Source organism: Calliopsis andreniformis, unplaced genomic scaffold, assembly GCF_051401765.1.
Source record: "Calliopsis andreniformis isolate RMS-2024a unplaced genomic scaffold, iyCalAndr_principal scaffold0022, whole genome shotgun sequence".
In the NCBI taxonomy this organism is placed as follows: Eukaryota; Metazoa; Arthropoda; class Insecta; order Hymenoptera; family Andrenidae; genus Calliopsis; species Calliopsis andreniformis.
Window position 1 is genome coordinate 10406303 of NW_027480432.1, and position 130816 is coordinate 10537118.

The 130816-nt window shown below is 32.8% G+C and overlaps 2 protein-coding genes across 3 annotated transcripts; one reads left to right on the forward strand and one right to left on the reverse strand.

Moving 5' to 3' along the window:
- Positions 1–26814: 26814 nt before the first annotated feature.
- Positions 26815–37870, forward strand: LOC143186684 (uncharacterized). Its single transcript, XM_076390392.1, has 8 exons — positions 26815–26868; positions 28826–28910; positions 29848–30047; positions 30516–30819; positions 31286–31514; positions 32953–33548; positions 34800–35202; positions 37258–37870. Exons 1-8 carry the CDS (start codon positions 26815–26817, stop codon positions 37868–37870), a joined length of 2484 nt encoding a protein of 827 aa, XP_076246507.1.
- A 4755-nt stretch (positions 37871–42625) lies between these two features.
- On the reverse strand, positions 42626–86892 carry Wdp (Leucine rich repeat protein windpipe). 2 transcript variants are annotated; one of them, XM_076391258.1, is made up of 3 exons: positions 86619–86892; positions 49993–50042; positions 42626–45268 (listed from the first exon to the last, which is right to left on the reverse strand). In XM_076391258.1, exon 3 carries the CDS (start codon positions 45250–45252, stop codon positions 43156–43158), a length of 2097 nt encoding a protein of 698 aa, XP_076247373.1. In that variant the 5' UTR covers positions 45253–45268; positions 49993–50042; positions 86619–86892; the 3' UTR covers positions 42626–43155. The 2 variants fall into 2 exon arrangements, with proteins under 2 accessions (XP_076247373.1, XP_076247375.1); XM_076391260.1 differs by lacking the exon at positions 49993–50042.
- Between the last annotated feature and the right edge of the window lie 43924 nt (positions 86893–130816).

Below are 130816 nucleotides of genomic sequence, written 5' to 3' on the forward strand. Positions count from 1 at the left end.
CACAGGGCATTTCGGAATTAGTGGTACGAATGGAAATATGACAAAATGGAAGTCAATTTTTTGGTTTTTGGCTTTGTTTCTGTAAAAAGTAGTTAATAGTTAGTAGCCGAATTGTGATGGCTAACGATAAGAACATTCCTCTTTGTCTTGTATTATCCTTAATTGTACGTCGTTTGCCTATTTTAAGTCGAAATAGAATACAGAATAAAAATATTTGATTTTAAAGTTTGTATTTGTTCTTTCACTTCGAAATGGCATATTTTGTCTTGTCCTATTTGTTCTGATCAGATTACATAATAACAATAAGCTTTTATAAAATATTATCAATTTTTTTCTCGAGAACTGTTACAGATAACCCAAATATTTTTGCAGAGGCAATTTTTTAGTATGTGATCTTGTATCTGATGAATTGAATATTTCAGTTGTAAAAATGTTTTATACTGAAGTGTCTATTTTTCTGTAAACTAAACAAATAAACAGAAGAAAATGTTTCTGTGCGTCTCACAGAGGTCCACCATTTGCATATTTCTAAAAGCTTGAAAAGAAACATATTTCAATAACAGTTCATAAAAAAGTACTGAGTACGCTTTTATTCACTATTCTTTGTAATTAATATAATATTATTAATATAAATGTATCCATCCCTGTTGGATTGACTACTTCTCTTAAAAAATGTAAAAAATTGTCTCTTTCAAACTATTTATCTATAGTACTTTCTCAGTCCAGACTTAATCTAGATACTGTACATCTTGACGCTTTGCATAATCTAAACCGCATCCTCTTAACCCCTATTCCATTATGCTCATCCCGTTATTCTAATCTCTGAATCATTATACAGGGTGCATAAAAATTATGTTACAGCGACCATGGTAAGATTCTTCATCTTTATATCAGAAGATGAGCTATGGTGCCATTTTGCCAATTTTTGAACGACTATAATGAACCAACAGCAATGTTTTATATTCTTGTCTTTGGTCTTAGTTTGATACCCAGGATTATCCTTAAAATTTTGCACTATCCTATAGTTAAACAGGAATTGTTCTTACGTTTCATATATATTTCACATTATTTTGGTCTCTTTAAGGAGTATTCTGATCCCGATGCACATTTTTTAAAGCCTTTTTGAAACAAAGGCCACGCGTGTTCATTAGTATGTATGCGACTATACTGTGAACCAGAATTTAAAAAAAAATCCTAATTGCTACTAATTTGTTTAACATGCCAAAGACGAGAAAGAGTCTAAAAAATTTGAAACTCAAGATTTGAAGTGCCACTATTCGTTTAATTTTCATGATTTTCGCTTCATTTTAGTTCAAACTATAGCTGCAGCTATGTTAATGAAGATGCTTATTTACTCGTTGGTTTCAGATTAGCACAATAGCTGAGACCATGTTCACCAGTAACATTGACTGGGAAGTTGAATAAGGACACATAGCTAGTACAGTTTTTATTATTTTCGTTTGAAAACTAATTTATATACACTAAATATGAATAAATATATGACCAAAAGCTTAATATAAAACTATCGTCTGATTTCTTAAGGAAAATTTCCAGAAAGGGCTTAAAAATATATGCATCTAGACCAGAACACCTCCTTAGCCTAAACTCACATCTATCGACAATTTTGTCGGTCTAAAAACCAATTACAGACTGAACAATCCGTTTTCCATCCAATGGATAGGAAGACAGTCAACACATTCGAGTAAAATTTGTACTCAGCCTTTAGGTCGACAAAATTGTTAGTCACCATTATCGGTAGGTATGTACTCAGGCTAAGATGGTACCCTTAATCTACGTAATAGTCAATAAAATAAGAGAATTAAGACCATACAATTGTTCTCCTAGGTGGACATAAACAAGATACACAATTTGCCAATTTGTAGATTTTTTCTCCAGCCAATGTCATTCGAGAATTGATACATTGTTAACCGATGGGTACCTGCCTCCAGACTTCACCGCAGACAAACGGATAAGATAATCGATGGTCAACAGCGGCGTAATCCCATGGGGACATCATACGGGAGAAAGGGACGGGGCAGAGGATTGGAGGAAGAAGGATGGAAAAAATAATTGAAAATTTTCGGACGATCTGGTTGGTGGGAGGGGCAGGACGCCGACGATGTCTTAGCTGGGCGACTCGCGATAAAGCAAAGAGCCTGTGCTAAATACTTACATAAATCTGTATTGCCTGGCGCAGCACGGGAGAAGCTTATACTACACCTACGTGACCGCGATCACGCATACAAACTCACATAAGTGAACGTAGAAACGTACAGGCGTGTCCGCAAGAAACGATGTAATCGGCATCGAGCAACCGACTGAACTTCAACCCTTTGGAAACTGAATAGATGCACTGGATCAAAGCGAGACCTTGTTACTGTTTTGACGAAGGGCAAAACAGATCTGTGTATATTAATAGCAAATAATGTTATACGTGTATGTTATTAATTTCTCCAGAGTCTACTGCGATAAATGGATCCTTTACACTTCATCGAAAAAACAGTTCTAAGAATTCTAATGCTTGGCTGACCTTTTGACACGCATACGTATGTAGCTACGTTCTAGTCCTTCAGGTGTGACGTAGACGTTGCTAAAGGGAAATATACAGCTAGAGAGAACAACCTCCATCTGATCTTTTGTTCTTAAAGTATAAATGTTGTCTTATATATTTTTTTACTAGTTTTATTACACATTTAGCTGTGATAAATAATTTTTTCACGTGTAAGGTAAATGTCCTAGTAATTGAACATGACCCAATATCTAAGCACTCACGTTAATTTTATTCAATTTTAGGCTTAAATCCTGATTTATCACGTAATCTAATTAAAAATACAAACTAGTGCCATAAAATGGTATCCTCAGTTCCTGGAACCTCATAAATGAAGTAGCAGAACATACAATTGTAGGTTGTCTACTTACTGGGAAATTGACACTTTAAATGTTTAAGTATTGGGACATTTACTTTAAATATTTATTCTACAGTTCAGTTATGAGAACAAGTTCCATATGCTGCAAATATTTTCAGTTGCCACGATTACTCACAAATTACTGAACGGATTTAGTTTAAATTTGGAACAAAAAGTTAATACATTTTTTCTCAAAGAAGACAATTTTCATTTGCCAGAGCTGCTATTTTCTCAGAAATTGACTGTTTAAAACAGCATTTTATTCTCAAAAAAGACATTTTATTCTTAAAACATGATAGGTTCGCAAATTTTTCAGCCACAAATTAATAACCAGTTAAGAATCTCTCCAGTAATTTAAATTTCTCAGAAACATTGCTGACATTTAAATGAGCATCTACACATAAAAAATAAAGTACAATTACTCTGATTAACCCTAAAAAGCGCATCCCTCAAGAGGTTAAAGCAACATTAGTATTAAAACCTATCTAAAAGCAAAGCGTGTATACAGATCGACTGTAAATCGAAGGTGGTACACATTTAATGCGGAATATATAACGACAGTGGTAGCTTCAGAGCTCGCGTGTAATATACAGAGAGTCATAAATATCGAAAGGCAGACCCGTCGACGGTCTCTGCCAAGGAGCCGAGGGTGGACTGGAATGGTTGGTAGGGGTAGTTCCATGGGAGAGACTCAATTGATAAACGGATAAAACCGAAGCCACGGTTTCGTTTTGCGTTGAGATAACGGAACCTGCAGGAGATGGTCGCTCGCAATTAACCCGATCATTGATTATGTAAGAAATCCCATAAAAACTATTGTCTTAGCTTATCAACATGTTGAGACTTTAATAAATTAATTCGAGGACTCTACCTTGCATAATCTTTAATCTATATAAACTCGAGACTTATTTTCATGAACGAGTTTACAGAGAATCAGAAACATGTATCTATGTCTGACTCAAGTGTAGGACACTACCAAAGGCAAGCCTGAAGAAAGCTACTTAGCTGAGAATAATTCCCAAAAATGGTAGACCTAGTAACAAGCCCATAACGAGGAAATATTGCTGAACTAAAATAAATGTGGTCAGAGGTACAATACACCTAATTTCCTATCTCATAAAACTGTGAAGCCCAGCACCAGTAAACTTCATTAATCCCTCATACAGCAAAATTCCTCTGAAAATAACAGTCCCGCGACAGAAGCAAGTTCACCAAGATCACACGGTTTCAATAACCGTGCAGAGGATCGTGTATCACGATGCACATAGGAGCGTCAGAGAGGAAGATCGCGGAATACGAGAGGAGGAAGTTGGTTTCAAGAAAGGAGAAACGAAACGACAGCGGAAGAAGGAGGGCGAGGGAGAGGGTGGTTGGTTCCAAGGCTTCGCTGAATCCGCGGGTGTCGGGGCAATAAATCTGGCGGGTATATCTGAGCTCATGAATGTTATTAAGATACAACCCCCCGCGAGCTGAGCGGAGCATAGAGCACGGGGTGTATACGTACCGTCGTAGGGAGATATAGGCAAAGTCGAAGAAGGAAAGGCGCTCCTGGTAGATCGCAGTCGGGGAAGAGAGGAGCAGCCGAACCTGGTGGGAACGACAAAGAAGAGAAAAGAGAAGCAACCCGAAGAAACGGTTATGAAGAAATACCGCCACCGGTAATCCCACCATAGATCACCGCCTCTGGTGGCCGCCTCTGTATCTTCAGCTCTTTTCTTCCTGTTCTTCCTCCTCTCTGTGCTCCTCCTGCCAGTTACCTTCTCCTTCTTCCTCGCCTTCGGCCTTCACGTCTTAATACCGCAGACTTAACTCACACTTTAATTCACAGTTTGTGGATACGTCGAAGGATGTGTGTCAGCAGACAATGCTTCCGTTTGGATCGATTTTAATATCTCTTCTAATCAGCTTTTAATTGGATCGAGGATTTTTGTGTCTAGGCTTTTGTGACACAGTATTTCTTCCTTATGATTTCGCTGCTATATTTAGTAGCATTTGTGCTGTGGAACTTGGAATTCTTTCTTCTTTTTATCCGTTGGTTTTAATTTCGTATTGATTCTTAGGTCATTGGTGATTCCTTTAGTGGGCTCTAGTTCTTGATAGAATTTGATGTCCTACAGGAATTTTATGGTGTTACTTATGTAGCTAGGTGATGTTAATGCTGGGGATAGATTTAGTTTACATTCTGCTTTGTAGTTCTGGTATCTTCTGGAATCGTATAAGAGTTGGTTGGTTGGATTGCTTGGATTAATTATGTTGAATATTTTATGTTTTCTATTTTAATTACACGTATACATACGTATAACTGTACCTACGAAGAATATTTTATTGAACTAAAATGTCTAAGAAAAATTGAAGCAGTCGATAATCGCGTTTAGAAGAGTACAAGACTTAGCGAAGTCTTGAAACTCTTGGACACGTAAGTTCACCCCATTTTACTGTCAGTTAATTAATTGGCCTTTCCGGTATGAAATGGACCGCATTCTCGACATCAAAGCATAGCTTTTGGTCTCCCACTCACCCCGAACTGTCTATCAAAGTGTCCTGCTTGCCAATTAATACCAGCTCCAGATATTTGTCCGTCAGTCTGCATCGCGTCTTATCTAGTAATAATAAGTAAACATAGAAATCTCAACGGACACGAGGGACACTCAGCATTAACCCCTGATCAATCTTCCTGCCATCGCTCTATTACCTATTAAATAATAATGGTGTATTTCTGACTCATAAAATAACGATAATGGCAATCTTCTATTTAACTGTTCTAGGTATATCTGAGAAGTACATTTCAAGAAGTTACTAAGAACTTAGAACATTGAGAAAAGATAAGGACACCATTCATTCATAATATATTGTGTCATCAATTGTTGAAAGTATAGTAAATAAACATTTACTGAAAGTATCATTATAACAAACTAGATGGAACATATAACATTCTAATTTGTTGATTAGTAAATCTCTGAAGATCTCTATAAGTGATGCCACTATTCCTTTATTCTTCAGAATTTTGGAAATCCCCTTGGATACCAGATCTTTATTCATAACTCTAATATACTGTTCCATTTTTTCACTATAGACATGATATACATATGAGTCTTTTCAGAGTCACCGTTCAGAAAGTATGCATCAAAAGAACCTGTATAGCTCTGGAAAACATATTTTCTTAACCCAACTGTTTTCGAAGTACCTCAAGTTCTTTTAAATAGTTAAAACGAACTAAAAAGGGAAAAATATATCAAACTGTGGATCTCTAATGAAATCAAAAAAGAACATCCCCGCTTAAGTATCTAACAGGAAGTATAGTAGTGTCCTGTATCCATAAAGACCATAAATTATACCTCGATGTACAATGAATAAAGCAATAGAATAAGACAGTGAAACATAATAACTTAGGTTATGTTTCTTTACATTATATAAGTACCATTGAATCTTCCCTTAAGAAGGCAATTCCGAGAAGTGGGACGAATAGCGACGACCAGCTTGTAAGTCAAATTCCTGGCCAGGATACAAGACATTACTTTATCTCATCTAAATATCTCTAACACAGGTCTAAATGACTCTATCTATTATAACCACAAGTGGGTTATCAGTTGAAACTTTTCCAGTTTTTTGGATAATACAGAAGCTTCGAGGGAAGATTCAGAAGCCACTTGCTGGTGGGACGCCTCGACTCACGGTCCAACATCCGGATCCCCTTTTTCCGGGTATCGGTAGGACAGTATCCTTGTTCCCGTGGAGATAGAACGCGGGAAGCGGTGTATGGAACGTCTACGTGTAAGCTTGAAGGGTGGTTTATGTATCGCGGGGGGCAAGATATCCGATGATTTAACTGCGGTCTCGGGGCCGTTCCGTCGAGTGTGCTCGCGCCGAGTGTCTTCTTATCTTGCGGCTGCCCATAGTAACCGCGCTGTAATCTTTTATTAATTCGGCGACTTATGAAATTTATCGTAGCTTTTGTTTACGGTAGCGCCACGCTGTCTTAAATCTTCCCATTCGCTGCCCGTTCCTCCCTTCTTTTGCATTATCTGCCCGAGCAAGGCTGCTCCTCCGAGGAGCGCGCCACGGGAACCGTCCTTTCTCAATGGGAACCTATTCCTTCGCCTCGAAGAAATTTGATAATGCTCCAGTGCCAACTGGATGCACGTTCAGGTTGAAGGGGAATCTGGAGTCTCAACTCTTCGCTAGGAAGATATCTGTGGATTTGATCAGTCGTCCTAATTGGTGCTGTGTTATTAGTTTTTTGGTCTTTCTATATATATGAATATAGCAGCTAAAAACATATGTGTAGATTTGTCGATATTCTATTCCTATAACAAGTTTCTTCAACATCTGAAAATGACAATAAAGCAATATTTCCTGTTAGTTGCGAATTCACTAAGACCTATCTATCAATCACCATGTAGAGTAAAAGTGCCAATTATTGTGCTGCATCTTTTATTTTCACATACAACAACATGTAGCACTATTAACCTGAATATATTCGATTTCATTAAAAAACCATCAATATTTTCAGTTTGAAACAGCAACAACTGGTTACATATACACGAGAGTAAAAGGTAAAAAAAAAAATGAAGCAGTCACCCTAGTGTATTTCGAAATAAAACAGAGAAATGTTTCACCACAAACAGTCGCGAACACGAACACAGCGTTCCGATTGCAGTCTTATCTTCGCAAGAACATACGTCCGCGGTACTTTTTAATTCATCCACAATTCCCGCTTATATATGTAACAGAATTCCATATACCGCTGGCGGAATGGCGCTATATTATTATTAGAGTCCCTTAAGTCTAAGAGCCTTAAATCTGCGATAAGTTATGGGCACCCCTTTCCCCGCACCACCGTGCCCGGTATCCTGCAACCAACTCCCCAAGCCACCACCTTCCACACCTTATACCATTTCTCTGTAATATCTTAGTCTACGATGGCGCCTCTCCGGCCTTTATCTCGCATACATTATACGCCCCTGAGCAGGCCGGTCTACGCTCGAAGAGGGAGGGGGTGAAGCTGAAGGGGTCGAAGGGTAATTGAAAATAACTGCCGCGTCCGAAACGCGCCTAATCCTTTATATTCCGACCAAGATAAACCTTCTGGGATTATCTCGGAATTTTTGACTGACTGTTCATCCCTCAATTCTCGGTTCCACGGGTGTTGCAATAAAGTGTATGCTTACAGAACACTGGAACATAGTTAAGCTGGGTCTGCACCAGCGAATAGTTCGCGAACGCTGTTCGCAAACAATGTTTGCGAATGTTTGAACGTTTTTTGTCACGGTTACAGCTATAGTAGGGTCAACGAAATGAGTTAGCAGATGTAAACGAATGCAAAGGCTCGACGTGGCAGAGCTGGACCGAATTTACTGTTTCTAGGTCCCTGTATGAATACCAGCAAGTTAATATTGTGAATACCAGCGTCTTTTAAAAAGTGACGTTCTGATACTTTCTCATTCATGATCGGAACTTGGGGAAGTTACACCGAAAGCACACAGCGGAAGCAAAAAGGCAAACGTAGACCTTGATGGTTCGTGAAAATCTGACTGTTTGTTTCAGTATTTTTCCAGGTTTCTCCCTGAATGTATCAGTTGAATATTATTTGACAGACACGCGAAAATTGTTTTTTTTGTGTTTTTCTTTGCTGATTCGTATCGTTGACCCGAGTATGGCTCAGACAATACGGTTTCTTGACTGATTCGATCATTCTGCCAAAACGGTAATAACCAAAGGCAGCGTTTACATATTTTTGTATTTTCGACCACCTATTCAGCTTCCAAATACATGAAATAACCAATTCAGTTTAGTACGAATGAGCTTTCATGCCCGCTGCACAGTAGTGTTTTTTTGCCGTCGCAGCGATTTGTTGCAGGGTGTTACAGGAACAAGGACAATTCCCAAATTTCAATTATGGAAAACAAGGAAAGACATATGAACACAGGAACTTGGTGGCATGTTTGCGTATTTTCAAAAGAATGCAGATTCTGTATCGCTGCTTTGCGTGAATTTGCCATCACAACGTGTCGCCAAGTTGCCACCAAGTTATTGCGTTCGTATCTTCCCTTATTTTCCACAATTAAAATTGGAAATTACCCTTGTTGGTACAACGCGCTGAGGCAAATCGCCGCGGCAGCAAGGAAACGCTCGTCTGCTGCAGACCTTACTGTTACATTCACTGGTTCACACCACGACGAAACAATCATTTGCCAACTCAACTGTTTTACTATTTTGCACATATAATGATACATAGACTTTATATGGTGTGTATACGATAAAATCACCGATTCGGTCACTTTTTAACATTCAGTTTTGTCAATGATCAGAATAACACTTGTATTCGTAATGTCTTGATGCAGTTCGCTAATAAAACTAAATCGATATTGATAGTGGGATCAATCAGTCAATTAATTTTTTTATTCATTCATCGTATCTATTGGAGAGTGCAATCAATCTCTGCGAAATGGAGAAAATAAATAGAGACTTATTAATAACTTTGGTGGAACAAAAGCTTGCTATATAGGACAAAGAAACAGGCACATAAAAAGGTATGAATTTAGAAGAATCAGCATAAAGGAAAATATATTAAAATATTTGTGTGGATGCTGTCTTATTATTGATTTGGCAAAATTACCGAATCGGTCACAAAACTGTATCATCTGAACCAGTTGTTACTCGATTTTTCCGCGAACAGCAAGAATAATATGCGAACAAATACATGAACAGACGGTTTCTAGGAAATTCAATTTACATACTGTTCACGAACTCTGGTCTATTCGCATTTTTAGAAATCAGTGCTGAAATGTCACTGTAACACTATAGCTAATAAATATTTGAGTATTTTATGGAACTCGATTTTAATGGTCACATTGATGAATATTATTGATTTATAAAGAAACTGATACGAGTGATTTGTCAAAAATCATACTAGCAAATGGACGAACATTATTAAATATTTTGACGCAACATGTTTTTTGGATTAATTGTGCCTTGCTCCCGGAAAAATGAAACCAGTTTTAAAAATCAAAAGAAGAAACTCTTCAATAGATTATTTTCCTACATAAATTATACCCATTCATACTATTTTTCCACAAAAATAATTCTATTTTAACAATACTTCGTTTTTGAGAAAATTCATTTCATTCAGTATACATACACTTTTTTGAACATTGATATTTATCTTCAAACCTGACTTTCACTGAAAACAAGATTTAAATAAAAGGAGAATATTATAATAATAATAAAGAATATTATCTATTATAATATAATTATTATATTATAGATAAGTTCGACTTATCCTTGCACAAAAATTTATATTACTAAAAATTGCAGCTTTCAATACCATAGTTGTATAAAAATAAAATTTTAAACGAGTAATGTTCCCTATTTTACAGTTACATTTCAATGCAAAAATTTCAGGCTTTTTAAGATTTTTCAAATTAGAGTCTCTCATGCCTGAGGACCTTAAATCTATGACAATTTATGGGCACTCCTTACATTTCCACCACCAAATCACTGATCCACTATACATACCTTATACATTATAAATAATATTAATAATATATTTTACATTGCAGAATACAATACTACAGAATTTTATTTTCATTGAAAAACCCTCAAAACAGCCCAAAATTAGCAATATGCTACCCTTTAAGGGCAATGACTCTAGAGCAAAAAATTATTTCATTACAATCAAAGTATTGATACATGTCACTATAAAATAAGTTAGTTTGCCTGGGAACCGATAAGAACTAATCTATTTTAATACGATTTTCGTTGAATGACAGGTAAGGCTATGTACCTTACCGAAAGAAAAAGTTGGAGGCTTCTGGAAGGAGGTTATATAGGCAGAGGTGAATCAAAGTTTCCAAGTCTCGAAGAACTGACGAAGCTCACTGTAAGTTAAGTTTCGCGGTAGTGCGCTACCTAATCCCTAAACGCCCTGATTGGTTCGTTATGGAAAAGCCTTGAGCATGCCGTAGGCGTGATCCAACGAATTTGCATTAATATCAAGAGAAGTAACTTCGAAGACATCGTGATACAAAAATTGTTATTTTTATTATTATTAGAAATTATAAGAAATTCGCTGACGAATTTATAAAAAATCATTTAGCTTAGAATGTTGAGACTATCGTACATCAATTTTTAAGAGGGAATATAGCCATAAAATGAAAGAAAGAGAACCTAGTAGCAAAGCACAATAAATATTTTCATTTTTACCTTTGAGGTACATTTAAATATACTTTTCAGGGTGGAAACTTGTTTACTTTAGAGCTCCCTATTTTTATTTTTATTCTATATTGTATAGTATATTTCCTAATTAATGTCAGTAGTGCAAGAAAAAGGGTAGCAATTCTACATTTATGGTATCAGAAATTATGTAATACATATAAAAACGTTGCGCACCTTAAATGAAGAAATAGTCGAAAATGTAATACAAAATGTATTCATCTCTTTTTTCTAGAAAATTAATTTTTAAATTTACCTGCTTGATGGGTATATCTACTTTACAATAAGCAAAATCAGTAGTCAAACAAGTAGTATTTTATAAATTTAATATCACTTCTTTTGAAAAGGAAGAGTAGTATTACCAAATCTTTTTGTTTTTCAATTATCTTTCGTGCTAGTACTTACAATTAGTAGTGTCACTATTTATATCACCGATCCTAAAACATCGTGTATATTATAATAAATAAGTCTTAAATCTTCAATAATACTTTTTTAAAAGACGTCATACTCAGGAAAAATTCATTTGAATTTCGATCAAATAAATGTGTGGATAAGTAGTGAATTTGTAGGTACTTAAAGGATTGCAAAGAAACAAAGCGAGTGCACTAATAATAAGTATTTTCATCCTCGCTTTTATTGCGAACATTTTTGAGCATTTTATTCAAGTGTACTTAGATTGTATTATAGTGTACCTAGATAGCGTACCTAGATAATAAATACCTAAAATTGCCTAGGATTATACAGTGCGCTCATACCTATCCAAGATTCAAAATAAATTTTTTGAAGCCCGCTGCTGCAAAGTTTCTTCTATATTTTTGTTTTACTTCTTTGTGTAGAACCACTACATCTGCATTTATGGTAGCATGTACATACAAGGTATTCCGCATACTTTAGCTTAACTTAACTTTAACACCCCCTCTTAGCATAGAAAACGAAGAGACTCAAGAAGAGTTAGCCTGTATGTATGATAAAGTCAACTTATAGCTGAGTGCGCACACAAAACATACGGAAACTCTGCAGCTTGGCTAAACAACAGTCAGTGGAAGAAAGTAGGATGTAGGATTCGAGAGTAGTATGGAGGAAGAAGGAAAGTTACTGATGTTTACAAAAGCTACGATTTCCTCTTTTTAAGGTGTTGAAACATGTTTAAGAAAGTTTAATAGAAGGAGGTACCTAAGACTAAAATCTAACTCTGGTAGAAATTTGATCGAAACATTAGATGGATGCAGTGTTCTGGCTTTCTATTTGTTTTTATTTATTTATGTATATAATTAACTATATAATATAATACTATTATATTTATTTCATAAATTAACGGGTGATGCACCCTATATGCACAATTGAAGATAAGTATGACAGAAAAATGTAACAGCGAATATTTACGCATTATTAATTGTTACATATAGCTAAATATACTAAGCGTTTAAAAGAATGAAAAGTATTGTTAAAGAAGTTTACAGAATTGAAAAAGCTGTTTGCATTTGTATTGACCATAAAGAGTACGATGTCTAGGAAGAGAGAAAAGGTTAAGGCTTTTTAAAAAATATGTAGGTACATGGAATGTATGGGATGTATTGATATATGTATCAACATATGTAATACATCTAAGGATGTGACATGCTAATTTAATAAAATTTTAATTTTAATAAAGTGTTTATGAACTTGACATGTATTTTAACAACGTTTTGTAGATATAATAATGTCCATAAAATCCATGATTTCTTTCTAACTATACAGGTTTTTCATGATACTTAATTCTCTGCGGATATAGTGCCTATATTATAACGAGATCTACAATATTATTATAAAAAGTAATATAATATTACAGAAGATTATTTTCAATTAATAAATTTCTATAGATTTGTTCATGTATCATGTATGAAGTTTACTATTTTATAGGTAATCATATGAAATAAATAATGAAGCTGATAAATGTACTAATCATAATGACTTCACAATACTAATTAAAGGTTAATTAAGTACTGATAGAAATTGGCTTTGTAGTCCATATTTATATATTTATTAGTAAATCCATTCTTCACTTGTTGATATTATTAATGTACACATGAAACTTATAGAGGGTAAAGTATCTGAAATTTTAAGATATGATTCTACAAGACAGAATAGGACAAAAATTAAAAACGACAAAAATGTGTTTCAAGCTTCGTTTCAGAGTTATTAATTTTTGACAAAACGCCTAAAATTCGCGAGAAATAGTTCTGACTTGTAACTTATTCTACTGTTAACGCACGCTTGTTAGGTCAGACACTACTAAGTCAGAGTAGAATAAATCCCGAGTCAGACACATTTCACATACATTTAAAGTGTTTCCTTTACAATTAATAATTTAGAAACTTCGAACATATTCTACTGATTTAGCTATGTTTAACTTGGGACATATTCTACTGATTTGGTTGTGTCTGACTTGCAACTTATTCTACTGATTTCGTCGTATTTGACTTGTCCAATACGCGCCAGCAGTAGAATAAGTCTCCAGTCAGACATTTTTTCGTGTACTTTAAATGCTTTTTAAATGATTACTGAAGTTTCAAACACGATTTCGCCTACCTTCATTTTCATTTTATTTTAGAATTGAGAATCATCTTATAAAATTTCTGGTACCAATAGTCGAACACGCTGTAGAAATTCAATACTATGTTCACAGAAATCTATAAAATTTTATCAAAATTTTATCAAACTAAAATAAATTTTCTTTATAAGAATATACGTATGTATTTTCTGTTGCTTTAAAATAAGTTTTAATTAACGGATAAATTTGACCACATCCTTGAATGAACAGGTTTATTTCTTGTCAATTTTGTGATATACTTCTTTAAATTGTATTAGTATGTAAGAAACGTTTCTACTAACTACGAAAAAGTTCACATTGTGTTCCAAATATATAATCAAAAAATATTTATAATATTAAACATAACATATCTGTTTATTTTTAATTTTCTCAAAAAGAAACTATATTAGCAATTCAGGGTATTAGTATTAAAATCTATAAATCATCTAGTATCTACTAGTATCTAATATTTCGAATAAAGATTATTGCACATTTTGTTTATGAATTGCAATAAAATTCCTGTCGAGGACACTACCGTGTAAAATGAATGAAATCCTTTGTGTCTGATCAGCCCACTCCAAGTTTCTCCAAAGTCTATCTATAAACTGATATTAAATACAATATGGAAAGTGCATTAAAGTAGATGAAATTTAGTATGTTACATGTACCTCGTAAAATACATTTTATAATACACTTCGTACGACAAATTTTAATCAAAGCATCTCTTAATAAACTTAATTAAACTTTTCAACAGCCACAGCTTAATATCAATTTGATCACGATAAAACGATACACGGAATATGGAACACGGTTACAATTTATTCTGATTACCATTTAAATATCAACAATACGCGACATAAAAATTAAAAGTACCAAATGTTTACAGGTCAATTGCAACATTCTTTAATAAATGTTATTACGACCTGAAAAAGAAGCTCGACTGCCCTGGAAAAACTGACGGCAACGAGGTTTTAATGGACAGTGCAGAGTGATAGTGCTAGAAGACAGTTTACAATGATAAATAAACTACAAGAATCTGTGGTTGTAAGGTGAAACGACCTATGTTATATTTTCAAAAAATTCGATTTAAAACCGTAATGAAGATCTAGAATATAGAATTCAAATTTGTAGGATGAAGAAAGGGTATTGAAAGAATTTTTCTACTTAAAAATAAGGGTTCAACGAAGCACAAGTTCACAGAACAGTAGAATAAAGCTAGGTGATTTGAATCGGTAGAACATGTGGGTCGAGCTAAATAGTTTGTTTTGTTATTTGCTAAATTTGGTCATGAGCAATGTTTAAGTTACCTACATTTGCAAATACATTATTTGGCTTGCCATTGGTACCAATCCTGCAAATCATGAAACCAGTTGTGTTGATCAATTTTGATATACCGGGTGTATCAGGAAATGTGGGATATTTCTGGAAGACAAATTCTAGACACAAAGACAATGAAAAAGGTTCATGTACACATATATCCAAAAACACTTGGTTTTTTAGTTAGAAGCTATTTTAAGGTGGGTTTACACTACATGCTATGACAAAGTTATATAACTTTTTAAGAAACAGAAAAGAGACATATGTATAACATCTCTGTGTTCTGTTTTCGGAGAAGTTATATTATAATATACCTTATAATATAGGTTATATTATAATATACCTTATAATATAGGTTATATTATAATATACCTTATAATATAGGTTATATTATAATATACCTTATAATATAGGTTATATATAAATGGCATGTATATAGGTTATATATAACCTTGTTACATAACATGTAGTGTAGACCCACTTTTATCTTGCATACAATGTGATACTGTTTTTAAAATCCATGTCTGGGGTGTCACTCATTCAAATCGGAATATCCCTGAGCCTAGAAGGACCATAAAGCATTTTACGCAATATAAAAAAGCGTGTAACTAAAAAACGAGGCATTTTCAAACACATGTATACATGAACTTTTTTCCTTATCCATGCATGTATATCCTACCCTGCAAACATGTCCCACATTTTCTGATACACTCTATGTTATTAGAACTAGAAGTTCTACAGCCAATCCATTTCTTGGCGATACAAGTATTCCATATTGTAGAAAGATAAGAAATTTGTTCAACCTTTAGTCACAAAAATATTCAGAATCGTTACGAAGCAGTAGACTATCTTAAATACCCTTTCATTTCTCTGGGCTGCGCTGTCTGCACTCTTCAGGAAGCCTATCTCATCTTCTTCCCGCGTCGCCATAAAGAAGATACACTTTGTCAAATCTGGAAGAGATTCAAACATAGTTGCTGGCGCGTGTTACGTTGTGTGGAGGAGCGAAAACGTCCATTAAGGAGCGGAGCAGAAGTAAAGATTACATTCGTAATGTTTCGTCGGGTGTTTCCTCGTTGAAGGTGTTGGGGAGGGGGCAGACAGGACAACCGCTTATCGCGGCAATAAAAAGTATCGAGCAAGATTGGCATGTTGCCTGCCGCCGACGACGCAATCTTTTCGACTCTTTAGGCATATTCGGATGCGCAGAGGTCCCCAGATAGCACCATGAAATATGCTCATCCCAGAGGACCGTTTTGGCACCTCTCCTCTTCGCCTCGAAGAACGACCTAGTCGCTTGATTCTTGACAACGCGTGGATCCTCGCGAAAAATCTTCATATGAGCTTACTATAGTTCTGCCTTTTTTTTATTTATGTACTCTATGAACTACTTATGAGATTATTAACAGTATGCACATTGCTGTACATATTAACTCCTTGTACGCTGAGATTCTCGTTTTCCATTCATTTTGCCCGTTTAGAGGGGGTGGCCCAGTGCAAAGAATTAACATTGTAAGTACTTGAGGATGTTGACATAGTATGCTTGTTTCATGAAGTACAATAATGGCTACAATCTATACATGGATAAAAGCTGGAATAAAAATAATAGTAAATGTTTATGGCTAAGTACGATTAAAAATATAGGTTATACACTACTGTGCGTAAGTATTTAAACACTTCCACATTATTGCAATATATAAAATACAATAAGTAAAATTCTATTATATAGTTTTGGCTACTAACCTCATCTTAGACGATTATATAAGTTTTACAAATACTGATGAGAATAACAGTTGATAGCAGGTAGTACAAATAATAAAGTGTAGGTATTTCGTGAACTTCTAATAACGTGAAAGTGTCCAAATACATACTTATGCATAGTAGTGTACACCTTAAAAAATTGATGTATTCTTATTAGAGGTGTAATTTATGATTTCGCCAAGACATCTATGAAATAGGGGGGAAACTCCTCTTTGCAAAGCTTCCCAATCAGTGCAATTCTATTGTCGTCCAATAGCAAGCATTGCTACAATACATGATTCAGGTCTTGCTCCAAACAACCATTTCATTGATATTTGAGATCACCTACAAGGTTAACTCTAAAAAGTAAGACAGCCAAATGGTAATGGTTCGCTCGAAGTCCATTAATCCAACATGTAAATTCTCTAGGGAAATCCCCCTGCGCAAACCATGGTTTGGAACCTGTGATATAGAAATAATCGTAGTTTTATTGAATACTATCTATCTCGGTTTTGCTGAAACTGAATAGATTAGCTTTTTGAAGAGATTGTTTGATAATTGTCTTCGTCAGTGATAAATCAGAATGATTGATTTAGCTTATCTCAATCTTAAGAGTACAGTCTTTACAGGCTGAAACTTTGGGATTCGTTATCAGCATTGAAGTTGGAGAATGTGAACAACATGTTGCTGAAACTTAATTATATCTTGATGTTATCATTTCATTATTGAGAAAATTGAAAGAAAATATATTTTCTTGTAAATGTTATGGCATGGATAGTGTAGCTGGTAGATTTATTGTAAAAAGGTAGTTAAAGTTTAATATTGGGGCAGTAACTGAATTCACGCGAAGACAAAAAGGATTGCTTATCTACATAAGAATACACCTTATAGTATTTTAATCCTCACAGATTTAATTAAGCATTTTTAAACCATAGATCATTAAGCAATAACATATACATTTCTCAAAGAAATTATAGCAGAGAAAACTTTTGGGAAAAAATTGACCATCTTTGATTGATGATAACTCCACAAAAAATCATCTGTAGGGTCATGATTTTTCTTTTAAACGAAAGTCTGAAATTTCTAATGTAAGATATGATGTATTGATTTTAAGTTTAATGCACCCCTATCAGTATAACCCTTAAACATGAAGACATATTTGTTATATTTTTGAGGGCGATATCGATTGCAGCAACACAAAGCGCAACCTATTACCTTCGCGGAGTTATCATCAGTCAAAGTCGATTAATATCTACCTAAAATTTTTCTATTTTATAATTTTCTTGAACAGTGAAGTGAGATAATCTTTAGAATTTTACGATTTCGATTCTTTCTAATTGAGCTGAAGTTCTCAAAACCATAATTTACAGTTTCATGAACGACATTTGGCTGAAGACAATTGCATTTGTAATTTCTAATTCTCTTTCTACATATTAATTGTTTAACCAATGCGCAAATCTGACTTTTAATTGCATATTCCCTTCATTCCTTACTATTTAAAATTTGTAATAATTATGCAAAACTCATGTTGTTCTCTTCTTTGTCTCTTTTATCATTCTCTTATCGTCTCTTGCCTATTGAGCGGCAACCAAATCTGCTCGAGTGTCGACGGATCTGTCTACTTGCAGGGAGTTACATCTAAAGGCATTTAGACTCCTACACAATTGTACACTTCTGACCTATACAGTAGTGAACAAAAAATTTTTGAAGCAAACAAAATAAATAAGCGAATTTTGTGAAATAAAATTATTGAATATTTCTGAGATACTCTAAATGAATAAATCTTATCAATATAAACTAAAATACCTATTAGCTATAGAAGTTGATACTCATGTATACAAAGATCAATTTTAAGCTTTCTTTTGCCCACCACTGTGGCTTTTAAAATGTTTATTTTATTCCATCTTCTTTGGCAGTAGTTTCTTCCCCTTACCGTAATATTGTTGGTAATTTCATGTAAAATAACATCACAGGTGCTTCAAACGTGACATCTCGACAAATGTGATCTCCAAGTGACAACCACAAAACAATTCGATGTAAAATAGGAGTATAAGCGTGTTTTGATTTTCGAATTTGTTCACTTTAAAAACCAGTATGGGATGTAATTTTACAAAATTTCAATACTATCCATATTTTTATATTGAAGCAAAAATGGAAACTCTGTGAAGATTTGCTTCACGTTCTAAATATTATAAGATTTCCTGTAACCATAGATATGTCATGTACAGGGTGTTCTTCAAGAGATGAAAATAAATGATTTCATACCTTTTACCAAATAGGTGCACATTTGTCGTTATCAAGCAAGTGTCGCAATACCCACTTTTGAGCAAGGCTGTACATGATCCGTCATGTTCCACTAAATTCTTCGCCAAGTCGGTTCAGACCTACCTCGAACTGTCGACAACATCAAAGTTCGCTCCCCCTTGAATCTTAATTCACACTGCGCCCAACGCGCCTCTTCCTCCGCACCTATCATCCCTAATCGTCACCCATGTGGAGAAGAGCGTGTCGCGGGGTTACGGAATTCGCGTCAAATTTGAATACGGATTTACTTGGTCCGCCGGAGGAAAGAGAGAAAGGGACGGCTGGCGGGCTGGAAGAAAGAGGATCGTAAGGAGGCGAAAGCGAGGTGAAACGACAGCGAACGAAGGATAGACTCGGTGGCGATTAGACACTATTACGGAAACACTGAGGATGCCGTGGTTCAGCGAGCCTTCCTTACTCGGCCCTCCTCTTCTCTCGTAGTTTGGGAGCACCAACAGATGTGCACGGTGTCATGGGCCGAGTACACAGCCCTGCGGAGGTGTACGTAGAGCCGATACCAACACGCGGATGGCTCTCAGTGTGTGCTGCATCTCATCCTCACGGGGGTTCCGCGCCTCAATGTCTCTGATCTTGTTAAGGACGCACTGAACCACAAATAGCGGGCATCCATTCAAATATCAACGAGAAATCTACCTACTTAAGCTAGATAGTTCTACAGTGACGGTGATGGTGAATGCCAGTGCAGGAAAGAAGGAGTGAGGACTGGGCTGAAGTCATGTATGCTGATGGATATGTGTCCCCTCTTCAGAAATATTAGAGCACCTATCATGCTTAACGAATTTCTGCTATGCAATATAAATTGGCAATATTGTAGCTTTTTTCATAATTTTCATTGCGAATTTAATGTATCGTACGCTAGATGAACAGATGTGAACCATTTAAGTATTTAAGTTCTCGAAATTGTTAAGTACTTGGAACCTGTGTCTTCGCTATATTTTGTTCTGAAATCTTCTGTCAGGTTTTAAAAATTCAAAAAAATTCTAGAAGGACAATGGAAAAATATAACATTAATATAAAAATTAGTAGCTAAAGTGCCCTGAATTGTAAAATCACTCACAGAATCACATGATGCATATACCTACAAACAAATGAGAAATGATATAAATATTATTTAATATTCTCGGTAAAATATTTAATGAATTACTTATTAAATACATAGAGTACTCGAACGTGGTAAAAAATAAAATATATATGATGTAGTCGAGCAAGTGTCTTAATTGCTTTTGGCACAGTATAATATAAGTTCATTCTTGTCTACACTATTCTCTGGAAATATTCTTTTACTTTCTGTGTTTTAATACCTAGAAGCCTAAAAACAGACAACCCTAAAACCACAGAAAAATCAATAAATCTATTACAATTCAATTAAAAGAGAAAATAAACAATCATTCCATGAATCGATAAAGCTCTAAGTAAAGGCCTATACAAATCTGTACACAGTGCAGATAGGCAGTCGTCGAAGCGTAAAAACCGAGACAAACCGCAGGAATTAATTCAAATACATGCCAGAGCAATTACGGACCCACATTTTGAGAGACGTCTTCTTTCGCGCGACCCCTTACAGGGCATAAAAGGTGGTGAGTAGGGTGGTTCGGAGGAGTGGAGTTTGGCTTTGTACCGAGTCGCAGCGGCGTTGAAGCCGACAAAAGATAAGCCGTTATATATAACCGAGCTTAAGGACTACTGCGACGCGGAGTGGCTTTAGGGAAAATAAAATCGCTTCGGAATCTCGCATGTGTAACTCTTTATATAAACATATCCTTCGGCTTTCAATGTGTACCGATAGTCGAACGTCATTAATGAAAACAATAGACTTAGGTACTAATTGTTATGAAGACCGTCAATGAATTACTCGATATAGACTCAGCAGTGTCTGTTAGATTTATATTCTTTTGTTGGAATTACTCATTTCTGTTAGAATTAGACTCATTTCTGGTAAGATAAATATGAATCAATAGTGTATTGCAGGGTTCTCTTGTTATAAACGCGTTATTTTATCCACTATGAAATCATTTTCGTAACGGTCGATCATCAAGTACTCATGTGTTTAGAAACACCAAAATGGATCACGATGACTATGAGCCTATGTTAAAAGAACAATGTAATTAACCTGAGAAATATAACGTCTTTTTCATATAAACGGAATCTCAAATTTAACCTAGACTTAACCTAGATCTAACCCAGACATACCCAAATCTGAAAAACATATACCTTATTTTGTATAAACTCAACTTCGTTCACGAATCATAAGATTGTAGCGAGTAAGGATTATATTTCAGACGATGGCGCGAATGTAAGTTTTCTTGAGTACTGATGGTAATTGATATAGTGCAGATTAATGGCCCAGTACTCTAACCCTGTATTCAGTACAATATGTATACCAAAAACTAGACATACTACAGAAAAATCTTAAACCAATGGTGGGTTAGTATCCATAAAATTGCTATTTTTAAGTGGCATAGAATTTCTCATCCTATTACCTACGGTTATCAATTTTTCCTGCAAAGACACAGACAACATGGTCACTTATCAAGAAATATGCTTAGAAGTTTACAATAGTTACTCTGATTAAATGAGAAGCTTAAGAACGGTTCACAGCTAAACGAATCCCTCCGTTTCTATGAAGGATGAAGAAAAGATAATATCATAATAAACTTCAATGCAGCTGAGAGTCCCCAAGCACATCAAGTCAGCCAAGACTCGACTATGGATATTCCATCCGTGCCAATATTCAAAAGGAGCCCTTAGTTCTATTCCACTCTAACAATATCATAGCAATAGCTACAAATTCATCAATTAAATTGGTAAGTTAAAGAACAGACTAAGTACAAAATGAAACATTTTCAAATACTCTTGAAACTACATCTAGACCCCGCAGCCAGAGTCCACGAAGTCCACTATTCTTCCACGTGATTTTACACTCCTACTCTCGAGTCAAGATATGTACATAAAATGTACGAAACCATACGTTAGAACAGAACATCTCAAAATCTGAACCCCACATCCAAAGTGTATTAAATCACACAGAAAAACAGCAGACTTAATACCCTCTGGCTCTGGGGTCCAGAAACAAGGTTTCAGGCTTCCACAGTTCTTCAACTCACCGATATTAATTAAAGTCTAATCTCTCTCTCAATCCTTCATATCAAAGCATTCCCAACTCCTCGGATCAATTACCGCGGCGAGTCTCCGCGCGTCTCAGGTAAGAGGAACAGCCGCGTAAGCGACGGCAATGCAAACTAGTCCAGGTTTTATTTCCGAAGAGCCTACTGGAGCGTAAGCCAACGATCCGAGCAGAGACGATGGAGATATCTAAAGATTCGTCTTCGATGGCTCGTGGTTGGGCCGCGGGGGGTGGTTGGAGGAGGCGGATGGGGGCGTCACGAGAGACGCCGGTGCAGGGTGGCGAGGATAAAAGGGAGGGGGTCGGTGCAGGGGTCGAAGCCTCCAGTCTGCAGAGGGTGTGCCCCCTCCCGCCGAGGTTGGGTGGTACCCGGTCCTCGAACTGATCAATACCTGAAACACCGCGAGGTATCGTCCCGCTATTTCCGGTGTCCCGCGCGGCCGGAAATGAAGGCGTTAAAAATATATAGAGGATTGTACATATGTATGTAGACGCACGGGACAGAGTCTACCCAGCCAGATAGTGGCAATATTATATCTTCAGGACGAGTCTATAGCACGGCTACCCCCATCGCTGGCTCCGCCAGGATGAACGTTTGTTACTTCGATGGACGATGCCTCCGCGGCACTGATTACTTGGTGGCGGAGAGGGACAGATTCTGTTCGGTCTGAGGGAGAATCTATTTGTATGTCCAAGGTGTTAATGGTGGCTAGACTAGAATGTTAAACAAAAATTCTATTTTCATAAGTGTGATTAGAGAAATAGTACCTAATTAAAGATTCGTTTCACTGTCTATGTGTTATAAAGTGTACCTTCTGATATTTTGTACATTTCTGTACTTTATATTATGGATTCTTCAGGTTTTTTGCATACTGAAATTTCTCATAATTGCATAAAGATCTTCGATCTAATAATGACAATGAGCATGGTTGGAGTTTTGAAAAAGTATGTAATTTATAGAAATAACGTTTATTTGTACATTTTTGTTGCTGCAGTCTCTATTAACTGAGACAATATTACGCTCATACAGAATAAAATGTCTATAAGGAATAAGCGTATCTGTTATTCTCATAATTCTGGTATTCTCAGATACGTCTTTCGTTAGTCGAATATTATTAACTGAGATTGTATTGAAACGTGTCCTAGGAGGGCTATGTTTAAAATAACAGTAAAAGTTATTTAAGAGTTTTAAATTGATACATATTCTAAAAGAAATAACATCCACAAAATTAAAGAAGAATACCTATAGAAAGTGTAGAGTCTGTTCTTCCAATGGAAAGCACAGTGAAATATATTTGTAATAGTGCTGTGACTCCCTGCATAGAGATGTCTACTATATCTGTGATTGTCAAAATGATCTAAGTTACATATTTTGGTTTTTGAGATATTGGCACATAAAGTTTTCAACTTCGGTACTACTTTATAAACTCGTGTCCTTTTAAGCCCTAATTTTTAAAGAAAAAAACTTTCTTATTGCTTCTTTCTTTCTACATATTGGTATAAATTCTATATTCTATATCTTAATTAAAATCTTTACTTGAATTCCTTGAAAATATAATAGAAGTTGTTTTGCCTTCAGCCAGAAATATAGCCACTTTAAAGAAATGTAAAAATATTTTAGTAAAACATGTACAAAATTTCAAGTAAATCTGTCAAAAAAATGATTAATATTAATTTGCATGTAGGTGTTTCAATACTGATTTTATATATGAAAAATAACCAGCCACAGGAGTTAATTTCTGAGTAAATCCCTTGATTCATAGTGTGTTAAGAAATAGAATCTCCCTGAATGAATAGTACGTAAAATTTTTAAACAAATAGCTTATTATGAATAGCTATGAATAACTATTATTTAAGAAAGTAGATCGGAATAAAATACATTCTGTGCAATTTATAATCTTGTCCTTTAACTAAAATAAGCAAACATGTAAATCTGTATTTACTCTCAAGTCTTTTTCGTTTGTTCTATTTTTAAATTTGCTCAAATGTGATATTCTGATACCAATTCAATATTGCACTATAATGCCACTTTGACTGCTTAATGCACAGCTCTATCGACTTCTAATTACAAATGTTTGCTACAGTACCCTCCCACTTCGCTTTAAAATCAACAATGGAAAATCAATACAAGGTGATAATCAAGCCTATACCAGACTGCCTTAAATAACCGCGATACTAGATGCATCCTGTTCGATATCATAGTATTTAAACTTTATTTATGTGATTGTGCATAGCTTCGGTAAAACGACCGTAAAACCTTTAAAGAAAAGCATTTATTATTTGAACAATTTTAATTTGGTATAGGTAATAATAAAATTATATATTATAACGTTTGCAAATCTACATTTCATAGAAAAATCTGTAACTGAAAATTTGAGATAGAAGCTACTTGCAAATTTCAATTTGATATGCATATGAATACATAAAGTGTTTCATTATTTTTAAGGGTCACTGTCTATCTTAAAATGGACAGTCTTTTACTTACCAACCAATTTTCCTTTTCCTTACCAATTAATATTGCGATGTTTGGACTAATGTAATTTAACATTTCGCATAAATTTTAATATTTTCAGCATTTCTCTTTTCCTGAAAATAACAATAATTTTGAAAGCCGCCATTGCATAACGACAATTTGGGATTTACAAATGATGTTCGTGAATCATTCCCTGGTGAATGCACTGGATGAAAGCTGAGGATGAGATGTATCCCTGCAAACCACACTACTTTGATGAATTCGAAGCAACAATCTCTAAGTTGGGAAAATATTCAACAAAAAATCTCAAATAGCATATTTAATACAAATTTAAGGCTGCAGTGGAAAACGCAGAAAGGCGATAATATTAAAAATAAATATCTACAGTAATAGGAATTCTGGAGAACGAAAGAGCAGATAAAGTAGCAACATATCTAAGGAATAGAAATATGATACTTTTAGCGACACCATCAAACTAAAGATCATAGAAAACAGAAACGCAGAGCGATATCAACAACTCATGTACACGTACATTTACATAACATATATTGATAATGTATTGAAAAAGGCACCGTTATTTACACTTATTACATTACCTTTTATGTTATTTCATCTGTTTTAGAGTTAACGGTACGAATGTTAACTTTGCTATTCTGCTCGAGTCTATTAGGCCTATAACCATTTTTATACCTGTATTTACAAATATTTAATTAGTAAGAACATTTTCGTAAATTTCAACTTCATTTTTTGTTAATCTGTAAGTTTTGTTTCCAAGAATCTTTAAAAATATTTAATGTTTCACACACAAGTGAATGAGAAATATTTTAAGTCAAACTTCAATATACCAGCAGGATTAACCTTAGCTTAGGTTATCCTTAATATCATATTCTTATGTCATAAGAAATAATCTGTATTACCAGTGTGTCGTCATATATACAGACAGTGAAATTTTAATGTACCTAATATCAAGAAATTAGAGACAGAGATTGGTAGTAGCTCCTTCCTATTTTCCTGAAGACAAGAATAGGCGTTAGCAGGATTAAAAATTACAAATAGGTAGAAAACGATCCAAGAAACATTCAGACTAGCATCAAACGCTAAAGAACTGAAAAATTGAAAAATTGAACAAAGGATTGGACACTAATATCCAATCAGACACCTCAAACACTACTTCCTTCGAGTGGAAACAAAAATTCATTCCTTTATTCTTTGCTACTCGTATCTTTTGCGAGATGCTACCAGAAAAGGGCACAAAAATTTGCAGAGCTCTCAGCCTCTGAGGGCGTGATCAAACACCTAACGTGGAACTCCGGATTTGTAAAATCTCGACGAAGGGGTTGGTTTAATATCAACAGGTAGATGCAGCGTGTCCTTGTCCCTACTGGATAAGCCGTGGGCTAAGCGCCGGCGCTGGCTAAACCACTCGCACCCTCTAGAGGGTGTGACCTATCATTCCCATTGGACCAACCGGACGTGTGAAAAAGAGAGAGACACAGTCCTGCGCGGATAAGGCCTTTTTAAATCCGTCTGGATGAGGGGAGGAGCCTTTATCACCTTTCGCTGCGCGGCGATCAGATGCAGGTGAACTTTTATCTCCTCGATTGAATCAAGCAAGATAAATCGTGACGAAGGGAATACTATCTATGAAAGCAAATTGTAAATTTAACCTCGTGGCATGCGATGTTTTAAATGAAGATACTAGTGAGACTTTTCATGCATTTGTGATAGAAGCTTGATTGTTGTAAGAAAGATGGATTGAAAAGGGACATCCTGGATACTTATGTATCTATGGCCAAATGAACACTTTGTATAATAGTTCGTTGAGTAGACACTTCATTAAGTGGACATTTTGTGGAAAAGATAGTACGTCGAGTTCATATTTGGTTGTTTGGATTTAAGTCTAGATTTAGGTTTAAGTTTAGGTTCGGATTTAGATTTAGGTTTAAGTTTAAATTTAGGTTTAGGCTTATGTTTATTTTTGCATATTATTTAGGTTCTGGTTTCGGTTTAGGTTTAAGTCTAACCTAGGTCTAAGTCTAGGTCTGGATTAGTCCTGAATTAGGTTTAGCTTAAGTCTTCAAAAAAATATCTATTCGACGAAATGTCTTTCAACGAAATGATTTTCAATTGAGTTTCTAGGGTCTTAAAGATGGATGCAAATATCAAGGATTTCACTCCACCAAAGATGATCACTGCGACATCAGTATAACTCTTCTAGTACTCTAGTATGTGAACGCTCTATATTCAAAAAGCATTTCTTCTCAACTCCTTGTCTTTTTTGTTACAAGTAATATATAAGTAAAATAAAATAAATGAAAGGAAAGTGATGGTAAAAGCGTGGCTTCTTACTCGAAGCATTTGAGACACTTGAAAGAGGACATCGATGGCTTGTAGCACAAAAAGAAAGACTCTAAAAAAACATTTGTATTGAGGAAGTTATAATTTAACAACCAAAGGGATGCAAAATCCGCACATATTTAAAAAATTGTCAGTTTTGCAGATTCCTATTTGAATAAATGAAATTTAATATTTGAAAGATTCTGTTATTCGAAAATTCCCTCATCCAAATACTTTTGTCTCCCTATTAGTTCATATTCAGGAGCTTATACTCTCTTTAATTACATTTCTCTTGGTTAAATGAAAGAAATCTAGTTAGTCAACGCACATTGGTATCTATGTAATTCTGAGCTGCGGTTGTCCCATCCCTGGGAAGATCTTAGACGCGGCTGTCGGATTGAGGAAACGGATAAAAAGAGGTTGTAATACGGTGACAGTGGTCGGGGAAAGGGAAAAATATCCGCATGGGTCAGCCAAGAGAGACTTAGACCGAGGAGATGGCCGACTCAATATCGGCTTTTCGAATACTTGAGGTATTTATCTAATGTCTTGTATTTTCCACGAGACTGCCCATTCAAATTTCAATTCACGTTTTGCTGAGAGATAAACATGTACGTTCCTTCCCAAACATGTTTTATTATTACCTTCCTTTTAAATTATTAAAACCATTCAGAATTGATCACTGTTCCCTTTTGTTACCATTTTTGTTCGAGCCAATCGTTGGCACTGTTTCTGAAGCAATTACAGAACATCTACTTTCTGAATAGTATATTCTTTAAGTATGAAACAAATTTCAGTGAAGGAAATTGAAGAATAGACGGTCTGAAATCTTTTTGTCCTGAAAAGGTTAGAGCGCTAACCCCAGAAGACGATATGTCACTTATTTGCTGCATCACTGATATAACTGAATATTCATCATTTTCAGAAAAATAAAGTCATATCGACATTCAGCGCAACATATGTATGTCACCTAGAGAAAAGGTGACTAATACAGATAACTAATTTCCTGTTGGTATTAGAGTTAAATTCTGTTCTGAAAACTCAATCGTGGTTTACTTCCTTGAGATCAAGTCCAGAATACAGTTATTTGCACCCAAGAAGTCAAGTGAAGTCTTTTGGACCCACCTCAATGATTTCTTTTACAGTTCAGAGATAATTCATCCTCGTTTTATCACTTGGTAGTGGTAGCTGCTCGGTGGTAGATCTATGATCACCTAAGAAATACGTCGGTAATCTTTGAAATATTCTTGAGTTCTTCAGGCCTGAACAGTATCTCTCTCAGGACAGGTAATCACACTTTTTTACCATAAAAAACGATCTGGAAAAATTGATGGGAGCTGGCAATGACCTCTAATCCACCAATTGATTAGTAATTGCAAGCAAGACTAACTAATCAGTTGCCAGTTAGGAAACAACAAAGCTTCATAGATTTAGTAAACTGAGGAAGCAAGTTTAGGCAGAATGCAGTAGTCAAAATGGTTTTAGGTAGATATTCTCAAATTAGTGAGAATTATGAATATTCTCGACTCAATCGTGAAGGATAGAGAATAATCACGCTGTAATTAATATGTCACAAAGCATTCTACATTAAATATAAGTTACTTCGTTAGAAACACTGTCTTTGAGTTTAGTAACTTATATATATGGCCCTTCCAGGAGAATTAGGTGGCACTTAATGTTAGTGCAATAGGTAACCGCAGCTACAGAGTAAAAGTAGTAGCCACGACAGTTTTGTCATTAGACACTTGTCCAGTTAACAAGACACTTAAACTTACCTGTTTAAGTAACTGTATTTATGAAATTATAATGCTTTTTTGATATAGACTCTCAGTTCACCAACGACTTGTTATCCCGACGTTCGTGAAGTCAACTCATGTACTGATAGCACAGTTTGTTCTTATCAAAGATGTGGGTAACATTGTAAAATAATAAAAACTCGCTTACTATAAATAATTTCAAAATACAGTGAATATGGCAACAAGCTTATAAGAAGGAAATAAAAAATGTTTATTCTAAAAATATATAAAACTGAGTACTTAGAGAGGAATTGGATCAGTGTTTATGACCTTACCAATTGCAGATAACATGAAATTTTTTATCTTCATTTTCATCAAGGGATCTACTTCTACCACAAAGGCAGAGCTGATTGAAGTAGTTATTGAAAAATATATATACTTTATCACAATACACTTGTATCTCTTCAATTATTTTAAAAAATTTGGAACATTACTTCAAATTATATTAACTTCAGGTCTGTGTAAAACTTAAATATGTAAATATTTAGTTTTTAAGGAGGAACTAATTTTGGTCTTGTAACAAACAGAAACTAAATCCAACGTGAACATGACACATGTTCTCTTTATATTTCTCGCAAATTTCACTTCTATACAGTTAGTCACTACACAAATACAGGTCATTAACTAATCAAATGCAGGGCATGTCGAAAATTAGTTCACAGTGACATCTGTACATTTTAAGCAGCCTGCAGGTGCCTCCTCAGCGTCTATCTACCCAATTTTTCTATCCAATTTTTTCATCTGTAGAAAGGGAATAATGCTCTCAGCACTTGTCGCGTTCGAGTTATCTTACAGAGATATCATGCGGCATATCCCACGTTACTTATCAAAGATAAGTACTCAGTAGTTTTCAGGACAGTTCCAAGCACTGTCGAGCCACTCATCGATCTACCGTAGCTTTTATTTCGAGGAACTGATGGAAATGAGTAACCAAATACTAACGAAGGAAAAACCACCGTGCTTTTGTTGAACTTCACCTGTGCAGAAGCCTTCTCGAAGTCAACCTGCAAAAATGTGATTTCCATGGAACGCAACGTGATCGTGTTTGATAACAGAGAACATGAAGGAACGGATGATGACGCCCTACGGTTTGCTTCTCATGATAGCCGTGTGTTTAGGAATATTCTCGATCGTGCAGTGTGAAGGTATTTGCCCTTCGAGATGCCTATGCCACCTCAGCCAGCAGCCAAGGTCTGTGATGTGCGTGAAGCAGGGCTTAGAGGTGTTCCCTCAGAATATATCCACTGTGGTGAGTGAATTTCTCTGATGAGTGAATAGTGAGAGTTGTGGTGAACAGCGTGGCAATCTTGAGAGTTTAAAAAAGCTTGAAATTAATTGATAACTCCTCTTTCTATGCTTTATCGCGACGATTATTGGAAACGTGTCTGAGTCACTTATATGAATGTACTAATAAGGAAAGACAAGGTACCTGCAATAGATAAATCAGGAATGCTGAATATTGCAACATACTCTTTTGTAGCTTCAAGTTGCGAAAATAAAGGGTAAAGAAAGGAACATTATTTTGCATTAGTTTGTGATTTAAGATTCACATCAACTTAGGCACCTAAAAATTGATTTTTCATTCAGTATTAGCTAATTGTAAATTAAATAAAGAATATATATCTCTATGTCTAATTCCAAGGCGTCACGCTGCGATCATACAGTGAGGTCATTGAAGAAAAATGTTTCCTCACATTCTTTTTCAATCACATTTTAGGTGGAGCAATTAAATTTATCGAATAATCTGTTAACAAATATCTCTAGTGATATTAATCGACTGATAGAGCTGCAGTACCTGAACTTAGCGAGAAATATATTGAGTTCATTGCCCGACGACATTAGTTCCTTGAAGAACTTGCAGAAGTTGGACTTAAGTGGCAACAAGATACACGAAGTGGCTGATATTAATTCTATAAGGCAACTACCATCCCTGACAGTTTTGTATGTATCCAGAAATCCATTACCCACTTTAGAAGGTTTAATAAGTTCCAGCCTTGAAGCTTTGGATGCTAATCATTGCGGTATGCTGATATTTTGTTGAAATCCATTTCGATAAAACGAATGCTTTTCAAACAACATTCTTTACTACTTTTAGCGAATATTACAGCTAAAGAAATTCAAATTCTTTCATGTACTGTGAGAAATAGTTGTTACATACGCGTTAAAAAAGATAATAATGAAATTGAGCAGTAAGAAGTATTAAATGGAACCTCGATCCTGACACGACTGTTTTACGATTAAAACAAAGAAAATAGAAAATAATATTAAGTTGTCTTGGTCAATTGAATTTAGTTAATCATATTGGTTAATTGAACCTTGAAATTTGCTTTTAGACACCATTCTCCTGCAACGATCGAGGTTCTTCTGCACGTTTTGAAATAGCAAATTGTTTTTAAGATAAGATTATATCTATTGGCCTTAATAAATTTCTATAAGGGGAACCTAGTTGTCTTAAAAATTATTTATAAAACATAATTTTGTTTACAGAAATACGAGAAGTTAGTAATACATCTCTGGATGGTTTGCCAAAGTTAACTACGCTAAGGTTGGTAGGAAACCCTTTGAAATACATTCAGAAAGCATGGGGACCCAAACTACGATGGCTCGATATGTCCGACTGCCTTCTGAATTATTTAAGTCCCGATACTTTCAGCGGATTTCCTGAACTTGAGGAACTTCATCTGGCCAATAATCCCACGTTAGTTTATAGCACAAGGTAAGTAAATGTTCAAACAAAACTCTAAATATAAATTGTTTCTCTAAAATGTCATGTAGGTATAAAAGTACTTTACTTACGATTTTGAACAACATTTATCAAATCTTTCCTTTTAAAGATTTTTACTAGACATTTTAATGTCCAGTAAGTCATATCATTGTAGTCATTCTCATACTGATCACTTTATTTATGATATGTTAATAAATATTATTATAAAAACTTAAAGGAATACAAATAATAAAACTTACGTATGCTTTAGTGTAAAAGGGAACTTCTGGGACAAGAATTCAAATATTAGTTTTATTTTTGCATTACTGGGAAACTAGAAAGGCTGCTAATAAATTTGTAAATTTCTTTAACAAATGTGCTTGGTTTAGGCAACTGTTTTAAGTATGTAGATCTGAAATTGATAGGTGTATCAATTTAATAATATGCAAACTAATATACATATTTTATTTCAACAAATTTTTGACAAATATCTATATCTTTCTGTTGCAAATTGAAACGTGATTGAGTTCTATTATTAGAGAGAAATAGTATATACTTAATTCTTTAATATATCGTTATATTATGTCACATGTGTTAATTAGAAAAGCATCATTGTTTTATTAAAAAGGAAATCAATGTTAAAGATTTAGAACAAGTGCAATACGATAATAAGAATACATCCAGTGCATCAGTTAAAGCTCCTCTAATATTATCAATATTTAAAGATCATATTATGTTTAACATTAAAACTACCGAGGTTGACGTCCATGTATTTTTAACATGTGTATATACTTGTATGTATGATGTACCAAAAATATAAGATTTTGAAAAAGAATATAATTCACTGAAATAACGTTTGTTCATATAGTTTTTGACAAAGAAAAAATTATGTCTGTAAAGAATAAAATATGTATAAGAAGTAATTCCAGTCATTTTAACTATTCTGGTAGTTTTATTGTGAAAAAAAGCTTAATCAGTCATAGATCAATACTATATCGTATTATATTTGTGCACTGTTTATAAAGCACACATCAAGCATGTAAAAACGTATAGTGGACTATAGTCCATAAATAAATTAAAATTAAATGAAACTACAACGATTATTCTATGGGAAATTTTTTTAAGATTTAATGGTAATTGTCATCGATTTAAATAAAGATTAATTTATATAAATAAAAAATAACAAAAATATATTTGTGAGATAAAGTTAACTAAGACATCTTATGCTTTCATGAAAATTTATTATTAAATAAGTACCTATTTCAAGTTCACTCAGCTAACGACATAACTACAATGTTTTCTGTTTATTACAAAGCGAAAATTATCTAATTGGCTTCAGAACACTAGTTTCTATTCCCCAATAAACTCGTTTGCATCGAGTCATGAATTCGTAGCAAACTAATAATAAGGATGACTCAAATAAAAACTAAAACAGAATTCAACTTTTCAGACACTCCACGCTGACACACTCAAAACTGAAGAAACTCGACGTGTCAAAATGTAACCTAGACAGACCTGGTCTCCACGGATTCCCATCCCTGACTCACGCTCGACTGAGTCGTAACACAATTCGCCTGCTGCCCGATCGAATTTTCGCTAAAAACAGGGAACTGGGATTTTTATACCTAAACGCGAACAATGTAGAGAACGTGAACTCCAGCACCTTCGAAGGCTTGATAAACCTTCAGGTGCTAGATCTATCTGCGAACAGTCTCGAGGAGGTTCATCCACTGGCTTTTCATGAGAACGTACAGATAAAGTTCATCAACCTATCTTACAACATGTTGCATGAATTCCCAAATCTGGCAACAACCGTGGCTACTTTAGACCTTTCCGCTAATATCATTAGCGACATGAGTCAGAAGAGTCTAGGAGGTATGCAGAAAATAAAAAGCATCACTTTGAGCGATAACCAATTGGAGAAGCTACCATTCGGACTGAAATCCATGACGCTGAGGAACTTTGACCTAAGAAGGAATAGACTAGTGGAGTTGAAAAACGACACGCTTCTTTATTTTCCACAGCTTATAAGAATCGATTTGTCAGGTACGAATTTTATATTCAGATTTCTGGTTTGGACTTAGTTTATGGCTTAGGAACTTTTTGTGGGCACTTTTCTTTTGGGAAATGTGATATTCAGGGTGTCACAACACTGGTACAGACAACACGCAAGAGGATAGTGATTCTGTATGAAAAAATATATCGAAAATATAGACTTGAATTTTTTATATTATAGACAAATTTAATGACTGATCCTATACGTCAAAATAAGATGAAAAACAGCAATAAAAGTTGGCAAAATTCGCCTGAGAGTCGGCAAATTGCCTACCACCAATTTCAACATGAAGCTCGTGATAGAGATTAAGCTGTACAGACTGTTCCACAAGGGATGTCAGAAAAGGTATGATTCTACATCTTAAAATAAGACGAAAATCAAGAATAACAAAATTGCATTTCAAGTTTCGTTTTTGAGTTATTAATTACTGAGAAATGCCTAAAATTTGAGAGAAATTTGTCTGACAAGGGACTTCTTCTACTGACTTGGCTGTCTGACCCAGCTAATGCACATCCGTAGTAGGATAAATTCCAAGTCAAACACATTTCATGCGAATTTAAGATACTTTTGCAATAATTAATAACTCTGAAATGAAGCCTCAAACGCATTTTTGTCATTCTTACTTACTTTAGCGTGTAGAATTATCCCTTGAAACTTCTGATACATGTTGTGGAACACCCTGTATGATTTAAGCTAGAACAATATTAGATAAAATAAATACGTATAACTAAATAAATAGCCAAAACTATAACATTAAAAATCAGTCCTAATCCATAAGTTAGTTGTAGGTAGATATTTCTTTGCTATGAACAAGTTAGACTTATTAATTGTCGAAATCATTTAAAACAAATGACTATTACGCTACCATACACCTTCACCTATATTTCTGACTAGAGAAACATCAGTGAAAAATATAAGAATTAAATTTTGAAATGCGTTGCTCGTTATAAGTTCATTGACAGAAACACCTGAGTCTACACTAAGAAAACTCTATAACAAATCAACCTACATTTTGCAGATAAGAATTTCCAAAACTATCACACAGAAATACATTATCTATATACGTATAATTATTCAGGAATTATTGAATACATACTTTAGTATTTAAACAATACCAAAAAGCCTCTATATTGCGGTATCTGTTTAATAAGAGAATATGTTACATATTTATTCGTTCACATTCCCTAAATGTTACCAGCAAGCAATTCGTCATTAAAGAATCTTTAATGTACCGATTTTAGGCAACCGTCTCACAGAATTGACAGATCCAAGCGTTTTTCGGAACAATCCAGAGCTAAACATCGTAAAACTAGAGGACAATCCGTGGCACTGTGACTGTAAGAATTTGTTTGTCATGTTCAACTTTTTAACCAGTTCACCTGGCAAAACGTTGGAGACGAGCTTGATCTGCCAGAGCCCTATAAACGTGTCTGGTTACTCATGGGAAAGCGCTTGCTTCGACGAGTGGAATGGACCTTTATATCAGAACAGAGATCGGACCTGGAGCTTCGTGATGATTTGTATTCTTACAGTCATTGTTCTATTCGGAAGCTTCATCTCCATTCGACACATGATGAAAGTCAAAAGAAGAGTCATCGAACAAAGACAACAACTGGAGTCATTGAGACTGTTGAGACAGAGAAGGTAGGAATGATGATTTTTTATAGAATGTGGAAAGAAAATATGGGTCATAACTTCTAGGGTAGTCAGCAGTCGCCAAATGGAGCAGAAAAGTCCAAATAAGCATGAGTCGGAAAATTAATATTTTGGAAGTTATAAACAATTTCTTGTTTCCATTTACGTGAATGTCTCGTCGTATATTAGAAATACAAGAAAATATACAAGGACTCTCTTTCATAGGCTAAATTTTTTAGCTTGTGTTCTAGAAAATCGAAAGACAAATACAGTTTAATAAAAGTCAGAAAATAATTTCAAAATAATTGTTGGAAAATTTTAACAGTTTAGCTAAAGGAAAATAGGTGTCATTGTGTTAGATTCCTTATCACTTCAACTTCTGTTATTCTGTTATATACTTATATTAAATTAGAAAATATTTCAGTATAATTCCAATATTTATCAATACTGTGAATATTTTAATTGAATCTTTCAAGACATTCAAGTCTTGACATTGGAGCATCATTGATATGGTACCAAATCTACGATAAAACCTTGATGATGATGAAATTGTAAATACCAAAACACAATTACATATTACAGCAAATTTGATTTTCTTTCTGCTATATTATCACTTCTTACGTCTTTTATTACTACAACCAATAAATACGTAAATCAGTTCTTAACAGAGGATGACAAATTAAGATTGTATTATATCAAGGTTTCATTGTATATGTGCCCATAATTATGAAAGTAGTCTAAGTTAATTCAAACTTTAAAAACATTTTCGTATGAAATTCAAACAAAATTTCACATTCATAATAAATTTTCATTAATCAAGATTAATAAAATTCCAAATTCTAATGTTACATAATATAGAAATATTTTCTAATTTATTCAAATGTAATCCTTTCAATATCCCAACACAAGAAATATACGACTTAGACCACTTTCATAATTATGGGCACATATATGCAATCAATTAATCAATTAACAATCAAACTTTGCACACTGAACATTATATTCTACTACTTCGTTTATTAGATAATTGTATTATATTATTTTCAACTACTTCCCACGAAGATTTATGAAAGTTTTATGGTTTTAAATCCTGTTTTAATATTAAAATGAAAGTAACAGTGTTCCAAAACATAAATTAGCTGTAAAAAGAATTTTACTCCCTTATTGATAACTTTGCAGGAACTCACAAAAGAAATTTCTGATATTGTACATTTTCTTGTATATTCTAACTTCTTATAATTAGCAAGTAAGTACCTCATACAGGGTCTATGACTAAGTCTAGGAATCTATTGAACAGAAACCTAAGGGTGGGTTCTTTAAACACTACTTCTGCAAAAATTGTTTCGACAGAGACCTTTAAATATCGATCTTAAAAGTGTATATTGCAATGAATGATTTTTTCAGAATGTTTTACGCAGAAGAAATGTAAATTTTAGAATTTAGAAAATCTTTGAGTTGAGAATTCGAGGACCTCTCACCTCTTTACAAATATTTCTAAGTTTAAATCCGCATATAGGGGCAAGAAATACAAAACACTTCCAGCTTTTAACACTAGTTCTAATTATTTCTAAATATTTCTTAATTTTATTAATATCGACAATCAAATCAAACGATCCCTAGATTTTCCGTAGTCAATACAATAATCCATTTCATAAGGATTACCATCAGATGGTAGGTCTGTTTTATATCTCGTTTCCGTAGGATAAAGAGTAAAATAAAGAGCAGTGAAATAGGTCAACATTAGTATCATTTGTATATTAGTGAACTGCAAATTTGTAACAACAATTTTATAATGCTATTGACATTTACAGTTTACAATATTACTTATGTTAGGTAACCCAGAAATTTACTTTATCTAAGACATAAATTCAGAATCCAAATTAATTTTAAGAATTCAGAAATTCGATAAGTCGATCAATTTTCTATAAAATGATCTCTTCAATACCTTTTTACTTCCAAAGACATCTTCTCTTACAATGCTTCTACTTTCTATTTCTACTACTAGAACACTTCTACTGTACTATATTTCTAAACAAATACTTATCATCCCCATTAATTCAGCAGGCAGCAAGTCGTGCAAGAAGAGCCCGCGGAACGAGCGCCAGAGCCAAGGATCCATCCTCTCGAGCTAATCGGACCTCCAAGTTACGAGGAAGCTGTGCAAATGCCGAGGCTAACTCACTCCCTGGACAATTTGGACGAAATATCAGTAGATGCATCTTCTGTCCGCGTCATGGGCTCCGCCGATAACTTGAGGACCAAGCAGAGAAGAACACGGAGACTGCGGAAGAAGATTCACAGCGAGGACGACTTGGCCAGGCGGGAAGAGCGTCGACAAGGGCGAAATCGAAGGGAAAGGAACAACTCAACCGGTAACATCGCGGGTGATCTGTCGCTGAATGCGAGCCAGAAGAATTCAAGGTCATACACAGCGCGTAGAATCGCGAGGCAACGTGTTGTGAGCGAGTGTCTGGATGTCGGAAGCGACAGAGTTCGACCGAGGCCACAGACGCCGAGTGCCAGAAAGAAGAGGCGAAGGCGTACGGTTTATGATGGACACTCGACCGATGACGAAGACTCGGACTTTCAATCAATGAATCGGTCAATGATCATCAGGGAATTGCGGAGGGAGCCTAAAAGTGGTTACAGAGTGTCCACGACGGAACAAGAATCATAACTAGCCATGGCTTAACTCTCATCGTGAAGCTCGTCAGAGTGTTGTCATATTTTGGTACTTTTTAGCATTTAATTACTAATCTATGATCACTCATCATTTCATTCATCGACTCTGTAAGAGGAGTCAGTCGCAACACTGTCATATGGTGGCAGCATTTGTTGTACGAACACTTTTAGCTGGTTTTTATGATTCCTATATGTTTAATCAATTTTTATAATGGAAAGTTGCGTAATAGTGAAACTATTTCTGGGTTTCGTTGGCTGTTTTCTAGGAATCATTGAAAATTATTGAAATGCTTCAAATGTTACCTTGACACATGATATTTTTGAAATATGACATTGCATTAAATATTACGCTGCATTATTTATTTCTTTTCTATGTAATATTGCATTCTAATTTCTTTTTCAAAATAATCCTTGTCTTTTATATTTACTTACCATGAGAGATGTTTTTATTATTCGAAACGTGTTCAGAAGTTACTCAGTACTTCAGCTTGTAACTTCAGCAGTTACAAAAGTACTAACTGTACTTTTGTGTGGAGCATTTTTTTCAAGATTTTAGGGAAATATTTCTTAGTCAATTATCAAAATTTCCAATTATATTAACTATGTTATTTTGAAATTACTGGAAAGCTGTAGGGAAGGTTATAACTCGACAAACCATTAAATTATAGTAATTTCACGCCAACTGGGGAACGATTAAAGTCAACTCCACCCCGTGAGTAGTTATTTGATCGTATCAACGTATCATTTACTGTAGCATATACGGCGTAGGAAATTGCAATAAGGTTCCCAAGAAATATAAACCTAATTCTCTTGAACAGAAATTAACGTTGTCAAACAAACATTAGGCATAATCATGAGCTTATATATTACATTAGGGTTTTGCATATGAAATGACCAATTTCAGAAACGTGGACAATTGTTTATGTAAATGATTAAAATTATAATGAAAAAGTCACTCAATAAAGTCAAAAGAAATCCATAGGAGAACTGCAGTCCAATTATGTGAGTGATAGTACAATACATTGTTATTTCTTTGACAATGATATATTTATATTCTCTGACTTTTAGATATAATTATATTCTCTCGATGAAGCGATGATAACTAGTTTATATAGTTTATGTATAGTTATAGCTAGATGATAGCCTCTTCATCCACTTGAGAATATCACATATGTATACGATTTCAAGACTTAACACTACCCTTTTTCTTTTCAATAATTTGTCATATGACATATGGTCAAGATGGAAACACACTGACTTTCTTGCCTTCAAGAACTATATGTGTACATAAATATTTTTCGTTGAAATAATTAACTTCAATTTTCCAAACATCGACACCTTAATTATCACAGAGAACAAGAACAGGTAGAAAAAATGCAAGTGGACCTCTATTATCGAAACTATTCAATTATCCAAACAGTCTTATTCTTCGACACGTTTGAATGAACAAGATTTACTGTATAAGGTAAAGTTTTATATCTAATATTAGAAGAAATATTAGAAGGAGTCTTTGCATCTGTTAGTACTTGAATAATTTTCACTTTTTTGTTTTTACTGTTTTTAAGATCAACTCAATCTTTCTTAATAGAACAGTATACTTTTCTTATCAATATTTTGTTTGATAAGTACTAGAAAAGCCAAAACACTTTACGATATGATCTTGAAATAAATTCTATATCAAAATATAATAAAAAATACTACATGAAACGTTATTGTTATTATTTAGAGAAGACGCGATTTTTTGTTTTAAGACATTATGGAATTTTTGTGTGAATTAGAGAGATTCCACTGGAACCATCAAGGAGGTCTGCATGTGATAAAGGCAAACTCTAATTGTTGTATAAAGAATAGGTTTTAGAAACAAATGATATTTATTTGAAATATTTGTTCATATTTTGTACAACTAAAAAGATATAACGAAAAATTATATTTTATTTATCCGGATTATTTATGGGCTATTTTGAGTATTCTGTGATGTTATAATGAACTGCTTGAAGAGCAGTGTCTCCCACATTAAATGGAAGATCCCATTGAGCCTTGAAATATATAAGAAAATATCTTTCTCTCTACTTTCTATGTTCGATAATATAATTTAGTACGATGATTACTTCACTACAGCGTCCCTTATCTCAAACTTTTCTTGCTGTAAAATCGCATTTACGCTTTCACAAGACAGTAACGATTATTTATAGCATTAAGACTAATATTCTGACTTATGAAGATTGTAATGGAAATCCATAAATAGTCGTCAGGGTAACTGATAAATATTAATATTTTATTTCGGATCCATTGTTAAATTTATAAACATTTGAAAAATATATTTATACGATTCCGTTAACTATATTTTCTCGCTATCATACTTATCCATAAACGAAACTTATTCGTAACAACATGTGTAACTTGTAAACGCTGCACGGACAACTTATCTAGGGAACAAAGCAAAATGGCGACACACGATGACGTGTCGATGATATCACGAAAGATTGAAGATCACCCCCTTTCGGCGTTTCAGTGCTAATCACAGTATCAAGGAGATAATTCTCCTCGTATCTGATTAAGCTGATTGCTTGTGTAAAGTATTTACATTTTTAATATATAATCTGTGTTGCAATCGTTGATATATATATTTATATTTATATAAAAACGAGCATAGTTTCTTTGGGAGGAAATCTTTTACAAGGGGATCTGCGCTATCTTAACATTTTAATTATAAATGCTTTAATATTCCACGCATTTGGTTTACAGAAACATAGAAATTTGGTATTAAGAAACCAACGCAATGAAAGTAATGGGAATACTTATCAACAATAAACTTTAAGTATTTTCTATTTCTTTCATTTCTCATTTGTTCGTACGTGAACGATTATGAAATCGTTCGTTTAGGTTTTGTGCGTTAAAGTTTAAAAATATTTCCGATACTTTTGATATTTGTCAATATATGTATACTCTAATAACGTTTAATCTTAACATCCATGACATTTGTTTCGAAAATATTTCTTATCATAGAATTTTCAGATATGTGTCAATGTAAGTATGTCAAATAACTCGGAAATATTGTGATAAATTACAGAATTTATTACAGATTAATTGCTATTACGTCATATGAACACAGATACAGACAATTTGGTGTTTTACAGCTAAAATTGTGATAAGGCTAATCGAATCTTATTGTTAAAAAGATATTCAGATATAATAACAGTAATTGTCTGAGGTCTTTCAAACATTTTACTATGAGCTTATTCACTTTCATTGTCTATATGATACGATACTACAACGTAATGTGAGATAAGGTTATTCACATAATGGCAATAATTATATTAGGCATGATGACTGATTTGGAATGCTCATTACAGTAATTTACACAATAAACATACAATTACAAACTCAATTATTAAATTATTTATATAATTCCAATTGTTTAATTACTACATGGTAAGTTCTACTAATAAAATTCGAATTACTTTCTCTTTCCATTCCTAGAACATACGTATATGTAACAACCACAAAATGAAATATTTATTAATCACTATAATATTAAAGTATGTACATGAATCGTTTAACTAAAAATTCTAACATTACGAAGATTTTATTATTATAACGGTGTTAGAATTATCTCTGAATTATAGTCAACGACATATTTCATGTGAAGAGGATCGTAATGGAACCTGAAGTAAATTCTATCAAAGAGCATGAGAAGGAAGATCCTTAAGGAGACTGACTAGTGTGCTAATATTTCATATACGCATATAAAATGTATCAAATATTGTTCATCCATTAATCTTGTAGAAGTAACGGAAGACGTATGTACACTATATTTTCTCGCTGTAAGCTCGTTGCTGTCTATGTCATTTCAAATTGCATTCAGAACGAACGATTGGACCGTCATGTTGGCACGATTAGCGTTTGATACGCCATCTACAAGCTAAAACGCGCTACCACCACAGAAATCAGCCACTGCATGCAGTGTTTCTGTATGTCGGGACAAAATGTCTTCCAGTGATGCCTAAGAGTAGAACAGTGAAGGTACCGCAGGCATTTCAGTAAAATACCATGCAGTATTCCCACTTTTTTACTCTATGACATCACTGGAAGACATTTTGTTTCAACATCTGACAATACTGACTACATGCTGTAGTAGCGCTGCGTAACTCAAACTGGCCCAGTAGTTGAAATTAAAGTAATAACGTTTGCGATATTTCTGACATCCCCATCTCTGATGCCAACCATGTTATAGTGTCTCTGGGAAATATAGTGACTTCATAAAAATAGCAGAGGTTCAAGTCTTTCACGACTCTGACAATGAGTGTATCGGTAACAAGTCAAACGCCCAGAAACAGTACTCGTTCTTTGGAACCCTAGAGTAGTGCTGTCCAAACGAGAGACTTGCACGTCCTATGGGAACTAAGAAAGTAAATATGACCAAATAAAATACAATCGCGAACCAAATAACAAACAACACATTCTGCAGTTTGTACCCACAAAGGTATCGCACAGCACACCACTTGAGTGAGCTTCGCTTAAGTCACTATCTTTCGGAGACTGACTATAACACTGTCATTTTCTAGCGGTTGCCCCACCATCATCACTTTAGGCCAGGGTTTCTCAACCTTTCCTCAATTTGTGACTCTTCTTCGAACATCGATCACTTCTATGGTCCCCTTTTCTTTTTCCTATTTCCATTTCTTTTTCTTGCCCCTATCTTCCTTTTCTTCATGTGGTCTTGAAATTTTGGAATCGAGATCTCTAAGAAGTCACATGGCCTCCGTTAAGAAACCCTGCTTTAGGTAAAAGTGGGGAGAGCCTCCACGTCTTGCCATGAGCTACAAATGAAGGCAGTGAAATAAACGCAATAGTCAGGTGTGGCCACTGAGCCACCATTTCTACAGGCCTAGGTTCGCCACAGCTGCCATATCACGAGCTCACGGCGAGAAATCACTGCACACATACAATGTATAATATATTATCTGCAGATATGTACAAATTCATTTCACGGTACCGCTCGTCTCACGTCCCCCGTCAGTTCCATTTCATATTCAAGTATACAAACTCAAAATTCATTCAACATTTTCATCGTGAACGTCCGTCGTGACGAAGGGCCACAACACATGAGCCTAGGAACATTGGGGACACTATGAACCCATTTTTAATTTGAACACACGATCACGCTGATCTCTCCTCCACGATTCTTAAATCTTCTTATCGTGTTCGCGTTGTCTTCAATTGTTACAGCAGATCGGCACATTAGTGTTGTTTGTCCATCAACTTCCCTGTGGATTTATTTCATGCCGTCTTGACTAGATTCTCACCAGCCATTGTTCTCGTAATGAGTATAGGCGTCCTTGGTACGCTATCGGGGTTCTCTTGCAAAGTGATTTTTACTCTTTGAGCACCAGGACTTAAGGGAGGCCCGTTGATTTCTGACTGATCCGTTGGACCATTGCTGACTGTAGGATCCACGAAGCTTCTCCTTGCAGACAATGAACCGTCTTTCACAGAACTCGCATCGGGTTCAATTGAACCACTGATTCGTCGATCATCTGGTGGGGTAGCTGTCCTTCTAGGTGGCTTCACTGGATCTACGCGATCGGCAGTACCGTTTGGAGATTTGGATAAGTCTATCGCGCTTTGACGATCGTTAAGTGTTTTCCTTCCTTCGTGATCGACAGCGTCTTCAACTAAAGGAGCATTTTCCACGGTTCCATTCGAAGCTATTTTAGGTTGCGTCGAATTTCCTGTATCCAACAAGGCTTTCTGCATATCTTTCAACTCGGTTCCGTTTTCAACATCGCCACGTTTCCTCTTCTTTCGGCAAAAATCGCCCTTGTAGGCTGCAAACCCTATCAACGTTGCCAAAATTGCTAGTAGAGCAGCAAGAACAACGTAGGAACCCATTCCTTTCTTCGATTGTTTTGTTGGAGACACTTCAGTCAATTCACCATTTACACTCGCTTCTTCTGCTTTCACTTTACCCACCTTTGACATATCACTGAGTTCGCTGTCAACCAATTCAACAGCATTAGTCGAAACCAGGGTTGTATCTTTTGTCATTTCGGTGGTGCTTGGTACCGCCTCGTCTAAGTTCACTTTCTTTGGTACAATGGGTTTTTCTTCAGCTTCCTTGCCGGCAGATGCATCGATGAACTGTTCTTCTTCCAAGTCCAGGTCCTTCTTTGTTTCTGCAGGCTCAGTAGTGCTCCAGAATGTGTTGAAAAGTGTACCGAGGATCCTATCAGCGATAGATGGCGTCTCATCTTCTTTTTCATTGTCCTCCTCCACTTCACCAATCTTTTTCCAGTTACCATATATCGTCCCAGAACCTTCTCCAGATCCTTCTTCGTCTCCCGAACCTTCTACTGGGTAAAACAATGCATCTTTAAATTCCTTCTTCTTTTGCACCGCTGTCATTGTGGATGTTTGCTCTTTTTTCTCATCAGAGTCAAGGAAGAACTCTTCATCCTTATCGATCGCTTTTTCCAGGGAGTCGGTAACCTCAGTCGAATTTATTAATCCTTCGGTAACAGTCGTACTTTCCTGGGACGTAGCGTTGACCTTTGTTGCTTCCGTAATCGAAGTCGTAGAGGTTTCCACAGGTTGCGGAAACGGTGTTTCGGCTTTCTCTTCCTCCTTGTTTTCTTCCTCTTGTGTGTTCTTTTCGTCCACAAAGTCTTCCTCCTTTTCCTCATCCAATTTACTTAAAATGTCATCTCCAGATCCATACTCGTTATTCAGTGTATCATAACCTTGGTCCCTTTGCATCTCACGATCTTGTTCTTCCAAATTACAGATAACCGTGGCGTCTGGTTTGAATAACGAAGTCCCTTTTATATTGTTTGGCCCAGCACAAGAAATCTTCTTCGTGATCTTTACACCCTTCTTAACGATTAAATCTCTGACTTTAAGCGTAGCGCAGTTGCACTCTAATGGATTGCCTTGAATATCAAGGTGCTTTAAAACTTTCAAACGGACTAGGATTGGCGGCAAGTGACGGATGTTGTTCTTGCGAAGGTTCAAACTGTGTAAGTGATTCAAGCCATCTATGGAACCCAAGTCTAGAAAACTGATATGGTTTTCGGCGAGATTTAAACTCCGAAGATTGACCAAGTTGTGGAGACTACCCGGCTTTATTCGTTCCAGGTTGCCTCCTGAGAGGTCCAAATGTCGAAGGCTGCTGAGGTTGTTGAACAAGCCTGGGAGGAGGTCACGCTCCATCACCGAAGCCTTCAAAGATTCAAGGTCATAGGTCTCGATGTACTTCACGTCTTCGAGCTCATAACAGCGGGCTTCGGTACCATTTATTAGGTTGCACAGCCCATTGGTCCGTCCTGGGTAATTCACAAGGACTAGGAATAATGTTAACAAGGACAGTGTCGTCTGCATCTTTGATCTGATTTATCTGCAAAAAAGAAAGAAAGACTGATTGTATTATAGAAGTTCGTATTACGATCTAGTCGTGATAATAATAATAATGAAAGTTGTATTAAGTCAGTGTAGATAAAATGTTTTTCCGAAGTTTGAAACAGGCAGACCGATACCGTACGTTAAATTTTGTTTATAAATCACCTTAAAGTAGAAAGAATCTGTTGAAGTACGTGTGTGTTGAAATTAACAAAATTTTAAATGAAATTATTAAGTCCTTTTTATTCGATGTCAAATACAACTGGAATATTGAAGAAATCTTCTTCAAGAGTTCAAATTTGAAAGGTGTGATAGAAATTGTTAAAAATATAAAAGCATGTGTAGATATTTATGTAAATCAGTATGGTTCACTGTTGCTTCTCAAAATGTTGGTGACTTTCTGGAAAATGAATGAGGGGCAAATAAAATGCAGTTGTTTCTTATTAATTGTGGGATGGGTCTACGTAAATCAGAAAATTTGTAGGTAATTAAGCAATTGAACTATTATAAGGACAAATATTTAAAGAGTTGTTGAGAATAAATGCTTTATCGAATATTGTAAACTTTTTAAATTAGTTATATCATAAGAGCAAATACTTATAACCTAGCTAGCAATGTAATAAGTTAAAACATTGTTTAACTAAATTATGTAATAAGTTTCAAAGAATTTTTTCCAATTAATCGTAAGAAAACTTTAATATAAAAACTATTCAAGTTTGTGATATTGATTTCTGTTAATATCATTAAACAAATAATTGGAAACCAGAAATATATCACATAGTTATCTTGAAAATCGATAGAAGTGTCAATATCACTGATTTGATAGTGTTTGACGTAGAACTACCGATAAGAAACAATATATTCTGTACAATTGAATCAGGTTTGTGCAACGCGATAAAGCATTAAATAACTCAGCTAAAACAGTATTCAATAGTAATATCGCAGTTGTATAATAAATTGTATAATAGTGAACTACTTGGTCGCATGTTAGCTACAAGCGGTCATCGAATTTCTATGAATTAATAATAATTCAAAATTGTGTTGCACATATTAATATCTATAAATATTATGTCTATTGCAGGGAATATACTGATCATAAATATGCATTGAAGATAAAAACGTTCAAAGAATAACCTTTATTCAAATAATACATTTATTTTTCGCATTAAAGCGGGACACCATCCTGAAGCAACCGAAATGAACATGTTTTTAGAATTGTTTTTCATAGATAATTACTAAATGAGACGTCTAATCTTTTTCAGTAGATTTAAATGTAAATTTCAGGTTTAATGAAAAATGCATTTTCTAAAAAAGTAAAACAAAAATAGCGGAGTTATTCACTATCTCTGAAACCTCTTGTAGTATAACATCGATTACTGGTCATCACACTAGATAAGTACTAGGTCGACCGCAGTAAAAAGTTTTTGTTTATTCATAAATAAAAGAAAAGACATCTGCAATCCAGTGGACGATTTGCAAAAAATAGTAATAACTATAAGAATCGTAGTTTGAAGAAAAACAACAATTTCCAGCCTAAATAATCGACTTTAATCGCTTACAAAAAAAGCAAGTAACTGAAATAGCAAAAGAAGTTAATAGTTTCTAATATATGAACCAGCAAAGAATTATTTACTTCGGTTGTCCCAATTCTTACCTGATGTGACGACCAGTAATCAATATCCAAACAATATATTTTCAAACGAGATATTAAAAAATGGCTACACTTTATTAGAGTCACGAGATTATAGAGGATTCAGGATAACTGTGTTGACACTACCACCCAGCTTTAAATGAATTTTAATCTAACCTCTAATCAAGGCGTTTCAAACGGTTCCGATTTACGAGGCAAAACATACGTGACTCACGACACGGGCGAGACGGTTATCTAAACGAAAGCAAAGTGAAATTTCCATCTGCTCCAAAATTAACGAACTTTCCTCGAAGGAAGCGAGGTCGGGCGGGTTCTAAGGTGACGAAGAACTTGCGGCTCTTTTTCTTGTCTTTAAATGCCGTTTTGAACCGCTACACCACAGTTCCAGCCGTTCTATAGATAGAGGCAGAAGGGATGGCGACTACTTTTGGTACATTATTTGCATTATTTTGCATACTTGTCCACGTCGACGACGTGATGTCATTGGTAATTTCCATACACACACATCGCCATATTCAGAGAAAAGAGAGAAGCACTGTTCGTCGCAACGAAAGTTCCGCGGGAATGCACGAGCATTGAACTGCTTTGATCGATTGTAATCGCGGTAGCCAGCAACCAAGGCTATGTGTGTACCATGCGTTCTTTGTGTGACGTGCCATCTCTACTGCCATTTAAGAGATAGAAAAATCCTGGTCGTTATCGACAAGATAACGCTAAGAATCGATATTATTGTTGGAAAGAAAAACGTTAAGGGAAAAATATTTGGTTTTGCTCTGGGAATATCGTAAACAGTCTTACGGGATATTTTTCTGAAACTGTCGGAGATGATAAACAAATAATGCAGATTTTTATGGTGTGCCTAAACATTTTGACTACTTGGTAAGCAGCATTAGTTGAAACAATTTTGTTTATTTTATGCAATTAGAGGGAGTAGATAAAAATGTTTCAGTCGAAAATTATCCATTTTCGGAAAAGTTTTATTATTCATACTTCAGTCTAGAATTTCAAGTTCCTATAACAAAAGTTATTTTTAACATTGTTATTTAACTCTGGGAGTAAACAATAATATGGAAACATGTTTTACATGAATAGTTTCGTATTAAATTTAATCTATCCAAAATGCAAAGGTTTCAACAGTACTTTATTGAAAAAAAAATAAGATTCTAGAGGATGGATCAGTACTTGTATCTTATTTATTTCTTAAAACAGTCTATCTCACTATAAAAGCTACAAAAGAAATTATCAGTTCTTTATACATGTATTATATAATACAGCCTACATCTACGTGAAGGTACTTATTTATAATTATTACAGTGTTGAAAATCATATGTTCTTTATAAAATACTTGGAGTTAAATTTCTCGTCTTGAAATACAAAATTTTCCAAAATGCTTATTCTTATGACATAAGTTTTTTATGTAATTATTGTAAAAGTTTATACGTATCATTTTTTAAATGACCTTATATTTTAGGTAAGTGAAAGAGATCACTTTAGACATTATTCATGTTTTATGAGAATAACTATATTCTCTTAATTGTTATTTATATTGTAGTCCTTTTCTTCTTAATTAATGAGGTTAATAGTCAATTATTGAGAACTCTAAAAAATAAAGTTATCGTGTTGAGTATTTAGTTGCACATAGTGGAAAATTTAAGCTTATTCATCCAAAAGTTTTTAAGTAATAATAATTTCATATTACTATAAATATAATACATTCAAATCCTAAGTACACAAAAAGATATTGTAACAGTATATTTAAAAGTAGTCGATTGCAAAACTGTGAACATTCATTAAAGCACGTATCGAAGAAATGTTTATATTATCGTCACGTAATTTCGTTCATCAAAAGTCCAAGTGTCGCGCGCGTGTACATACATGTGTATGCATGTTTGACGCTTCTAACAACTTCTGCGCCTAATTTGCAAACAGACGCAACGTTTAATGGGGCTTAAGTAGTTACGTACTGTGCAAAGCAGTCTCAGACTGTTTCATTCGACCGCGTGGGTAAAGGCAGGTCAAGGTCAATTAGTTTGTATAATTCGCGATTTCTTTTGTCAGCGAAGAAATGGATTAATATTTGACCTATCCAAACGTTGATACACTCGCGTAAAAGAGGGAATGATACAGTTCTTAAAGAAAATGAAACATATCTTGGACAAATTCAGAAGGAAATATTTATCATAGAAGGAAAGATATTTCTGTAGTTGTAAAGCAAACTGACCCAAGTCACATGTTTTTATTTTCGAGAGACATATTGACATTTAAAGCTCTCAATTTCAATGCTATCTTATGGACTTGTATCTTTTTGAACCCTTATTCTCGAATGGAAAAGTTTCTTTAATGCCTTTTCTTCTTTCTGAAAATATAATGTTTAACAGGAAACATCAAGCAATGCTAATACGACTTAGAAATAGGCACATGAATGTTACATATTTTTTTATGACTAAGAAGGAAGATCAATTAGTATGCAACATTTATAAGTGAATATACTTGATCAAACATATCATCATATCTCGAAACCAACGAGGATGAAGCTGGTAGTAAATACATATACGTATACAAGTGGTAAGCTGAAGCAAGTGACTAGGAATGTGGAATTGTGCTCACACATACTTAAATATTTGAACCACGTCAAATTGTTTAATTCAATCTAATTCAAATGTGATATTAAACCCTGTGTACACGTGTTGAATTACTTAATTCTAATATGTAGCCAAATTTCATATGATTAATGCGGTTGCTAATGTTCCTTATGGGTCAATGAAACATTAAAAATCAAATAAAAGAAAGGAAAATACAGAAAGTTTTTAAATCTCGAATTAGTTTGATGACCAGATCATGGAGGTTAGTATGACTCTCGTGTGATGCCAACATGCGAAGTGAAAACCTCTAATCTTGGGATTAGAAGTAATCCTGACTTTTCGTTTTTGAACAGTCTTCAGTTAAACTGGCCTGATGAATTATTTTCCTCGCAATGAAATAGTTTCGCGTTCTATTTGTGTATTTGGAAACCTGCCTCAACAGATAAGACAGTTCAAGGTAAAGAGAAACGGTTGTGTCAGAATACTTACGACTTATTCGATCAGACGTAGTTTCAGCAGTACTGTAATTTCGGGGACATCTGAAATGAAATAAAAAGTGCATGTTAATGAAACTAATAGTGAGATTTCTTCTAGGCATGTAGACATATATATTTATATCATCGAATTAGGTATAATAATTTAAAATAAATAATTTAAGTATCTAATAAAGATATTTTAAAATAAAGAAATCAGGACATAGAAATGAAGAAAGTTGCAAGTGACAAAATGTTAATCAATTTTTACACGATTTTCTTTAGACATTTTTTTACACATCCACCGTGTAAAAAGACCCAGATACGCTGTACTTATTATTACTCATAGAACTGCATGTTTTAATAACGTACGCTTCATTTGAATATTCAGCTACGAAAGAATCTTCTACGCTATACCTGTTAAGTTGATAATAGAGTTTAAGCGATAAGAAATCTTTACAAGAAACATTACACATACAAACAATAACTCTATCCTGTACCTATCCAATTTACAGCGAACAAATGATGGATGTGATCGTAACGTTTAACGAAACATTTCTTTAAATAAATATCTACAAGTAATGATATTAAGAGAACCTTCAAATGAAATATGTATATTTCAAAAATTGCTTTACAAAATTAGTATAAATGAGTACTTCAGTATCGTTTCTTATTAACTGGAATAGATTTAATAAGTAAATTACATTTTTAATAAGAAATATTATGAATAAAATTACATAATACTTTCGATGGAAATCAAAGAACTATTAAATTTAAGTAATACCAGAAATACAATGTTCAAGCAAGACTTATATGGTTCATTTGGAAATCCCCATTACTGTTCCTCATTTCTTACTCAGCTACTACTAACAATGTGTGTAATGCCAACATTAGAAGTAAGTAAAGTGTAAAATATTAATTACTGTACACGTATAAAAGAGTAATTCGTAATTTCTTTCCATAGCATTAAATCAGTATTACTAATACATACATACACTTATAAGCATCGCTAGATGAAGGTTTTTTGTAGCCTAGGGCTACACAAGTAGGACTGGGCAACGATTAATAACACTTTTGATATGAAATCAGGAGGGGGGTTTGCTACTAAATTTTCTACTTAAATTTGCTACTTAAATTAAAATAACCTTTGATCCTAAATACTCCGAATTTTGTAAAAAAATCTTTTCGATTAAGTGCGATTTTTGAAGAAGAACATTGATAAATCAAAAATACCTTTTTAATTACAGAGATTTATTTTAACATAGAAAAAAGTAAGACCCATTAAAGAGTGAGACCTGAGATTACAGACTCCTTCTCTAGCCGCCTGCACCCTCTTTATCCTGGCCTGCTTGTAAGAAGTGATATACGATAAATAAAAAGACATAAGTTTCTAGAACTTCATTTCTACTTGCATAATCACCCACATGCACACGAGTTTTCCGTGCTCGGAGTACAGAGTAGAATAACTCTGTTCCATTCAGACATCTATCTTTACGTTGTCTAATATTACCACATCAGCTGCAATTACTGACTGTCATAGAATTTCGCATAGAATGTCGTTACAAAGATTTCGCATATTGTATAATAGTAAAACCTCGATTAACCGAACCAAAACATAACACGGCTGTTGGTATAATTAAATTTTGCAGATCATCAATATTCCTATAATCTATTGTACTGAGATTCTACTGTACTTCAGATGTCACCAAATGTTTTTTAGTTTGCTATCAACTTTGAGTTCATTTATTGCTCTAAAGAATATGTTATTAATCAAGTCTACTGATTGCTTCCAAGAACACTATACCTCTGTAAAATACTTTTCTTCTTATTTTAGACATTCGTTCTATAGCTTTGGCAGAGAAATATCAGAGTACTTGTCAACAAACGGAGATAAAACTTTCTACTCACTTTCTAATTGTAAGTCTCAAACCATTTTTGGCATCTACAAATGAACTAAACGGCCACGCTCATTAAGAACCAACGCAAACTTCCTGGTACAAAAAAGGTAACGGCATTTCGGCATCTTTTAACGCGCTAACTATCAAATGGTCACTCGTGATCGTTTTGTTTCGTAGCGAATGTAATGAACACATCGAGTTATGAATGGCTCAAGGTCCTCGACCTAACTGTAGCACAGGTCAGACATGTTCTTTTTTAGAGACTTTTCAAATTTTTAAAGATTTGTCAAAGTAAAACTCTATAACATGTAATGAACAATTGTGGACATTTATTAAATACAAAATTTTGGACACTTATTAAGTTGACCAAGTATGATATCCTAAGACCTAAGACACTTCCATCTAAGTTCTGTAACCATCTTTCTAGAAATTTCAATTGAATATCAGAAACACTTTGCACACAAGATGCCTTATCCTAACCATTTTCTGATCTCTATCAGTTTTAATAGTTAAAGGGTTTCTCTTACTTTAAAAAAAATTGTCAATGACTTTGGAAACTTGTAAGAAAATAACCTTCAAGTTAACGTCATTAATTACAATATTTGTTTTGTCGACTTAAAGGATCTTTATCTAACTTACAAAGTTATGAAGCTACACAAAATAGGTAAATGAAACCCTGCCTGCTGATAATAACGAACAATAAATATAATATTGCATAAGTAATATGCAGAAATGAAAACTGAACTTAGTTTTAAACTAGTTTTAAATCTAGTTTAAATAACACAACAGTAGGCACAAATTTCTTCAACACTTTCGGTAAAACGATCCTTTCAAGAAAATCTCAAGACTACTCGATAAAACACGTTGCATAACTGCGATCTTAACCTATTATAAGCGGAAATGATCCATTAATGCTACAAAAACTGTACAAGTGAAAATATCTGCCTCGTACACGACTATTAAAAATCATTGCGCGATGATTAAGATTGCTAAACGTATCCCGGTTTCCTGTGACTCTTACCACGTCCACGTCCTTTCATTTTTCTCAACGGTACTGGAACACGTGACTCACTGGCTCGTCCTGAGTTCAAAGAGCATCGTCATTATACCTCAAACTGTATTACACATTTCGACGTAATAAACCATTAGCTGCGTGAAAGTACAATCGTTTGTACCAGAAAACTGCGTAACCAAATTTCATCAAGCATTACTCAAAATTATTGCGAGTTGCACAATAAAATCTAGAGATAAACCTGTTACTGGCCCATGATTACTGCTGAACGTGGACATTCTTTACGTGGTTTAAGATCAGATAAACTTTAATTGAAAGCTAGGACTAAAATGTTTGCTGTTGCTGATATGAATTTTTTCACACATACATTATTGGCTAAAAGTGTAAATTAACGAATTAAAAGGCACTTTGTTAGAGATATTTTGACTGTCATCTACGAATATTTAAATATGAAAACGTTGATTAAAAGCTGTTAACCCTTGATTGATATGTTGTTAGTAGATATTACAACAGAATGAGGTGACATTACTGCCATGCCATTATCAAACATGATTAATAACAGCATAAAGAAAATTCATAGCTTTTTCACTCATTAAAGTAAAGTAGTACCTACATATATTGTGACTCCACCATACCAATTAAGGGATAATATTAAATATTTATAAAATTGATATGATATTAATTGGAGATTAATATAGAAACGAAGTATTACACATTTCCAACTTTGACTGTAAAGTTTTTCATATTTAAATGAGAGCACTAACAAAAATGTATCACGTGAAATCTACCAAAGTCCATATCGATTTGATAAGTAAGAGTACTGCATTGTATTAATTTATATTAGACTTAAAAGACATTGTAATAACTCTCAAAATATCAGGCTGAATAGAAAATACTTTCTCATACAATATAATTCTACTAAGAATTAAAAAATGATTCTGCACCTTTGATCAATAGTGCATAGAATCTTGATAAACATCTCCATTCTTCTGAGATCTCCCAATCGATCTATTAATTTAAGTTTTCTCTTGTTACTTCCTAAGGTATTAGTCTACTCAGATCTCTTAGTCCGAAGCCATTAGTCCAATTAACAAGACAAGTGAAAGTACACGTTAGAAACACATTTGCCATGTCAAAGAATCTTGTTAAACAGAAGGTAACTCGGACAGAAGTTACTTTCAAATGAAAACAAAACTTATTCGTTATAGGCTCACGGCTCTGTTTTAATTAGGAGCTAACGTTATATTTAAGAAATAAGACTATTCTGAAACTGATACATGTATTGGTAAATTGTGTTTGATTTATTGAAGGTACGAGTTATAAAATTTGAAAAATAATTTAAAATCACCAAGAAATCTTAAGAAGGTAAAAAAGCACGCGAAGTATATGTTTCCTACAAAAACCAATCCTGTAGGAACTAATCACCTGCAAAAACTAGCTCTCTATAAATGACCAATTGCTTGCAAAAACCAATTTCAGGTATTAAGGAAAATAAATCGATTGAAATAACTGGAAAACGTCAAATACGCTAATTAAACTCTCTACAAAAACTTTGCCAATATTTTAACCCAAAAATTCCAAGAAATGCATCGACTTCATAACAAGAAATATTAAACTACAGATATTTCACATAGCTTTTCTTCCCCACAGCTGTCAACACATAGCTTAAACTTCGTCTAAATCAATACAAAACAATCTCCTAACATTCAAAAATATTATAACGCGGCTATAAACATATATGTCAGTACAAATATACAAAGATACTCATTATCAGTCAAGCTCTAACACAGTATACCCCAAACCTGCAAAGAAATTGCCACTTAAGGTACAACAATAAAGAAAACTTTCAGTGCCCAAATCAGGCAAGTAATTTATGTGATAGAGATTAATAGCGTTACTTTTCCAAGACAAGAATCAATCGTAAAGAGACATCTGATTAACGCTAGCTTTTCTCAGAAGCAGTATCGTTTCGTCCACATTTGGATAGACAGCGTGACAGCGGCCAGAAGCCGCGGGGATCACAAATCCATCTCGAGTGGCATGGCACAAGCGCAGAAACTGACAATATCGCCGGCAGAGGCGAACAGGAAATTCGAAGATGTAAAGAAGCCAGGAACGAGCATACACACCCGCTTTGGTTATGGCTTGTTCGGCTTTTTGCCGGCTGCGTGCTTAACGGTACCATCGCGGCCTCGTGGTCCAGTTAACCACGTGCTTCTAAGAGAGCCAACGATTCCAGAAGTCGTTCCAGGAGGTCGTGTACCTTTCAGTACGAGGAAGTAGACAGTATATACGTGTGAGATCTCATCCCTTCGGACTCCTCGGAGCGAAAAAAGAACTGGCCGAGCGACTGGGTGCCTTCGTTTTTATCCTACCTGAGCCTTTCAGGCGATAACGCATCTACTTTCAGAGGAGATGTTTATCTGAATCATGCTCCGTGGAATTTGGAGATGAGATCGTATTAAGTTTGATGGGGGACTATCCTGAAGTGTCAGTCATCAGTTTTGATGAAACTTTGCAGGTTCGTAGTGGAGATGAAGAAATATTCTATTTCTTTCATCCCGTGGTCGTTGTGTTGGAAGGATGAAAACCATCTTCGAAGTTGCGAATGAAATACTTATATTCAGTATTGGTGAAAATGACGAAAATGGCAAATGGTGTAAATGAGATAATTAAATATTCTTGTAACGATGAACTTATGTGTATAAACAGTTTTTGAAAAGACGTGTTTGTTTAAAAAATATAGGTAGATATCAAGAGTTAGTATATTTTTGTTCTTTTTTTCCAAATAAAATGTTGATTGATTTTGTCACAAACTTTAATATAATTTCTATTAAGTTAAACACAAAAGGAAATTGAAATTGCACTTTGGGAAGTCACTTAAATTTTGAATTACAATTTGTATGCTTCATGAGGGAGATCTAATATTGTAAGACTTTATTAACTCTGTTATTTCATGCATTTAAAGAAAAATTAAGTAATATGTAGATTTCTCTCAAAAAAACTGATTTTGGATCTGAACTTCACACAAACTGTGAACAAACCACTAGTATCTTTACCTATTTTAACAATGTAAACATTCAAGTTTCTGTTTTGTCCTTGTTTTGTATTTCAATTTATAATGTCCATTTTAAAATTTGCAACAAAATCGACAAACATTCTGTCGAAATAAATGTACTAATGTTTTTAAAACAAATACACAATTATTTCTTTCATACCATTTTTTCCATCCAACTATTTTTCAGATATTTATAGGTTAATAGGTTTTCCACTTCCAACTATAAGAGCAGTTTTCATCATCCCTCTTAGATAAATGTTAACCCTAGAATAAATATATGTAAAATATTTTTCACTACTCTACGAACCCGCAGTGTTTCATCAAAATCGGAGATTGATACTTCTGAATAGTCCCTTGTGAGTCCCAAGCGTACTTTGTATCGTGACGTCAGAGGTTCAATCTTATTATTAGAACAAAGGAAGCGATGTATGCTAACGTAATAATACTTGGACTGAAGTGTCGTGAATGACAAAAAGCGACAGACATAAATAAAGAAAGGTCATATATTGTTAGTTTTATTTATGGACAGAAATAATGATCGTAGAATCTAAAAAAATATTTGAGATCTTATAACAAGTCTTATCACATAATATAAGCTCGTTTGGATTTACATGGTAAATAGTATAGTATGTAAATAGTGTAATAAGATGTGGTAAATAATGTATTTTAAAATTCAGCTTAAAAAAAGTACTTAAAATAATAATAAAACACGTATGTCCAAAATTGATTATCTTGGAAGATATTTGCAGAATTAGTATGTCTTATATCATTCGACACCATATAGTTTTACTTAATAAAATTTGTTTCTGTGACTAACAAGGAGCTCTACTATGTAAGTGAAGTTAACTTTTAATGAATGCAATATGAAATTTTTAATGAAAAATTGTGAAATAATCTGAAATAATAAATAAGTTTCCTGATTATTAGAAAATTATGAAAACCTTTTTCGTAGTAAAACTAAAGGTGTAGGCATATAAACTGCAAATACTGATAGTGGCACTTAACACCTCACCATTTTGGTCATCATGTTAGTTCCAATTTCGTTTTCCACTATTATATATTATGAGGAACCATCCTAATCAATGTATAGTAAAAATATTTACACATAATTATTTAGTTCAAGTACCTATTTTCACTGCAAAAATCGCACTCTGTGCTTGCATTCCTTTCAGTTTCTAAACAATGCACAATCGTAAAAGCAGAGCTCAAATCACTTAATACAACAGACACTAAACACAGAACTTAGGCAACTTCTAGCAACACTGACGCTGTTCTTTTTTTGAATAAACTTCAAACAATTGCAGAGGACACAGAAGATACTCATTTTCCTTAACTCTTTCTTTCTCCACGTAGCCATATGGATACGTATCAATCGAAGTCAAAATCTTTCATTCCTGATTTCAAAATCGAATAATCTTTATTTGCCACTGTTAAGAAATAGTCAATGTAATTGTAAAATGTAGAAAATTCTTATAGACTTTTCAGTAAAATAAAAAGGATTATACTTTAATGTATTACTAGAGAATCTGACGCCATTTGGAAAAATGGAATTTTTAAAATGTCCCACATGTGGCAAAAATTGTAGAAAAAATGTGGCGAGCATATAATAAGGGAAATCATAAGTAAGAAAAGACTTTTGTCGATACATGTATAACACGATATAGTTTCGTATTTCTAACTGTATTGTCTTCTTCTCACTTTGATGATCGGTTACTTATACTCTAAGCTACAATGTAGTACTAAAATATTCTGCAATTCTTTAGGTATTTATAAGCAGTCAGTAGAGCTCCTATTATGTTGCTGGTAGCATTCTTGGCGAACAGTTAAACAGAAAAAAGCAATAAAAAAGGAAGGTAGCTCAACGAAATATTAGATATATAAATGTGTCCTTAGTATTACAAAATAAGACACTTTTAACAAGTGAATCTGTGTTTCCCTATGTAGCTGCTCTCCAAACATACCCTCATTCTAAGTTTCACATTTTCTTACTAACAACTAAATAGAGCTTGTTGTCCAACCTTCATGCCACAACAGAGCTCGCGAAGTATAATTTTAACACATACAAAGAGAAAAAGAAAAATTCCAACTACAATTTCAGAACAATATATTACAATTTTGATAAAATTATTTCCCTATTTACATGCTCGCAATTGTATACCTGGCTGAATATAGCTATAAATACAATAAAATATAAAGCTTCTTATTTGACTCAATAAGAACACGAACTTTCCATCCAACCCAATATAAATATTCCTTCGTACTCGTCACATTTGTGAAAGAAAGGATGAGCTCGCAAAGTGATTCAAGACTTTTGACCAGCACTGTACATAATTACTAGGCGGACGTCAGCCGCGCGGCACCGCTCGAAACTGATCATCCGCTGTGTCCATTTGCAGGAATCTCAAGGTGTTCCGCAGGAGCTGGAAGCCGGGCAGGACTCCCGGCAGCGTGAAGCGCAACGAGGAGGCAAAGAACAGGAGGGAAGAAGGGCAGAAGCGGAACCGAGGAAAAAGGAAAGCAGCACCAGGGAATGTGGGCTCGAGTGTGTCAGGGGAAAAACAGGGTGAAAGAAGGAGCAAGAGAGATAGGAGGAAAGAGACGGGGAGACACAGGCCACACAGGGAGAGTGTCTTAACCGCACAGGTATCGCGGTATCGATGGCAGCCGGTCGTGCGAAACGATTAGCAAACCGTAACGCACCAGAAATCACGCTCGGTGCATACGTCAGGACAGGTCAATCAACTCGAAATAATCGGGAATAACGAGCCGCGCTTGCTCTCCCAGTCAGCCTTTCTACCTACGAATTGCCGCTTTCGATTAATGATCGGGACAAAATGCGCGGCAACAAGGACGCGAGAAAATAAGATCGTGCTTCCGCGAATGACGAGAGGAAAATCGTTGAGACACTTCTGGTCCGCTCGGTCGTTGCTCCATGGATAGTTCTGACTAGGGATCTTCGAGGGAGTGATTAGATCGTTGCCTCGATACAAGTTCGATGGATATTCAAGTTCTCTTGGGACTGTTCTTTCAGGTTTGTGCTGGACATTGAAAAGGTAAATTCAAGTTGCTGAGGCGTAAACTTTGCTTAGAAATGAGTTTCTTAGACTCCTTGTACATGCAAGCGATTGCACGTGATGAACTTATAGCGAGATATTACTGTAGACAACTAGGACAAATTGATCCCAAATTGTAACTTAAATTGTAACATAAAGACAAAAGGCGTGGAACACAGGAGAACTCTCCAAGTTCATGGGAACATTGTATAGTGTTCTATCGATACAAGTTCGGTAGCACATTATTCTTCTCTTGGAATCATTCTTCCATTTTACGTATCCCTTGCCTTCGAAAAAGAAAATTTAAGTTCCCCTCTGATGAGGAAGCTTCTAACTCATTCGAAACCATGAGCTTATATTGAAACTTAATATATATCGAAACTTTTCTTTTTTCCCATTCTTTATCTTTGTCTATTTGTCTACTCTTGCCACTTTAAGCATAACTTATTCTCAACCAATCAGTAATCGTCATCACCTTGTCTAACCATTTTCTTGAGGATCGCTAGTGTGGGCGTTGCAGTTATCTGACCGATTCAGTAATTCTGGCGGTCATTCACACATAATTACAGAAGACAGAGTGAAAACTCTTGAGAGTAGATATTCCTTAGGAAACTCTCTATTTTCTGCCACTTTAATATGTTTAAATATGTCTTAAATGAATGCTTCTTTTTCGTGCGACTTCATACACTTTGGCTCTGAGTCCAGGTAAATGTTCTTTTAAAATTATTTGGAAATTAATAATTTCAAATTTTTATTGTTCTTCAACTAACCAGTTCATATTGTATCCATTATTATTAAATGCTTTTTTTTGTTTCGGTAAAATTATATAGAAATAGTGCAGTGTTATAGTATGTACCCTTTTACGTTTTTCAATAGCATTTCATTTGCGCAACTTTAAACCTTAGTGGTTTAACGCGAGGAAAAAACGGTAACGAGTTTTTTGCCCTCGATGGCTAGACTCGGAGCATTAGAAATGCATCACTTGAACGATTCAAAGTAATAGAGGAGTAGGTGATTATTACATGCTGACTGAGCGTGAAAGATGATGTCATTATTCGGTGCAATTGTGTGAAAAAGCGAGAAAATACTTGGCGTGGAAAAGGTAGGTGGTTATTGAATAGTCTATCTAGTAGCAGGATAGGACTGATGGATAACCTAGACATAACGCCTACTGAAGGTTTCTGAATCGTTTTTTCATGCAAATGTAATGGAATCATCATTGAACTAAAAATTGACCTCACTAATTTGAGTTTCAACGATATGCTCGATGATGGGATTCATAAATTAAAAACTATAGTACTATATATTTAGTAGCCCAATTAGTTGACTTCTTGTGAGTTTAATTAAACTTGACTTTTTGAGGCAAGAACTGTCAATTTTTCATCAAACTGCAATAATTTCTACAATGATTGAAATTGTTGAAAAATCAGTTCAAATTTTTTATCGTTTTATCGATAAGAATTTCAGAAATACTGACTAGCTCCCTCATTTTGTAAAATTAGTACTTTTAAAAAATTGAAAAATTAAACAGAAACTTTCTCTATCCTCTGTGAACGATTCAACTTTTCGTTTACAGTAATTACTCCTAAAAAAAATTATGAAACATTAATTATTTTTTATGTCTCTGTGTGGTATCCTCCCATAATTGCAATCTATAAGATAAATTTGTATTTTTAGTACACAAAGATTGACGTAAAAGAACTTTTCCTTTCAAACCGAGAATATAAAAAGACAAATCCATAAGATAAATTCGAAATTCAAAACTTTGAACGTCAATAGCTCGAAGATGAATATATGAGACCTTTATCCTTTTGTTTTATGGCCACAGCTATGACAGACATACAAGACATAAATTCATATCACTCATCTGTTGCAATAATGACAATTTAAAAATTCGCCATTCTTGAGGTATTACTATAGAAAGAATATTCTTTCACCAAATGCCAATATTACTTTGTGAATTAATTCGAATATCATAATTTTTTAGTTGCGTCAGTATTGCAGCAAATGAGTGATATAGAAGGTATAAAAAGTCACTTGTAAAAGAATATAGTTTCTCGTTTGACATTGTAATGGGAATTTAATAACGACGGCCTGTATTAAAGTACCAACTGAAACCACCAGGAGGATTAACTGGATTCTTGAGTAATCACATATGGTTTTTATGAAAAGTTGGACTGTGTGACAAATTTCGTTTCCCCAGAAATCAGTAATTTGTCAGAAACAGATTACATGCTTTTTATACAAATATTTTGCTCAGAAATTTTATTTAAAATGTTTTGCAAGATAGTAAATGGCGATACAAAATTTCATCATCCTTCATTAAAGCAGAAAACATTCAAAAACAATAATATTTAAATGCGAATATTTCTTGAACTAACCCTCTATTTCTTGATTTACGAAATTAGAAATATGAAAAATACTTGGTACCTAAATTGTTGCAATATTTTTAAGGTTAATTTGTTCGTCATTTGGTACAGTAAAATAGAAACTAAAAGATATTCTTTCCTTTCTTTCTCAGAATAATAAATACTGTTTCTTTTAATTTCAAATATTTGAGAATAAATAAGAATTATTTGCAATTTGCCAAAGTTATTGGACAAAAAGGTTCCTTTTCTTCCACGAAGCACTTAGTTGAATATACACATGTATACTTAATGCATAGTGGATAGTTCGAAGAAGAAAAAAGATTTTCCTAGAACTTCATATCCACTCACGACTTTTTCTAAAAATACATTTCATTTTACTATTTAAATACAACTTCCTTTTATGTTTCTGAAACCTAAATTTGATAGAGTTTTAAGGTAAAATATAAACAACCACTTTAATCTTGAATACATAACTACTTTAGTGTGTGCTACTACATTTCCACTTAAACTTCTTTTACGACAGTACTGGAACAGTCTTGGATGAACATAAAGATAGGTTGTATCAACACATTTCTCATTTTGAAAAACGATGCAATGAACAGCGTAACGAGAATATTAGCAGACTTCCGTTGGTCATTACGCTATAAAACATCAACGAATGATTATAGGAGGCAAAAAGCTATTAAATGAGTCCAACCTTGTAGATAACTATGTAAAATTAATGTCAATCAATGTAACTGTTAATTGTTTAATGTATAACTTATTTGTTGTAACATATACCAGCTTTTTTCGTCTAACGTCACTTTTTCATTTTCAATTTGAAAGTATAAAAAACATCCATTACTATTTTTGATTTAATATTTTAAGTGTATGGAAGAAAGTTGAAACTTTTTAAGGAGACCAAAAATGAATTTTGTTTTACAAACTAGTGTATTTAATATTTTCACTATAACTATCTAGTAGTTTTTCACATTGTATATACTGTGAAAAAAAGTAAAAAGTTATTGTAGATACCTGCAAAATCTGAGCAATTACTTGAGAAAAAAAGAATCTGAAATAAAGAAAACTAGCTTCAATTTTTAAATATCGTGATGCCTACATTGGTTTTAAAATTTTTTATATTTTTCTATGTAATGTGCATTTTCCCCTTCTTTACACATTTAAATTTTCAGTAGATAAATGTATAAAAATCCGCAGTCTAATCATTACAATTTATAATTTGCGAAGTATACTATAATCCAATGTTAATTAAAACTACTGTTTTGTAATTACTTAAAGTTATTCAACTTTCATTGACTGGTGCCTTCATTAGATAATCATTGCAGATAATCATTACTGTTGAATTAATTAGTAACGCAACATTTGGCAATATGGCGAACATAGTTTACCTAACGACTAACGATAATTGTAAATAAATGAGAGTATACCTAGAAAATGTATATTTCAAAAAATGCGAGATAATATAATTACCGATTGAATGTAAGGGTAATGTAAATATTCTAATTGGAAAAATAGGAAAATCGTGTTGTGAAAGTAAATACCGTAATAGGTACAACGTTACCAAATGGAATTTATTAACAAGTTGCTTCTAATAAGATATAAATATATGCTGTCTACATTCATCCAATTATCCAAATTATCCAATTTTATAATTATAATGAAATAAAAAAGAATACATACACTAACGAATATTGAATTGGTGAATAGCAACTTTATACAGGACGTTTCAGGTTTACTACATAGAGTAAATCTACATAAAATAAAAAATTCTGCAAAAATCTACTAAAATATTTTCAAGTGTACTTATAGTTTAAGGTTTAAAAATTCAAGTATTAAAAAAAAAGTAAAGAACATTTTAAAGAACAGTACAGTAAGAGAAGTCAGTACTTTGCTGGGGTCATGATCTTTCATGACTGGCATACTGGGATCTTTTTCAGTATGCCACTGCAGAATTAAAAATAAAGCGTTTGCCAACAAACCAAATGTATTTAAGCAGCTAAAAGACACCTTCTGAACCTGACAAAAGGGACGAAGAACTTAATCAAGAACTAAAACTTGTATGAACGATTTATGTTAGAAGAACCCTTATTTTGTTCACCCTATATAAAGCATATTAAGAAATCCAAGTGGTTCCATACATTTATCCGTCAATATATATCGTTAATTCCTCCCGAAAATTTCACAAATAATAAACGAATCAAAGCAACATTATTTTTACTTCCTATCTTTTACATCGCAATAAAGAGTTAAACAAGAACAGATCAACTAGTAACACGGAAAATGAACAGTTATGAAGCAAAATAAATCGATAGTGCCCCATTAAAAATATTTTCGAGATTAGAAACTACGTAACGGAATGTTGCAATAATTTCGCCAGCATATTCCAGAAGTTGTTCGAGCTTATCTATTGCAACTTTCGACTCTGCCAAGATCAAAGCAAAGGAAGCTGTGACTTCGCGTTTCTTCGACGCGCTCCTACCGCTGACTCATGTCGCAGAACCCATTAGGATGAATTCGAAACAAGATTTTCTCCTGCTAACACACGCGTACCCTATCGGTTATTAATATCACGATTATCGTCTATCCTTGACAGCCAGTTTGTAGCACAATGAAAAAATAGTCCCGTTATCGAGGCGCAAACTGGTTTCCCGCAATTGATGAAACCACACCAGCCGTTATATCAGTTGGTAGCATTGGGTCCGTGCATCCCTGATGCGACAAAGAATCGCACATGCGTTCCGAAATCGTATATTTTATCGCGAAAAATCCTATTTCTCGATAAAAGTGTATAAAACATTCACAACAAGTTAGTTTATTAATAATCAAAATTTTCCTTGACTATTTTATCTATAAATTGGAAGTATTTAAAGAAAATACTGAATTATTTAACTAGAGAAACACGAAGATGTTGAAAATTCATTATAAGTGTTTCAATTTTATATTATGTGATGTGAACTTATTATATGGCATTCAAGATTTGTTAACTGTTCCCTGAAGAGCTTAATCACTTGATGACGCATAGTCTCTAGGAAATTCCATTTATTTGTAGTAAAAATCGTACCTATAATGAAATGAACATAATTCTTCCAGGAATGAGGAAACACTTTGTGTAAACCATATCAAGCTTGGGTATTATTGAAATGAATGACCTATTTGAGAAATAATTATAAGAATCTATTATACATACGTATGCCTATTATTTGACTAGATAGGTTAGGGTTTGACTAGATAAATCAGGTGTTACTTTATCTTAACAACTAAATAAGCTGCTTTAGATTATTTCGTTATTTGCTTTCAAATAAAATAATTTTTTATTGCATTTTTCATTTGATCAAATATTTAATCAAATAATTTCTCATATATTCAATAAGTATGTCTTCCTGAAGAACTATTTATAGTAAAAATTCTCAAACTCTGAGTTTAATAATTAATTTAGTTTCACAGCGCCTAACGTCATATTATTTATTATTTTATTTGAGTGAAATAACTCAAAGAAAAAGGAATTTAAAAATAATTTATTTGAACTACACACAAAATAAGGTTACCACGTACAAGTTTTTCGACAATGAGTGTTAGAAATTTCAATAGGTAATTCTACTTATTAAAATAGGATAAAAATAAAAAATGAGGATATTGCGTTTGGATCTTCGTTTTAGACTCAATTTATTAATTTGTTTATTTTTGCTGACTTGGCACTTATTCTACTGCTGCCATGTAATAGCTAGGTTAGACACATCGAAGTCAGTAGAATAAGTCCGTAGCCGGACACGCCTGCGAATTTTGATGTTTTTTCAATACATAATTAATAAATTAAACTCGAAGCCTCAACTGCAATTTCATCATTCTTGACTTTAGTCTTATTTTAACATGTAGAATCACCCCTTGAAATATCTGACACCTATCGTTAAATACTTTATATTTTATTTACATGCATACTTTCAAGCAACCACATAATAAATGTCATTAACCTATAAGTGGTCTGCAAATTGCTGTTAATTTCAAAGTTAAATAGTAAAGGAAGTAGCACAAAATACCAGCTGACTTTTACAGACACCAAATAACTGAATCCAAAGTACAAGTTGAAGGCGAAATCTCGACTTCGATGTACCAGGATGACAACTGTTATTTCAAATCCTAAAATGAGTGAACGAAAAAATTGTCTATTCTTGAGTATGTCTACTTGGAGCTATGACAAATAGTTTTCATATTTTAAGTGACATTTTATTGATATTTTATAGATTGTAGTCTTTTCGATAAAAATTGCCTTAGTTCAATAACTTCCATAGGCAAATAACGTTCCTAACAAAAATCTTCAAGAATTTAAAGATTCAGTAATATCAAAAACTAAATAATCAGAAACTGTGAAAATTGATATTATCTTTGCTGTCGGGCAAGCGTTTGGAAAGACCATGCATCGCATTCTCACGATCACTTTGGATCCACTCGAGTCACGAGGATCACGTGGACAATGCTCCCGAAATAATTCCTATTGACAGCCAATGGAAGCAATTAGGAGCGATGCCTTGCTGCTGACATACATTTCACGACGAAACAAAAGACATGAACACCGACCAGGAGGCCGTGGCGTGTCTCTTCTTAGACGCTTTTGTTCGTGTCTTCAATGTTCATGAACGCCATTAAAAGTATTGAGCGATGAAAGTTAGATACCAGCTATCAATTTGAGACTTTAAGAACGATCTAGATCTTTGTTATGAATAAATAGTTTTCGTTTATTACACTCACTTTCAGAGAACAAAGATAATTCTTTTCGAAATAAAAAGGGGTGTGTATAGTAATTTCTTTGTTTTTGATTTACGCTCCTTGATCAAGCTGTAACAACGTATTTAATAACTTACGCTTTATAACTAAGTTAATATTGAAATAATAAATGAAAATAGTAATTGAAAGTGCAAAATTATTATAGAAGGTCAAACATTGAAGTAACAAGTTAAATATGCTGAAGATCATTGTTAACTCATTAAGGACCAATGTCGCATTAATATAACATTTCATGTACAATCTTTTGTATGCAATTTGGGTTAATCAATCCAGTCCTTATGTAATAATATATTACTATAAATAAGCTACTTCTGGAAAATAGATGAAAGTCTTAAATTTTTAAACAGAACGATCCACCACTGAATAAATATTCTATTCTTTCTAAAAGTATTTTGTAAAGAATAAATAAATATCTCATTATTAGTATCGATACTACTTACAATTAGTCCTTCATGGGCTAATGTTGTAGCTAGACATGGTTTCTCTAAAGTATATTTCAAACTGAAACGTTTGCATCTTAAATATTCGGAGATTTAAAACTATTAAATAAAAAATCATTTTAAATCCTCAATTTAAAAATCATTTACTTGTTAATATGTATCCTTCAGTTACATAAGTACACGTGTATGTATTTCCATCCAAGAAAGAAAGAAATATGTTAATGCAATACCCATTCAAACGTCATAAATTACTTCCCTATAAAAAAGTACATATTAATAGAGAAAATGAAACTTTTCATGGTAGTTCGTGTTTATTACGATGCAGATCGTTAACAATACAACCTAAAATCTTAAATATGGTACTATTAAAAACAGTTTTACCATAATACATATGACACAAATGTGCTTTCTAGTACCTGTCAAATATTTTATTATTGCTTTTTACATGTCCGATGTTTAAACCTTCATAATCTCTACTTTTTAATCTACTACCTTCGCGCATATTTGCAAGCCTTTCACAAGACTTATTAAAAGAATTTGACTCGCAGTGCACTCGCATCTTTAAAACCGCAAAAGAAACCTGCTAAAAATCCATTAACCGTTCGATTTTACGTACTCGTGGAGCATTTTTAGAGGAACATTTCAGAAATTCTGCAGTCGTTTTCACATTTGAGATTCCAATCGTACGTAAGGTATTACACAAATCTCATACATGATCGAGGAAAAATGTGGCTGATTGCCGGCTGGTCGACATTCTTTGTTCGATCTAAATTGCTCGCAGGGTCAGTTAGACCCCGGAAACTGACATATCGCACCTCGTTACAGCAGACTCTCCTATCGTAGAACAAGAAAGGTCGTGTAATAAAGTCGAATAAAACGTTTTATAAAGTGTTCGACATTTAACTCGCTACAAATTTCAATGAAACTGTTCTTTAAAATACTTAACATCTTTTAACATTTTAACCTATTCGTTGAATTTCTTCGATTTTGTGATACCACTTTGTAAAGATTTACCTAGACGCATGCATATTATGCTAAACTATTTCACGCGAGGACATCAATAAATAATGTACAATAGAGTAATCAAGACTTTTCTATGCTTCTTAATGTAGCTTATAGTTAATGTATATAGGTGCATTAAAAATAGGGGAATCAAACGTCCCAATTTTTCAGGATTTCTGCCTGTTTTGAACTCGACGTATCAGTGTTCCAAAGATGTATTTTCAGGACTACATATATGCATTGTGCATTATTTAAGTTGACACAACGAAGTATCTTGTAGACAACTAATTTTTTTAAAACAAAGATGGAACACATCTTCCATGATTTTTAGAGGGGATTTAAATGACGTTATTGGTTTTTCAATGTGTGGGCATTTTCGATCTCATTTCAAGGCCAATTTGTCTTTTTATCGTAAACGTATATTTTCTGTTTCGGAATTTTATTCTATGGGAACAGACGCACAACTTTTGCTTAAAACATTTTTTTGTAGGTCCTCTGTTTTTTGAGACATTACATTTAAGATATTACATACTTAAATTTTAATCAATGTTTTATTGTATTCTTATTATCGCACCCAATATGCACAGCTCTCAATAACAAAAAATTTAAATACTCGAGGTTCAGTTTATCGAGGTTCTACTGTACTATCAAACAATAGTAGTAGATAGCCGAATATTAACCTCAAAACAAAAACATATCGATAATAAAACATTCTTAAATATATAACGATTTTGCCAAGAAAATCATTTAAGAAAATAAATCTTAAACATAGCTTTATTTATCGTTACATGTTAAAATATTCATAGCTAGTAATGAAAATTCAAATTCTGAGAAATCTGAAGATAATATGAGTATCGAAATGACATTTCGACCGATATCTAGTAATCTCTTCCTTTATTGATACGTTCACTGTGCAGAATATCAAAATATCGGTGGCTCATCAACTTTTTGATGTTAATATACTGTTATGTAAGATCCTGTAATTAATTCGCAAGAATGTGTACAAAAATTATAGGACTGAATATAATGTTACCTTTATTGGGTTTTAAATGGAACGAAATGGTACAAAAGTAGAATAAAGAGTATAAACCTTATCTTATCTTATCTAATGCAATCTTTCAAGGGATCACGATACAAAAATAGTTTCCAGCATACCAAAAAATGCTCGGGTTAAAGTATTTCTCCGGTTGATACAGTTCAGTCAGTACAGTTGTATTTTAAAATATTTTCACGAGGATTTGGCCACGCAAATTGATGCAATTACAATTGAAGCAATACTATACACACATTAGATTTGATATACAATTTTATCTTAATTTTCAAAAAAAATATTACACTGATAATGATAATCAAAAAGTCAAAATTAGTAACAATTTTTACTTGAGCTGTCGTGTTAGTATTTCTGTTTTCTTGTGAAGAACATTTTTTATCCAACACATTAAAAAGAAAAAAATAGATCCTCCTTATTACATACAATTCCTGAGAGAGGTCTTGTAATTTTTTGATGACATGAATTCTAAAAAGTAAAATTTTTATCAGAATCGTACAATTTTTGTACGAATTTTTATTAGTGTAGGTAATTCAAAACAGATTCAACTATTACATTTACAAAACGTATTTTACATATTTTATAATTTACATATTTATTATATTTATAAATGTATTTTCTATGTACTAAATTAACATAGAAAATCCGCAAATTATAGACAATTCTGTAAAAAGTAATTTATCCAATTCTACTTTAATCAATCAAATACTTTCAAAGATTTCCCAAGTATCAGGCAAAAGACACAGTTCCAAAAAGAAACACATTCCTAATTCTAACAATAAATTAACATTGTACCCATTTTCTGCATCATCATAATTTTCAAGCATTCCAAGTGCTACAACTTCATTAATTATAAAAATTTCCACAACATCACCACAACATCCTAAACGCATGAAACTCAAAGAAAATGCAAGAGAAACGTTCTAAGTTTCTGAAAACACCAAGATGGTGCACCTCTTTGAACAATATGAATGAAAGCACACTGAAACGAACGGTTTCTTTCACAATCGAAGGCACTGGCGAGGTGTGGGCGATTGCGCCGGGTTTCCAGTCCTTTGCAAGGAACTCAAGGTGTTCGACACGTTTTGGCCCATCGCGCGAGCCTGGGATTGCATAACGCACCATATCGCGATATTACGTCAGAATTTCACCGTGTACGACCCGAAGCTGTCCGCAATAACAACGTTTTTCATCGTCCACGTCGGTTTCACAGACCACAAACGTAACATGGCCCGCGTTTACATGTGTACTCGTCGCTGGTTGACCTGGACAACGCGGAACACGTGTAGGGGCGAGAGACAGAGGACGGAGGGTGAACGAAAGGAGAGAGAGAAAGAGAGACAGAGGAGAGATAAAATAAGTATGCAGAGGTCGTGGGTCATTTCTGTAGTCTTCGGGACATCAGCATTGCTAATGCCGTGCTCATTGTCAGTAACATCCTTTTCCACCTTATCGCTCAACCGGATGAAAAATGAAACGTAACATTGCCCACTTCCTTCAAAGCTGCCTGAATATTGATGAACCCCGATGTGACCTAATTTTTAATGAGGCTCTTTCTTTAGGCGATATTTGATTTTCGATCGTGTTGGATATAGTATTGTAACTTTGTGACCATGTATGGACAGGGATGGGACCACAGACTTATATCTAATACGCTAGAGTGAGAACTCTCCATGTATAGCTGCAGACGAATGTGCCCAAAAAGTAGTTAGTAAACTGGCGCATGCACAACGAGAAAGTACAAGTATACACACCTATACAATTATAGATACTTATATGAATGTACGTACTATGTATTACATACTTTTCTACGCGGCGTCCATTTTGATCTTGATTGTATTGAAGCTGATTAAAGCATCGATTACCATAAGTTATCGTCAGCGTGTAATAACTATTACCATGGTAAATATTAATTAAACAGTAATAAACGTATTGTATATACATGTATTATTATTTACACTTCAATAAAAATGAATTTATTTCTTTACCTCTAGAGAATGATTTTATTAATAATAAGTATTATTTAATGACATTTAAAATTGACTTTTAGCGTAAATAGGTACATATTTAAATGGTCGTTCAATCTTTAGCGGTTCTTTCGCACTTTTTCATGGCACACGTGAGATGTGTATTATAACAATTAATATTATGTATTGTAAAAATATTTAAAAAATTGAATTATATTACTCAATATATAATTATAATTAGACTCCAGATGTTTATGCGAATTCATATTTTTCTAAGTAAGACAAATATATTAAATCTAAATAGATGTCCTTTTCAACTTTGGAAAATAGTACCTACTACAACGAGCACAAATTTCCTACAAATGCATAAACATTCACAATGTAATTATAATATAGAGTTATAGTAATACTGTATTAAAAATTAGTCAACTATCTAAGTATCTACAATCAGTGAACACTTCAATATCAAATTACTTAAATATCATCAGTTAAATTATTTGATATCGTTATGAAACATTGTTGCCAATTCTTTGAGTAGTAAGTGCTTCCTCAGTAGTTTTGCTAGCCTAACTTATTTAGACTATACGTACACGTACATAATAAATGTGTACATTGTAGACTCATGTAACTCAGACTGCACCACTTATGAGTTAACCCTCCGTTTGTCAAACGGATCCATTAAACCTAATCATTCTCTGCAGGCTATTAATTGTTATGAAAAAGGAATGCTACCAAGGTCTTTATTATCTGCACAGGGAAGTAATTCCATTTTCTGCAAGCACGTGGAGCATATTTTCTCCAAGTACAATCATTATAGCGCATTACAATTGCACCATAATCTTCATTTAAACTATGAGGTTAAGGTTGGGCATTAAAATGGTCTTGATATCTTTACCATTTACAATGTTAAAACTAGTATTTAATTAACTAACTCATTTCGAAGTTTCATGGCTTTCGAGTTGCCCTAAATTATAAAAGAAAATTATACTGTTAAGTAATTATTATGTATGTATATCTAGAAATTACATTTTCATTATAATATTATATTATAAGCAAGGAAGCATACTTCACATCGAAAGTAACAATGGATGCAGATAAGGCTACTATGTATAACTGCAAAAGACAAAAAGACGGTATGAATGATTCAGTTCTTGTGACTAATTCTTCATCCGTATCTATTAATTCGTTCATGTTTACATTTTACTACAAGTTCTTATCTTTATTTTGTAGATATACGAACATATTTAGTTCCTTAATGTACAACATATATTAAAGAACATACACTTACATTTATAACATGCCTACACATGCTATAACATACAATTTATCTTCGTTTACCAATATTAAACGATTAAACCAATTTAATATTAACTTGTAATTTTAGACTCTTGCTAAAATTGTAGTAATCAGGAGACGCTATAATCACGAGCATGCGCAAGTTTACCAGAAATGGCTGCATATGCTATAGGCATTGGAGAAAGGAATTAAACTAAAGGATTACAGATATTTTAATTTATGCATTTTTCTTTGTCACTTTTCTGATGTTCTCTCTATATGTTAATATTCTTTGCATTCAGTCTGATTTGTTCATTAATTTTTGTTTCGTGTTACTTTCGAATTTCTACAGATTACTTTGTTTATAGAGATCTTTATTATACTGTTTTCTTCCTCACTGACACGCGACAGAATTCATGGGTGAAATTATAAAATTCATCGACAAATAGGTTTTATTAACAGTGACCATATTTCTGTGTAGCTTCAGGTGCTAGCTTAATATTGTCTTTCACGATACGATGTAACAGATAACCAGACTTGTGGTTTTGTGGTAAATGTTTAATCGTAGATTTGTAATTAATATTGAAAGGTAATTTTGATAAAGGGTACAACACTTGAGTGATTTCTGTATTGATGGTCTGTAAATTGAGAGCATAGATAAACTAAACATGAACGCATTAAGCTGTTTGGCTACAAGTAGAGGAATATTTAAGGGGTGATTCCAGACGTTAAGATGAGACGAAAGTCAATCATGACGAAATCGAGTTCGAGCTTTCGCTTGTTAATTACAAGCGTTTAAAGCAAGCAGTGACTGTCAGCAACTAAGGTCAGAGGGCACTCGTCTCATAAAGCTGTGGTGGAATTTGACAATACTCATTCCAGACACTATACAGGGTATAACTCATGATACAAGTGAGAAGGAGATAATTCTATATGAAAGAATAAGACAAAAATGTAGAATAACAGTTTTTGATACCATGCTTTGTTTTCGAGAAAAATGGTTTTGAAATTTAATCGAATACAAGTGTACCGAAGCACAAGTTTAGGTATTCGAGGAGTAAATGAGGAAAGGAGACTGCTTCTAGCTCACCATAGAGGTAGAGATAGTCAATGGTTAGACCGTGAGTTTTCCTCTTAACCCATGTACTCTTCAAACAACCAAAACTGTACTTCTATACGCTTGTACCTGATCATAATTCAAACTCAATTTTTTCGAAAGCTAAGTACGATATCAAAAAACTTTATTCTACATTTTCGATTTATTTTTTCATGTATAATCATTGGTTTCTCGCTTGTGCCACCAGTTTTGGAATACTCTGTATAACTACTTATAATCGTCTATTTTTCATGGCCTGACACTTATTATGACTTTGTGCTAACTACAGTGCTATTCAATTTGGCGAATTTTAGGAAGATTTTCACGATTGAAGGATTCGTGATAAAAATAATCTATGTCAATTTATATCTTCTTCCGAAGAATCAAAAAATTACGTCTAATCCTTGGAAAGTTTACGAAGAACCGGGGTAATTAACACTAATAATATATACTAAAATATTATCACAATTTGCAATTATTTTTTTCTTTAAAAAAACTCAAACCAGTCAAACTTAAATTTAACCTCAACTTAATTTGAATCTAACACAAAAGGAATACATATTATTGAATACGAGGTATTACATTAAGGAAGTAAATTAAAGTGACAGTCATTGTATTCGTAAGTGAAAATTACTAAGATCATTGAACTTCTCAACACAGTCAACATACATATCAAAATCGTTCAAGATCATTAGCATTGAATAAGGAAATATATTTTTACTAAAGAAGTCTTATACGTGTGTAAAAATGTGTTACTTAGAGGCATTGTAACATAAATACGAAATACGATACCTATATATACAGGGCGTTCAATAACAGGTATCAGAAATTTTTGGAATTGATTCTGCATGCTAAAATAAGACCAAAATAAGGGTAGATGAATTTGTGTTTGAAGCTTCATTAATTATTTAAAAAGCACTTAAAATACGTGTGGAATATGTCTAACTCGAGACTTTTTCTACTGCTGGCATGTATTAGACAGGTGGGGCACAGCGAAATCAGTCGAATAAGTCTCAAGCTATACACAATGAGGTCACTGGAATAAGTGCTGCGTAAACACAGTAAAGTCAATAGAATCAGTACCATGTCAGACACGACGAAATCAGTATAATAAGTCTTAAGTCAGACACAGCGAAATCAGTAGAATATGCCACGAGTCAGACATATTTTATGCTTCTTTTCACCATATAATAACTCGGAATCTCCATCTCCATTAAATGAATTTCCATTTTCATTTAAAGTTTCTCACTCCTGTTGCTAAATACTCTGTATATATGTGCATAGATTATGTTTGTTTTGTAACGAGTGACACGCACAATTGTGTCAATTCGATAATATTACCTTGGATAGAAAAAGTTGTGCTATTTTTACCATAATTTTTGCGAGAAAGAAACAAAAATAAAGATAGCAGCTCTGTGATTATGAAACTTTTAATGTCACTGACCCAACCTCTTTCATTATCTTGTATATTACACAATTACGATACACAGTGACAGACAAAAAGGAAATTTAAAATTCGCATTTAAGTTCATACATGAGTATCAGTAAACTCTATAATAAATATTTTATTTCAATTGATATCACTCTTTTATTCTGAGATATCTCCTCACTTTATACCAATTATAGTATTTTTTCCCTCCTCTTATTGTTTAGAATTTCTTTGCCCACCACTGCTCATATATCTATGAGCAATATGTCCTCCACAGGGATAACATCTATGCGTTAATCATCCATACCTACTACTACAGCTTACCGAATGCCCTTACTAGACAAATGGTAAAGATTCTTGGAGATACCATAAACAACAATTTCGAATAAAACAAACTTTAAACAGAAACACTAACAACAAATATCTAAAGTTATTTCTTTTCTAAAACATCCTTTACTCTCTAATAAGTTCCAAGAGTCACATTATTCCCATCAACAGGGTGTTTCTAAACTGTGGAACATTTTTAGAGATAGATTCTAGACACGAAGACAATCAAAAACGTTTATGTGCACATATATCCAGAAACGCTTAATTTTTTAGTTATACGCTATTTTATATTATGTACAGTGTGATACTTTCATTAAGACCTATCATTGTGTGTCACACGTTCATGGAGTTGGATCTTTAAGAAGATAACGGAATGTACAGGCATGAAATGGACTACCATTCCACGCAATATAAAATAAAATGTGACTAAAGAGCTATGCGTTTTGGAATATATGTGCATCCAAACTTTTTTCATTGCTTTTATATCTAGAACCTATCTTCTTAAAGTGTCTCACATTTTTCTTATTTTTACCTAAACTCCAAAATTCTAACCTCCAAAAATATCCCACATGTTTAAAAACGCCATCTACAATAGTCTTCACTAACAACCACAAACTACAGTTGATGCTACGAAAAATTGATTAAAAAAGGATCTATCACAGAATTACGTGTCATAGTGCTGAAGCTTAGCTTACAATCTGATACCTTTTATTTTTAATCACATCAGAATTTCATCTTAAAATTAAATAAAATTAGCGATAGTGCTCAGGTACCGAGACACAGTCGACTACTGGGATATTTACTTCATGATACTAAAAGGTCATACTGGTAAGAATAACTCAGAGTGAAACGCGCCACAGAAAAGCAAGACGCAAGAACAAAACGCATGTTTCTGTTATTGCAAGGCGCTGAATCGAGGTGGCTGAAATGGTAAAGGTGGATTCAATGACGTCGCATGGACGTAAACACCTGGAGACTCGTTATCACGAGTCGACGACATAGGTGTGCCGAACCGTTGCATCGTTAACTGCATTCGGCGTCGCGTCTGACAAGTGACGTGTGCAATCCTCTGTCTCAATCATTCAGAGATTGTCAGACGGTTCTATCCGAGGAGCAGAATAATGAAATACCTACTGGTTCATCTCGATTTGACCCATTTCAACACTTTGTCTTCTTTGCTGAGTTCACGACGTCTGCTCTCCATTTAATTGCGTGACCTCTTGTCGCGTCAGATTTTGTCTAACGGAACAGTTTTTATGATAACTTTCCATAAAAGAATGTCCATTTAAATTTCTACACTCTCGGTTGGTATTTAAATATTTATTGACTTCCCCAGTTTCTTTTTGCGTTTAGTGCAGAAAACGGAGAGACTGTTACACAATATGGAACGTTATTTATTTCCACTACTGACAAGGGGGCGATATTTAGGTACAAGTAAAATGAGGAAAGTAAAACGAATCTTTTTATCGGGTATGTGTACGTTTTGGTAAAATTTAATATTATACATTATTTTTAGATGCAACGTTAGATTTTGTAGGTTTAAGAATGGTGTAATTTAGAGCAAATGGCTGTAAATTGTTTCTTATTTAATTTGGTTTCTGAAATAATACTTATCATAAAGAAGTTGAAAGCCTTTTCTAATGAAACGAAAAGATTGCACAAGAATTAGGCAACTAAATTAAATGAAACACCATAATTTGTCGAGTTGAATTCTGTTCGCGATAAAGGCGGTATTTATTGTTATATTTATATTTGCAATTTTGAACATAATAAAAAAATAAATACTTATCAAAAATATTATTCTAAGAGGATTAAACATATAACACTACCGTTGTAAATCAAATAATACATAAGCACGATAAAAAAGTCGCATTTAACTGCGTACGTATCTCATAACATTTCAAACTTAACTTTTTCAATAATAATATTTCCAATATAAAAAAAGTTTATTCACCACCTTCGCTTCAATTTTTGCATAAATAACATTTATTGAATACAATAAATACCTTTATGTATTGCAAAACCATATTGAATTAAATTTCACAAAAGTGACAGTTAAAAATTGTACTGTAATGTATTGACGAAAGTAGTGAATAGAATTATATGTATATCTTTACAATTCGATAATATTTAACTGACACAAAGTACAATACAATAGAAAAACCTACATTGCTACGTTATTATACCAAGGTGAAATCACCTTGAATGGGTCTCAGAGCTCAAATACTGACTTTTAGGAATTGGATATCAGAAATAGGAACAACTACCCACTTAAAAAAAATTAAAACGCAATGACCGTGTATCTCTTAGATAGTACACATCTTGAAAATGTCTATTTTACGTCAATTTATGCCTGAGTATCTTATGACATAATTTAGAGGTCTTAAAAACATCCAACAGTACAGGTCTCTAAGACTTCTGAATTGTACATCCATTAGACATCTTAAAGACACACTATATGGACATCTTAAGAATATCTATTTTTTGTTTAAACGTCTACTAGTACGTAACCTAGACGTATTGAAAACGTATTATGAACGTCATTTAAGACGTCCTAAAGATACACTACTGATTTATCATTTCGAACGTTTCAAAGACGTCTTTTGGACATTTTTAGGACCTCACTGGATGTCTTCAAGACGTTTCTGTACTAGATGGGCTAATATACTCTATAATCCCATAGTTGATATCAAACTGTAAACTAATAGAAAATAAAATAAATATGCAACTTATAAAAAATGCATATAAAATATCGTGAAATAGAAGTATGTGGATTCGAATAAGAAAGTTATAGAATGTTTAATCGAGATAGATTTTTTAATAATACAAATCTCTTAATAATTTAAAATAAACCTTTTAATGATTTATTAACAGTTTTAGCAGAATTTCTATTTCACATTTTTTAATAATAATAATAATATCCATTGCTAATGTCATTTATTTATAGCGTGAAATATTATCTCATGCTTTTTAGAGCCTATCAGGAAACGCTGTGTGCTTTTCAATTCATCGACTTTTTGTAAGCAGCATGATGTTTAAAACACTTTGAAAAAGGCGTCGTTTAGCTTTTTGCACTCTTATAAAGCACTTGTAACGATCGCGATGATGTAAATAAATTAATAGATACAGTATCTATAAAAAGAGATTCATGATGTATAATCCACACGTGGATTGCGACCTCGAGATAGCTTCGAAAATTCACAATAAATCAACAATTAAACAATAAAACCTCATTAATTGAAATTGTAAGTGAGGAACAAGTCTAACGCTTTACTGAATACTTTTCTCATTATTATCTGAAGAAAGGTATATACCAAGAATTTACTAGAAATACCTTTGTTCTAACATCTACATAAGTGTATTATATGTGTTTTGTAAATGCAACATCCTAGAAAATATTTTAGAAAATTTTAGAGAACAAATTTTCACATGAAATTTACTACTTTTTAAAGACGTAGTGTGTAATTACAAAAATATAAAAACACAATATTTTAAATATTGTAAATATATATTATATTATAAACACAATATTTAAAATATTATAAACATATATTATAATGCACATATATGCCAAAATTAATAAAATACAAAATAAATAGACAAAGCAAATGTAGATTACACACTTATTTTATATTATACAGGGTGGAAATTATAAAACATTACAGACGAATATTTCCAAAATATTATGTAGTGGGACTTTTATTTTTCCCGTGGACGCGCAAAGGTGAGCTGAAGGTCACGGCCATGTTTTTAAATGGAACCATACTTTTATTTTTCGCTAGTATTGTACCTTATTTTAAGACAAATTTGCAAACTATCTACAGAAGGTCAATCGAGGTCAAACTTGTTGGGAAATGCCGAAAAGATGATTGAAATAAATATATTGATAATTTAACGCAATTGCGTCTTAGTTGCACTTTAGTAAGTGTTCAAAATGATTACGTTGTTGAAATTCTTTGTTGAAATAATTGTCTAACCTTGCACAACATTTCAACATTTAACTTAAAGTGTTACACATAATTACGATAAATATGAAGAAAACTTGTTTTGATGTTAAGATATAAATTCTGCAAATAAAGAAAACTATTTCTTACGAGTTTTTACTTTTGCAGCTCTGATCCATATCAGCACCCCATTTTTTCAAAACTGTTTTTAATATAAGTTTTTCGCAAAAGACAATGGAGTCCATATTTCCACCTTCTCTTCTACTGATCCTAACAGTTGAACGATTTAGTTTCTTTGCTGTTATTAAAAATGTTATTATTAATTATTTAAAAATATACGAGATATATGTAAACGACAACAGAGTATATTTTTAGAAACAAATTTGTGTGTCCAAAATATTTTTATATAGATCTTACGTAATTATAGCTACTATCAACTAATTAATTTTTCTATGATATTTTTAAACACAGATAATGAAATTTAGTAGTTCTATTAATATTGAAACTTTTTTGTTCTTTAAAATATAATTGGTACATAAACTACGATTTAAAGAAAAATAATTTAGCACAATGCAAGGCACATTTAGCGATCAAGACACTGATTTTGAATGATTTATCGAGGTCATAACAAGGTATACAGGTGATACTAATTATAAATTTAGAATCCTATAAAGAAGCTAACGATTGTAAAGTTCATAGGTACTACACAAACTTCAGCAAACAGTAAAGTCTAATCAAATCTATCAATGTTTTTGGTATAAGGATTTTCAACCAGTTTATTGTTGTAATTTTTAACTCACTCAAAAATAAATTATATAATTCAAAGAAAAACAATGGCAATAACGATCAAGACTCAAAAATTATGACTTCTTAAACTGATTGCGAGCTAACTAATAAACGTTCTTTTATAACCATTATTATAAATTATGTTGTAAGTAATTACAATATTTTATATCCAGTGAAACCTGTCCACAACCTCGCTGCACAAATTTCTATCAATCGACGCTTAAACACTGGCAACTTTTTTCGATCGGTATCATCTCGAGTAATTTATCGTGTATCGATTCTACTAAACGATCGATAATGTCACTTTCCGACGAACACGTATCTTAATTAAATACGTGACTGTCTCAATTGAAAATCAAACTCATGGCTATTCCATTACTTCTGCATGAAATAAGTGAAGACGCGTACCGCTTACAAAAATATGAAACTTTTAGAAATGATAATAAAATTTAGAAATAATACTTTTAAAAATAATGCATTATAATATACAACTTAAAAAAGGACTTATTGAAGAAGAAACTTGACACAAAATAAATGTTAGACCAAATACTTACTGTTAAATATAACAATGTAACATAAGTAAAAATGAATATTATAAAACAAATATAATATTGTGCATAAGTATTTGGACACTTCCACATTATTTGAATATTTAAAATCCAAGAAGTAAAATTCTAGGATATAATTTCCGTTACAAACCCCATCAATACCTTTCAATACTGATGAAAATAATATTCTGTAGCACTTAATAAATTAATATCGAAGCAATAATTGAAAGTTATTTCAACTTGAAATCATTTAATAAATTAATATCGAAGTAAGAGTTGAAAATTGTTTCAACTTGAAATCACTTAATAAATTAATATCGAAGTAAGAGTTGAAAGTTGTTTCAACTTGAAATGTACGAAGAGCTTTGATAAAGATTCAATAGCGTGATTAGATTCGATTAACCATCAAAGAATAACACTCGCTTATTTACGCTAACAAGGAGAAATTATGGACTTCGGGTATCCGATTTCAATCAAACTTTTTTGGTGAATCGTCAACGAAAATAATTAGAGTTATACTCGAGCGTTTGAGCGAATAGGCCTTATTTAAAATATTTAGTGTTAAAGTTTCATCGGACTAAAGGTTGGCGTATACGTATAGGTTCAAAGCAAAAAGTACTAAACTACGAATCCACAAGTCATGATTCGATATTCTTTTAGGTTAATTTCTTTTTTTGTCTTTGCTTTTCGTAGAAAATTCTGCTAGAATTTTACTAGAAGTAACAAAGAACTACACAACACGCTGTACAGTGCCCACCAGTGGATATGTATAACATTTTCTCTAATGTTAATGAAATTTGTTTTATCGATGACATAGGGAAAACTGTTTCTTCTGATAATTTTCCTTAATCCTATATATATATTATTTTTGATTACATATGCTTCGAAACTTATTCATTGTTAGTTAAAGGCAGACATTCACAAATTTATAATGAGCAGACATATTCAAAAAACTGTATTAATGATAAAATTATGATGATCTTTACAGAAACTGATTTTTCTACGAAAAACAAAGGTAAAAAGAAGAAATTAACAGAGAAGGGGATCGAACCCAAGACCTCTGGATTCGTTGTGATGAAACTTCAACACTAAATATCTTTACAAATAAGGTCCGTTCGCACAAACGCTCGAACATGACTCTAATTATTTTCGCTCTAGATTCACCAAAAAAAGTTTGATCGAAATCGGATATACCCGAAGTCCATGACTTCTCCTTGTAAGTGTACAGCACCTCTAGACTTCTTGGGCACCTTCCCTGTCGCAACGTGGATAAGTCCTTACGCAACGAGACGTTAATCAGAAACAACTTCTAGTCTTAAGCCTGTCCGCGACAAATCCAATGTCATCGCATTCTCACTCAAGAAAATTAAGCGTTTTAGGATCTTTGCCCTTGAATCGAAACAGTTGTAGCAAGAAGGAAGCAATTTAGAATCAAAATGGTTCGTCGTGGAGCAAAAGTAGGTACTTACCAACTTTCATAGCACTTTGAATAGCTAATAATAATCTGTACATATTAGAATTTAGAATAGCGTGGAAGTAATGTTTAATGTTTATTAATTACTTTTATCGAACTCAATGCTGCAATTTTTTTATTATTGAAAAATTAAAACACTCCAAGTCTTACTGTTTATAAATAATTAAGATGCAGAGTAAAATATTAATTCGTCACCAATTATTAAATTTAATAACAGCCAGAGATATACTTTTATAATTTGTGTCTGTTATAAGTATAAGCAATTGTAAATATTATTTTGAATTAAATTATATACTTAACAAAAACTAATTACTTGATATGTTATGTAATTCAATTTGGAAATGTAAGAACAATAGATACAGTCTTTGAAATAACTCCAGAAAGGTTACAGCAATTCAAGGATTGACAATATTCCAGCCTAATAATTTTAAGCTTCTGTGCACTACTGCACTCTTTGAGACAATATAAATTGCTCGCCATTTTCCTTAAAAACCTTGAAGCAAGAAAAACTTCGAAAATTCGAAATTAATGCTTCTGTAATTATTAAAAAAGAAAATAATTCATTGAAAAATGAATACAGAGTTATTTAAGCTCGTTTCTCTAATAAAATTTCTTCACTTCTATTCTCTACCACTCACGAAGTGACTCCAAGCTCTTGACCGGTGATGTACTTCAGAGATAAAATCAAACAGCCGTGGAAGTCAGTGAGAAAGAAACGTAGTCTGATATCAACTGTACCGTGATAATAATTTTTACAAAATTGCCTGTTTCCCAAGACCGAGACGGGAAGCGCCTCCCCATGGCGTGACTAATCGCAACATACGTGGCAGTCCGTTCACGCGTACACGTGTCAATCAGTCAATAATAAGTCGATGCCAAGATAGAAATAATTTCCAGCGGTACGATAAAGCGAAGTCGAGTCTCCATCTTGGCGACCTTGCGCCGAAGAGAGCGATGTTAAAGCTTGCAGAAACGCGAGTAAATGGACAAGCGTGTTTGACAGTGTACGTATGCGCAAGTTCTAGCAAGAATAGTCAAAGTCAAAGAGGGGGAAGTAATGAATGGAGCGGTTGTAGGAGCCACGGAGGTGTGTCAACTTGACATCACCCTAACAGTTTCTCTTGCCACATTGGTAATTGTTAAAGGAAAACCGAGTTTCGTAATACAGAAAGGTTATTTATAATTGAGGAGATAATGAAAGTGATAGATACACACTTAGGCGAAAAAGTGGTCTACTTGTTAGAGCATATACCTATAGTACATTTCCTAACGGGTCATCCCATGAATAAAATTTCTGAAAGTCATTTTATTCGTAAAAAAATTAACGAATACTGCTGTTTTTTAATCATAGGTCTGTCGAATATGTTACATTTTACTACTACTTTTGACCTGTGAGTTAAGTTTTTAGACTCTTCCTCGAAGAACTCTTAATTTGTTGAATTGAAATGTAAAACAGAAAGAAACATTACTTATGAGATAACCTAGTACAAAACCAATTTAGAATTTTTAGTTCTTCTATCTTGTGATTGGAATTGAATTAAACTGAAGACTTTGTAATCTTTTAAATATTCAAGGTTTTGACACTTTTTAATCGCAGCGAATCGAATATACAATTTAAATCCTTCAAGTTGGTTTTATGTGAATGTCAGATGGAGTGTTTACTAATTTGATCCATCACTGCTTTTGAAGAAATATGTTGAACTAATCATAAGTCATGATTAGGTTGCAGTTGTTTATGCAGATTCTTATTTTCATTCGCAAAATTAAAGAAATAGAACCTGATTAAACACTTGTATCTCCTTCAAATATTATAAAATATGAAATATAAAACTGATTGCATATTGAAATCTTCCATATTTAACGTAGATAAGTGGTCATTTTATGTGGACCACCTTGTATGCCCATGTATATCACAATAAGTTAAGATATTGTATAATTCTATATTGCACTTATTATTTAATGTTAATGCTGCACAAAAGTCGATAAAGTTATTATTAACTTCTTTAAAAAATTGTAATTTACAAATAATGGACTCAAATGGCCATGGTGGCTACGTATTAAATAAATATTCATGGAAAATTGACAAATTAAATTTGTTACATCTTCACATTCTTTTAGCGTGGATTTAATATTCATATAATAAGAGAAGTAATTTTCCATAATGAAATTCCATTATTTATCTGAAATTTAATTTTAAAGTCATCACATTATCTTATACGTACATATTCCTCTATATCTCTATTTTTGCCAATTCATCATGAGGAAGGACGCCTATTAGTATAAATGGCGGGAAAAAAATGAAAGAGCAACGTAAATAGGTTTAGTATACGTCAATGATCAGTGCTAGTATGCGTCAATAGTCTCTACGAGAAATTATTGCAGGACTCACTGAGCTATGTATTAATGTTAATGACTTTTTCAAAGAAGTGCACTCTTTATATAATTCACTGTACTAGTATTACTTGTTGAACGAAAAACTTTTTGCAGATACGAGTAAAGAACGTGTCAATTCTTGATGTCAGAGACATGTATATTCAACATCATTCAGTTATGCAAAATGACCGACAAGAAAATGAATAATGATGCATTTATACATTGAAGTTGACTGATTTACTTTCGATTCAGTCTGTTTAATTAAACAATTCGTGATTGTAATTAATTATTATTTCTAAGATAATTTCTTCCCTCTCTACAAGACAAACCAATAACTTATACATTTAAAATTAAAATTAAGATTTAATAGTTTATAAATCGTTTTCAATTACATATATATTAAATTTACAACATTGGACTTCACAAATAATTAAAAACTGTTCAAGTAATTTTTATAAGTATAGACTACTGCATAGTAGAGTAAATAAAAGTGTTTAAAAAAATGATGACGTTACTGAAAGTGCGTCATAAACTTTTTCTTTGCACCCAACTGTGAAAGAACTCCATATTGAACGTACTAACAATGAACGACTGCAGTGTCACTTTAGGATTAAAATCTAGTCACTCAAAGAAAATCTATATGTAAGTGAGTCATTTTCTGGGTAAAATAGTGATAAGTTTATTCAAAGGTGCTGTGTTATTTCAGGAACACGTTTCGCGTAAACACTCACGCTTAACAAATTTCATGTACATTCGAAGTGGAATTAAGAAAACAAATCCAAATGCCATCTCTAAATTCGAAAGGACGTGAAACCTGATCTCGTGTAACTCGTAGAGAATATGTTTTAAGAAAAATGTCTATACTGCTCATTAATTTGCTTAAAAACGTAGGAAACTATTCAATAAAATTAACATTATCTTACAGAAAAAATAGTATACTTGTGTAATACAGTAAATAGAGTTTAGAATGATAAAAATAATTTTTTAGGTGAAATTATTATAAATTTCAATTGTGTACATATTATATTTTTTACATACAAATTCTGTTCAATATTTATATTTGCATAACATTTGCATTATTATATACAAATATACGTATATATCGTTATGTTTTTATATATATTGAGTCTATATACGTACATATATTACCATTTAGTTTAACCTTCTATTTCTAGACTTCTAAAGTCACTGAATCTTATTGATCAGCAGAGTCACTCTTTTAACTATTTTTAAACTTTTTAATTCTTCTTTCCTCCAACTCACAGAACTTATTCACAGAATTCTACATACTTACATCCTAATCAATTTCTATTTGTTATTTATAGATTACAATCTTAGCGATTATAAACACTGTAGCCCACTAACTAACCTTAATTTCCCTTATTAGTGAGTAATAGAAATGTCTAATAACAGTCATCCCAAAAATTCCATGCATTTCCATCAAAGTGATCAATTTCTACGAGGCTCGCAACATTTGCATCTTCCAAGGAAAAGCGCTGTACAACAGTTTATCGGCATTTATCGCCAAACAAAATAAAGCCGACCTCGTTGCTCGACCCCAACTGTCACGAGATTGCGTTACTCGATTTCTAACATTTCGTTCTAATCTCAGAAAAAACGGGGCGAGATTACCGATACCGGAAGAACCGCCTCGTCAAAGTTGCGAAAAATGAGATGGGTATCGAATCCGATCCACATAGTGCACAAGTAGCAATGCCATTTGGCGTTACGTATACAATAAACCTCGCTGTATAGGTATGTGGAAAGCATAGCCAGATTCACATCGATATTAAAATTAAATCGGTTGAAGAATAGTACAAGTCCAAGATGAGCTATTTTCAAACAATTTTAAGATCGTGTTTAGACCCAGAGCCAAAGAGTACCAAGACACACAGAAGCCTAGTTCAAGGAAAGAGACTTAATATACGATGGCTCTGGGGTCCAGATTTCGCACAATTGCCTTAAAAATGACACAACTGAAGAAAGCATAGAGTAGAACTTCAATTATCCGAATTTCGAGTATTGAACACTTGTGTTATTTGGAATTGTGTATCTTGGGGTGTGATAACAATAAGAGTATGCTGGAGAAAATAAAGCTAGCTATCGAAAGGATTCTTCAGGTTTGAATCTCTGCTATATTATCAAAATATACTATATATTATACTGCTTTATGTCCGTAATTTATAAACCACGTTTCACTTTTGAAACCAGCCTGCGATAGAAAAAATGCACAGAATTACATGTTAGGATCAAATACCTGAACAATTGGTCTTTGGTCTTGCACTGCTCTTCAACTCACCGATTCAATTGTTCCCGCAATGAACAACAGACACTTTTACTCCTGAAGCTACGTCCAACCTAAAGATACTCCAAAAAATCCACCATTTACACGGCACTCACTTTCCCGAAAGAACCTGGTCTCTTTTACCAAACGGTTCACCTAGACAGGTGCTCCGTTCTACACAGTAAAAATAAAATGACATAAACGTCAGAGCTCCGCGAACGCATGGCAGGTTCAAGTCGAGTCGCGCATTCATTAAGAAATCTGCAGAAACGGAGCACAGTAATGCTGGGCTATATTCAATGCCATCATCGAACAACTTCTTTGCGTACGGACGCCAGTTGGCATAAAACTGGCCAACGATTTACCACAGGCACCGCAACTCGAAATCCATAATCGGCGCGTTGTGGAACAAAGCGAGACGAGACTTCAGACAGAGACGAGCGCTCGTGAAAGGCTCAACGAGCGACGCACGTGGCTTACCTCTTGGGTTCCTCACTTTTGGCGTTGGTATCCTCGGCAATAGTTATCCTCGAGTGGTTGTGTTCACCAGCACTTAAGAGAAAGAGAGGCGAGAGAAAAAAGAGAGAGAGAGAACTGTTCGGAGGGAATTGTCGATGTGACCGCGCGAGAAAAGCAAAAGCAAAAGTCGGTTGAGTGTCGGAGGTGGTCGGAGGTCGTTCGATCGGTCGTAGGTGAGCGAGGAGGTCGATGAGGGACGGCGAGGCTGACGCGCGCGAGATGAATTCGCGGCAAGATCGAACCGACGAAAGATACGATCTATCGTAGCCTGAAGCCGAGTTAGGACTGTGGACTCTGACAAACCGCGGGCGAGAGAACGTAGTCAGCGGGCAGGCCTACCAACTCCCCGCTCGCTCGCGCGGCCCCACCACGATTTGCCATGCAAACTTGGTAGCGATAGGTGTGCGCGATCTGTCCAAGAGAACCGGTAAAATTGTTCTGGGGAACACCGGTTTGTCCTTTGCGTTGTCCATAACCATGGCAGAACATGTACATGCATTGCAAAAGTGACACAATTTAAAGAAGTGTGTTTTTGAGGGGAAGCAAAGAACTATTTATGAATTTAGGAGAAAATTGTTTATTAAATACATAATATTTACATGAAGAGCAGTTTTACTTAATGAAAGTTATGTTACTTGAATAATTAGTCTAAGAAAATAGTTATGTGTTACTTACATTAAATTATCTTTTTGTTATTATTTATATAATTTGTAATTTATATTTGAAGAGTTGTTGAAATAGATTCTATAATTTTGATCTTCAACTATTAAACTTTTTATAATAAATGGAGGTCCATTTACCAAATTGATTTATAGCTGTGATTAAAAAACCACTTTTCTTGAGTTGTGTCACTTTTGAAGTACGTGTGTGATATGTATGATTAATTTAGATTTCATAATGTAAAATCTATTTATAATTTTGAGATTTTATAATATAAAATTTTATAACATTAAATCTTAAAGTAGATCAAAAGTGAACATACAACGTCTATGCATTATGACATCGATATGAATTCTATAACTTTTTGTGTACTTCCAATTTTCATAAATGAATGAAAATCTGCAGCCCACTTATTAGCTTAATCTTTTTATAATGCTTATAATTAGCTTAATTTTTTGATAAGTAATTAATATTTTAAAAATTGAAAAAGAAAGTTTGTTATTTTAATAAATATGAAAATTAAAAATCATTTAGTGAAAACAACAATCCTTACTGGTTTAATCCATTAATGTTCAAGTTGCGTAAATGCAATATTTCATTTACAATTTTTTTCAGCGAACTTATTCAAATCTATTTTTTCCAGCAAACTTATATTATTCAGATTTATTTTTTTTCTGTGAATTCATATTATTCAAATCTATTTTTTCATATTACTGTAATGAACGAGGAGCTCAAAGATTAGATTATTAATTTTTTCGTTACTGTTTCTCCTTTCTGATCGAGATTTTACAACGTTTTAAACATTCAAAAAATTGAAGTATTTATAACACTAGTGTACACTAGTGTTTTTTTAAATTATAAACTTCTTTCAGTGGATGTTTTGCATTTAGTGAGTATCTGTATGTACGTATATATGTATAGTGTCCATTATTATAAAATATCTTTTTTTTGTTAACAAAATATAACGTATAAAGTGTATAATGTATAGGATAGTTAATTAATATAGTAACCAGCAACGTTTCGCTGTGCAACTATTTTGTTAATGTCAATGAACATGTATTATTTGATTAGAAACTTTATACAACACATCATACATGTATATCAAAAGTAACACACCTCAAAAGAATGTGCTTTTCAGGAAAAGTGAAAAGCTCTTTGGAAATATAAGAAACAATTATACACTAAATTAATAAAATTGACGAAAAACATAGAATCATCTCGTTTAATTTCACCTGAAGAAGTAGCTTATTATTTGTTATTAATAATTTTGCTCACATTATTTGAAGTAATTCTTCACAGACAGACTCCTGAATCTTGAAGTTCAGTCAGAAAAATTTTTCCGATGAGGAGAGATATGTTTACTACACTGTTTTATGGTCCTAACAAAAAATCGCATTTATGTCATTTTTAAAGAGCATAAGTGCACTGTGTAATATTATGATAAAGAAACATAAGTTAAATTGTGTAGCACGTATTTAAAATTATAAAGCATATAAGCATTTCGTAGTACTCCAAAAATAAAAGAAAACTCAACTTCATTGAAATTTTACTCATATATTTGAAAAAATGATCATTATGAACTTCTTTTTTATGTTCTTACATTCCATTAAATTTCAATTCAATTCGTTTTTGAAATATAATTACTGTAGTTAACAAATCAGTAGTTCGTTAATAGAATATAATAAAAATAAAATGATTGAAATAAACTAACAAAGCTAGTTTTAAAAATATCAGGAAATGCGTAAAGAACTATTTTTCCAAAAAAAGACATTACATAATATGATGAAGAAATCTTTAAAACAATAATTTAATTTCGTTTTATTCAATTAAATTCATTTTGATCTTATAGTTCGTTTTATATCAAGTACAACGTTGTAAATAATAATAATAATATGCTAGTAATTATAAAGGTTGTCTGACATATGTAAAAGATTTGAAAACATTAAATTTATTACTTATTTTGTAATAGAATTCAAAGCAATACTATAATTAAATTTAAAATTTTTCAAAGCAATACTAAATAAATTTTGTAATAATTAAATTTTTTTTAGAGTTTTAACTTGGACCATTCTCATAATTACCGACATTCAAACACCTCTCAATATTGGAATCCGTAGTCTCAATTCGTTATATTGAATTAAACCATGTCTTCCTAGTATGCTATTTTGTGCAATTAAAAATGATGAGAATTGTCAAAAACATCAAGTCAATTAAAAGATGTGTTCAAAGGTGTTCACGCATTCCAAGACCCAAGCGTGTGGACAGATCTGTGAGTTTGCTCATCGACCTGCTCAGGGAGTATGCTCCCAAGTGTAACACGATGGTTTTTAGGATTCTTAAAGTAATTTCCGTATCCCACTTTATAGTTTTCTATGTTATTTGCTCGTCATAATATCTATAACTTTGCTCATGTGCAATTGAGAGTCCAGTTGCAACTGTTCATTACCAGTGGTAATAAAAACATAATTTGTCGTTAATATTGCTTTACATTTGCAGAAATAATTTCAATTTAAAATTCATTCTGCGTGTTACTATTGTTAATTTATCTTGACTAATTAAGTCCATGTGGTAGGTACCGGGTATCTAAGAACTTCTCGTTACTTTAATAGTACTTCTGTTACCTTTATTGGCTCTTAACTGTTTCAGTATTTGGTCCATACATTCTTCGTTTAAGCTATAAATAGAGTGACTCCTATTAATATTCGGATGCTCATGTAGTTTTGGTTACTAAGTTCTATAATTTGAGTATCTATGCTACGAGTAACAGTAATATGTATACATATGTATCTGTATTACCTGACTGTGAGAGACAAACTGACCCCGACCGTTTTTGGTTATTTTCCAAGAAAACAGAAAATAAATGCGATCACTAATTTTTAACATAGTTTTAAGTAAACTGTTAAACTGTTTTGGCTTATGACTTTATTTAAATGGATTCCTATTATTTTAACCCTTAACTATGGGCGCCCAATTTTAAGATACAAAGAGTTTGATTGAAACCTATTAACATTAAATATTTTTAAAATTGAATATTTTTAAAATATGATATTTTAAAATTGAATATTTTTAAAATATGATGTTAATTAGAATCTGAGAACGAAGTATGACATGTATACTCAGCTTTCATTATAAAGTCTTTGATATTTAAGTGAGAGCAGTAATAAAAATATATCTTTGTGTATATATAAATAGAGCACATAAAAATAAATAAAATAAATATACAGAACTCAATTTTGAATGAAACGGACTTGGTTTGTTATATTATTTCTGTATCTGAGGCACAGACTAACCCAAGTCCATTTTTTCAAAATTGAGTGTCTTACAGGATCTTACTGCTTGCTCTTCATATTATTAGAATAATGGAAAATTAGTTAAGTTACAGTAATTTAATAGCATAAACTACTTCAAATACTATGTTAAGAAATGGGTAATTGCATTTTTTTCGGCTCTTCTGATAACAAAAAATAAATAAATAAGAAAATAGGACTTGAAATAACAAAAAAGGACTTAAATTACACTGCCTCTCAGGCACAGATATTATATCATATTATGTTATATTATATTCTATTATATTATACGACATTACAGGAACACCTACTCAAAAGAAAAAGTAGTGTTCACTCGTTACAAATTATTGTTTAAATAATAGAAGAAGAGTCATAGTACTGTAGATTTTAATACTACAGTATTCAGATACTTTACAAATTTAAATCATAAAATTAAAATCATAATTATATTGCAAAAGTACTATTACGTCTATGAAATCAACTGGACCATAGAATTTGAAGAAAACAATAATAAACGCTAAAGGAAACTGAAAATATCAGCCACTAGGAAAATGATAACCCTGTTTATTTACAAAAACATATTTCTAACATGCCACACGATTTGAAATATTATTCAACCAGATTCTAAATCTTTGTCAAAATATTCTTATTTTAGTTTAGTAGTATTGACATACTTTGGAAACTGGTTAGAAATTCGTGTAACATCAGAATTCACTCCTCTTTGATTCTGTTCCTAAAATTTAAATGAATATGTAATCAATTATCAATTTTTTTAATTTTTGTACCTATCTGTATATTGTATTACAGTGTTTCACAAAATATTTTTGTTGCTACTTTTTATATGTATTCGAGATATAATGCTTAGAAGTTCAAACTGTACTAGTGTTTGAATATTAATTATTGCAGTCGGTACGTATACATATATAAATATATAATTAAGGAAAACGTTTGTAGAAAATTCAGGAAGAAATATCTCAGAAGATAATGTAAAGTATACATTTTAATTGTACTTATATCAAACACAAGCAATATAAATATAGAATATAGAATATATGATATACAATATGGAATATAGAATATAGAACACAAACATACAGAAAAAGAACCTGGGATGAAGAATAAAATAAGTATTTCGTGAATGACAATTTTATACAAAACCAAGTACCTTTCTTTAAGCCGACGATGCTAAAAACTAAATTTTACTCATTTACAAGCAATATAAAATAATTAATTAAATAGATAGACCTTGTTTCTGCCAAATCCTCTTATTTTAATTAGTGTTCAAAAGGTTAACCCTGAAAAACGCTAACAATAAGTTTCGTTTAAATCAGTATTACATACCTATAATTATCATGGCTATTAATTATGTAGATAGTCCCTGCAGTACCAATCTCCTAAACCATTACACTAAATTCCAAAAATACTCATAAAACACAACCACACTACAAAAATTTATTAAATTCATCGACTTTATTAATCAGTCACCTTCTCGTAGACTTTTATCGAAGCATTTCTCAACACTGATAAAGCTCCCCTGGTTCATACACCCATTTTTTATCCGAGATCAATGGATCGATAAACATTCTTAAGAAACTAACATCTAACATCACGGAATTAGATACAGTGCATTAAATTTAGAGCATATTTATTTATTCCTAGACATTCTGATTAAACGAACATCGGCAGAAAAAGACGAAGATACAATTAAATATGATAATATTTGACGTCCCACAAACGTTCACCCAGCGGGACTCGCATCCTCCGTGGTCAGGTTCCATAACAGCCAGTCGAGATCGCACTAAAGATAAACATGCCCGTGCATAAAACTTTATTTGCAATGAGCGAATCGCAATAAAGCAGATAGTTAAGGCGGGCATCGCGGCCGAGGATAGAACACTCGTTAATTTTCTGCTCTGTCCTCGGCCGCGTCTTATTTCGCTCGCGAAACAGCCGACCCGACCCGTGGCGTTCGATTATCGATTATCACTTATTCACGTCTCCATCATCTCTCGACCACTGACACAGCAAAGAGAATTCACCGAGGTGGTATCGAGTCGATGACTTATTGTTTGTCATATCGACCGACGCCCGTCGTATATTTTCTGACCCAGAAAGAGATTCTGGCGCGCGGAGAGCCGAGGGACAAGTCAACTCGGGGCGAGCTAAACGACCAACACGTTCATCGCCTTGCTGTCGGTAAGCAGACGACCATTATGAATCGACGATTAGGGGCATGTTGCTGTTTAGTTGAGGATCTTAATGTGATCAAATGTGATTGCTCAGTCTTTTTCTGTATGCTACTCTGTAACAATCATGACCAAACCAAGGATTGCCAGCCGCTTGTGGCTCTTTTAGATGTTTACTGTGGCTCTTAGGTTTTGGGAATCCTTCCAGGAAAACTTTTAGGGAAAAATCCATCTCCAATTCAGACTCCACGTACGAGTGGGGAAGCATACTCGAAAACATTTAATCAAGGGATGAATGAGTCAAGGCTGTGTGCTTGAAAATGAGACCAGGTTCACTGCTGTACCATATTTTTTCACAAACTTACAGCGGCTCAAAGATCGACAATTTTGCTGACCTTTCGACCATTGTGCCATTCTGATGCCAGAGTCACAGTTTTCACTTAGATAGCGATAAATCAATGAAAAAATAGCGTAGATTGATTTGTGAGGGCTCGTTGGAAAGGGAGGCTGTCGCTTTTGAGTCCACTGTGGATTGAATTGTAGAAATAATTTGTTGAACTCCGTACAGGCGTTTGAATTGGCAAAATTTTCATAGGAAAACCATCTTCTTTTTCTCACACCACAGCTGAACAGGAAAGTGTCATCGGAAAAGTTCAATTGAGGTATGAGGAAGTAGAGACTTCATCCCTTAAAATGAGCCTAGGCTCACTGCTGTACAATTTTTTTTCACAAAGTTGCAGCAGATTAAAGATCGACAATCTTTTTGGCCCAAAATTAGTATATAATATTTAATTTTATATGTGTAAAATACTATTCCAATGGAGGATGTGGCTCTGCAGTATTTCTGATTGGTGAGCTATGGCTTCTGCCAGGACAGAGTTTAGCCATCAATGCTCTGTAGAATATATTCTTCTTATAAACACGATTATGTTCTCCTTACCTTTAGAAATTACTTTCTAATTTTTTTCATGTGCTCTGAAAAGACAAAGACGAGTTATGGAGGTATTGGACTCGAAAAAATGTCTCTTATTCTGTATAAGATTGTTGGGTGTGGGTATTACGTTACGAGTTTATAAGGAGTAAACACTGCTTAACTGTTTTATATAATAGATGATTATGTTTTGTAACAGTTTACATAATAGACAGTTATTTAAATGAGATATGACTTGAGATGGGACTATTGTTCTCTAAAAAATTAAAAATTATATCTTGTACAAGGAAATTATTCAATGTTTTTTTCAGTATGAAGTCACTGCTCACTAGCAAGCTTTTGAGGTCAACTCATGTTCAAAACATCCTACCTGAATGACAATGAACTGTAATAAAACTTTACTGGGAATAATTTGAAAGTAGCAAAGTAGCAACGAAACTATAACGAGGAAATACAATACAGTGTTTACGTGTTATAGACTCGTGAAAGAAGGAAAATCCCTAAGGAAAAGATGCATCTTTTGAAAAAAGGTTTCTACACATGGAAAATGGTAACTCAATTCCAAGAAATAAAGAAAACAGCAATGAGCCAGTAATCAGGAAATGTGGTACCAATAAATCTTGATGTAAACTTCATAATATATTTTTCTTTCTCTCTTTTTACACTTTCATCGCAAACATTAAATAAAAACGAATATTAAATAAACGAAGACTTAAACAAACTTTAATTAATAAGGTATATTTATTACGCCAGAAGAGTTACTTACTCGAAAATATTTCTCCACCCTATCACACTTATCTTAATTTAATACTACATATCAATATATTTTTATATAACAAATTAGTAGACTATAAGTAAAAATACCATACGTTACGAAATTCCCCGTACAAGAATCACTTCTCGCATCTACAGTTACCACGAAGTGATGAAACTGATAAACCATATCAGTACTTGAAAAAAGAGTTACCACGTTCATAATGGTAAGCAACACTTTGCACTTTCAGTAGCGTGGTTGATTGCTTGGCTGGAAGTGATTAAGGCCATGTTAAATGTTGCCCACCTTCGTGCGTATGATTTCTTTTGGATCGAAACATCGGTAATCGAACTGGAACGCTTCATGGCTACATGGAATCTGTAATCTCAGAAGTCTCATTAGTCATGGATCACCGACAGCAAATACTTATATCGTTCCCCGCTGCAACCTTGGTACGCGTAGCAATTAACGTGACAGGTGCGAGCATGACATAAGACCCGTTTCCTCTAATATTAACGTCTAGTTCACGTTACTAGACGGTCAATTAACTCTTATTTTAAGGAAAAGCAGAATTGATGAACACCTGTTAACGCTAATTTGATAACGACGTGAAGGTTGATATTGTCGGGAGATAGAGACATTTAAAGTAGATCGACGTATATGCACGCGTATGTTGCTGATTTATGTTCAGAGTAGTGAACGCGTCCTTAAGGTGAATGTCCTAATATCCGAGCGCGTACGATGTTAATGTACCAGTGAGTGAACAGCCTAAATATGCGTATCTCGATACTTGAATTATATCTCTGCAGCTGAAGATACTATTGCATGCGGGTATTTGTTATCTTTTTATTACAATAGATGTTAAACTTAAATTAAATAAAATTAGCGTTAGCGTTGGATTAGCGGGACATGGTCAGCTATTGGGACATTTACCTTATTTGTTATAAGATAAAACAGTAATTCATCAGTAACAGTAGAATTATAGAGCACTACAAATACATCTTCTCCATCTTCCATTGGTAAGCGAGAAGCAGAAACTGAGAAGAAAAACAAGAATAATTGAATCAATTATGAAAATCACTGCAATTTTATAAGACAATGTATTATGCAGAGAGACTTCTTTTAATCTACAAAGCTTTGTGTTGTGATATAAAAGAAAATACAAAATAAAATATGCACTGAGAACAAACAGCAGAGCTTATTAATTTATTTCATTTATTTTATTAAAATGTAGATATTTTTATCTACATGTAAATATTTTTATCTACACGTAGATATTTTTATCTACATTACAGCTCCTGGCCATCGAATTAGAACCAAAATAGAACCAAAATTGAATTGCCCTGTTGTTTTTATATTAATATTTTCATATTAATTTTAAATTAATTAGTATTTCCACAAATACTTTCGTAGAAGTCATACACAGTAAAATGTTTAAACATGAATGAAAAGAGAATTTATGTTAACTAAATTCTGTGTAATCTGTAATATTTTTACTTTGGACCTTATATATTGTCGTTAAAGATTTCGTGTAATGAAATATTTACACTGTTTTGAATAGATGAATACATAGTTGACATATTTTCCAAAAATTTGAGAGAACTGAGGCAAGATCCATTTCATAATATGCCATAAACAATGTCACTAAAAATTGACAAATTTTATTTAGACTGAATTCGCACAAAAAAGAATATTAATTACTAAAATTGAGTTTTTGGTTTAATAAATCCGAAATGTGTCCATAGACTAATTTATTTAAGAATTGCAGTGAAACTAGTAGAAACAATTGAAATATCGTCATATTTAAAGTATAGTGTGTATAGCAAAGAAGTTATCTTTGATGTAATTAAATACTAGGCTGTGTATTTGTATGTAACTATGGGAAATTTCAATATGCAAAAGCCACAGAATCCATATAAAATGCAAAAATATATGACATAGCAAAAGTTGTATACACTTTATAAGATTTGGAGGGTGAAACAAATCTTCACTTTAATACCACTTTTCTAATTATCCAATTACTTAAACTTCCACAGTTTATTAACGACTAGTAAAGGTTAAATTCCTTAAAGATAGCTGGTATAAATAAATTTCCATTTAAACTACTCATTGAGTACAAATTTGAATAGCTAAGGATAGTTTGCCACTTATGACGTAGTCATAATTACACCATAAGAGTCATAATAACAACAGTAGATACAATTTTTGCATAAGGACCTAATACAATCGCCAAGGGCTACACTACAAAAGATAATAACTGTACAAGAATAGAAGAATACATCAATAAGTATTTGACGTTTCCATATCAGAACAGTTGAATTAATTGAACTGTTAAATTGAAGAACAGTATTTAGACCATCTAAAAGTCCAAAAAGCACAATTTCAGATATTTTATCCTAATGTGTAGTTCTGTGCATTTTACATATCTGGACTCCAGAGCAAGAGTGCATTGTAAATCTACTTATTTTCTATGTGACAATATATTTTAGCTCTGGAATCCAAATATATTATTGAAGTTATTTGAAAATGGCTAATTTTGAACTTGTACTATTCTTCAACTCATCGATTCAATTATGTTCTGATGAACGATTAGCGCACCCTGGTCGAGGGTAATCGTATCAGTTACTTACAGCTGCGATTTCACGAAAACTATGCTAGCACCCGTCATAACACTCCGCGACGCGTTAGTGTAATGATGTAATGATCGGTAGTTTGCATGCAGAGACTATTATGCACTGTATTGAGTTATCTAACAAAAACGCAATGCAGATCGAGATATAAAATTAAGTATATTAAATCCTGTTAGATGTATCAAATTTTAATTTTATATCGTTTCCAAAATGAACTAAGAGATCAATTAATCGCCAAGAAGTGCTATGATATATTGATATATTTTCACTTGTAATGTGAATAAACTTGTGATATGTAACAGAGCATTTTTTATTCTTCTTTTACACTTAAAACGAATTGAAAAATATGTAAGTCGTTATTAAATGTATTTTCACTTTTAATGTTTCGAGCACATTATTGATTAATTTTAGTGTTGTATTATTCAATAGTTTTGCATACTTCCTTACTAATTTTATATTTTAAACACACATTCTTTATGTAAGAATAGGTGTGCCAAATGTGTACAAACATTTCTGAAATATTCATGGAATTTTGTACTGACGATGAAAATACTTATCACATTTCCGTATCCAGAATATTTGCATTACTAGAAATTTATCCTAGGATAGGAACATATCTCAAATTTAAAACTTTCAAAAGATTTTGATGTCAAAAAAATGATAAGTGAACTACTTTTATATAAAGAACATCCCTTCTGTATTATTGTAAAGAAAATAATAATGCGTTTGGATAATGCTATAATAGAATCTAGAAAACAGAAAATAATACAATTCTTTTAAAGGTTTACAAAAGAACTAGTGTAAACAACTATAAATACCTGTCTTATATAAACTCTAAAACATTTCAAACTATAACTAATAATTAACCGAATTTCTCATAACAAAAAAATATTTTGTGGAAAATAACATTAATTAATAGGTACAGTATTTTTTGCTACTCTAGAAAAAGGCGAAATTGACAAAAATCATTTCTGTTATAAGTTCTTCAATTTAATTCGTATTAAACCATTGACACAACAATGAAGCCTGATAGATTCCGTATAAGACATTTCTTATTGGCATTCTCACCATAAATTATTGTACTTCTAATAAAAATATATAATACAAGTTAGATCTTATGTCTAAATAACAATTAATGCCACATCAATTTTACAAACATTTAATATAAAAATATTTAATTATTTTAAAAAGACTAACATTAAAGTGGGAGACACAATAGAAAACATCTATTTGCTTGGACTGTACCTCAATAATCACAGTAGAACACATATTACTCCATTTCCTGAAGTACAATAATTGTCGCAATTCCTTTTAAACTAAATCACTAGTAAAAGACAGTCTTCACAAAGAAAACATAGAAAAGTTCAGTCCAAGTTACAGTCCAAAATAACCTAAAATAGTTTACAGTTACTAAGCCCAAAGTTGATGCAACCCAAAACACCAGAAAACAAATATTTACTAACAATATACTTCAGCCAGAATCTCTGTATCCAAAAGCTAGATGCCCCTAGTTAAGAATAAACATTCATGTCATTATCAAAAGTCACATTATTTCCTAAAATATTCCACCGCTAGAATGCGCGAAGACTTCGAATTGGCTGTGCAGAACGCTCAAGTATCAATGTATTTGAGCCAGCCTAGTTGGCAAGCATCAAGTAGTAATAGACGAAAAACGGCATTGATGCGTGCAGGAAGAAAATCGTTGTGAGCACACCTTTACCGAGTGTCTTAGAGAGAGGAGCCACTTAAGTAGAGCCGTAGTAACTCTATAACATAAGCGTGCCAGTTGGTGGCAAATTTGCGGATGCGTGCAATTGGCATTGCCTGTGCCCTGCGTATACCTATATGTTGGCAATGGCAAACCAACTGTCCAATCGGCAGCTATGAAGCAGTTAACTTAATATAGGCGCACTAGGAATGTGTGCCATCGACGCGACGACCTCGAGGCCTTCCCTAGGTCAGTGCTAATTCTCCAGAACCGACCACTGCTTCCGAATTTCCGGTCGACCTTGAAGACGTTCACTTCATACCACATATCCGACTAGAATATTATCTATCCCTAAGGCTGCTTTAAATCTTGGAAAGATATCGCCTCGTTGTTCCACGAATCGATTGCCTTTCGACAGTTTATTTTAGCATGTCTTTGAATAACTTTAGTCCTCGCCTCGAGAGCACAATACCGCAGTTAGAAAGTAAATCGTGACTCACAGAGGCACTTAATGTACTTAGCCTTTCGGGCATGAGGGGTGATAAGAAGGGAGTAGTTTTTGGTTCGATTGAAATTTTATGAAGTACAAACAGAACACTCCCATATAGAGGACACAGTGGAACTATTTCCGGGTCTGACAGTACATCAGCACTCGAAAGCCGATTTTGCGAAGACAATCTTCGCTAAACATGGTTCTACCTTGTTTCTAGCCTTAGGACACACAGGACCTTCATTTTTATGACTGATAAAGTTCTTAGTATGGGGCGTCAATTTGTAGTAATCATACGAAATAATAGAGATACTTGTAGTAATCATACATTGCACATGTATTTAATAAATAACAAAATTAAAAAGAATATGTTTCTTAGGGACACAAAAAGCTATTTATGAGCCTAAAAGAAAATTGTTTACTAAATAAGTAATAGATATTGACATAAAGAATAGTTTTATCTAATGAAAATTATCTTATCTGAATAATTCATCTGAGGGAATAATTATATGTTATTTGCAGTAAATGATTATCTTGTCATTATTTAAATAATTTGTAATTTACATTTGAAAAGTTCTTTGAATAAACTCTACAATTTCGATGTTCATTACTCAAAGCTTTTGTAATAAATAGAAGTGTATTTAATAAATTTAGCAAAATGATTCATGGTTGTAACTCAAAAATCGCATTTTTTGAGTTATACAAAAATATAAATATCTATGTTAGAAGAATATATATTCAATAAAGTCTTTGTTTCAGAATGAAATGTGTGGGTAAGAAGTTACACTTCAAATTACAAAGTATCCATGTAATAGACACATGAAAAGTGTTTAACAAGATCGAATAAAGTTTAGGTTCTAGGTTACCTACAATGTAAGATAATAAATTTCTTTTTGAAAATTCTCTACCAAAGCGTTTGTGACAACTTCTAATGCATCTAAATTAAACGTTAATAATATTTGCCTAAGCTTACTTGTTAATAATATGACCTGAATTATATTTACTGCTACTTCAGAAATGTTTTTTTAAATTTTTCTATTCAAAATCTATTGAGCTCTGTCGCAATTACTATAAATGTATCAATATCATTGAACCATTTCCGTTTTAGCGTCATTTTAATTTTGAAGAACAGAAAAACTCGCAGCTAACATAACTAAAAAAATTACTAAGAATGTTTAGGAATTTTTTCTTATCGTTAGTAACAAACTTTTTAATTAAAAAATCGCTATAGAAGTTACTATGTACGGTGATGCAGTGATTAATACAAAAATTTTAAAACTATTTCCTTGTGATTCCATCTCTTACATAACTTATAATAGGATTGCGAATTCTTATGCAAAATTTCAATAATATTTATAAAAATCTGAATTTGCACAAATATCCACAGACTGTTCATAAATTATGGCACTTACATACTTGATTTCCTAATGAATACTAACACTTATTACCGATACAAGATACGTATCCACAGCTCTATAGTGTGCTGTTTCTTCAAACGAGGTATATGCATTTTTAATGTACTACTTTACCCTCATTAATATTCATTTATTACTGGTAATTATGTATATCATTACATTTAAGACAGTTATTCCATTTACACACTGAAAACCATAGGGCACTTTTGAAACGTTTGAGAACAAAAACTATTCAGTCCATTAGTTTAGATGATTACACATTTGTTCATACCTATTGTATCTCTGCAGATGAATGTTGTGTACGCGGCTAATTAATATTTGAAGAGATATTAACGATTTCATAGCAAACTTCAAAATCGTTTTTAACGAAAAGAAAATTGATTAATATAATCGACATTGTAATTCGAATTAGAAGGTATAGGAAGTATTACAAACTGACAAAATAGTAGCATTTTCTATATTTTCTAAATAATAATTTTCTGTTTTGACTTTTAAAAAAGATACCTTATTCCTGAGATATTTCGAAGACCCCAATTTTCTTCAAAAGTGAACATTTACTTTATATAGTTTGTCAAAAATAAAGCAGTTATACGAAGTAGATCAAAGAGTGTTCTTTAAAGAAGTGTTTAAAATTTCTAACCGTAGTAAAACACTTTATAAAAATTATATATCACAGTAAAACGTTCACAACTCCAATATTTTTACAAATATCAACAAAACCCTCTAAAACTATAATTTTTTTTTAAGCGAAAAGAAAACAATATTTTTAAAATTCTATATGACAGCCTTTAAGTTAAAACATGGTTGGTGCTGCAGTAATAATGACTAAAAAGTGACATTTCCTCTTGGTATCATTTTCTTCCTTTATATAACTCGATTACTTCATCAAAAATATTTTACTGTCTCGATGCAAGTGAAAGTAATTTTCTCAGTGATCTCAATTTTATTAAATTTCTTATTAATATGTGTTCTTATGAAAGTGACATAAGTAGGTATTCATACGAGATATATGAATTGATTAAGCGCGTCACGACATAGATCAGCCATTATCATTATTGTTGTGATTCCATTGATACATTCATTTTCTAGGCAAGACATAGTAAAAATAATAAAACCATTATTCTATCACATTTATAGTATTAATTAATCGATATAAATTTCATTAAATGCACATAAAAATAAATATAAACGATAATAATATTGCATTAAATGTCATTTAAATAAATTTCATTAAATATATATTATTGGAATTTTTTCTGATTTCAAATACACCAGGCATGAAATTTGTCTTAGAAGTAAACTAAACGATTCATCAGTACCATATCTTTCAGATAATATCTTTTTTTGTATGTACATTTCTGTGCACACTTTGACACAAGTGGAAGGAGCTTGCTTTTATTTTTACATGAGAAAATATGTACTTTATAGCATTTATTGCAACCATTTCAAAGTCTGTGAGGATAAATTGTAAAGGTATTCAAATATCTAATTCACAAGGTAAATGCATAACTTTCTCTAATAACAATTTGTACATATTTTGATTTTTTGATGATAGTAAGGCATGGACCAAATGGACGACTGTACCTCCATTATGTACCTCCAAATTCATGCTTTCCAATTCCTCCTCAACAATTTTAACAAAATGTTCGCCATCTAAAATTTTACTTAATTCATTAGGCAAATTGATATCGACCATGCTTTTCGACCTAAAGGCTTATTTTTTTTCCTTCTTGCTGCAATACCTGTTGCTTCAAAGCGTTATCAGTCGGAAGATACGGTTGGATACACTTGACTGTACTCGTAATTACATTTCTGATAATGGTACATGGACTATCATTACTCAGGCTGGATAATTCTTTAATTTTATTACTGCATTTAATAATTCCTGTGCGTGATGCTTCTGGGTCATGACTGTGTTTCGATGGATCATGGCAACGAATCACGTGCTGTTCACCTAGGTATATCGTGTTTGCAGCACTTTGACATCCACAATCGTTTCTACTCAGTAATACCCAGTAATAAAAATTTCATCTGCTTCTGTTCAGTTAAACACAAAACCGTCAATAGAAATTTTTGGTTTTCCTCGATTTGATAAAATTGTTTCTGCCACTTTTTCAAAGTTTCGGCTTATGGAAGCCATTGCGTTTGCCATAGAAAGAAGTTTGTAAGACTATGACGTACTAAATCAGAAAGTATACTAACAGCTATTAAGTATAATAATACAATAAAACTTCGATTATTTATCAGAATATCGATTAATAGAACGATCAATTGTTGGAACCTCGATTATCGTAACGTCGATTAATTGAACTTGTTTGGAGTTTGGACAAACGAGTGTTGTCGAGGAAGTAAAAGAAATATGTCTAATGTATTTATGTTGGCTAGTCGTGTAAATCCCATAAATAAATATATATATTAACTTAAACAGTATTCCTTTCGATTCTAGTAATATAAAAAATATTTGTATAAAAAACACACTGAAAAAAATATTTTTATACCAAGGTCATTTCTTCAAGGAGTTTTCAGAAACATCGATGTTCTTTTTACACGTGTATGCATATATTTTTTCCTCTTGCATATGGTAGCTGACAGTATAATGCTTACAGTGATGTATAATGACACAACCTGGAAGTAACCTTTGACTCCAAAAATTAAAATTAAACATGAAATTCGATTCCACCAAGATCACAGTTCTCGCCTATCAGTGCTCAGTTTTACATTTAATTTTAGAAGTCAAAGATTACTTCAAGATCCTGTCATTGTATGTGTTACTGTAAAAGTCTGAAAATTGATGAATCCCAGAATTTACCGAAATAATTTGGTCAAGGCGCAAAATGGAAATATTTACAAACTTCGATTTCTTAACATCTCGCTATGATAAATGCTAGGATTTAATTTATCGGTAAAACTTAGGATATATTAAGTTTCGAACTTTGACTGTAACAGAAATATTGAATTTTATCTGGCAATAAAATGTTGTTCTAATTTCCTATTCCATTTATACAGTTTTTAAAGAAACAGTCTAGACCTAGCTCAAACTCAAAACTTAAATGCGAGTCATTCCATGCAAAATCGGACACTTTTCGGAATAACATCACGGATTTTGTTCAAATTTGGAAATGTTATAGTTTTTAGCGATGTTTAAATGTGTGCCAAAGAGTTTTGCCCCAAATGTTACATCGAATCAAAATCAATGATAATATTATTATTTCTTTATGAATAACCTCCGCAAACACAACAAAATAGTCTTTAGAATACACTTTAATCGATAGTATTCTATAATTACTATTACTGCAAATTGTAACTCAACAGATAATATTCAAAAAATAACGACGAATAAGATCAAAATTTCGCCAAATAGAAAAACAGTAACTGCATACATAAAGATGCTATAAACTGGCCGAAATCGTTGATATTGACAAAATTGAATTGTCTTTTTTTTTCAAGTTTTACATATTTTTAATATATGACACTAATGCTTACAGAAATTACTGATTGACCCCAACTTGCCTCGCGTCGCCATCTTGCCCACCCCTCCCTCTACATCGTTGAATGCATCTTAAGGCGCGAACACATTATTATCACGTCACGTGAACTAACATTATACATTATAGCAAATTTGTTTCATATTACAGCAAAATAGGTCTAAAACAACAGAAAAACCTATGCTCACACTATGGATTTGTTATACATAGTATCTAACGTGATTTCACGTTACATGACAGTAATGTGTGCGCCTTACTATCAGCTACCATATGAACAACATCGAAAAAGAACCTGATGAGTCATAATTCCTAAATTTTATTTGCTAATTCCCCACCACCCCTTAAGATATTGAAAGATGCATTTAACGCCCTGTATAAGATCACGCGTGACACGCTTGATTTTGCGTGAAGTTCAAGATAGTCTGTTCCGTTGGAACCTGATCGAATAACGAAACACGCGTTATTACGAAAGTCGTTTTAAGCATTTCAACAATCCGCTGTTCGCTTATTTTCACTTTCACTTTAATATTTCTTCACCATAAGTAATTCGCAAGTGAACGCAGAGAGAATGCGATAATGATATCCGTAATGCGGCAATCGTCCGATGTTATCAAACGCGGTGCGTTTTTAACGAGAACGGAGTCTCTTAGAAACGTATCTACCCTGGTGTAAAAAAGGCGCGTTGTCTGCTTCGAAGAATATTTCATATCTATTCGGAGCTCCTACAGACATAGATCTTATCTGAGCAACCATGACAACGTGCTATTAATTATTCCCAGTATCGGCAATATCAGCAACAATAAAAAGAACCAGGTGCAAAATTTCTACTGACCAATGCCAGCCTTCGAGGTAAACTGAAAAGAATTAATTACATGTAGGATTTGAGGCTCTCGTGACCGGAATTATTCAAAAAATTCGTGGCTTCCGGATGGAAGCGGGCAAGATACAGAAGCATAAGGATCACATGTAGGCAAGATACATAACCTATGCTGGAACGATGTGTATTACCTATGCAGTTTCAAAAGAGCGATATACCAATGTTTCAAACATGCAAAAATATTTTAATGTTCGACTTAAATATGTTGTTAATTTTGGTAAGAAATAAATAAATGTATATATATTCTTTTTAAGATATAAAAGATATTTTTTATAGGTATACATTTTAGTCATTAATTTTTCCTTTACTTTCGCAATTTTAAGTAGTGCTCATTATAGCATATTTTGAAGATTTTGGAGACTATAATTTTGCAAACTTTACTTGAATTCGATATTGAGATATTGATAATATTTTGTAAAAGATGTCTTACTAATTTTTTTTAACTTATTTTAGCTTAAACAAGTAATAAAAATTAAAAGTACGAATAGTATACAAATGTTTAGAGGAAAATTATTTATTTCTAATTGTAGATTTAAAATAAAATAGTTTTAATCAGCCTGCTGCGTAGTTTATTTTGATCATAAATTAAATTGTTGTCTATATATTGCTGTTTTTCTTTGCAACCTTGAACACAGCATGTTTGCGCCATTTATAATAATTTATAACGTAAGTTAATGCCACGCCAAGCATTTTGAATCACCTTTTGCCCATATGTAACGTCACACTTTCCAAATTATCTCTGCTTCACTCGATTCTTGAATTCCCTATACATGCACTATACACAGATCGTATCTAGTAGTATAATATAGTCTAAGATCATAGGTAAGGGCTCTGATACTGTATCAATGTGAATAATTACCTGTAATTAGTGATGGTAACTAAAGCACTTCGAATCGCTTCCAATTGGTGTATATGACAAAAACTTTGAATCATTTTACATGTTTCGAAACTTAGAACTCTTGAAAGTCTTGAGCCTTCAAAGTGTTGATAGGTCTGCGAAGTTCGATTAAATGTTTTGAGAGATTCAATAGGTCTTAAGATCTATATTTACTATCGAAACTGCAAAAGAGTCACCCATCAGAGTCCACAATCAGCACAATCATTTTTTCTTATTCCCTATGTTTTTCTGTTGATCCTAAAAAATCCAAGCTAAGGAAAAGAAGGCCGTAGTTACATGATATCAGATAATCTCTAATACATGGTTATTTGTTGAATATTCAAAGTTTCTTTTGACTTCATTATCTTATAATAATTATTTTCATTATCTTGTAATAACTCATGTTTAAAGTAAGTGTGTAATAATACTTCAATCGATTTGGCAAACACTGGAAAAAATTATTTCACGATAATGGTTATCAATGGTATACAAACTTTAAAGAAAATAAAATGGAAAATAAACATACAAAATGCGTGTCAACTAAACCTTGATCCCCCTTAGATATTGCAAATACTTGTAAGATATTAAATAGATACTGTCTAAACTCTCAAAACCTATCGAAAACATCAAGACATGTAATAAATTTTATAGACTCAAGATTCAAGGCTTTCAAAACATTCAAGAATTTTAGGTTTCGAATCATGTTCGAAGTGATTCGAATCTTCATGGACATAGCTTCAAATCACTTCTAAATTAAGATTCGAACTCCCATCGCTACCTGTAACGAATAGACATAGGACACAAAAAGCAGCCACGATTATTTACTAACAAAATTGGCAATTTAATCTTGAATTTTTAATTTAATTTTTATTTTTGAAGGTAGTCAAGGGAATATTTGAGAAAAACTATTTTACTATCGAACAATGTTTTTACCAACAGTTTCTGTTATACTGTTTTAAAAACTTAAATGGAATAAAATGTTCTGTAAATTTAACCCTCTGTGGAACGTGGTACCCCATCATACATTTTATTTAAAATTATTTAAGATTTGTAATAATTATAAAGAATAATAGATATTTTTAATGGCAATTTTCTATTTAATTTTCAAGTAACAGATGGATTAACTAAACGACACGAAATGAATCCACATATGCTACATTGCGTCTAGACTCTTTCCTTTTCCGAACACAGCTGCTTCTTAGCCGAGTCACGCATTAAGGATACAAGGGCCGATTTAATTGAGACCATGGCCTCTTAATAAATGGAACGAACGGATTAAGTATAAACTTGAAATTCAAGAAGGCGTAACTGAGATTGCTTCGGTGAAGCTTCTATTGCCGTTAAAGAATGTTGAAGCAACAAAATAATTTTCAGAATCTTTTAGAAAAATGTAATTATTTGTAACCTGCATGTAAATGTTTGCTATGGCAGTGGAAAGGTGTTTTAATTAATTAAGACAAGAATAAAAGCATGAGTCTAGAAACTAGGAAGAATATTGAGATATACATAATATAAAATACATATGTAAATATATCTATACATCAATATATTTATACATTAAAATTTCTGAAACATATTGATACTAGATACACTGTTTATAATATTGTTTATTATACATGTGTAATTCCAATTGGAAATTCAATTTTAATTAAACGCTAATGTTAAATATAGTATTTTTTGGATTTCTTGTTAATCAAATGGGTTATGATTTATTAATAACTCATATTGTTTTAATATACAGGATGTCCCTCTTCTAAAAATCTTTTATGAAAATCTTTTATAAGAAAGATTTATTTTTTTATTTATTATGAAACAGAATAAACCCTTTAGTGTAGATGCATGGTAATTATTTGTAGGAGATACTGAATATATACAGGGTATCCCAGTAAAAATTAGCATTTTGATTATCTTTTAAACCATAAGAGTAATAGAAAGATTTTTTAATACAAGAGGTCATGACATGCTCATGTCCACTTCTTTGTAGGTGGAGTCCCTGAAAACACGTGAAGGTTACTTCTGTTTTTCTAAATGGCATCCTATATTTTTCTGTTTAGCATCTGGTAGTAGATCTCAAAACGAATACAAATACCTATAACACAAGGTCATTTAAGGTCATACAAAAGAGACTATGAATAATAAATAAACTCATTTTCTTTAAATGTAATGTTCAAAGTAACACATGATATAAGAAATGGTGGTTGTGATTGTACAACATGTCCATCAATGTTTTCCATAAGAAGTAAGTGTAAATGTGTCTCCAAACATGTCATAGAGCAGTTGCATCACTAGCAACACGTGTGCAGCGTTGTATTAATGCCAATGGCCGACATTTCGAACAAAGAAGTGAATTTATTTATAAAATAAATAAACAATTCTTATTTTAAAAATTGTTCTATTACCTTACAGTTTAAAAGATAATCGAAATAGTAATTTTTACTGAGACACCCTGTATACATTTACCCTGTATATATTTACCATGTATCTACAATAAAGATAGATAAATAAATCTTTTTTATACGTAATTTTATGATTACTTTAACAATACCTTTCGCATTATATTCTAAAAATGATGTAATGCATTCTCAACAAAAGGTCAATCATGAATACAATACGTGCAAATAATAGTAGATCTCCTAATCATTGATGTACAACTCCTGTTATTAGTTTGTACATAAATCAGTACTATAACTAGCCATAATTGATGAAGATTTTTCGCAACTCTTCTGTAGGTATATTATACGCTAAAATGCATGGCATTAGTACAGAACTTTAAAAGTTATTTATTTCAAAATTTCATGAACAATATAAACGTACCCACGTACTGATTTAAAAACATTATACAGAGTGTCCAATTTTAATCGATGAATGCGAATTACTCGTAAACTATTCGCGGAATGGAAAAATGATTCAAATAAGAAGTTAATGATTTCGAGGAAGACATAAAATGGCATAATTATTCTTTCTGTAGGTGGACACGTGTAGGTCAATTCTGGTCAATATCACTTAATACTATTTCAAAGCAGTAGGTATCCAAATAACTCAGAATAAAACATCTCTTAAAGTATTGATTTCCTGACATGAATGGGCTAACACTTTTATATAGAAAATAACAAATTGAATAGATTGTTGCAGTAAAAAATACATGTTTCCATTTAAAAAACCAAGATTGATCAACATATGACTTAAATGCATTCATCTACAGAAAAAATAATTATACCATATTATATCTTCCTCGAAACCATTAATTACTTACTTGAACTTTTTTCCATTTAGCAAATAATTTACGAATATTTCGCATTTATCGAATAAAATTGGACACTCTGTAATAATGAATTTCGCAAAAGAAGTTAATATCGCCAGTATGGCAATGTATAATATTAAATTCCAGGTAATTAATTTGTTAGAGAAAGTAGGTATATTTTATTTTTAATTTGCTGAATTCTTTCAAAATATAGGTACTGATTCAATCGAACATTATTCTCAATGACAAGATTTCTTATTTCCATGTTGAAACAGTTTGTAGTTATACTCAATTCTAAAACGACACTCTTCTATTTCTGAACTTAAGTAACACTGTTGGGATGCGGGTAACCCCCACAGAAATCTTAATATTTATTATTTTCAAACAATATTTTCCATCTTCCATAGGTATCTTAAGAAAAGATAAATGAACGACCTGGTTCCTATTTACAACAAAAAAAATATTTCTAAATTACTTAGAAGTGCATGTTAAATAGGTCTTAAAATTTACAATTTTGTGGGGTCGTCGCTGACTCTAGGATATCATTCTAGTTTGTTTGTTATATTTTTGTTAATCATATTGAAGTTATTTCAAAAAGTGAAGTAAAAGTATACCTCCATATTCCTAAAGAATTTAGTTATTTTACACGTAGAAATAAACATCGGTATTAACTTTCCTTTACAGCCACTAGTGGTCTCACCCATAAACACTTTCGAAATACGTGACGTCTCTTCATATCACACTAATACCAGCCGAGTACTTAAGGAAACCGACTGTTCAAAGTGATTAGAAAAATTAATTGCCATGCCGTTCCGCAACGTACATCACAACTTTACTATTCATACCTATGCAAATCATTATCAGACGGCAATTAAATGTGAATCAGCCTTAAGCTGCCTAACATTCCATACGCGTGAACTGCATTCTTCAATTACAGAGACGTGAGTTTGCCCGACGTGTCTCGGGCCAATGGTCTAATTACTCTAATTACACGGTGACTGAATTAAAAGCGGCCCACGACGATTCGCGGCGGAGATTAATGTATCAATTAAATTTTATCGGCATTGCGTGGCTTGTTGGGACGCCGAGGCTGCGGCGAGGCGGAAACGAGCAGATCTCTGCGCCACTTTTCCTCTTGCGACGACGTTTCCTTTGTGCCCCGTCTGTCCACCAGAAGACAATTCAAACAAAGGGATATCTAATTCGAACGTCGAAATTACACCGGTAATCCGCGGTAGTTGTCGTGGATACGAATTGCGTAACGCTTCGCTGAAGATACGAGGCGCAAATGGCACGCGCGCAGCAGCTTTGAATGAGGATGAGCAGAAGTGGATTTAGATATAGGCTGAACAGGCGACAGCCTGGAAATGCGATTACCGATAAAATTGTCGATAATTTGAATGTTATCGATAATTCGATATATCAATGTATCGTTAAGATATCGTACTTTGGGTAATTAAGATATCATAGTTTGGGTAGTATGGTAGTACCATACTCATGCATTACTCATGTATACAATACTTTTCGCTATTTTAAAATATTTTTTGAACCGAAAGCAATATCTTCCTAAAATACAAATTGCATATGGTGTTTCAATATCTTCAAAAACGATTATTTAGTTAATTTATTATACTTTTACGTGGTATGATAGCACATACTGTACAGAGCTGATAAGGTTGCATAAGGAAAAAAGGTGAATCTATATAATTATTGTAAATAGAACCGCCTAATATCATATGCATTTTCGTATGTGACATATCAGCCAAAATGGTCATAACCAGTAATTAGCTCGACGTATCTCCTATATACGAAAAAATACTTCTGTGTCAACGTGTGCCTTAAGTTCAACTTTACCAGCTTTGTAGAGTATATAGCATATACATCTGCTGAAATATTTTTACAGGCCTCAAATTCTTTCAGATTGAAGAACGAGGTTATGACCAAAATACACAAATATGTTGTCTTTTATATGTTCTAATAAAAATAAATAAATTCTGAATGATCTTCTTGTAATTAATACGTTGCATTCATTCTCAGTCTCGTCTTCCTTTTAACGACATCTTAACGATATATCGATAACAATGCTCGACAAATGTAATTCTATCGAACATAAAATGAAGTTTATATCGTAATTAAGTATCACAAAAATAGTAGTTGTTTTATAGTAATTTCAATTGTATTCAAATCTGAATACTGTAAAACACTGAAACAGAAGAAGAAATTCTCCACTTTTGCTATTGGTAAAAAGAAGAAAATCCTCGTATATTATTAACGGTCAGATATTTTGTTTTTTATTTACTCATTAAGAGTACATTTCCCTTCATTTTAGTAGAAAAGTTTTGTCATTCTAAATTCTCTTACCGAACATTTCTATCTCCGAAAAATCTAACAATTAGAATAACTGATTAAAACTATTTGATAACATTGCCACTGAATAACTACAATGTTGACGATTGCTTTCATAGTTTGAGGCACTAAAGAATACAACTGTACAAAAATTCTCATGATGAAAAACCTTGTATATGTAGTCTAGCAGCTGAAACGATATGAAATCCTTAAATATTTCGAAAAGTGTCAATTTTGACAAATTTTACTTGAATGCATGAAGTTCAATATGAGAAAAGTGTTTTTCATAAATGAAAGTACAGTAGAAAATTGAGGAAGTTCAAACTCTCGAGTAGCAAGGATAAGAAGAACAGAAGGACACGTCACTGGAAGGATAGATGAAGGAAGAGGAAGAAGAATAGAGCTCAATATTATGGAAAATTAGTAAAGTTAAGGACTACCATAATAATTAATTAAGTGAGTCTTCATTTCGATAACACTCAGTTCTGATGTTATAATATTTTCGTGGTATTCTTATATTATTATCTTATACGCTCCAAGATAGAGATCTACAGAGACAACACAAAGCAACAACATGTCGCATGCGATTGACCAGACTTTCAATATATGTAAATCTTTCATGCGATCTTTTTCTCATTCTGTATTCACGAAATCACCAATGAACCTTCTTGTGCTTGTAGGTCAATGTTCAACTATGTGTATATGTATGTAGGCAATGCTGAGAGGTCACATTTCCCTGTGACGTTATTTTAGAGAAAGAAATAATTTTATCCTAAAATATTTTGTCTTAAAACTTTTGTAGCAGGAAAAGAAAGTTAATATAAAAACCTAACAGTTCTCTAAAAAATTATTAAACAGCTCTCCTATAAACAACGCTGCTTTAAATTGAGAAGAGTTTTGTGCACTTAGCAAGTGCCTATTACATGTAATTATCTCATGTAATTTATTTTCAAAACTAACTCAACTAGTTCTCTCTAGATTTCATCATGCATTGCTACTATACAATATATTTTTGTCATGTATGTATATTACATTTATAAATTTATTTTTAATAAGGAATATTCCTTAAAATACATATCTGCAGTATTGCAAACAAGTAATCGGAATTTTTATTATATCTAGTAAATTATGTGTGCTACGTTTTTACATATTTTTTAGTGAAATTTAGTGAAATTATATTTTAAAACGTACTCTAATTTTTTAAAAATATACCGAAATATTTAACATTAAAAAGTAATATAAGAAAAGATGTTACTTTTCTCATTTGCACGGCTTATTTTCTGTGACAAAATTCACCTTTCCTGGAAAACCACAGTAACGCTTAACACTACTTCACCGACAAGATACATAAATGCAATTCATACATCCGAAAGCAAGATTGGCACGTTAAATTCAATACTGCACAGACGCTATTAAGTGAAACCAAATGCATCAGATCGCGCCTGTCTGCCTGGTTTCTTCAACAGGTGCTTGGAAATTCCAAGTAGGCTCGGTATTCTGTGTGAGTCACATACATTCGTGACGTATTCACCAAGTCAAAAGTGTAAAGTGACAACGGTTTAAGAGATCCTTCTGTAAGTAAAAGCCACCTTTAAACCCATCTGCGAGCATATTAACATACGAACGATATCTATTCGCGCGTTTGCTTGTCAATTTTCCACTTCGAATTCAATTTTTCTTCGCATGCCTTGCCAGCAAGAGGACTTTCAAGGACTCCGACTTTCGCCTTACATATTCGTAACGCGACATAATTTATTACGTTACATCCACAGATTTTAAGGTGGCTTGTCTGCTCTGCATCCTTTGAGACAAGATTGATTACAGAATATATGGGACACCTTTAATTGTAGAAATAATTTTTTGTAATATAAGTTTCTCTTAGAATAGTGCTCTCATCCATCCCGTTTTTCTTGGAACAATTCTTCTTTTACTTTTTTTTTTTTTTTTTTGATAAAATGTTCTAGTGTCTCAAATTTATTTCAAATGTCCAGCTATTGTATAAAAATCTGTGGGTAAAGAAGTTTATTCCATTTTCAGTATAACCTTATAGGAATACTCCTGGTGGCTAATTCGCAAGACATTGTTGACAAATTTTTGTTACGACGTTGGCAATACTTATGATAGGCCTGCTTTAACCATTGTAATGACTCATTTCAAGGATTTCTCTTGTCCAAATATCCGAAGAAGAAACCTTTTTGAACAGATTCATAAATCTGATACATATTCTGATGAATTTAAAATATAATCTTGACTATTGTGTATTTTTTTAAAAATGCGATTTTTCTAGTTAAGTATGTTTGTGATTTATAATTCTTTGTTAAAGTGGAATTTATGCTAATTAATGTATGTATTTTTATACCAGTATCGTATTTCAAGTGCAACATATAATTATCTTTCATTTTATAAATTTCTAACGTGTACCGTCTTTTTAAAAAAATGTCCTAGGTTTCTTAAGTAAAAATTTGAAAATATCCAAATTTTTAAAAAGAAACATTATGGGAACCCTGTTTTAAAATGGGATATTGCAGAGTTAGCTTTCCTCAAGATATTACTATATGTATAAGCGAGAAAATAATTGAAAATTGAAAATAATAAAAATTACTTATAAATTATTTATTTTATTCTGTTTTTATGAGTCGCTAAAATTGTATACATATGTAATATGGGAACAGTACTCAAGAAACAATATTGTATGCTCTAAAAAGAATGTATAACTAGTAACATGACCTAAAATTGGTTCTATGCAAACCCACCAGGTCTACGATTAGTCAAATTCGTAATGCATTTGTTAGAGCTTAATGTACATACGGTAAAAATCCGTCATATAGCATAAAGGCGTCTTTAAGACGTCTAGAGTACGGGAATAAGACGTTCAGACCTAAAATAGACGTAAAATGAACGTCTTGAAGACGTTCAGACCTAAAACAGACGTAAAATGAACGTCTCGAAGACGTTCAGTGATATCTGATAATTATCTGAACTGGTTGGGAATAAGACATTCGAATAAGTGGATGATTCAACTAATAGGATCTGATACTCGTATAACTGGATTTCTACTACTTACTATCTACTATGTATTATGTTCAAATACATGCAGTAATAACTCTGACCATTTAAATTACCCATGTTCACGACCTTTAGAGCTATAAAACAGAGAGGGGAAGTGTAATTTGCAAATATTTTGTAATCTAATTACTTTCTATTCCTTAGCAAAATACATAACCTTTAATATAAAGTTTCTATGGACTTCTTAATTATAAGATCTTCCACATTATAAAACATTGGAAATTGGCAATATTTAACTCTGACTGCTTCAATCCATCTTATTAAATCATTTATGCTGTTCAAAGCATCAGCAGTACTAGCAATCGATTCTTCATTTTTTTTACCATTTTCTTTGCTGTTTGTTTATGTACGAGTTATGAGCTAGACAACATATTTGGCAAACCAGGAATTGCAACGATATTAGTTTGGACAAATGCAGTTCGAAAAGCTGGAGTCCTACTGTATATTTTGTCCATGTGTATTACATCTATTAGGTTGTCGTAATTTGCACTTGCGATATCCTTAATTGAGAAAAAAAGAATTTATGTGACAATCTAATATTAAGTATACCTTAAATTACACATTTGGATTATGAAACGTGAAGGGGGTATTTCCACCTGGAGACTTAATCACGTGTGAAATGTCTGAGAATGTTTCTTCCACGAAACTATGACGCATAGCGTTTTCAAATCATCCACGCAGATTTATTTATACTTAATGGGTATTCCATAATATGTATCTTAGGTCACAACATGTAACTCTCTACCATCTTAAATAAATATTGCACAAGCAGTGAGGTCTCGTTAAAAAACCATGTCAAACAATTCGTGGCATCGTAAGTAACAAATAGCATAATAATTTTAATATTCCTTTAACGAATATTCCCTTGAAATATGTTAGAGTTTGATTCATCTTTAACATTCTGGTATAATAAGGCATAAGTGTGTTAAGACTAAACCCTGGCAATGAACCTAATTGTTCTAACTGACAATGAGTGGCTTTGTTGAAGTCTCGAACAATCTTAACCTTACCTACATTCAAGAGACATATGCATTCTCTACTCTTGCGTTTTTAGCGTGATTTCTACGGAAAGAAGCACATAGTCTTGGCTTTGTTCGTCTTGACAAACGCTTATAGTCGAGTGGAATTACAAAAACATTTTCTTAAGAGTACCGTTGACCCAGAGGACTTCAGCGTCATTTTCAGGTTTCTTTCATTGCCTTCAAGTGTTCTGGAGAGTACATTTTGTTCTGTACTGCATAATTTAATTGAGATATTTAAGACTCCTGTGAAAGGTGCCTCGAAGACACTATCCCTAACTATGGTTGCCATGATTGCTATTGTCGGATTCTACACGACATCACAACGCTATCTATATCTGTAATGACGATTATGAAAAGATAAGGAAAATCAATGAGTAAATATACAGTATGCTTCCCTTCATGTATTAAAACAGGAACAAAAAAACTGGAAACAAGGAGATTAGATAAAATTTAATTCGCTTTGCACATACACTGCTTTTTTAGTTATCCTATATAATAATATTGATAATAAATAAAGCGAACTTATGTAGACATAGCATTTATATATATATGTATATACTATCTGAAAATTTCTGAATACAATTGTGAATTATTAAAATTTGCCTTTTAAAGAGGTTGCAACGAACAGTCTTCATTAAAATTTTCATCGAGTTCTTAAGAATTTAACAATATTATTTCTCTTATTGTTTCTTTATTAAGAAATGTATAATTTATTATTGATTATTAATATTTATCTCTTTCATTTTTTGTATTACTTTATAAAAACTGCCTTTAATTTGAACATTTCATTTTAATTAAGAGATATTTTTCGTTAAAAATGTTGAAAAAGTATTAAATTTGAGTCAATAGCGGAAAGGAATTTGTATGTCTTTGAACCATATGTCTGTCCTTATTAGTCTGAATCTGCTGTGCTCCTTCGACAGATTATATTGATTTCGTGCTTCTTCCTCGAGAAAATTGAATTTGAATGTCAGTCGAGTACGAGTGCACTAAAATAGAGTTATAGGCGCCTGAGGGGTTCGTAAGGATAAATGAAACACTCATAATCAGACGTGACCGTGATTATGATAGACCAGAATCGTTCGCCTTGACTCTTTGTATTTTTCGAGTGTCCAGAGCTTATACTGAGTCAAAATCTAAACTAAATTCTTTCGAAAACAGTATACGTACGTTAAGAGAAAAGTTAAACAGTACGAACTTGTGTGAAAGAGATGTTACGCTACATCACGAATAAATAATGTGACTAATCACAGACATAAAAAAATATTTACTACATAGAATCAACTCCAGAATGTATTAGAAACAATCCATTTGTGTTAAACATCGTTCATCTTAAACAAATTACTTGAATTTAAGCTAGCAGTTAATACTACAGTATAATATACCAAATAGTATAATATACTAATATAATAGTATAATATACCAAATAGTATAATATACCAATATAATAGTATAATATACCAAATAGTATAATATACTAATATAATAGTATAATATACCAAATAGTACAATACACTAATATAATAGTATAATATGTATACTAGTATAATAGTATAATATGTATACTAGTATAATAGTATAATATGTATACTAGTATAATAGTATAATATGTATACTAGTATAATAGTATAATATGTATACTAGTATAATAGTATAATATACCAAAAATAATGAATATATAACCAGTTAATACAAAATTATTCTTGAATTGTAAAACCTAAAAAGTGGGCTTGATTCAGGTTTAAACCTTCATAATAAACTTAATCTCCTAGTAAAACTTTGTCATTATGGTATTACCTCGATAGATGTTCATCGCTTGCAATCAGTCACATACACAAGGAATGTAAGAAACTGACTTCTAACTGTGTAACTTCTTATAAGAAAAATTAACACCATAATAGCTTAAATTTGTCTTTTCGAAGTCGAGGACAAGAAGAAAATAGTTTCAAGAAAATTTGAATGTCTATCGAACTTGTATCGAGACAGTACTGTACACTTTCATTTTACATATTACTTCACTTATCCTAAGCTACATATACTTATTGCACTCTAATTTCTTTTTTTTTTATATTTCATTACTATCACATTCCTCACTCTACTGTTTTAATATCTAAATTTCCCTTTTCAACCAACTTCTATCACACTCTTCCTTATTTCCACATCTAGCTCTTGTTAACAACTTTTAACTTCCAAAAAAGAGTAACAAAAAATTCATTCCACGCTTCAACATCTTTCAAAAAGCACCTTACAACTATACTTGTGAATGGACATTACTTATCAGAAGTGCCAACTAGACCTTGGTTAAGGTAGTGGTTATAGGATCTGTAGCCCTAGTTCTCGTCTTCTAAGAGGCTTTATTTCTTCCAAACAAATTTCTGTAGACACTTAAGGCAACAATTATTTTCGATTCATTAATAGTTTCCATCAAAAGTCACCTATACTACAGAGCACTGATGTTTATGTACGTACTCTAATGTACTCTGGCCAAAGGACTAAGAATAATTATCCTTTATAAAATCCTCTCTAAAAGGGGGCAACAACCTTAATCCATCCCTGGCAATTACGATTCCAAAGGGACACAAATTTTCGCTTGCTTTCCACACTGTTGCGTGACAATTAGTCAATAGCTATTACCAAATCAACGACTGTAAGTACATGCGGACCGATAAAACGGTCCACGCGAAGGTATTACGTTACGCCCACGTAATAAACGGCGTTAACGCGAGAATGTTAAGAGCTAATGGACCAACTTCCCGGACACGACGAGTTTCAACACCCGCAGCGAATCCTCTGGCAATGACATTGCCGTCTGTCACGTCGTCGACGCTAAGCAATTCCTCGTTTTCATCCCGCTCTATTAACTATTTCTATTATTTCAACTGTTACGTTGCGTCGTCGCGTTATCAATTGTATCTGGTCGTGAAGTGCATTACTATTATTGTAACAAACGTTTGTTCAATTCTACCTATCGCTCCACACGCTAGAATTTACTGTTGCAAAGAGATTGTATCGATTGAATAAAGACTCCATGTGCAGGAGGACAAGAAGCGAATGTTGAGGTAGCTCTGATAGCAGGTTTAGACTTAGCATCTTGTAATTTTTTACGAAAAGAGAACATGACTTGTCAATAAAATAGTGGAGCCTTGCGATTAGTTAATAACATGAAATGCTTGTGGTTATCTCTAGACTTAGACAGTGACTCATGGAATTGATCAAGTACTGGACCAAAAAATTGTTAATTTCTGACTTTGAATTTTTGACACTTTTTGGATACCAACTATCTTCACTTTCCAATCTATTTCTTAGTGTAGGAATATATTCGTGGAAATTCAACTGAAGAATGTTAAAGTAGAGGATTCACCCTTTAAAATAATATCAGGGAGGTTAATGTACCTACATACTTCTTTTCACGAAGCGACAGCAATTAAAAAATGGACGATATCTTGGTTCAGTGGAATGTTTCCTCGATATAAGTTTACTACTCTGAATAACAAAAATGAAACATACAATCTTCTTCCTCTTTTTCAGTAAATTTATTATCAAATTTTGAATAACTTTGAATTTCTAGTTAACTCGTCAAATTCTTCTTCTGTTTCATATGGATTTGTCAAGACATTTGTCTGTACACCATTAATAAAAATGATTTATCTTATACTTATCAAGATTTTCATCTTTTCAATTCTGATATACAAAAAAAAACCTTTTACCTACCAAATACGATAAAAAACAGGAAATCGATAAAGATGGACTTATCAAGTTCTTCTTCTGTGGTCTTCATATGCACACATCGAAACTTGGTAAACGCGCATTTTCTACGTACGTGATCGTAAAGGAATCACAATACAAAGAGCTGGACTACAGAGGGTTATAATAGCAGTGGTGATGAATTTTTTATAATAAGTGAATAGTACATTTACAGTTTCAGTTTACAGTACAGTTTCTTTATAACGTAATTCTTTTAGGATTACATGCATGAAAAATGCATGGTTTAGTATTCCTTTTTTGGAACTTATACCACTTTTTTAGTCTTATTTGTGACAAGACAAATAAAAAACTATTAACTTCAATTAATATTTGGGGTACACATAAATTGTCAACCTTTCGTAGATAAGTAAACTAAAGCAGCATATTTTTATGAGAAAGAAATTGAAAATTTATCAAAGAGGTAACAAAAGGTCGTGGATAATGATAAGGATTGTATAACAGATTAGATAAATATTGAACAAAATTTGGACATATATACAGGGTGAAAATTATAAAGCGTTACAGACGAATATCTCCAAAAATATTGATTACAAGCAAAAGTATTTCAGACGAAAGTTGTTCGAATTATAATATTCATTTTAGAGTTTGAAACATATATCTCATTAATTTTATTTCTTCAGCTGTTCCTATAAAAATATGCGTTCACATAAACATCCATAGTCTAGTTACAAAAGAATATGATTTCAAATTACAAAGAAGAGAATATTTAGAGCCTTAGAATGAAAACTAAATGAGATGCTATGCATTTATCGTGCATGTTTACTGTTTAGCTATTAAAAGGAAAAACAACCATACTAATACATAATCAATACTGTTACAAGGTAACAGCAAACAAGTATGTTCACAATGTTACGTGCATCCTCCATAATTACACCCCCCTTTTCCCTTTGCCTTTCATGACCTTATGTTTTTTTCACGTGCAACCGAATGAACTGTGGACATTATTATGCACATAAGAACAGTGCACTTGGCCTTCCAACATCCACCACTGATTAATTTATAGTCATTACGTGATGCAGAAGCTTTGTCAGCAAAATTAAAGACATTAGCGTGGACAAAAAAAATTTTAGTACATCTAGATATATAATACGCAATATATCAAATATTATATTTATACTTATAGAGAAAGAGAAATTCACAAAGTAAAATAACTGTAACTTTGGACTGGAATAATCATGCTACTCTTGTACATAGGTTTACTTTGGGCAATTTTCTAATTTCATATAAGAGCAAATGGCAAATATAGTTCCTTCCTTTAACACTGGCAGATATAAAGAAATGAGAATCCTCACCCTAAGAATAATTACACCCAAAAATATTGTCACATTTTGACAAATTTGTTAGGCTCCTATACACTTAATGCATAAATAATTAGTATAAATTTAATTATTTAGAGCTGTGAAAAAATAAATTTTAAATCGTACAAAAGAAGGTTAAAAAATGTATTATACTTTACACAGTTCACTCCCGCGCCCCTTTAAAGAAAGAAAGGTTTTTTGATTCGCTCCTATTCTCTAAAAGATTTGAATCTCATTTTCATAAAAACAACGTGAAACATTTGCCTCCATTTCGGTAGATGCACGCATAAGTGTTTACATAATAGACAGAAACGATTTTAATTGTTGCAGATTTGCATGAAAAATCAGCAACAAACTTTAGATAAAGCGAACTGTTACTGAAGAAATAAGCTCCATCAACAATTAACGGAGTCTCATTAGTGGCTTTCCATTCATTTCCGTTTCGATGTTAAAAATCCTGATAATTGGTATCATAACATTTGTTGTTTCACATTCTCTAAAAGGAAGAATGCACGCAGCAAAGACAAAAAGCGCATTATGCAACATGAATTACGAAAGAGTAGTTAAGCTAACGAGAGTTTCGCATTAGCATTACAACGACGCTACGTATCGTCTGGGTATAAATGTCCACAGTTTACATACTGTTTCCTCGTCGCCGTTAAAGATACGTTTGCTCAGGTTGCAGTTTGTTTGTGTAACCAGATGAATCATTTTTTATTAATCGTAAATTATTTTAACGGAGTTCCCCTAATTTTAGAATTAACTGAACAAACTGAAACTGAATGAAATTAATAAATGCAGTTAACAGATTGATGAATAGTCTAATAACCTGGTAATTCTAATTTAATTTTACAGTTGACAAGATGGGGTGTATTTTATGTGATCTTTTAATTTATAAAAAGTAATATAATATTATAAAGAGTATTACAAAAGCAATTTAAAAGTTATTATAAAAACTACTTTTTGTATATCCATTCAAGACTTCAAACAGTTTAAATTATTCAGCTCCAACATCGTCAAACAGTTTCAATCAGTTCGTATAATTGTAAACACTTCGAAGACAAAGGTGTAGAAATAAGCCAATTTTGAAATAATAGAAATTCTTCAATATTAAACTGTATTTATTCAAACAAAAATCAAGAAAATTGATTATTTTTGCAATAGTTAAGGATTCCACGTCTTCTAAGCTGCTATTTTGCATAAGATTTTCAACATATACATTTTTCATATCCCAAACCAGAATGCATTTTCATCACTACTTCCGCTTACTATTTTAGCTTGTATAAAATTTATATGCATGGTATATCCGTCATTATTATCTATCATTTTTCTCGCAAAGAAACATATTTACATATACCGCATATACTTGACACTATGACACACTGTCTAGTTACTGATACAATATCAGTGTGTCATTTGACCCCTGATGAAGCTGGGTGCAACGTTTGCAAAACGTTGGGAAAACTCTTTCAAAAGGAAACGGCTGACACCCGTAAACGTCAACAATAGTGACTCTACGATGCAGGGACATGAAAGCCCCAAATCATTGACTTTTTATAATTCAATCATTTAAGAACGTTCTGTGTATCTTTGAACATACAAGCTAGAGCTGTGATTAGACGTCTTTTATGTATTTTTGTGCGATGCTAATTTTATCGGGATAGCATCTCTAGTTTGAATTTTACTGTATTCTCAAAATCCATGAGTTGTCTCACTGGTTCTAAATATTTTGTAATAGGTATTTGTGATGATGAAAAATTCTTATTCATAGAAGTTTGCTTTTTGGATAATTCTTTTAGATATAGATTTGACTTCATAGCTGAAGTCACTGGTAGAACTGACAAAAATCATAACTTTAGTTTCACCTGGTGGTAGCATTTCCTCACTTAGGTCCATTGTTTCCTGAATCAACTGTTTCTGAAGCATTTGTTTCAGTTCCAGATTCGTTTAGTTTTACTTCAGTGGCTGAATCTTGCACACTCGGTTTTGTATTTCTGCAATCCTTAGCAGGGTGTCCTTCTTCTTTACAGAGGGAGCACATAAGTTCTTCTGTGTACACATACAGTTTTATCGAAAATATTCTACTATCGTCATTTACTTGCAATACCTCTGGCAACTTTTTCACATCTTCTGATTCCACGTATACTTCTCTAGTGAAACTGTGAACATGTGCGTAACCTGGAGCAGTTATGCCTGCTTTAACATACATAACCTTTGAATTCAGTTTGATATTAAACTTTAAGAGTTCCTCTTCTAAAATAGTGGAAGGGATTGTAGGACACACGTAAAATAAAATAACTCGTTTAAATTTAGGTATCAGTGGTCGAATTTCCAGAGTGTGAGGTCCAATCTTTACCTTCGTTTGATCTGCGGTGAGCTTGTCTACTATTTCCCGAGTACTCAAGTATAGACATACTAAATGTCCATGGAATATACGTGACACGAACTGAATATTTGTAGGTAAAATTATTTTTCCTATTGCTACTACGTAGTCTTGCACAGATAAGCCTTCAATGAAATCAAGAATTATTGCTTGCTTCTTTGTTGGACCCTGTATCTGTTGCACCATTAAGGCCATGTTTCCAGAAGACACTAAACTGCAATAACACTTGTAATTCAGCTGCTTCTTTTGTATACATAAATGGAAACAAAACTAAATTTAAAGCTATGTGTAGTACTTCACGCACAGGACAGTTTCAATATTTTATAACTTACAAATGAATCGGTGAGTTAGAGAACAGTACGAATCCACAATTGATCATATTCAAATAATTTCTGAGCTATATCTAGACCACAGAGTCAAAGTGTACCTTTCATAGCCACATTGGATCCAGTTTATCCGTGATTCTATTTTTTTCTACTCTAAGCCTTGAAGAAACCTGAAAAAATTCTAGGATGCTTACTGAAATCTCCTTTTTAATGTATCATCGCTACTTAATTCATAGGATTAATTAGGATAACTAAAAGTTTGGAAGAAGTTTACAAAAAATCGAAATTCACTGGGCAAAATGGACCCAGTGTGCCCGCGGAAAGATAAGTCACACACAAAACAAGTAGACTTAGGACACGTTGGAACCAATGGATCAAATACCTCAAGACGTGGTTTTTGGACTTATACTGTTCTGCAATTTACTGATTCAAATATACTCGCAGTTACGGAATCTAAGCACGTCTTGCTTCGACGAAGACACAAGTTAAACTCCTCCGCTTTCATTAATATCTAGATAATATATAGATTTCAATTTCTTAACCGTTAACTGGTATGGTGGGGTCATAGCATTTATACTACCTCGCTTATAATATTTCTTACGTAAGATAGCTACTTTTACATGGAATTTAGTATTGCATGGATATCAAGATCATTAAGGATAGATTGGTTCGGTTTTTTCTCTTACAGTTCGTCAAAGAGTTGGGCTTCCTTTAGATAGCATGTAATGGCTATTTTCTCTGTCTTGTTCACATTGTAAATGAACATTTTATGGTACACTGATACAAAATATGGACTACGACTAACAAAACCAAAATCTGTGGAAAAGATATTACTGATTTACTTATGTGTACATAATGATGAACTGAGAATCTGTGAATTCTCTGTTAATCATTTTTAATCATAAAATGGCAGTAATTCTAGAATATTACATTATAATACTGACACCATACCAGTTAAGACTTAAAAAATTATCACGACCAATGTTTGTCAATATAATATTATTTACTCTTTTTTAACACATCGTATGACTTCCCTAATCGTATGAATTGATACGATGATAATGAATCGTAATAAACTTACACCCTGACCACACGCAACTTATCGCACGTTAATTTGACCACATTTTAATATTCGTAATTTCTTTTTCAAATATTCAAAAATTGCTTAGATTATCAAAGAAATTAAAGATATAAATAAAATCTTCTACAATAAATTAACATATGAAAGTTATTATTGCTATGCTTGAAGAGAAAATAGAGTTGTCTAATACATGTGGACATACTGATTATCATGAAGGTCAGCAGAAGCTGACACTGAACTCATGTTTTCTTAACACTTTAACTGTCAGGTCACCCAAGTATGGATGATAATCCCTTTCACTCGTTTACGAATGATACAAATTTACGCGATTACAAACGATGTTAACACGAATTTATGAAACAGATTATTGAAAAAAAAAAAAAGATAATTGTAAGCAGGGTAATAAAAAAAATTAATTACGAACCATTTTTAGTGGAATTAATATTACTCTACGTATCGTGAGTTTCTGGTAGGTAAATATAACCTAACAATTAAAGTGTTAAAACATGTAAGAAATAAATCTTAATATTTATAAATTTTCTAAGGAAAATTAATTGAAACTACTAAGATTAGCATAAAAGTAGTAGCATTTTCTATATTTTTCAGCGTTTGGGTTAACCCATTAAGGCCCAAAGTTGCGTAAACGCAACATTTCATTCGCCATTTTTTTAGGGGATTCACATTATTGAGCTCTGCTTCTTCGTGTTACTGTTATGTTGCACTTACGCAACTTTGAAACTTAATGAGCTAACCAAAGGATGATGAATAACGAAGAAAAATAATAATGAAGATGAATAATGAACCATGAAAATCGTGCTATGTATGTATATTAATACGTGACTTATTAACGAACATATCTATGAGTCTAAGGCAAAATTACTTACATCACATTTTCCAAAAATTCGAATTGAGGCCTAATTGAGATCTAAACTATAAACCACAAATTCAAAAAGTATAGTCAGCCATTTTGGTCTGTGAACGGCTCATGGAGAATTCATATTTGCAGAAAGAAGAAAAAGCATTAAAACAATGTTTCCACTTAAAAACAACAGTTTCAAGAAGACACAAGTCCATAAAACAGTATCAAAATTGAAAACTTTAAACGCCAATATGTCGAAAACAGAAATATGTGACTTAAGTCATTTTGCCTTATAACCACAAATGTACATGTATATGTACATAAAAGCATGTACTAAAAAGGTGAACCATTTTTTAACTCCACTATCCTCCAAAGATTTAAAGCAACGAATTTTCTATATTGATAGCTATAACTAATGTAGCTACTAATGATAGTACACAAAAACTAAGTTACAAAACAGTTTCTTCATCCATGTTTTCAGTGAACTCGCTAAAACACCGTTTGACTGAATCTCTTCTTCTGCTTGGGAGATTCAAACGCTCAGCATACGGCACATGCGGAAATCCTCTGGTCGTACTTGTTAACCATATTCACCGAATGTCTATAGACATTCACCGCGCAGACTCATTAATTGAACGCATACGCGCGCGTATTCACAGTAGTCAAACGACTGAAGTAGAATATGACATTCGTATTTCAATGCGCTTTAATGAAATCGCAGATCAGCATTTACTTTAACGTAGTTATTTTCTTTTAGAAATATGTTTCTAAACTAGTTTACTTTACATTTTATTGCATGAATTCTGTGTCAACTTATTTACATATCTAATTGAAGTATACGGAGCGTTTCTTTTATCTAGCACATCTTAATAAGTATCTTCGTTATTTCTGTTGGTACAAAATAATGTGTCAGGACACATTTGTTTGGTGCAAAGTTAAGAAAATTATGATCCATGTTCTTTTCTGTTAAAAATATTCTTCCATGTATAACTCGTTACGTTCTGCATGTACACAAATTTTTCATTAAAATTAGAGTTTTTGGATTAGGCGAATTTCCTTGTAATATATCGTATGTAGATTTTTGTGACTGACTGTAGGTACAGCAATGAACTCAGGAACACCGCGGTATCCGAACATTAATGCAAGTCACTGAATCTATTTATATATCTAATCAGCTTGAATTAACCATAGAACATAAAGGTTTGTCCATTTTTACGACTGATAAAGCTTTTTACTTGGAACATAAATATCTACCTACACTACTTGGTCCAAATAAAAGAACACTAACCTTGAATTTGCTCAACTATGGGGAAAAGCAGTATTTACTAAAAAATCAATTCATGACAAATGGACATAGGCTTTGATGACCTGAACTATTAACAAAAACAATACTTTAGAATGTAGTTACTGCTTTTCTTGTTCGTATTTAGTGCATTTTGGCTAAAGGCAGTAAGTAGTTTAATTAATCTTTTTAAGAAAATATATAAAGTAACTAAAACAAGACACAAAATACTCAAAAATATCCAAAGATACAAAAACCTCAATTTAAAATTTTTCTACAGTCACTGATGTCTTTCTGCGTAGTTGGGCGTCGATAAATTTCGAACACTGCATTACAAAAAGTAACCTTAACTCTTTGAAGCATGCTGTAGTTGAAAGTATTTCCCCTTTTTCATACCACCTTGAAAAATTAAAATTACTTGAACCACCACAATTTTCTAAAAATTAGAATAAACTTACTTTATTAAATTTTATAAAAACAAAACTGTCGTACAACATGGGTCTTTTTATTTTCTAAAATTGAGAAGAAGTTAAAAGAATCACAAATTTTATTAACATTTATATTAAAAGAATGTTAAATAACTTTTCTCTTCTACGATTAAGGTAGCTGTTAGATAAACGCAAAAACTTTGTTCAAATTTTGGGAGCCATTAATTTGGATTAGAAGAAACCCTTGTGCAAAATATAAAATTGATTTACTGTCTAGTTATCGAGAAATTATTAAAAAAAGTTTATGCATTTTAATACCGTAACATACAGCAAAATCGGAAAAAAATTACTTGTCAACTACTTTTTATGTCTGAAACCGGAAAACTATAATGAAGAACTTTATCAAAATTGAAATGAGGTTATATTGAAATGTCATGAAGCTAATATATTAATTTCAATAAATAATATATTAATTTCAATAAAACTGTCTGTATAGTTTCATCGTAATGCTAATCAAAAAAGACATTTGTGTAAAATTTGTCTGTAAATTGCAATGAATTATAGCTAAACTCTAGTCAACTGAATATCCTATTTACATATTGCAATCATTACGTAAAAATTTAACTTTTTTCAATAAATCTAACTAGATTTAAAAATTAATACTGTAATTTATGTAATATCATACCAATTTTATGTTCATCGTGTGGTAAAAAACTTCTATTTGTCCATCAGAATTCACTAAAAAAAACACCTTAAATAACGCCATATGGGACAAAGCTATAGAGAATATTGTTTCAGGTATGGAATTACAGGAAATGCACAAGTTAGTCTAGTTCAGAGCTATATCGGGAGACAAGCGGAGCTTGAAAAGTATCTACGAGGACTGTTGAGTCGAATTTGATACGATATTAAGCCCAGACCCTCGGTGAAGCTTGTCATGTTGCATTAAGCTTCAGAAACATAGCCACCGAAGGCTTTAAATAATGCGTGCGCAACGATGATTCGTTGGTAAACACTATAACGTATCCATGTGCAAAAACGCAAGTGATATTCCAGTTCCATAGTAAATCGATCCACCGTCTTCGTGACCACTGTTAGAGAGCAGGTGTTTGTAAATAATCCGATGTGCGAACAAAAATATGTAATTCGAGCATGTAATATTCGAAGAGCAGCTATGATCGATCTATGCGAGCTAGGATTTGTTTTTCTTTCGACTCGATGAGACGAAGAATCAGTGGAAAAGTATCGTTTCTAGTTATTCTTACGTAGCGTTTGATTTCTTCCTTTTTATTTCATCGCTGAGACTCTGCATTACATTGCAAGCCCAAAGATAAATCATGTTATCTGATATGAATCCCTGAGATAACTTGTATAAACTAGATAGAACCCTTTCCTCCGTGCCGCTGATATTGCGAAAGAATGCCAAGTGTGACAATGTTTGATCGGGAACACGACTTCGAGTACGGTTTATGGCAGCGGATTTTTTCAGGGGAATATTATATCGAAGGTGTTACAGCAATTTAGCTTTTAAAAGAAGTAGGTCTTTATCGTAAATTCGTCGAAAGATTATTGATCGTATAATTTTTTGAAAATTTTGAAGTTTAGTTTCATTTGAAAAAGTTTGAAAATGGAACTGTACTAAGCTGTTTTTATGTTTGATGAGATTAATTTATAAGCATAGAATTGAATTTATTTTTTTTTGTTTTTTTTCAGAATTTGTTTTATGTAAGTTAATTATCAAAAAAGATTTTAGGTGTATTTTGATCCTCCAACGACTGATTCTATGCGTCTTCCATTTTTTCATGGTCATCACCAAATGTACATAGTATGCACTCTAATATGACTCTATTTATTTAGTTAATAGTTGTAACTGAAAATAATCTGTTTTCAATGGGTTAAGTGTTAAGTGATCCAGAATTGAAATTCTTAAGATTAAAAAATTATTAGAAAATCGTAACAGTAATAAAAAGAGCTCTTATACATGACTGATAAATTAATGGCTTTCTATCTTTTTTTCTCCTATTAATGTGAGAAGCCAGATCCATTGATTGTGATTCTTTGATTAGAAGTTTTTGATATTTGTTTTAATACGTATACTATTTTAAATTTTAGAAAAATACGTACATTTTATTTCTCCTTTTACTTGAAGAAATAAAACAAAATTAGAAAAAGATAAGTCAGACGAATACAAAAAATGATTCAACTGTATTGAATTTAGGAAAACAATTTTTTATTAAAGTGACCAAACGTTCAAAAGTAGCAGGAAATGAAACTTATATTAAATTGTTTGTTTGGATCAAAAAGTAATCAACAACTGCCTGGTTTTACTTAATAAAACTGTCAAACGACAATTTCATTTTATAAAAAAGTATGGAGACTATGAAGAATTCAATTTAAAATTTCTTCGTTCTAGTTTCGATTCTGTCCATGCACTTCATTATGGTATCAAACAGTAGAGGTCAGTAGTTTTCAGTATTCAGAATTTCTACCTTATCAACAGTCATTCTTCATTACTAATTAAGTAAAAAATTTTTGACAAAAGATATCAATTTGAAGAAAATAGTACTTTTTAATACCAAAAATATAATTATCACTATTTTATAGAAAAACTTGTCTATGAATATAAAAATAAAGGAGTAGATAATAAAACTTATCTACAGTAAATAATGTGGAAAACTGAATATACAACAACTAATTTAATTTCCTCTTTGAAAATTATTTTTAAAAATTCATTAATTAAATATTTTGTATTACTAGTTCAATAATAGTTTCCGATCGTACCTAGCATTATAGGAATGCCTTAATCAGAACATTACCACAAGTATGAAATTTATATTACATATACGTCACTATATCAGAATTACGTTTAAAGTGTTGTATCATTGTCAATTTTCCATAGTTACCATTATCATTTCTAAATTATTTATTATATCATTCATTAATTTTGATAACTTATTGGTCAATTTTCCGTCATATTGTTAAAAATTTAAATATTCAGAATATGTTAGTTATCTATTCAAATCTAAATAAATTTTAACTTTATTTTTCCTTTTACTTTTCCTTTTTTAAGCTTCCACTATTAGCACAGTAATTCAATCTCGATGAAAGGGCTCGTAAGAGACTAAAACTCGACGATTCCAAAAATACTCCTGATCCTCTGATAAGATCCAGAATTAAAATTTTTGTACTGTTACCCATGTACTAGATAAACAATCAAAGCACTGCACGTAACAAACCATTGATACCTATTACCTTCTATCGTATTAAATGAATGAAATTGGCTTCAAGAAATTAAAAATTTCATATCATTGCTCCAAATATTCAACGAAATATCAAAAATCCAGACAATTCTACCATGTCCAGTTAAAACAAAATCTGCACATAATTTGACACTTACAGCTTAACATAACAAATGCAACATTATATTTAAACGAATAAAATTGGCTTTTAAGACGCTGAAGCGCCATTGCTACCTTTGTCTTTATAACTAACGTATTTAGAACCCTAGATGCGAGTCATTCAAAAGGTTCGACCTGAGTTCCCAGTGACCTGCGTTCAGAGTCATAAAAGAAAGGCCCTCTTCGCCTGATTTCAGCTTCCGTGAAGAAGCAAAATATCATGGCGAAGAAAGTCTAGCTTTCCCTGTACGGATACAAATCAAACGTTGAAGCAAAACGATGGACAAGTATGTACTCTATTCCAAAATAAGGAAACGATACTTCTTAACATTGACACTGACGATACCGATCCATTATGGAAGTG

Bases quoted from the DNA above. Each gene is read 5' to 3' on its own strand.
- LOC143186684 (XM_076390392.1), top strand. From the start codon at position 26,815: ATGGATGCAAATATCAAGGATTTCACTCCACCAAAGATGATCACTGCG. The intron at 26,869-28,825 runs GTATAACTCTTC...TTTTTGATATAG, and splicing joins AGATGATCACTGCGACATCA to ACTCTCAGTTCACCAACGAC. The intron at 35,203-37,257 runs GTAGGAATGATG...TTAATTCAGCAG, and splicing joins AGACTGTTGAGACAGAGAAG to GCAGCAAGTCGTGCAAGAAG.
- Wdp (XM_076391260.1), bottom strand. From the start codon at position 45,252: ATGCAGACGACACTGTCCTTGTTAACATTATTCCTAGTCCTTGTGAAT.